Below are 101196 nucleotides of genomic sequence, written 5' to 3'. Positions count from 1 at the left end.
AGTTAACAATTAAATTTGGTTTTGACACAACGGTATATGTTATCATCGTATCGGTTCGGTTCCGATCGGATAAATATAGAATAGTCAGTTGGATTGCAAACAAATCGGGAACGTATGGTTATCGTTATAGATTAGTAGAATATGGTTTAAAAAAATTTGATTAGCTTTGAATATCATCGGCTTTAATCTAGTTGTCAGCAGAGGTCAAATGTTTCAGCTCATTAAAATTGTCTCAATAAATAGGTTATAAATATATATACTTTTTAGAGGTTTTAACTTTTTTTTGAGGTAAAGTATCCCAAAATTTAGAATTTGCTTATTAATGCTATTTCCTATTTTACACTTACGATTAAATATCTATTAACTACTTAAAACCACTGCTAACGAGGAATACTTTTATTATTCTCAATAGCATGTACGGAGCAATGTTACGGAAGCGTCAGTAAAATTAAAAAATAATAACATTGAACGTAAATATTAACAGCCCGTAAAACAGTTCCACTTTCGAGCAAAAGTGTCGTCACCTGTTATGTAATAGGCGTGGATATTATACTAGCCCATGCCCATATTGATTTAAACCATAAACTAACCTTATATTATTACCCATAATAATAAAAGCTTATTTACAAAACTAGTCAGCAGTAATAAGCTTGAAAATCATGTTACAATCTGCTCAGCGCCATCTATTGACATACATTGTAACTACTTAGTTACGATTTTGTTTGTCAGGCCTCATTTTAGTTTACGATAATTATCAAAATACATTTTAAAGAAATTGTAAAAATTATATTCTTACTAAAACAAGTAAACAAGTTACGTTTTATTGTTATTTACATTTGGTTAAGTCGATGATGAAAATAACTCTTGTTTTGAAATGTATGTTTCTTAGAAGTTCGAATAATAGACGATAGATGGCGTTTTCAATAAATAAACATATTTCCAAAAAAATACTTATTTAACACTTTTCCTAATAAATATGATAAGGATTTATATTTTATAGACCTATTTCAATTATCAAAGGTAAATTAGTTTTAATAAATAGTCAAACTCACTTATTTTTTTACACTATTATTATATTAATTAAATTTTAAATGTGATATTCTTGCTAAGATTATAATAAAAATACCATTATCGTTGTATTTTTTTTATTTCGATTGCAATACAATTATTATTAATTATTTTAATAATAACATTTATAAATAAAACGATTGAATTTATTTGGTAATACCTATATATTAATTTTGACACATTAGTTACCTGGTTCCGTGGTGTAGTGGTTATCACATCTGCTTTACACGCAGAAGGCCGCCAGTTCGATCCTGGCCGGAATCATAAGTTTTTTAAATTTTTAAACAAAACTTTTACCATACTTATATTTTTTTGATTTGTATGTTTTTTCCAAAAATACCAAATAAAAATCTATTAATTAATGATATGGATATAATACAGTAATTATTGTATAATTGCGTCGTGCAACACGTTCCACGTAATTTTTGACTCAACTCTTTATGATTTTAATAATTATTTTAAAAAATTAAAGTTAACTGGCAAAGTCGATACGAAGCAATAATTATTACTAACTGGACACGCTAAGTAAAGTAGGCCGTTAAACTCTAGATAATAAATTAAATGGCGTCTTAAAAAAGCAGCGCCATCTTGAATCGTGTATTTAGTTTTCCTTATATTTTTATAACAAGTTTAATATAAGCCAGGTAATGAATTTATACAGCTTTTATAATAGTAACGTTGTAAACATATTTTATCTGTCTGTTATTCCCCGGATTCTTGCAATATAACCTTTGGCGCTTAAAATTATTTTTTATATTAATAATTTATATTTATGAGTGTACAATGGAAAATTATACTACTTAAAAGTTTATTTATAATTCACTACACAGTACTCTATTCTATATATATTAGCTACTTATATCCATGAATCTTTAATAAATAACAAAGACCATACCATACCATCAAAAACATAAATGTGAATTGAGAGCCATGTTCAATATTATGATATACGCTTTGGTTATTGTCTTCAACGACAAAAGAAGTGAGCTCTAAATGGGTGCCAAGTTCAATGGTCAGTCCTGAAGTTTATTTATAACAACTTAAAATATCATTTTTTCTTATAACTTAGGTCTGACTGGGCTTTCACTGACGTCCTTTGGGTTCAAGCTTTCTGGTTACCATGTCCTGCACATCGGTTCAGTGATATAGCTGTGGAAGCGTGACAAACAGACTACTGGTGGTAGAGCTTTATGCAGGCTCGTCTGGGTCGGTCCCACCCACTCATCAGATATTAACTTTTTGACTACCGCATAACAGCAGTACTTGGTATTCTTGTGTTCCGGTTTGAAGTGTGAGTGAGCCAGTGCACTTACAGGCACAAGGGACATAAAATCTTAGTTCCCAAGGTTAGTGGCGCATTGGCGATGTAAGCGATGGTTAACATTTTTTACATTGCCAATGTCTATGGACGTTGGTGAACACTTACTATCAGGCCCATATGCTCGTCCGCCTACCTATTCTATATATTCAAAAAAATTAGTTACTTTCGTTTTCATAGTATTAATAAAAATATTTTTTAATTACGAGCTACGTGCGGTTAAAGTCCTTCCTATATGCATATATGAAAATTCGAAACGTTATTTATTAGGTTCAACCAAACGTAAGCGAAACGATTCGTTTCTCGATTACAGTAACCGGATATTAATGTGTCCGGTGAAAATGCAAAATGCTATGAATATATGATAAATGCTATGCTATGCTAAAATTTGTTCTTGTCATGTTATACTTCATACTAATACTATGAAGAGAAAAGATTTGATTTCTTATTTGTTTGTTTGTAATGAATAAATAAAAAATCTATTTGTCCGATTTTCAAAATTCTTTCACCTACAGACAGCTACATGATCACCGAGTAACATAGGTTATATTTTATATTATATTTATTTACGAAAATTGCAATAGTGTAAAACAGCAGTACATGATATTGTTGTGTTCCGGTTTGAAGGGTGAGTGAGTCAGTGTAATTACAGGCACAAGGGACATAAAATCTTAGTTCCGAAGTTTGGTGGCGCATTGGCTATGTAAGCGATGGTTGACATTTCTTACAATGCCAATGTCTAAGGGCGTTGGAGACCACTTACCATCAGGTGGGCCATATGCTTGTCCGCCTTCCTATTATATAAAAAAAAAAATTGCAATTTTGTCCTATAAAAATCTTTATTCGCGTAAAAAGAATAAATTGTAACCCGGATGAAGTCGGGATGGGCCGCTAGTTACATGTAAAACTAATTTCCTTCCCTATTTGTGGTTTTAGGTACTCTATCCATTGATGGCTGATAGATTTACCATCAATGCGTATTAGTTAGTACCACAAAAACAAATGTATAAGGACACACACACATTGAAAAGAATACACACACATGTGGGCCGAATTCCGCACTCTGAAGGTATAATACTTTGACATTTCTGTATTGAAAACATCTGACGTTTATCAAATTTTCATAGTGAACCGTTGAGTAAAGTAGACTTGAATGCGTAACAAACAAACAATATCATTATCGTCTTAATAATAAAATTATGAAAAAGCGATTGATTAAATTCCTAAAACAATAATTGTGTTTCGTTCATTGGTCACTTTAAAAAAAAAAGAAAAGACGTCGACATTTTTAATCTATATTCGACAACCACTGTTAAATGACAGACTGTACAAAAATAATCACAACTTGTAATTATTGATTATCTATAAAAGAAAACGTTTACAGCCCTATAATAAACCACAGCTAGCATTGGATACACATCCAACATATAGAGTTCTTCTCACGATTTTTTCATTCACCTCGGAGCACCAATGAATCCTTACTATTATTATAAATATGACAGTTTGTTTGTTTCGCTTTTTGCGTACACGTTGTCAGGAGTACAGAAATGGACATATTATACCTAACACTTGTCCCCATCCCCTGAATGGAAACTACTTTATTATAAACACAAATTAATCATATGAATATTAAGTATTTGCCCGAATGACCTGTGTACCTCGATTTTTTTTTAAATTAGATTTTAAGCAGTTTTAAATTAAAAAAAAGTTAATACTTTCTCAAAGTTTAATAAATGGTAACAAGTTGTCTCATCATTATCATGAATTATAGCTTAAAAATAATAATAATACCAAGTAATTATACCAATGCCAAGTACCATTATTATTTTAATAATAATAATATCCTGGGACATTATCCACACACGGTCATCTGATCTCAAACTAAGCAGAGCTTATGCTATGGAAACCAGACAACTGATATACTACATACACTACTTTTCTTTTGTAAATACATACTTATACAGATAATTGCACTCAGACTCAGGACAAACAGATATGTTCATACACACAAATGTCTGTCCTGGGTGGGAACCCACAACTGCCTGCTCAGCTATGCACCTGGATTGCCAGCTTCCTACACAAACGTAGCCTTCGTGTTTTAGTAGATGGTTGCGCTTCACAATTCTATGTAGTGAATGCTGGCGTCCCCCAGGGATCTGTGCTATCTCCCACACTCTTTCTTTTGCATATCAATGATATGCTCTCCCTTGGGAACATACATTGCTATGCAGATGATAGTACAGTGCATGGTGGATACCACGGACGCGCAGTGGCTGGGCGGGCGGAAACTGAGGAGAGGCAGGAGAATCTTGTCATTGAACTCGATAGGACGTTAGAGCTCATCGCCAAATGAGGCTCTGATAATCTTGTTGAGTTTAATGCCAAGAAAACACAGGTATGCGCTCTCACGGCGAAAAAGTCAACATTTTCCCCTCTTCCCTCCCTCTGTGGTACTCCGCTGGTGATGCAAAGCAAAATCGCCATGCTGGGGATTGACGTTCGCTGCGACCTTAGTCCAAGGGATTACATCGAGGCTGTTATAAAAACAGCTTCACGGAAACTCGGAGTTCTGAACAAGGTGCGGCGCTTTTTCACGCCACAACAACTGTGCCTGCTGTACAAAACACAGGTACGGTCTTGCGTGGAATATTGCTCGCACCTTTGGGATGGCTCCGCTAAGTACCTACTTGAGGCCTTGGACCGGTTGCAGCGACGTGCCGTACGCATTATTGGCGACGTAAAGGTCACAAACACCCTTGAACCTTTACAATTGCGTCGTGAGATAGCAGCACTGAGCGCTTTCTATCGACTGTATCACGGCGAGTGCTCTGAGGAAATATTCTCTCTAATTCCTGCTTCCCCCTTCCTTCTTAAGTCCACGCGAGCTGGTTCTCGATGTCACCGCCTAACTGTGACATCAATTCCATCGCGAACTAAGAAATTTGGCAACTCCTTTCTTTGTCGCACTTCCAAAAAATGGAATTCCTTACCAGCTCACGTGTTCCCCTCCTCTTACAACCCGGGTTCCTTCAAACGAGGCGTGAAGAGGCATCTTGCGGGCCGGCAAGGCGAAGGCGGCTAGTGCAGAACGTTTTTCCCGTCTGTACTGGCCGTCGTCGCGTTTGGACTCTACTACCACTTACCATCAGGTGGAGTAGTCATTTGCCCTCCCGGCGAATATAAAAAAAAAAAAAAAAACCTTCGGCGTGAAAGGCAAGTATCTACCAACCACGCCAATCAGCCTGTCGATTTAAAAAAATTTTTTTTTTTTTTATTTGATTTGATTTACAAATTTTACCTTTTGCAAGTTCGTCTGGGTTTATGGTGGTAGAGCTTTGTGCAGGCTCGCTCGTCTGGGTCGGTCCCACCCACTCATCAGATATCGACTTTTTGACTACCGCAAAACAGCAGTACTTGGTATTCTTGTGTTCAGGTTTGAAGGGTGAGTGAGCCAGTGAGTGGCGATGTAAGCGATGGTTAACATTACCATCAGGTGGCCCATATGCTCGTTCGCCTACCTGTTCAATAAAAATAAAACTTTTTGTACTATACTGTAATGTTTTATGTTACATTAATAATTTCCAACTTCAGTAAACTTCCGCAATGTCTGGGTCGGTTGATAAATAAATATTGATTTTTGTGTCAATGGGACCAATTTTTTCTAATTTATAACGATTATGGTATAAATACACTTGCTCATTTCAATTACACTGGCTCACTCAGCCTTCGAATCCGAACACAACAATACTGAGCATTGCTGTTTAGCGGTAGAATGTGATGAATGGGTGGTAACCAGACCTTGCACAAAGCTCAAGCACCATATAATATAATCTGTGACCTCAAAACACGATTTTGCTAAATATCGGTCTTTCCAACACCGACCCCATTAAATTTAACCATAAAATACCAAATGGTTATTTTAAAAATCAAAACAGAATTACGCTCAACGCATTATGTTAATAAGGCGTAACGTCGTGGGAAAATACTAGTTTGTAAAAACTCGTATTCATCCTGTTACAACGTAAGGCTGTTTACACGTGTAGCGTTTATTGATACCATATAAAACGCTATCAAACCGACATTATGACGATACCATAGTAGGTATGTATATAAGTATTTAATTTGCATTTCTAATTTGTTTATTAATTACATTCTTATAATATTGTTATTTTAATTAGCTTTGTTGTATTAATTGTTAATATTTATTTTTTATATAATAGTAGCCTTTGTCGTCCACGGCTTGGCCGGCGTGTTTGGATGGGCAGCCAGGTGCTAGGTAAAAAAAAATTGCCTATGGCTTCCCTTCGTATTTAATATTGCTTTATACCAAATTTTATCAAAATCTGTTCAGTGGTACTAACCTAACCTAACCTAACCTTGAACTCACATAACAGTATACATAATATTCTTACAGAATAGCCTTAGTGTACTCAAGAGCGACTGAGAGCCATTTTGGGATAAATCCATCTTTGTAAACGCACAATTTAAAATTACATTACGTATATTTTTGTATATTTATTGTGTTTACAATTAAGATAATATACAAACAAACAAATAAATTATAAAAAAGCGCAAACTAAAAAAAAAAAAAAGTATTGTAATAATTTTATTTAGCACTAGATTTTGTGCAAGCCTGTCTGGGTAGGTAGCACCCACTCATCAGATATTCTACCGCTTAACAGCAGTACTTAATATTGTTACGTTCCTGTTTAAAGGGTGAGTGAGCAAGTGTAACGGGCACAAGGGACATAACATCACTGTTCTCAAGATTGGTAGCGCATTAGCTATGTAAGGAATGGTAAATATCCCTAACATGGCCAATATCCTATACCTAACTGTAACATAAATAAAAATAAACTTACAGTACAGTACAGTACAGTAACAGCCTGTTAATGTCCCACTGCTGGGCTAAGGCCTCCTCTCCCTTTTGAGGAGAAATAAAAAATAACTTTATATTATCATAAATAATGCTTCTAAATTCATACATTTAGAAACACAAACGCGATTGAGCAACGTAACGCTAAACTAAGGACGATAGCGTTTTAACGCTCCATGTAACTCGCCTTAGTCTTAGGAAAACACGCGAATAAAATAAACCAGTCCCACACCACAATGACCCACGCCGAATGCAGACGTATGTAATATTTTTATATAAATCATTTAAATATTAATCATTGTGAAGTGTGTTGCGTGTTGTGCCTCAAAGGACTGCTAGTAAGTTATTTTATAATATTACAAATTATATATAATATAAATAAACATTGATACATGTTGTTATTTTAATGCAGGACAGTCGCGTTTGGACTCTATTACCACTTACCATCAGGTGGAGTAGAGTCATTTGCCCTCCCGGCGAATATAAAAAAAAAGGATAAATAATTAATTTAATTGTATTCAAATCAAATGTATTTATTTATTCGATTGACGCGAAGTTACTTTAACTTAACAATGAAGCGATTTTGTATTGTCATTATTTTAGCTCGAGCGAGAAGAAATAATAAGATACTCGCGTAGTATTTCTTCTGTAATAATAATAATATTAATATCTTTCCCAATATTATAAAGAGATAAGATTTTTTTGTATGTTTGTTTGTAACGTATAAAATCAAAATCTATTTATCCGATTTTAAAATTTCTTTCACCTATACAAAGCTATATTATCAGCGAGTGACGTAGTTATTTAATTTTCAAAATAATTAGAGATATCTAAGGAAATTGCAATAATGCAACCCCGATATTAATTTTCGCCCTACAAAAGTCATATGTCGAGTCGGTTGGCGTGGTTGGTAGATACTTGCCTTTTACGACGAAGGTTGTGGGTTCGATTCTCACACAGGACAGACATTTGTGTGCATGAACATGTCTGTTTTTCCCGAGTTTGGGTGTAATTATATAAGTATGTATTTACAAAGAAAAGTAATATATCAGTTGTTTGATACAAGTACAAGCTCTGCTTAGTTTGAGATCAGATGATCGTGTCTGAATAATGTCCCAGGATATTATTATTATTAAAATTATAATGGTATTTGTTATTGGTATAATTACTTGGTATTATTTTTTAAGCTGTAATTCACGATAATGAGAAGGTATTAGTTGAGACATAGGAAGTCTTGCATTAGAAGGTCACTAATAAATTAGACAACTTGTTACCATTTATTAAACTTTGGGAAAGTATTAACTTCTTTTTTTTAAATTTAAAACTGCTTAAAATGTCATTTAAAAAGAAATATATATATATATATATTTAACATATATATATATATATACTTTTTTTAATGTAAAACTGCTTTAAGTATAATTAAAAAAAATTATAAATCGAAGTTCACAAGTTATTCAGGCAAACACTTTATTTTCATGTGATTAATTTGTGTTTATAATAATTATCCATTTATAGACCCAGGCCCAGTCCCAGTATATTATTATTAATAATAATTATTATTATTATTATAGATATTATTATTGGTGTAAAAATGATAATTGTTGAACGCAGACGATGTATGACGAGCCGCTAGTTTGAAATAAGTCATATTAGTATAATTATTATTCTCGATCAATCTTGTATTGTAACCCAAGCTACAATTAATCATTATGTTAATTGGTTGAAAACAGTACCTGATTAACGCAAAACAACAGATCCGGTTAATATGGAATTCTTATATTGATTTAGTGTATAATTTCAGGTCAGACAGAGGTTATATAGTATGTTAATATGTTGCATATTTTTTGAGATATATGATGACGTAATCGGATATAAAATAGCCAGTGTGACGCGAACGCTGTCCAAAAATTATCAATATATCGATATATATTTACTGGTGGTAGATCTTTGTGCAAGCTCGTCTGGGTAGGTACCACCCACTCATCAGATATTCTACAGCAAAACAGCAGTACTCGGTATTGTTGTGTTCCGGTTTGAAGGGTGAGTGAACCAGTGTAATTACAGGTACAAGGGACACAACATCTAAGATCCCAATGATAGTGGCGCATTGGCGATGTGAGCAATGGTTAAAATTTCTTACAATGCTAATGTCTATGGGCGTTGGTGACCACTTTCCTACCTACCTATGATATAAAAAAGAAATCTCTTTGTTTCAAACTTTGGCAATTAATAATTTCTATATTTTCATAATCATATTGTATGAAAGTCTTACTGCTACCACATAAATCTACATCATTATCGTATTCATAAACCAAACCATTGGCGATGTAAGCGTTGGTTAACATTTCTTACATTGCCAATGTCTATGGGCGTTGGTGATTACTTACCATCAAGTGGCCCATATGCTCGTCCGCCTATATTCTAAAAAAAAAATACAAACTCGCGGCCTCGCCAGTGTGGGATTGAGTTTGTAACGAAATTACTTCAAAATCTGCCAATGTACATAATACTTGTTTAAATTATATATATCGGGACGACGGGAAGCCGGGCAATCGCATCTAATTGTTGATTCGTGAACTCGTGCACTCCATGAATCCATCGTGGAATCCATGATGGGCGTTATGTTCTGGAAACGTTAAAATAAGTAGACTACAACGTTGATTTCTGTTATTTTTTCAATTACAAACACTTCAATTTCTTATACAATAAGGGATTACACTAATAATTAGTGATTTAATGCTAATGGGTTTGCGAATGATCACCGCGTAGAACCGCTGTCAACCAGTCCGTGTCCATGGTTGACATAACGTTCGCCCGTCGCGACAAATGCACCTCCATTCGGTGTTACCGCTCTAATAAACTAAACAGAATAATTTACTAACGAAAAAAAAATAACAAAATAAATTATAACTCTCAAAATTAACGAATTTTCATTATTTAATAATGTCACGCGCTGACATATATAATATAAAATATTTAAACTATTAGATAGCATCGGTAAACAAAAATAAAAAAGGTTGTATTGGTTTTTGTAACTCACTAAATCTCAGTCATATTAAATTGAAAAGAGATAGTTATTTTGAAATAACAAACGCACACTTCAATTTTATTTATTTGTACAGATAAGCCTAAAATAGTGAACAGCAAAGACGTACGTGAACTTTTATTTGTTATAACTTTTCGACAACCGTTTTTTTTTTTTTTAAATAAAAACTAAAGTTAATAGATTAAGGTATTCGTACCTTGAAATAAATACTCCTTATAATAATTAACTTTATAAAAACTTCATAAAAGGTCTTAACTCGCAAATAACCATATTAAATTAAAATAGTGCCCCCTGTGTTTCACTCAACAGCCACTAAGCAAGTGTACCGTTTATTAGGACGAACGTGATTTCCTTTTCGCCCCCGATGATAAGATTTCATTGACCAATATCTACACGTTAGGTTACAGAGCAAACACACACCGAACCCGCCGGCGGGGTCGAGGGCCCTCTTTTATTATAACCCGTCCGCGCTTATGCGTATGGCGGGGTCATTGCACACATAGTGCCTGACGTCGACGGTGTCGTAAGCCGAGGTACGGCCTAACAGAAGGCGCTCTTAGGACACGCGTATTCTGATCCCTTAAATGGGCTCCCAACATCCGGCTATGTATCTTAAAGACTCGCCACCCACCCGGTGACGCTGTCGAGGCCATTTGGGCCAACAGCAACAAGTCATGTCGAACAAAAAAAAACATGTTCACATTCAGGTTTTAAATAATTATTTACAAATTAAAATTAAAAGTAGCTACTGTAAAAAAGAAATGAAAGAAGAATGGTAGCAGCATTTCCCCTTTGAATCGCATATCAAATCCTCTGGATTAAAATTGAATCAGCCTGTTTAAATCAAAGGCAAAAACAGAGGTGTTATAATGTAATAACAATAACATTATATATTATTTATTTATTTATTTGTTACGCTTATGAAATTCGTGCCCTATTTGCCATTATGATCTGAAGTCAGTCAGACATCACTGTGCAAAAGCGCAGGCAAAACTCTTTTGCCTCGGAAAGCACTGCTTATGTCCTAATAGTGTAATCACTGCAGCCTCGGCTGCTACTCATCATTCGCCAAAACACCGATGTTTTATTGTAATGTATTAGGTAACACGGTAGGTGTTACCTAATACATTACAATAAAATAAAATCAGATGACTCATTTGCCAGTCAGCAATACTATCATGTCATATTTGATGTGTAAACATCTTAGCACTCGATACACAGGAGGACTTCGAGCTGTACTTCGAGCGCCAGATGATGTCAGCGTAAGATTTGTTATTGTAAGTGCGTTAATGTGTGCGTGAGGTCGGTACACGAGCTCACATGTTTACACGTCAATTCTCGTGAATACCTTGGCACTCACAATAAAAAAAAATTCTATGCTATTCCGTAAGAACTCACTTCATTATTCACCCGTGAAATGTTGACAACCGACTTATGATGATATACTATTTTGATATTTGTATCCTTGAAATGTTATGATTATTACGGTCAATATCGCATATCACTTTATGACATTACGCGACCGTTTTCTGCAATGAATATCTAGACACTCCGAAATATATACAGACATCTTAATTACACCTTAAATTTACCACGGTCGCGTTTTTTGTTGACTTATTATTAAATTAATTACATTTGAACTGGCTAACCGAATCATTTTACCCACGAAATCTTAAACAATATCAAAATGTTTTAAATCCATAACTTAGCATCTTAGCTTATTTGCATTAATTTTATGAGCATAAATATGTCTTATAATGATTATTATAACCGTCAAAGGAGACAGCCAACTGGGCCAGATATTATAGTGCACAGCACCTTAGCACGGGAGTGTACACATTTCTAACTTCCAGACTCCACAGTGTTTTTTTTTCGGCCCAAGCTGAAACAAGTAACTCAGGACCTCATATCTACCTACGAGGATATCAATATGTCTTTTATTTTTATTACAATAATATTTATAAATATATGATTGATATGATACCTGCATAATCCCATCAAAAACATGTGAAATGAGAGCCAAGTTATATTTTATATTATTTATAGATATAATTATGTCATATGATATATGCCTTGGTTGTCGACTTCAATTATAAAAGAAGTGAGATCTAAATGGGTACCAAGTTCAATGGTCAGACCTGAAGTTTATTTATAACAACATAAAATATTTTTTAACAACTCAAATATCATTTCTTCTTATAACTTAGGATAATATATTGAAGCTTAAGTTATGACTAGGTTAGATAACAAAAAAAAAAGCCGAGATGGCCTAGTGGTAAAAACGCGTGAATCTTAACCGATTATCGTGGGTTCAAACCCGGGCAAGCACCACTGAATTTTTATGTGCTTAATTTGTGTTTATAATTCATCTCGTGCTTGACGGTGAAGGAAAACATCGTGAGGAAACCTGCATGTGTCTAATTTCATCGAAATTGTGCAACGTGTGTATTCTACCAACCCGCATTTGAGCAGCGTGGTGGAAAAAGCTCCAAACCTTCTCCTCAAAAGGGAGAGGAGGCCTTAGTCCAGCAGTGGGACATTAACAGGCTGTTACTGTATTAAGGTTTAAGAATTTATTCTCAAAAAAAAAAGATTCACTTACATGAGAACAGTATGATAAATGTAAAGATGACAAAAAATATATTCGCCTTATAGATACTTAGTTAACGGAATGTAATATAGTAAAATAGATGTGTGTATTTTAATCGGTACAAAAGTGGGTATTCTCTAAAATATATTTTGAGAGTTGAGACTTGAACCCGTTAACTGAGCTTACATTTTTTATATAAGATGGTAATTTGTTATATAGTTGTGCTCCATCGAAAGTTATATTTTTTTTTGCAAATTTGGTTCTAATTTTTGGGAGTACTAATAAGCTTGGTCTACGGGTGCTACGTTTATTGTTTTGTTTTATAAATGACAATTCTGAATGTATCGATTTATTAATAATTTTTCTAATGAGAATACAAGAATTATATACATAAAGTTGTCGTAAGTTCATAATATTTGTTTCTTTGTAAAGTTTAGTTGTTGATGTCAAAGGTGGATATCTAAAAAGTATTTTAATAATTTTATTTTGTTTTCTTTGTAGTTCTTGCAGTTTTGTTTTTCCAGTATTACCCCATATTTCTATTAAATACAATAAATGCGATTTTACTAGCGAATTGTAGATGTTATACTTTATTTTTTTAGGTAAGCATTTTGAAATATTTGTTAATGACCCAATTAAAGAGGAAAGTTTTTTATTAATGTAATCTACTTGATATTTGAAAGTTAAGTGATTGTCTATTCGTAACCCTAAATATTTTTCACAGTTTTTCTGCTCAATTGGAAAATTGTCAATAGTTAATGGAACATGCGGTGCAATCCTTTTATTTTTAGTTTTGAATACAATGTAACAAGTTTTGGAAACGTTAATAGTTAAAAGATTTTGATTGAACCATTTATGCAAAACATCTAAATCACGTTGAGTTTGAGAAATTATATCATTTATGTTATTACCGAAATAGAATAAACAGGTGTCATCTGCATATAAAGTCAGGTGACCATTTAGTTTCAAAGTTGCAATATCGTTTACATAAATTAAAAAGAGAAGTGGTCCCAAAATTGAGCCCTGTGGAACACCACAGGTGACAGGCAAAGCACTACTTTGTATATCACCAATTTTGACGATTTGCAATCTGTTTGTTAGGTACGATTTTAACATTTCTAGTACAGTACCTTTGATACCTATGTTTTGAAGTTTATGTAATAAGATTTTATGACTTACGGTATCAAAGGCTTTTTTTAAGTCGATAAATACGCCCAGAGCTATGTTCTTTCTATCTAGGTTCTGTCTTATTTTTGTTACTAGATCTACAGTTGCAGCAGTGGTGTTATTTCTAGCTCTAAAGCCGTATTGTCGTTCAGTAATGAAATCAAAAGAGTCCAAATACGTTATTAAGCGGTTGTGAATTAATTTTTCTAAGATTTTTGAGAGAACAGGTAGCACAGATATTGGACGATAATTTTCTGGGTTTGTTAAAGATCCAGATTTGTGTATAGGTGTTATTTTTGCGACCTTTAATGAGCCTGGGAATAGTCCCTCGGACATAAGCTTGTTAAAACAGCGTGCCAGACATTTTGATATTAAATTACATAAACATTTCAATACTTTTGTGCTAATCTTATCTATACCACTACTTGCATTCGAATCAAGATCCCCTATCAGTCTTTCAATCTCACAAAAGCTACACGGTTTGAATGTTACAAGTTCATGTTAATTGATTGTATTAATTGTGTGTAGGATGCTGTGGTGTCGTGTTGGTATTCTTTTTGCTAAGAGGAAACCTATTGTTGCGAAATATTTGTTAAATACGTTACAAATATCGTTTGTATCAGAAATTATTTTTGATTCTACTATTATTTTAGAGGGAGCACAACTTTGACTTATTTTATTACTACATAATTTATTAACTAATTATTTTTGGTCATGGGGATCAGACTCACTTTTAATTCCTGCATATTAGTTTCTAGTGATTCTATTTTTTTCTTATCAGTATTTAATTTTGTTTCTAATTGGGATAACTGAGATTTTACATTGTTGTGTTCTAATGAGATTCTGGAAGTTAACGATTTTATATCATGTATTTCAGCGCTGATTTTAGCTATGTTGTTATCAAATGATTTTTTTATTTCGGTATGAGAAAGCTTTAGATTACTAATTTCTGTTTTTATTGATCCAATAGAGTCATTCATTTGTACCATCATTTGCGAGTTAGTCGCAGCATATGATTCCAGCAGTGTAGTAATGCGGGTTAATTCACTGCGTATGAGTTTAATTTCTTCCGAGCACTCACATTCTCGATCAGCTGGTTGTTTCCGTTTAGAGCGAAATGTTATTTGCGATCCAGGAATATCCACGTGTAATTTTGATAGATCAGGTTGTGATCCACCACCTGTGGTTGTAGGAGGCGATCGTGCTACGCTTATTATTTGTTAAATAATTTCAACCAGCAATCGCAATAAGTTTTACAATACAATAAAGTCGATGTACGAACTTACGTGTATAAGCGTACGCGTCAAACGCAGGGTCACTGTGCAAGCGAGTCAAAAAATAGCAACCGCTCTGCTTTCGCGGGTGTGAGGTAGGTGGCTCCTCTTACTGTCACATGCACTTCGATATTATTTTGTTTAAAAGATTGTTGATGCAATTATGATGCTAGGTATATTTCACACAAAGTATAGAATTCCGGGACACTTTTTACTGGTTTAAGGAAGCAATGAACACACGTCTATTCTCTGCAGCGGTCAGGCGAATAACTTCCTAAAATTAAGTACCTAATAAAAAAGTCATGGAAGAGCCCTATGTTCGATGGTTAGTTTCAACCAGCGAGCCAAATTTTCGGAAGAATAAAATATGAACTTACAGCTTTAGAACTTGCGAAGGCCATAATATGTGGCACATATGTATTTGGCTCAATATATGAGCCTAATTTGACATGTTTATGTGAATAGTTATTGAGTTATGAGGGAGTCAACAGTGGCTCCAAATGGTTCGTGCACAACAATGGTGCTGCTCGCCAGTTGTGTTAGCTTGTCTATATAATAACTACAATATTAGCGTTGATTCGTGCAGCAATATCACACCGCACTGGCGTTCTTTATTTGAATGAAAAGGTTGACATATTTCAATTATCTGTGGGATCAGTGTTCACCTTATTCTCGTCCTCAGTTTTTTCTCCTTCGATCAGAAGGAGTAAAAACAAACCTTATATTTACATATTCCATGCGATTTGCTAATATCTCTGCTGTATTATGAACTACAAACAGTTCTTGATTAATATATATATATTTTTTTATAGAATAGGAAGGTGGACGAGCATATGGTCCACCTGATGGTAAGTGGTCACCAAACGCCCTTAGACATTGGCATTGTAAGAAATGTCAACCATCGCTTATAGCCAATGCGCCACCAACCTTGGGAATTAAGATTTTATGTCCCTTGTGCCTTTAATTACACTGGCTCAATCACCCTTCAAACCGGAACACAACAATATCAAGTATTGCTGTTTTGCGGTAGAATATCTGATGAGTGGGTGGTACCCACCCAGACGAGCTTGCACAAAGCCCTACCACCAGTAAAATATATTCATTTATAATACAAAACTATTTAACTTAACTAATTATATCCACTTTAATTTTACTTCGAATCTCCGATTACAGCGTCGCCATATTATTCAAGACCTTACGTTTCGTTACCAATGATCTCGCATAATATATTCAATTTCCATGTTGTTTATTTTTGTTTACGTATGTTGTTAAAAAATGTTTAGCTGACGAATCTGTCATAATATGTGAATACAACAAATATCTTGCTAATCAATTGTTACACGGATACGACAAGACAATTACTTTATAGTTGTTTTTTTTAATTTTAAAATTAAAACGCTTTTAAAATAAAACAAAATTATAAAGCAAAGGAATTATATATATGGTATAAAGAAATGAATGACTTACAAACCAGTTTTAAAAACGGATTTTTTTTTTAAATAGAAGTTTATGATAGCTGCTTAGAGGTGTGTTCATTCAGCCTAGATATAATTTGCATTAACATGATTTTTGATCAAAAGTTTTTATACGCGAGATGACACAGATTGCAATACTAAAACCTGGTCATGAGGACATTATTATTATTATTCGAAAGTAACACATTCACACACTTTCTCCAAAACTGACCTGGGAACCTCAAAACTTAGAGATTTGTCAAGATTTGGAATTAATTGATGTCCTCCTGACCGATTGACTTTTCTGGCCCGACTTGGGTTTTGAACACAGAACATTGAGATCCTCAGCTTTATATCCATTAGATCAACGAAGCAGTAAAAAATGGTACATGCTAAGGTACTCACGAAAATTGATGTGTAAACATGTGAGCTCATGTACAGACCTCACGCACACATTAACGCATTTACAATAACAAATCTTACGCTGACGCCATCTGACGCTCCATTTCTCAGTTAGCCCCTAACTGTGTTTACCGAGAATCCTAACAATACATAGTTTTTTAAAATAATTTAAGACAAGTCGGTATTACTTAGGTTAAAATTGTTCATATATCTCCCATATATTATCGAACGAGCTAATTTTAAACATATATATAAGGAAAATGTGATATTTAATTTCGTTACTCATATAGATAACAAAGAAAATGAACAATTTTTTATTACATAGTGTTATGTTTATTAAATGTTAACCCACAGCTTCGTCTGCAAGTGAGGGTGAGGTACCTTATATCTTTTTACAATGGTACAAACCTCTGACGTTTGTGCAAAGTTACATGATAATTGTTCGAGTAGTTAAGACGCGAACGCGTAAATAACAAACATATAATATAAAGCGTTTCAATGAAGATAATATTTTAAAATGGCGGTTAATACGATCAGCAAAATTTTTTTTTGTTTTGAAAATAAAATGCATTTTATTACAATTTAGTGCAACAGAAATAGTGTACGGTGAAGATGCAACGAGATTAGCTGACATTAATAGCCTTTTCTATTACAAGTCTTAAAAATCTCGCTATAACCAGTACAGCGAGATTGTTTTCGATTAAAATAACATTAAAACCTGTTTTCACTTGGCCTTTTTATTCAAGCTATATTTTTTTACAGATTTAATCTGGATTGAAAATGTTATTAGCGCTATGTTTCATAGTTCTTCTAAGCGCCCAACTTGGAACATCGCAAAAAGGTACGTTGTGACGCCTAATATTAATACTGTTCGCCCATGGACCGTTAATCTAGGATATTTTGGCGCGTAGTATAGACGTATTGTCACTACCCACTAATATCGAAATCGCATGTCACGTGTCGCATCTCGACAGCCGCAACAGATTAAAGTAACCATATCTAATTAGATATTATGACACTTATCTATGGATTACTGGTGGTAGGGCTTTGTGCAAGCTCGTCTGGGTAGGTACCACCCACTCATCAGATATTCTACCGCAAAACAGCAATACTTGATATTGTTGTGTTCCGGTTTGAAGGGTGAGTGAGTCAGTGTAATTACAGGCACAAGGGACATAAAATCTTAGTTCCCAAGGTTGGTGGCGCATTGGCTATAAGCGATGGTTGACATTTCTTACAATGCCAATGTCTAAGGGCGTTTGGTGACCACTTACCATCAGGTGGCCCATATGCTTGTCCACCTTCCTATTCTATAAAAAATAAAAAATAAAAATTAGTATATCCTATTTCCCATCCATAATAACTATTGAACCTATAGGCAGCGTTCCTACTATATAACTTGTCATCAGTGTTGCCAACTTGAGGGTTTTCCGCCTAAATTTGGGGTTAAGTCAAATGAAATGGGATATTTTTAGGGGCAACATTTTTTGAGGAATTTTCTCTTTCTCTCTTCAGTTCAATTTAATCGGGTTAATTTCAAGTTAACTGCTGCATGCATTACTTGCTTTTTTATCTAATATTTATTTCAATTAAACAGTCAGAGAGAAACAGGGGGATTTCGAGATGGCGCTAAGGTGGATGCTTCTCTGAGGTTGGCAGCACTGCTTGTCATCATTCTTAATATTACTGTTTATTTAATCCATGTATAACACAAATTTAAGGCGGATAAACCACAAGGCATAGCTAGTTTTTTTTTAATAAAACAACAGTAATTAAAATATCGTTAGGAGCCATATTAAATTAATTATAATAATAACACCACAGATAAAAAAATCGCTCGCTATTGTAAATACAGGAAAATATGACGAGAAAATTAATTAGTTTTATCATTACAGACATACCATTAACCACAATTAACCTTTGTATGTGATACTAGCTTCCGGTGCGGCTTCACCCATGTATGAGGGGGGGGGGCAAGTGTTAGGTACTCTACGTTCTTTTACCATTACTATATATATTACTAGAGCTCAATAGATACTCCTTTTTAAGATACTGAACTATTTTGTCTGATATGAAACAAATCTATATGACTGTCTGCTTATCTAAATTACTATAACTCAATAATGAAAAAACGGATTTTTATACGGCTTTTAGCAATGGACGAATTGAAAGAAAGGTTTCGGTGTATCTTTTACAATGGATATTAAGAGGCCGAATTCTACAAATACGATTTCATTCCAATCCAACTTTGACTATTCTATATTTATCCGAACGGAACCGAACCGACATGATGTTAACATATACTGTTGTGTCAAAACCAAACTTAATTGTAAGCTTTTATGTCAATAGTCGACAATTAAATTAAATAACAGGAAAACGGATGAACGGCAACGATCACGTTTCGATTCGATTGCGATAAGGTGACAATTTGTTAGTAGAATTGGCTCCATTTTTTAACGCTGGAAAAACGCGTTACGCATTTCCTTCACGGGAATAGTAGGGGGGAGTATGTGGGGCTCGCCGGTGTCCAAGGCGCCGAGTGCTTCCAGAACATACCCACTAAAAACCAGCGGTACCCTTTCCGTCTTAACGAGGAGCGCCACCGGATCGCTTTCGCATGCTACCGTATCGCTCTGACAAAGTAGAATTGGCTCCTAGGTTATGTTAATAAACTGAAGTATAACAATGATCGTTGAAGACGTTAAAAAATCATACCAACTGGGATCTATACTGGCGTGCGCCGCGTGAACCTATAGAGTTATACGTATGACGACACTAGCTACCCTTCGTATCTAATTACAAAATTCGAATAAAATTGTTTTAGAGATTAACTATATAAATACAAGAATGACATGATAAAACCGAAATGTATAAATTTACATCATAATCTTTTAATATTATATAAATATTATTTTCAGAGGATGAATCCTGCGTTGTAAAACACACGAACACACGTGGTGTGTGCAAACCCGCTTCCAAATGTCAATCGGCTAGAGAAGACTTCCAGTAAGTGATTGTTTGATTCATTTAATTCCGTTGTAAGGCTTTCACGTAAGAACAAACTCGAAATTGCAGAAAAAGGTCGTGTAATGTCCGAAGTTGATATGCGACATTGACCGTAATAATCATAACATTTCAAGAATAAAATAGTATATACCATAAGTTGGTTGTCAACATTTTACGCGTGAGTGAGTCAGTTCTTACGTAACAGAACTGCTGCAGATCATATTTTTAATCTGGATGAACTTACTTCGTGCCGCACGTTGAGTATTGAAGCTAACATAGGCCACCTTCGCCTACTAAATGCTAAAATAACTTTAACTTACAATATTTATTTTTACTTTTTAACTCAATATATTTGTTACATTACATTTTATTTTTCTAAACTTCGTGTGTTGCTATTTCTGTTAACTATTATTACCAGGATATTGTATTTTTGTGCACCTGTGTTTGCGCGCACACTTGTGAACTATAATATCTCCTGCGCAATCTATCTAGAGATCTTTGTGCAAGCTCGTCTGGGTAGGTACCACCCACTCATCAGATATTCTACCGCAAAACAGCAGTACTTGGTATTGTTGTGTTCCGGTTTGAAGCGTGAGTGAGCCAGTGTAATTATAGGCACAAGGGACATCTTAGTTCCCAAGGTTGGTGGCGCGTTGGTGATGTAAGCGATTGTTAACATTTCATGTAATGCCAATGTCTATGGGCGTTGGTGACCACTTACTATCAGGTCCATATGCTTGTCCGCCTTCCTATTCTATAAAAAAAAAACTGGCTCACACCCTGCGAATCAAGGATGCACTTTATAAGCCGTCATCAGCGTTTTAAAGCTGAGGTCTCTTTATTACATAGATTTCTATAGTAAGCATCGTGACGTAAGCGATTGATAGCATTTAAAAGAAACCGTAGGCTTTCATGATATATTTCAATGCATGTAACCTTTATTGAAAAGTTATAATCATTATAAGTCAATGCCGCAGTATACTTTACTACTTTAATACTTTCTAACATTTCACGATCGTTTTCTGCGGGGGCTTTCGAGGTTTTTTCGAATATACTAAATGTTGGTTTTATAAATTTTGACAAATACTTTTTGGTGTTACATGTATGATCGTGTGTTCAAACCCGGGCTGAATTTTTATGTGCTTAATTTGTGCTTATGAAGGATAACTTCGTGAAGGAACCTGCATGTGTCTAATTTCACTGAAATTAATGGGTATTCCACCAACCCGCATTGGAGCAGCGTGGTGAAATAATCTCCAAACCTTCTCCTAAAAAAAGGAGAGGAGGCCTTAGCCCAGCAGTTGGACATTCACAGGCTGTTACTTTACAACTTTCTTTATTTTACAGAAACAATGGTATCAAGCCCACCTTCTGCACTCATTCCTTCGATTCTATCCTCGTCTGTTGCAGAGACGGCAGTTCTATATTAAATACACAAATTTTCAAGTAAGTATTGAAAATATTAATATTACAATGGCATGCATATTTCATTATATTTGCTAAAAGCTCTGATTATATATATACAGTGAGATCTGCTATAACAATATTTACTTAATAGTAATAATAACAAGCCTTATATTTCCTTAATAGTAATATTTCACAGTACGTTTTGTTATATTTATTTATCCTATATAGAATACTACGCACATACATACTGAAAGAACTTGAACGCAGCTCAGGAATAAAACGTGATTTCTATATAACGAATGAATGTTTCTTTATATTATACGCAATCACAAAACGTTCTCAATACATTTTACCACACCATGCTCGTAAGAAAAGTTCAAAATCAATTTCCCGCCATGAATTCTCGTTCGCCAGATTAAAAATGTAGATTATTATTGTTTAACATCAAAACTGACAGATGTCCTTCAATAATAGTTAATAGTTATTTGTATTACATCCTATATTAATATTTAATATTATACATTGAAACTATTTATAGACATTTTTATAATATATAAAATTAAAATAAAAAAACAAAATACACATTACAAATTTATAGGAAAAACACGCCGTCTAAAAGATTGTCCTGTGGAATTGTATCCAAGACGCTGGCACTATTGCCTCTCTGCACCGCTAGGCTCAGCCCTTGGGCTAAATAAGCGCCAGCTATTGGGTCACCAGAAGAGTGGACCAGTTTCTAAGAAAGATCTTTTATGATTTTTTTAGTATCAGACGACCATGGACCTAATGTTTCAAAACCCCGCCCCGCCAATTTATATTCGTTGGATAAAAGTGAATATTTGCGGCGCTTGAGAATTTGAGCAGCTTCAGCTTCATCCTATATTATATATTTCAATTTGATTGAGTATTATAATTAAGTATTATAATACTCAATCAAATTATACATACATAAACTCTTCCACTTAACTTACTCAAATTTAATACTAGATATGTTTGTCGTAACTCAAAAACATTTCGGGTGATATAAGTTTATTATTCCGTGTATTTTTTTATTTAATGAAATATAAACATTCGATAATCGGTCTATTAGACCTTTATGTATGTATATTATGTTTGCACAAAGCCCTTGTGGTATTATGAGCTTGAATATTATATGTGTGCAATTAATAAATATAAATATAGAAACTTTTATATATATAACTCGTCAGATAGTCTACCGCTAAACAGCAGTACATACTTTTGTTGCTTTCCATTTTCGAAGGGTGAGTTAGCTAGTGTACAGGCAAAAGGGACATAACATCTCAGTTCTCAAGGTTGATAACGCATTAATAATAATAATAATAATGTCCTCCAGATTTCGGCCACGGCGGCCAATCTCAAGAGAGATTAGCCAACTATGCAGGAGATATTATAGTGCACAAGTGTGTGCGCAAACACAGGTGCACTCTCTCTTCCCCCAATCTCATAATCCGATTAACGCATTAGTGATTTAATAAATGGTTAAGACATCTTATATGACCAAAGTCTATGGGCCGTAGTGACCACTTGTCATCAGGTACCTTTTGCCAGTCCGCCTACACATACACACACACACGCATACGTACACAATTTACATTTATTAGCAGTAAAGATTGTGTGTTTGTTTTCAGTCGCAGGCCGGTGTGGAATCAATTATCGCATGTAAATAACAATCAAAATAAACGACTCAGCGAGAGAAGTATGTATTTCAAGCATGTATCCAGTATTTAGTCTATAAGGGGGTGTCTGAAGCGGCCGTTCATGGAGGGTCAGCAGCCTATGCTTTGAATAATCACTTCCTTGTAAATGAATTTGTAAATTAACTGGTGGTATCACCCACTCATCCGATATTCTACCGCAAAACTTGGTATTATAGTGTTCCGATTTGAAGGATGCGTGATTACAAGTACAAGGGACATAACATCTTAGTTCCCAAGGTTGCTGACGCATTGGCGATGTAAGCGTTGGTTAACATTTCTTACAATGCCAATGTCTATGGGCGTTGGTGACCATCAGGTGGCCCATACCTATTCTATAAAAAAAAAATCTAAAAGAAATTCACAAGTGCTCTAAAACTCATTATTAGTTACCTAACTACTCTAAATTAACCATTAATAATAATAATTAATCATATACGCACTTACTAATAAATTTTATTTAGCGGGTGATTAGTTAAACATATTGTCTTCTTCTTTCGAATGTCAAATCAATAATGACAGAAAGAGAGAAGTCCGTGTTTAACTAAAAAGACGCTAAGCTACGTTTATAAATAAGGCCATGCGTATTTTTTCTTAATTTTAATCAACGATTCATTTATAAAAGCTTAAATTTAACTTGCAAAATTTGTTTATTTGTTAGCTTGTTTAAGCGAAATCTTCCATCTGAATTCTCCTCTCGGGAGAAGCTGCCATATCCCATGGTATTGCTTAAATATAAACTAATTTATTATTTATCTATTACTGGTAATATTTTTTTTATTGCTCAAAACTTTAATTATGACGCTTATTCCGTAGAATGTGACGAATACAGTCGTGGGGTCACACAGACCGTCAACTTCATCGCGCTAATGCCGGATCCGGACGCAATGACTTTGGTTTCGCCGAAGTGTAATTATGAAAGCGTTCAGCTTATCGTGGGAGGAGAGAACGCTAACCAGGGTGAATTCCCACACATGGTGAGTTATTAAATATAATGTACTAGTTAGTTTATTTAATGAAAAGAAAAAAATGTCCTCTTAAATAAATGATTAAATTGTTCCGATTAGAAATCTTGCTCACGTTCCTTCAACATCTACAAAAGCGCTGAACCGATTTTCTTTAATCACATTGTGTAAGTACTTACAAGTACATTGTAATTCCACCTTTGAGTACTAATGGCGCTATGTAATAACTGTAACATTTCTACATCGCGATATCAAGATTCCCTATTTATTTAATATAGTTTACGGCAGTTTTTCAATTTAGTATGGAGTATTAATAAATTTATTTATATAAAGGTAGTAGACATTCTCGTCCCAGTGACCGTCACCGTCATACGAGTCGAGCCTAGTCTCAAGACGCGCTAGAAAACTTTTATATCAATTATATAAAATAACCATATGACATTTTTCAGGCAGCAATTGGCTGGGTTGATATTGAAGGTAATTATGCCTTCCAATGTGGGGGGAGTCTGATCAGCTCTCGCTTCGTGCTGACAGCCGGTCATTGCATCAAAAACCCAAAAATGAAGGACCCAAAGCCAGCAATCGTGCGACTTGGTGATCAAAATCTGGATCCAGCAGTTAGTGACGGCGCTAGTCCTGTTGATGTGAGTTGGTATTTTAACTAGAGTAAAATAAAAATAGAGTATTTTGCTCTATATGAGAATAGAAGATAGCTTAGCTTTCATAAAACATTAAAAAATTAAAATACAATTCAAAACATACTTTTTTTTAATCTGTTTTTGAACACAACGAAATAGTAGTCGCCATGTTACGTCATGCGGCTATGTAAACTAAAATGTCAAATGATCAGCGTAATAAGGCTTTGTACTTTTATTATTTTTGTAACAAACATAACATTCGTTTGCTCAGCCAACTGACGTCATGACCACAGAGCAATGGCAGCAACAATAACAAGTACTGTTTTGCGGTTGAATATCTAATGAATGGGTGATACCCAGAGGGCTTGCAGAAAGCCCTACAATCAGTATTTGTATATTTACACTTTGATATTTTCATGTGTACTTTGTAACTTTGTTTGTCTAATAACAATAATAAATCCCCAGATACCAATTAAAACCGTACACAAACATCCAATGTATCAGTCACCCGGTAAATACAATGATATCGCTCTATTTGAGCTCAACAGCGATGTAGACTTTGAATCAGCGATCAGACCGGCCTGCCTTTGGACGAAGTTCGACTTCCCTGGCCATACAAAGGCTGTGGCTACAGGTTGGGGGGTCACTAGTGCACGTAAGTACACTATTCTTTGTATTATTGGTATATACACCTATATACTATTCACGTATTAATCGTCACTGAGTTAACTGACATACCTTGCTCACACGCAGCCTTGTGGCGAACTGTCAATACTGAAAGATATTGAGATGCATCATAGACAATTTCTAGTATTTTTCATAGTTTTGCTTTCTTTCTTAACTTTCTTTGCCGACGACTAGAGAACGAGAGTCTTAAATGATGATGTAAAGTTCAAAACGCAAGCTCTTCTGAATTTTAATGTCTTAATTTGTGTTTTATAATTCATCGTGCTCGGTGGTGAAGGAAAGGTCTCTTGTCTCGATTATGTATAATTTAACTTCGAATTCATTTGCGAAAATCGTTCAAAATCTACCCAAATAAATAAAATTAATATAATAATAATAATATCCTGGGACATTTTTCACACACCTGCTCCTCAAAAAGAGGAGAGGAGGCCTTTAGCCCAGCAGTGGGACATTCACAGGCTGTTACGGTTACGGGACATTTTTCACACACGGCCATCTGATCCCAAATTAAGCTTATACAGAGCTTGTACTATGAAAACCAGACAACTGATATACTACATAAACTATTTTTCTTTTGTAAATACATACTTATATAGATAATTCCACCCAGACTCAGGACAAACAGACATGTTCATGCACACAAATATTTATCCTGGGTGTTAATCGAACCCATAACCTTTGGCGTGAAAGGCAAGCATCCACCAACCACGCCAACCGGCTCGTGAAGTGTCTGTCTGTGATTTCAAATTAACGTCTTTTTAAATTGATATGGATTATTTGCGAGTTAACAAAACAAAAAACAACCATTTTTTGTACGGGGTAAACTTTAAAACAGTTAAAAATTACAAATTCAATTATCTTTATTATTATAACGAGTACTCTAAGGTACCTTTTATTATTTATTTCATCAAAATCAGTTTAGTTTATCTAAAGTTATAACAACTTGGAGTTCACTTTTGTTGGAGGATGTTGATGTTTTGAATGATTTGATTCAAACTGAATTCCAAGATGGCGTGCGCTCAAATTTTAATATAATATAAAACGCTGCTATAATTATCCTTTAAATCTACTTTAAGATAGCAGAGAGTCGTCAAAGGAATTACAGAAGGTATCCTTGACGTTACTGGAAAATGATCACTGCGATGTACTCTTAAACGACACGCATAACAGGCATTGGGCGGGATTCATTGACTCCCAGATGTGCGCTGGAGAGTTGCGTGGAGGGAAGGATACGTGTCAAGTGAGTATTACTCGTCTCATTCTTCCGGTATCAGTTCGAACGGAATGTCACTACAGGCTAGGGATATATCACATTAGTTCATAGGGTTAATGGTGCAACGACGATGTAAGGGATGGTTTATATTTTTTACTATGGTATTCCATTGATATTGACATTCCATCAGCTTGGCAAATTTTTATGAGACTATCAATTAAATCAGCCTTAGATATTCGGTTGTTCCGAGCCGGGCCGAAAACTTTAGACATTAAAGCCCTCCAAAATGTATACATTACCTATTTTACCTAAATTTATACATAGGTATATAAAGAATAGGTGAAATAAGCTACTCAAACAGAGCCGTCAGAGTGAGTTTTTTTTCCTATTTCATAGCTTTGACGTTAACATTGTATGATTTGTTTCCATTCCGCACTAGACACACAGAAGCTACTCGTTGGTGGAAAATTATATTTTTTTCAATCAATCAATGGTCCTCCTGGCTGGCCTTGGCCAGTCTGGGTACGGGCCTCGGGGTTACCCCCCCTACCCGGGCTGGTCCTCCCCGACGGTTCAACCGTCGTGTCAGTTTATTTTGGCCCAGAGGGCCAGGGTCGTTATGACCCGGTGGCTATAAGTCCTTAACGATTTTCCTCTTATATGGGTGATGTCGTCCTACCGTGTCTCCAGATCGTCGTCGTCTTCTTCACCGATGCCCGCATCGGCGCTGATGGTCGGCGACAGTAGGAGCTCACGAGGTAACGGACGCCCCTCAGGTGGTCTGGCATGAAGCGGTGCTATACCGTGGAGGTGTACGCTCGCACTGCTATCTGCCTTAGCAAATAGCGAGCGAGCGAGCTTGCGGACGAACTCCTCCACGGTGGGCGTCCTGGTGTCTCGATGGATGACATCATTATCCATATGGATGGATGACATCATTATTATATTATATATATTTTTTTTTCAATGTACACTAAATTAGGTTAACATATGTCACCAATAGATGGCGTTAGTTGTATGATATAAGCTTTATTTATGTCCTTTATTATATGTATTAAAAACATTTTTATATTTGGCTCCTCTGGGAATATGTGTGGTCAATGCATGATCTATTTTGCTAAAATGAACCAATAAGAAAGAATATATTTATTCTCAGGGTGACTCCGGATCTCCACTCCAAATTGCGTCCACACAAAATAAATGCATCTTCCATATCGTCGGCATCACATCGTTTGGTCGCAGTTGCGCTGAGTCGGGCAGACCTGCTGTATACACGAGGGTATCCGTCTATTTAGATTGGATTGAATCGGTTGTCTGGCCAGGAGAATAATTTAATACATATTGTAACATTTTTTATACTTTAATAAAAAAAAATATTAATAACAATCCTTTATTTCTCTTTTAAATATCATATAATTATATGTATAAATCAATACTTGGAACTTGCTATAAAAATTTACACCAACCACTTGTACTATTTAGACTAATATATTTTTTAATTTGTTCTATTAAAATAAAAAATATGCCATATAAACTTTCATATATAATCCTTGGTCTCATAAGATTAAGAAATATTTAAAAAAAAAACTGGAAGTCGAAATGTCAAATTCGACTACATTAAAAATCCTATTCTTGACAAAACTGTTTCCAAAGACCACCCTCGAAAAAACTATTTTAATGGTTCCTATAAGTACTTTATTATTAATTTCTGTTTGATTTATATTATTATAGTAGTTATCACGCATCTACAATAATGTATTAATTAGTATTTTATAATATGAATATATATTATCTGTGTAGCTCCATCTGTCATATCGGATGACACACATCGCGGAGCGCGGGAAAATAGAATATGTATATCGGTATTGGCGCGAAGTGAAGACGGTTGCTGATATATGAGCTGATATATAAACTATAATATGTATTATTTCATTTGCAATACCGATATTACGACTTGAGTTAAAACATGGTTAAAGGATGAACATTACACAGTACATCATAAATAACGCACAGATAATATGCAACGATATTTTGATAGAATAGCCAGTGTAATTAAAGGCACAAGGGACATAAAATCTTAGTTCACAAGGTTGGTGGCGCATTGGCTATAAGCGATGGTTGACATTTCTTACAATGCCAATGTCTAAGGGCGTTTGGTGACCACTTAACATCAGGTGGCACATATGCTCGTCCACCTTCCTATTCTATAAAAAATAATAATAATAATAACCCCACCGACGTATCTTTACGTTGCCGACGTGGTGGGGCTTGTGCGCTTCAATGATTCTTAGGGCTATGCCAATAGAGCTACTCATGTTGGATTGGCCTAAGATGAGAAGACAGACCAAGAGAGATACAACCCAAGCCAAGGTGGAACAGCGTACGCCGAGGGCTCCATGACTAAGGGGGTGCTTAGTCGTTAGTATGCGAACTTTAGAGACAAGGGGACCTCTAATTTAATTTACTCTTATCACAGTGAATGCAGGGCTCTGCTGTGATTAACTTTTATGTCCCTAGCTACTCGTGAGAATAATATGATAACTAGATCTAAAACTAAAAAATATATACAGGCGAATGTGCCATCGTTAGAAGAAGAGTCCACGCAGAGAAATTCATCCTCCAAATCTTTATTACCATCATCTTCATCACCAATTTTGTATGCATCTTCACCAAATTCATCATCAACCGGTGCTCAACTGGCGGATGTTGCACAGGAGACAAATTTTGTCAGTAAGCCTGTACTCACCACCAGTGGCGTAAAAAAACGTAAAAAATGGAGTATGGAAATGAATAAGTTCATCCTACGTACCTACCTATATCTTACAAATTTAGAATCAGACACAAATTCATATCTTTCTTCATTACATATAAAATTTATAGATAAATATCCACATATGGAAGTAAGCAGACAGAGAATTGGTGACCAACGTAGAGCTATTATACAAAAGAAATTATTATCACAAGAAACCATTGATCAGATTTACGATGAAGTTAGAACAGAATTGCAAGTAATCCAAACTCAGATACAACAAAACGCCACAAATCTTAAAACATCCCTTAACACACTAACAGGAAAACGTATAAAATGGACAAATGAATGCAATGAAGCAATTATTAGGATTTATTTCAAAATAACACAATTAGACACTAATAAGACCGTTTATAGAAAACGTTTGTATGAAGAGTTTATAAACTTATACCCAGAGTTTACACACATTACAGAGCAAAGATTAGCAGATCAACGAAGGGCAATAATAAATAATAAATATATTAAACAAGATAGATTAACACTGATTAAACAACAAGTAGCAGATGAATAACATTATACACACACACTAACGGAAGACATAGATAATGAACATTTACAAACAACAGAACAAAGTAATATTACACACTACGATGAATTCAAATCTAATTCAGAAACAAACTCACAAGCTAGGAAAATGCAAAACACTACAGTTACATGCACTGATTCCGTTACATCAACCCCTATCGATGAACAAAACATAGAAAAGTATCACCCACGATCATGATATGACCTTAGAAGTAAACATTGAAATAGAGAACACATTCGTACATGCTCTAGAACATTTTTGTAATACTGAACCAACTAGCAGACCATACATTACTAAACAAAGGACTTCTAAAAAGTTTTCATTAATAATGAAATACATAGATACGATGATACTGACAAAATTTTTAAACACTGATACTGATTTTATCACTCTACAGACAATAATTTACTGTGCAGCATGGACAGCAGCTAAATGTAATGGGGCAAGGATGACATTCTTAACACAAAACAACCATCAAAACAAATCATACAGAAAACCTAGCTGGCAAAGAAGATTAGAAAATAAAATAAGGAAGTTGCGAGTCAATATGGGCAGGTTAACACAATTTATTAGAGGAAATAGAAACCGAAAAGTAGTAGCTGCAGTAGAACTCATAAAGACACAATATCAATCACACGCACAATATGAAAATACAAACACGCATATAGAACACTTCTTAGATACCTTAAAACAGAAACTCAATGCAGCAGCTAGTAGACTTAAGAGATATTTGATGTGTACTGCCCTTAAAATAGAAAACAAAACATTTGCTAACAATGAAAAAATCTTCTATAGAAATTTATTATCTAACTGCAAAGATAATGAGCAAAATCTAGAAATACCTCCCCCTGAAATATTTCGACAATTCTGGGCTAAGACATGGGAAAACCCCATAGAACATAATGAACATGCAGACTGGGTTAACGAAATAACTACACATATTCCAGAGATTGAGTTCAACTTCATACCAATAGAAACATTTATAGATGTCATCAAACGAATGCACAATTGAAAATCCTCAGGCTCAGACAATATTCACAACTATTGGTACAAGAAATTTAGTAGCACACACTCATACATACATAAGTACTTAACTGAATTTATTCAATCACCACATTTACTATCGAAATATATAACATATGGAATCACATACTTAGTACCTAAAGATAAACATGATAACACAAATTCAGATAAATACCGACCAATAACTTGCTTACAAACCATATACAAAATTTTATCAGCTTGCATAAGTGAAGAAATATACAAACATTTAACTAAACATAATATATTAGCCGAACAGCAAAAGGGGTGTAGAAAAAATAGCCAAGGATGTAAGGAGCAGCTTACTTTTGATGCAATCATTTTAAGTAGTGCGGTAAAATCAAAAACAAATATCCATACCATGTTTATTGATTATTAAAAAGCCTTTGATTCAGTCCCGCATAGCTGGTTATTGTATGTCTTAAAATTGTATAAAATAAACCCAACCCTCATATCATTTCTTAAAAATTCGATGCAAAACTGGCAAACTGTATTAAAAATAAAACAATCGTCCATGAAATCTCTAACTACTGAACCAATCCGTATCCAACGAGGAATTTTTCAAGGAGACGCTCTGAGCCCCCTCTGGTTTTGCTTGGCCTTAAATCCTCTTTCACTCTTGTAAAATAAAACTAATACCGGATTCACACTTTACGGTAATAACACCCAATATAAGTTATCACATCTCATGTACATGGACGATATAAAACTCTACTCCACTGACAAAAACACGTTGCTTGAGTTAGCAAGCATTAAGGAACAGTTCTCAAAAGATATTCATATGAAATTCGCAGTTGACAAGTGCAAAATTCTGTCAATCTCAAAAGGAAAAATCCTTAATAATAGCTACACACTCGAAACTGGTGAACAAATTTAACCAATGGATGAACTAAGCACATAAAAAATACCTTGGTTTTAAACAATCTAGGCAAATACTACAAACTACGACAACACAAGAACTCCTTACAAAATTCTCGCACCGATTAAATCTCGTATTAAAGGACACACCTTAACACTAAAAACACAATAAAAGCTATTAACACATTTGCCATACCCTTACTTACGTACTCTTTCGGAATAATACAATGGTCAAAAAGTGACATAAAAAAATTGCAGCGAACTATAAGCACTCACTTCACTAAATATAGGAAACATCATTCAAAATCTTGTATTCAAAGGCTCACACTACCACGCAAAGAAGGAGGAAAGGGAATAATAGACATACACAATTTACACAATAAGCAGATACTCTCACTCAGAGCATACTTCCATGATAAATCCCAACTCTTACCTCTACATAGACACGCAACAGAAATAGACAAAAAGCTTACACCATTAAACCTACATGACAAAAACACTCAAGTAAACGAACATATCATAAGTACACAACAACAAATGTTGGCATGGGCTGAAAAAACACTGCATGGGAGGCACCGAACCAACCCCACGTCGACAAAGAGAAGTCGAACGAATGGCTCAAACGAGGTGAACTGTTCCCTGAGACCGAAAGTTTTATGCTCGCCATTCAAGACCAAATAAACCAAGCAACTCGTAACTATAGGAAGTACATAATGAAGGATAATAATCAACGTACTGACTTATGTAGACAATGTAACGCAGCCTCTGAAACTATTAAGCACATAACGGGGGCTTGCAAATCTTTCGCTCAGACCGATTATAAGCATCGACATGATCAAGTGGCTGCAATCATACACCAACATTTAGCATACAAATATAAACTTATAACAGAAATGAATCCATATTACAAATATAAACCGGAAAGTGTATAAGACAATAGAAACCACAAAATCTACTGGGATAGAACAATAATAACTGACAAAACTATCTGTTATAATAGACCAGATATTACCGTTCATGATAAAATCAATAGAATCGTTTATCTTATCGATACAGCCGTTCCTAATTCATATAACATACATACCACAATATCTGAAAAGTTAAGTAAATATCAAGATCTCGCCATAGAAATTAAAACGCAATGGAAAGCACAAACAGTACACATAGTCCCAATAGTCCTATCATCCACAGGTATCGTGCCAAAATCCTTGACACAAAGTCTTAACACCTTACAAATGCCAGCGTATATCCTCCAGATACTTCAAAAAACCATAATCCTTAACACCTGCCGTATCACCCGAAAGTTTATATCATCATCCACTTTATCATCAACGTTTTTAATATAAGCAACACTCGTTAACGCTTGGCTGCAGCCGGCGTTTTAGGTTTAAACCCTTCGAAAGAAGAGAAACTTTAAAAGTTAAATAGAAATAATAATAATAATAAAGTCCCTCAAAATCTAACTCCACGTCCGACATGACCATCTTTGCCACGTGAGGGACAGACATTGGTAACTTTTAAGTTCACTAACCAATGGCCAACAGAGCTCTAGTAACCCAAAAAGGAGATATGGAAGGTCATTTAAGAAATACACCTATAGAGTCGCTTCCTGGGGGCGATCGCCAGGGCACGTCTGTAGCTGGTGTCAGACGTGACAGAATGCTAGCCAGTGACTCCCGGCTTGCCGGTTGGACGAGAGTCGGGGATAGGGGGGTTAGGGAAAGATCCTCAAGGACTACAACCGATGAACAAGGCGATGATACTTTGCAGAGCAGGGACTTGGCTCCCGCAAGCTCAGCCGGTACATCTGAAACGACCACTGACTCACAATATGAAGATGCAAGAAAGAAGTGGTCAGTAGAGTTAGAAGAACTTAGGTTATCTTAAACGATTAGAGACATTTTTCAAGGAGAGAAATCCGGACAACCCTAAATCAATTAAATTTACTGGTAACGGGTTATCAAATCAGGTACGTAGAATCATTAAACAACATGTATTACCTAAAGACACACTAGATAGAATACAAAAAACCACAGAAAATATAATGCGACATACACCAAATAGTGTACCATTAAACACACGAAATTCTGACGATCTAACAACAATCACTCCATCTCCATCATCCACTCTGTTAACCCAGTCAAATAATGAACCAGAACAAAGTAGAAGCTTAGTATCTCAACATTCTTTAAATATAAATAAAATAAACTCCAATGATGATAGAAGAAGAAAATGGACACAACAAGAACAAGAAGAGCTAATGTTTTGCTACTTTGTAGCGAAACGTGAAGGTATGGCATATATCAGTAAATTGGAAGAAATTTTTAAAAGCAGAAACCCAGATAATCCTAAAATTCACAGGAAATACACTGTCTAATCAAGCACGCAGAATTCTGAAACAAAATCTTTTTTCTCAAGAATTACTGAACCGAATCAAGCAGCGAGCTGATGCCGAGATGCAATATTCTCACCATACTGACCCAAATAATCAATCGAATGCAGTATCGGCGTCTGTTTCGGGTGGTATGGTGGGGGCCCTTGAAGAAGACATGGTGGGTGTTGAGAGTGGAGGTGAAAAGGAATCTCCAACTGGCCAACTTCCTGAAACATCTCAAAGTTCAGGATGAGGATCCCTCAAGTTGAGGATGAGGATCCCATCGAACTTAATTCCTCAAAATTTTTGCAGAAGTAAAAGAAATACCTATCGAAGAGCGCACTTACTTGCCAAAAGCTAAAATCAATAAACAATTCTTACACAATCTTTCAATAATTAACAACTATTTACCCAATTTATTGGCAAGTAATTGTACTCTCCGAGACATAAATGATTTGATTTATGCAGCAGCTAAAGCACTAATAGTTAATAATAAGCAATCTCCTTACTTACTAAGAGAAGTAATACAACCCTATACAGACCCTCCATGGAAAAAGAGGATAAAAATTAAAATTTAACGCCTGAGGAAAGAATTAGGTCAAGTGGTAGAGATCTCGAGAGGAGTTAACTCACGAAAAATGATAAAAATCAAAGACAAACTTTACAAAAAATATAATATACAGAACGAAACAGAACACAAATATACAGAAGAAACATTAAAACAAAAAATAAAAGCACTAGCACGCAGGATAAAAAGATATGAAGATATAAACAATAAGAAACAACTGAATAAAATGTTCATTGTAAACGAGCATAAACTATACAAAAGTTTAGATAGTAAAAAAGAACGTGCAGATATTAAAACACCAAACAAAAGCTGTACCGAGGAATTTTGGAATAACATTATATCGCAACCGGTCGCATACAACCTTGACGCAAAATTGATATCTGAAATAGAACAAGTTAATAGTAACTTAAACACGAGCACTTTTGAAGAAATAACTGTAGAACATATTAAAAAATCTGTTAGTAAATTGCTTAATTGGAAAGTACCAGGGCACGATAAAATTCAAAATTATTACCTAAAATATCTCACTAATATACATAACCACCTAGCACTGTTATTTATCAAGCTTTTGAAAAACGAAGAACCTCTAGAAGACTGGCTTACAACTGGAAAGGTCATTTTAATACCGAAAAATAACGACACCGAAGACCCAAAAAATTGGCGTCCTATCGCGTGTCTACCTAGCATGTATAAGCTTTTCACATCGATACTATCCGATCCACCAACCCGCATTGGAGCATTCCACCAACCCGCATTGGAGCAGCGTGGTGGAATAAGCTCCAAAACCTTCTCCTCAAAAAGAGGAGAGGAGGCCTTTAGCCCAGCAGTGGGACATTCACAGGCTGTTACGGTACTATCCGATCAACTGTACACTCATTGTCAAGTAAACAATATTATGGCCCCAGAACAAAGGGGATGTCGACGCGGAGCCCGCGGATGCAAAGACCATTTGATGGTAAATAAAGCTATCCTAGAAAATGCACATAAGGGACATAAAAAATTAAGCATGAGCTGGATCGACTATAGTAAAGCGTTCGATAGTATATCCCACGAGTGGCTGTTGCGTGTACTTGACATTTATAAATGCCCACATCTAATAAAATCTTTTCTTGAAAGAGCAATAGTTAAATGGAAAGTTATAATGACGGTTAAGGGCTCTAGAGAGTCTTATACTGCTGAACCGATTTACATACGACGGGTCATCTTTCAGGGAGATTCCTTGTCTCCATTGTTGTTCTGCTTAGCTCTTAACCCAATTTCTACATTACTAAGTAAATATGAAACGAAAGGATATAAACTACAGGATAAAGTGTGGATTAATCACCTAATATACATGGAAGATATTAAAGTTTATGCAAACAATAGAAATAACTTGAAAATTTTACTAAATAGTGTTGAAATATTTACGGAAGATATAGGCATGACTTTTGGTTTAGATAAATGTAACACACTTCACTTAACAGCTGGACACAGAAACTACACTGATGGTAACGAGCGTGTGCTACTGAACGGAGATACTTTTAAGCAGTTAAAATTAGATCAAAATTATAACTATTTAGGTATTAATGAATCAGGAAAAATTTATTCATAGTGACGTTAGAGATCAATTAACTAAAGAGTTTTTCAGGAGAATCAAAAAACTAACAAACTCTTTCTTAAATGGGCGCAACCTAATAAAGGGGTTAAATACATACGCCATTCCAGTTTTGTTGTATTCTTTTGGTGTAATCAACTACAACATAAGCCGTCTTAAGCGGATTGATATTAGAACACGAAAACTGTTAGCAATTAAAAAGGCCCACCAACAAAAAGCAGACGTTGATAGATTGTACTTACCGCTGATTAAAGGGGTAGAGGACTAATTAATGTAGAATACTTGTATAAAGCCCATATTCTAAAACTTAAACAATATTTAGAACAAAAAAATGACTACCTAATTGAAGCAATGACTACCTAATTACAGCAAGACCAAAGAAGAGAAAAATATTCCATATTTACAGAAGCAAAAGAGATAGAGAAAGATTTGAAGTTACCAGACGGCAAATACACAATCACAGAAATAAAAAAGAACATAATTAAAAAGCAAAACGAATCCTGGAGAAACAAGAACCTACATGGCCAATTTCCCAAAAAGGTCCTTGACCTAGCCAATGTGGACACAGAACTGACGTTTAAGTGGCTGACGAAACGACCTATTTCAGCCTTGTTGGAATCATCTTTATTTGCAATACAAGACCAAGCGGTACTTACACGTCAGCACGAACGCGACATATTGAAACGAAGCGTCGACGGAAAATGCCGCTTGTGCGTATCTAAAGATCAAACTGTTCAACACCTTCTCGCAGGATGCAAAAAACTAGCTGGAACATATTATGTTAAAAGACATAACAATTTGGTACAGTATATATTCTGGTGTTTAGCAAGAAAAAGCAAAATAGAAGTTAATAAAGTATGGTGGAAAGAAGAACTTAAACAACCCACTGTAAAGGAAAATAATATAGCCAAATTAATGTGGGAAATTCCCATACAAACCGATGTCACAATCACTCACAATAGACCGGACCTAATATACATAGATAAATTCAACAATAAAACTTACCTTATTGATGTTTCGGTACCATCCGACTATAATATTGAAATAGAAAAAATCAGCAAATACCATCCGCTGAAAGTCGAACTCTCTACACTGTGGAAAAGCACAGTCACAACGATTCCGATAGTAGTGGACGCCACAGGAGCAGTGACAAAGAATCTAAAGCGGTACTGCGACAAACTAGAGACACACCTTAATATCAATATCCTCCAAACACAAGCATCACTCCACTCAACCACAATAATAAGCAAAGTTCTTGGAGACACAATATTTGTAACAAGCACGCAGACTAGTAACATTGAGAACAAAAGTCTTACATCTAACAGCATTCAAGAACCGCACTGAAGCTGCTAATAGATTTTGTATAATTTACTCTAATACACTCACCTACAGACAATAATCATATCATACGTCCAAACTCTAGTTATTATACATCATTTTTACTCAGGAAGACCTGTTTAATTATACATTATTGAAAATATATTTAAAAAAAATGCATGTTTAAAAATAATAATAATATAAATAGTTAGGTAAGTTTCATGTATATTACTTTTTTTGTCATTATTAGTAAGTAGATAATAGGAAAAAAAAAGAATACTTTATTTTTTAAACATTAAAAACAGATGGGGATATAAATGCTCTTTTTCCCGGTGACCGGGACGGAGTACTTATTAAAGCCGACTCAAAAAAGTCGAGATAGTACAAACGTGATGTACTAATATACATAATATAATATACATAAAGTAAATTATATGCTCTACAATAAAACAAACGAAAAAATATTCCATACGTAACAGCACCACACACATACACATTGTTTTACATTACATTGCTGTGTCGTGTGAAAGAGATAGCGCGTTTTATTTAAACGTAAGCCGTGCGATTGTAATCTATTGAAAACGTTATTTAAATTTTCGATATGGGACTTGCTATCTTTTCCTGTTATTATTATATCGTCAAGAAATACTTCTACGTGCGGCAAATCAACAAATAATTGTTCCAGTCGTCTTTGGAATATACCCGGGCTAGACGCTAATCCATACACTAATGGATTATATCAAAACAACCCTTTATTTGTATTTATTATTGTATATTTTTTTGTTTCGTCGAGTTCAAATTGTGCATAGGCTTGACAAAGATCAAATAGGTTAACTAACAAATCTTCGACCCTAGGCAACGGATAACGATCAATATTAATTATTTTGTTTAAGATCACTTTATAGTCTGCACAAATTCTTATGCTTCCGTCCTTTTTGACCACTGGTACAATTGGCGTTGCCCAGTCCGAACGTTCGACGGGGGTGAGTACACCGTCACGTACCAATTGTTCGAGAGCTCGCTCCACAGGTTCGCGAAGTACATACGCAAGCGGTCGTGCACGCATAAATATCGATTGTGCTCACTCCTACAGATGGATACTATTAAATCCGCCCTTAAACCGTCCCAAACTCCCTTAAATACTTCACAATATCTGGAACTAAATTCCGCAAAATTAAACTCCTTAACATTATTGATGTTATTATAACATGACATGAGAGGTAACTGAACACCTAATTCAAAAATCCATTGTCTACCTAATAACATCGTTTTACCATTCTTAATTACATATAAATCTAAAAATTTACTTTTATTTTGGTATGATACAAGAGGGCGTATTACTCCTATCGGTCCTACTATTTCACCAGTATAATATCTTAAGGTTAAGTTACACGAAAGCCGAGATGGCCCTGTGGTAAGAACGCGTGAATCTTAACCGATGATCGTGGGTTCAAACCCGGGCAAGCACCACTGAATTTTCATGTGCTTAATTTGTGATTATAATTCATCTCGTGCTTTACGGTGAAGGAAAACATCGTGAGGAAACCTGCATGTGTCTAATTTCACTGAAGTTCTGCCACATGTGAATTCTACCAACCCGCATTGGAGCAGCGTGGTGGAATAAGCTCCAAACCTTCTCCTCAAAAAGAGGAGAGGAGGCCTTTAGCCCAGCAGTGGGACATTCACAGGCTGTTACGGATTACGGAAGTTACACGTTTTGACTTATACAAGAAATTGTGCTACCTGTATCACACTCCATACTAAAAGATCGTCCATTCATATTAATTGATATCAATAACTGTAATCAATGTTGGGACATATAATTAATTGGGTATTCTGTTGACAATTAGATATTGTTTCAAACGTTCAACGTATAAATACCAATCATCTTTTTTTTTTTTTTCTCGCTGGAAAAACACATTTATGTGTTTCCCCCACATGACACCTCATGTGGGGGAAACTCATGGGGGGGGGGGTATGTGGGACTCGCCGGCGCTAAAGGCGCCGGAATACCCACTAAAAAACCAGCGGTACCCACTCCATCTTGTCGGGGGACGTCACGGGATCGCTTGCGCATATTACCGTGCCGTCCCGACGGTTGGCCCGCTTCTGCGGGCCTCCAAATCCTAGGGGGTTCTCGGGGTACAGAGACCCCCTGGCCCCGGCGACACTCACGGCGGGAGGAGAAGATGCGCATAGCGCCGGCGTCTTCTCCCCGGTCTTCTTCGGCGAAGCGGGTCAGCGGAGGCACTCTCCTCGCGCTCCCGCTCCGCGGCCTCCTTCTGCAACATGACATTTTCGCAGAAGGAGACCATCTCCATCCAGCACTTTTCGCTACTAAGCATGGCATTTATCACGCTTGGCAGCGAAAGGTCTCCGCCGATTAAAGTCGCCAGGGAAAGGCGCTGAGGCCCCCAAGCGGCACACTCCATCAAAGTGTGGCATGCCGTGTCCGTAGGCGCACCACACTCGTGGCAGGAGAGCGTTACCTCCCGCCTGACTATTCCGTGCAGGTACTTACCGAAGCACCCATGTCCAGTAAGCACCTGAGTCAGTCTGAAGGTCAGTGTGCCGCCTTTTCTCGTTACCCAGCGACTCAAGTGGGGACGGATCGCCTCCACTGTCGCCAGGCCTGCTGATGGGGACCTCAGATCCTCCTCCGAATCAGGGCTTGCTGAGCGAGAGTCCTGATTCGCAGCACCTCCTCCAACCCTGGACGGTCGCCACGCGACCTCACTTCCGCCCGGAACCGGTACACTTCCGCGAGCACCTCCGCCTGGAGCTCCCAAGGCGGATCGCCCGCGAGAAGTGTTGCCGCCGTCCACGACACCGTACGATATCCGCGTATCACCCTCACCGCTATGATTCTCTGCGGCCTTCGCAAGAGAACCTTGTTCCGAGCGGTGAGAGCGTCCACCCAGATGGGAGCACCGTACAGAGCCATGGACCGCACAACACCGGCGTATAATCGCCGGCATGGCGTTTCCGGCCCTCCTACATTTGGTAGGAGCCGGCTTAAGGCAGCAGCAGCGTTGATGAGCTTCGGGCCAAGTTGGACAAAATGCTGCCCGAAGCTCCATCTTCCGTCCAGGGTCAGGCCCAGATACTTCATGTGGGCCTGCACCTTAATCACCGTCCCCTGGACGGTGATAAATGCCCCTCGAGGGGGGCCTCGACGTGGACCGTGGAATAAGAGGGCCTCCGTTTTTGAGATGGAGACCCTCAAGCCCAACATTCCTATGCGGTCCACTGTGAGCGACGTACCGACTTCGGCCAGGCGAGCCGCCTCCTGATAATTCCGCCCTGTCGCCGTGATGAGAGTGTCGTCCGCATAGCACAACACCCCTATTCTGGGAAGGACGGATGTCCGCAGGAGCCAGTCGAAGAAAACGTTCCACAGAATTGGGACGAGAACTGACCCCTGTGGAACGCCACAGCCTACCCGACGCCGGACAAGACGCCCATCGCCCCCCTCCCAGAGGACTACCCGGTCCTGGAGGTATGCCCCCAACAGCCTCCTGAGATAGGAAGGCACCCCGTGGTATCGGAGTGCCTCCCCAATAGTCTCGAAAGGAAGACTATTGAAGGCGTTCGCAACATCTATCGATACTACCAGAACTACGTCCCCTCGGGCCACCGCATCCCAATCATCTGAATTAACTTGAAATTCACTAATTTTACCTATAGACATATTTATTTACTTTTACCATCGATTAATTTTTACTGGTGGTAGGGCTTTGTGCAAGCTCGTCTGGGTAGGTACCACCCACTCATCAGATATTCTACCGCAAAACAGCAATACTTGATATTGTTGTGTTCCGGTTTGAAGGGTGAGTGAGCCAGTGTAATTACAGGCACAAGGGACATAAAATCTTAGTTCCCAAGGTTGGTGGCGCATTGGATATGTAAGCGATGGTTGACATTTCTTACAATGCCAATGTCTAAGAGCGTTGGTGACCACTTACCATCAGGTGGCCCATATGCTCGTCCGCCTTCCAATTCTATAAAAAAAAAAAAAAAAAAAAAAAAAAAAAAAAAAAAAAAAAAAAAAAAAAAAATTAATAAAAACACACACGCATTTGTGAGTTTTAAACCACTTCGTCGCCACTGTTGTATTTAGAAAAAATAATACCAATTCGCCATAACCATTTTAATCCCAAACTGACACATTCTAAACTTATGTTAAATATACTACTCATTATTACCTATCAAATACAATTTTAATTTCAATATAACTTTTATTTACTTGGTGTTTTGTGAAAGCCAGGTAGCCAACAAGGTTAGGTAATACCCACCCATCGTATATCCTACCGCCAAACAGATTACTTAGTATTGTTGTGTTCCGGTTTGAAGGGTGAGTGAACTCCCAAAGTTACCAAGGTCGGTGGCGCATTGGTGATTTTATTATCAATACTATGTAACTAATATGAATTTCCATAAGTCGTTAGTTATTTTCTGTAGTTTTTATTATCATTCAAGTTCGTTGATTTTCATTAATACTAACATACACAATGTTATATAAAAATTAACAACAATTAGAATAATATTGTATTAATTACGTTTTATTTAATAATTTTCTCATGTTTTTAAGATTTATACTGTATGTATGTTGTGCCTACGTATTATCTTTTATTAATGTAAGCAAAAATCACTGTCCATAATGGCACATAGAAACAAGTCGATATTCGATATGCTACATTGTCAAATAATACATTATCATATGTTCTGTCGCAGAGTCGCCATTCTAACATCGCACTGTAATATCGTCGTAACAATTAAATATTGTAAATTATATTACAAAACATATATCTATACTCAATTGCCTTTCATTACATCATCCACAAGACATTTAAGGCAAATTGGTGACCCCGACGTGATTCAGTTTATACGAAATTATAAGTGATTTTTGCTTACATTAATAAAAGATAATACGTAGGCACATTTTTTTTTTTTTTATAGAATAGGAAGGTGGACGAGCATATGGGCAACCTGATGGTAAGTGGTCACCAAACGCCCTTAGACATTGGCATTCTAAGAAATGTCAACCATCGCTTATAGCCAATGCGCCACCAACCTTGGGAACTAAGATTTTATGTCCCTTGTGCCTGTAATTACACTGGCTCACTCACCCTTCAAACCGGAACACAACAATATCAAGTATTGCTGTTTTGCGGTAGAATATCTGATGAGTGGGTGGTACCTACCCAGACGAGCTTGCACAAAGCTCTACCACCAGTACCATCTATAATTGTAGAATTTCATTTTTTAACCAAAGTAAAAAAAAAAAAACAGATATTATTGAAAACTGGTTAATATTCCCTAGATGTCCCCAATTGTATCTGTGTGCGTCGAATGACAGTCACCTACAGGACACAGTCGCCCCGCCCAAGTACAGATGTGTTCTATTCGAAAATGTATTTATGTTGTTATATTCAATGTTGTGTGCAAAGTTTATAAATGTGTGTCGTTCTTATACATTTGTATTTGTAGTAGCTATTTAGGCGGGAAAAGATGACATATTACTTAACTAAGATTATAACTTTACTCCTTATTTCTTTTAATATTAGTTTCATTCTGGCAACTTTTATTTTTAGTCTTTTATTTTTTTGATTCAGAATTTTATTTCTTTTCTGTAGGTCTTTTTTGTCAATTACTAAATCGCGCACACGTTTTCTAAGCGCCCAATTTAGTGGTGTTTTAGATTCATCTCCCTTATCAGATATGCTGACATTGTCAAGACTTGTAGGAGAGTTAGGAATTATAATGCTTTCGTTTCTATTTACCTGAAACAAAATCATCGAGAACATTTAAAACTGAAATAACTATTTAAGTTTTATCACTTAATTCCTAGATGTTGACCAATGATGACTTAGGCCTGGATTAAGAGGTCCAAGGACCCTAGGCACTTTGACGTTTTGGGCCCCCACTTCCGAAGCGGTGAAAGTTAAATTATATTATTTTTGACTGGGTAGAGCTCCTCGACTGGCGGGGTCCTCAGTCCCTAGGATGCCTTATAGGCCTGGGCATAAATAGATAGAACGCTTGGCACTTTTGGCATTATTTTCGCATTTAATCTTTAGTTTTGTTTATCTAACTAGCACAAACCCGACTCAGCATAGACTTCTGGTGTACTGTTAAATAATATAGATAATAATCAGACATTAAGACGATCGCATAGATAATCACTATTTTTAACTTGTTAAACATGCCCCTAACACATAAAGTGCAGCCACCAAAGCAACCCTTTGGCGTTACTAACGGTATTCCACCAGCTTTCAAAGAGCCATTGACTGGGTAATAAAAGAAGAAAAACTCAAAGATACATTTACTTATTTAGATGACATTACTATTTGCGGTAAAACACAAAATGAACACGAAAGAATTTAGTGTTTTTTTAGCTGCTGCTAGAAAGTATGGACTCACTATTAACAAAGATAAAAGTAAGTTCTCTCAAACCTACTGGTGGTAGGGCTTTGTGCAAGCTCGTCTGGGTAGGTACCACCCACTCATCAGATATTCTACCGCAAAACAGCAATACTTGATATTGTTGTGTTCCGGTTTGAAGGGTGAGTGAGCCAGTGTAATTACAGGCACAAGGGACATTACATCTTAGTTCCCAAGGGTGGTGGCGCATTGGTGATGTAAGCGATGGTTAACATTTCATACAATGCCAATGTCTATGGGCGTTGGTGACCACTTACCATCAGGTGGCGCATATGCTCGTCCACCTTCCTATTCTATATAAAAAAATACAAATTCAAAACCAAATACAAACTCGCGTTACTACGAAACGACGCGTCGTTTTGGTAACACGTCATAAGTGCTAACTTTAGTTATCATTTAAGCCAATTCGTGTGTATTAAATATTGCAACAATTTCTAAATTTAAAAAATACCCGCCACTTATCATATATTCTATGCCAAACACCGTAACAGCCAGGTTTGCTTATTCCATCACGCTGCTCCAATGCGGGTTGGTGGAATACACATGTGGCAGAATTTCAGTAAAAGGTTGGCACATGCAGGTTTCCACACGATGTTTTCCTTCACCGTAAAGCACGAGATGAATTATAATCACAAATTAAGCACATGTAAATTCAGTGGTGCTTGCCCGGGTTTGAACCCACGATCATCAGTTATGATTCACGCATTCTTACCACTGGGCTATCTCAGCCCATGCCAAACAGCAATATTTAGATTTTTGTGTTCTGGTTTGAAGTATTGCCAGTGTAAATACAGACACAAGGGACCTTAGTTCCCAAGGTTCGTTCTGCATTGGCGATATAAAGAATAATTAATATTTCTTCAGCGTCAGTGGCTATGAGTGGTGGTGACCACTTACCATCAGACGGCTAATAATATAATACAATACTTTTAATTACCTCTATAAAAGGTACGGCGTCTTTTTTAATCCGCGTTCGACCTTTATTCGTAACATATTTATCGCAAGCTTCAAAATGATCGCTACATATTCTGCTGCTTTTCGATGGCGTCCAGTCTGATTGGTTTCTTTGCTGTCTTACAATTGCGATCCAATCTTGAAGCCTCACCTCATCAGTGGGAAACCTTATATATAAATGAAACAATACGTTATTAATTAAAACTTATACCGGTTGTGTTTTAGTGTAACCATAGTGTATAAATATTGTAATACTTAGCACGTAAAAATATAAAAAAGGCACGGGCAGCTATGACCCTATGGATGTTGTACCATTTAAAAAAAATCCTAACACATCCAACCCACCGCATGTGCGTCAGCTGACGCTTAATTCACTTATTAGTCATTCGCGATCTATTGAATATGATGACAATGGATCGGCATAAAATCGCTACCTAACGTGCAACGCCTACTAGGTGATGGAGCCGATTTTAGGTCTGGAGGTCCTTGGGCAACAAAGGAGTAGAGGCCCTGTAATAAGACAAAACCTTGAGTTGAAGGTTTTATTCCACATAATAAGTAAACAAGTGACATATGACATTATAAAAGAATAAAGACTAAAAGAGGTTTAATATCACTGCATTCACCCACACTTTAATTTAAAACATAGTCTTATAAGCGAATAGGAAGTCTTTGTTCTCTATTTGATGTACGCAAATTTGATTCCTCTTCTGTTGAACGAGAGTGACCTTCTGTAGTTGGTTGCTCTTCTGTAGATTCATAAGCTTCATTTTCAGATGAAGAAGATTCAATAGAATCGTATGTATTATCTTCCCTTGCTAAATGATTTTCTACATCTCTTGATATTACATTGGAAGATAAATTATCATCAGTGAATATATCAATTTCTCCATTATTTTGGCCTAAATGTGCTAAATTGCGATTTGACACGGTAGTTTCTCTACCATCTGACAAACGAACGTGAGAATAATCAGGATTTACGTGAAGCAATTCCGCCTCTTCGACTAGCGGTTGATATTTACTGGCGCGATTGAATCTTCGCGTAAGAGCATGATCTGAATGAATTAATCAGCTCGGCACAGATACATCATTTGCTTATTCGCTAGTGTGCACAAACATTCTTTCATGCGGCGTGCAATTTGTAGCAGTATAAAGAAGAGAGCGGATTGAATGTAATGCTTTAGGCAGGGCTAATTCAATTCTGAATAGACATGTTCTTCGAGCGTAATGCTAGTTGTACAGCTTTCCATAAAGTAGCGTTAAGGCGTTCTACTTGACTATTCCTTGAGGATTGTATGATATAGTTCGACTCGTGACAATACCACGATTATATAGGAATTATTTTAAATCGGAAGACATGATTGCTTTACCACGATAATGAATGTATAAAACTACGAGAACGAGAATGTATAAAACATGGCATACCAAAAATGAGAAAAAATTAATTTAGATGTTTAATAACAGTTTTTGAAATATCGGCTCAAGGAAAAGCAAACGGAAAATGCGAATATTCTTCAATTACAGTCAGTATAAAGTTGTTTTTCGTATTACTGGGAATTGGTCCTTTAAAGTCTACACTTAATCTTTCAAATGGAGCTGTTGCTTTAATTAAGTTAAGACGGAATAGGATTCCGTACATAATTAGGTTTTATTTCTAAACAAACACGACAAGACCTTGTCATGTTCTTAATGTCCTCAAAAGAGTATGGTAAATTCTTTGTTTTAATCCAGTGAGTCATTCTTGGAATGATATAAAGATTAATATAATGAAATTAATTTCATATGTACTTGAGTTGATAAACATATGCGTGATAATGCATCTGAAACATCATTTTCTTTATCAGGCCTGTAAATTATGTCGTACTTAAATGGTGCTAATTCTAAACACCATCTCTGTATTTTCTCGTTTTTAATGTTGTTTGTCAATTTATTATTAAATATAAATGATACAGATCTTTGGTCAGTTATTAATTGAAAAGGTTTCCCAATTAGATAACGTTTCCATTTCTTTAAAGCTTCTACGATCGTATAAGCTTCTTTTTCAATGGCTGAATGATTTTATTCTGTTACATTAGTGTTTTAGAAAAGAAAGCGACAGGTCCGACCATCTTGCGATAAGACAGCAGTAATAGAATGATCAGAGGCGTTTGTCTCGACAGTTAAAGGAAGACTATAATCAATTGCATGCAAAGCAAATATCAAGATGTCTGATTTAAGTGATTGAAATCTTTGTATTTAATCTTCAGAGCATGGATATGTTTTATTGTGAGATATAGCGTGAATTCTTTCCAAGAAATTAGGTATCCATCGACTGTAGTGTGCAAACATACCAACGATACGTAGAGACGATAAGTCTTTTGATGGCGTTAAGGACGTCAGAGGTCGAAGACGATCTGCATTGGGTCTTATAACTTGGTCTTTAATATTATAACCTAAAATATTTATTATAGTTTTTTTTATAGAATAGGAAGGTGGACGAGTATATGGGCCACCTGATGGTAAGTGGTCACCAAACGCTTTAGACATTGGCATTGTAAGAAATGTCAACCATCGCTTATAGCCAATGCGCCACCAACCTTGGGAACTAAGGTTTTATGTCCCTTGTGCCTGTAATTACACTGGCTCACTCACCCTTCAAACCGGAACACAACAATATCAAGTATTGCTAATTTGCGGTAGAATATCTGATGAGTGGGTGGTACCTACCCAGACGAGCTTGCACAAAGCCCTACCACCAGTAGGTTTGAGAGAACTTACTTTTATCTTTGTTAATAGTGAGTCCATACTTTCTAGCAGCAGCTAAAAAAACACTAAATTCTTATCGTGTTCATTTTGTGTTTTACCGCAAATAGTAATGTCATCTAAATAAGTAAATGTATCTTTGAGTTTTTCTTCTTTTATTACCCAGTCAATGGCTCTTTGAAAGCTGGTGGAATACCATTAGTAACGCCAAAGGGAATACGTCGGAATTGATACAGATTTCCATCTGCTTCGAATGCTGTTAATTGTTTTTCTTTAGCTTGTATCGGTACTTGGTGGTAGGCACTTTGCAAGTCTATTGTGCTAAAGACAAAATACTTCGATATTTCAGAAATAATTTCTTCTATATTTGGAAGCGGGCATGCATCCAATTGTGTATATATATTTATTGTTTGTGAATAGTCTATCACAAGACGTTTTTTATTATTTTTATTTTTTGTTAATAAGACTTGAGCTCGCCAAGGCGAAGTACTCTCTTCAATTATACCATCAGCTAAAAGCTTTCGAATTTCTTGAACAATAAAATATTTATCATCTTGACTAAATCGGCGAGATTTAATTGCTATTGCCTGCATTCGGGAGATATATTTGCAAATAAAGGAACTGCAGGATGCTTGTGCTACATTACAAACTTTTATCGATTCTTTAGATCCTCCAAATGAAAACTCCAGAAAAGAAAGTTTTTCCAGTATATCGTGACCTATTATTAAATAAGCACATAGGTTTTTTACAATAAGCAAATTTAAACCTTCATAATCGTGATCTCCTATTCTAGGAACAGTAATTTCACCCTCAACTACTGATGTGAAATCAGTTGATGCCATTGAAATACTTTTATTACTAGGCAGACTTTTCAAACCGCAACGTTTAAAGAAATTCTCATCAATAAAGCTAACTGAGCTTCCAGTATCGATTAGAGCGTGTACTCTTATTTACAAGCTTTAAATTTGCTGTTTTCTCGTTGCTAAAGCATGTCTGGCGAAAATTATATTTTTTGGTTTTATAAATAGTTTATCCAATATGGCCACGGCCGTTTCATATGTAGAACATTCGCTTTTATAGGTAAATATATTTGATGAAACATGGTTAATTAGTAAATCCAATTTTTTATGAGAAGTTAGTACCTTTTCAGTCGTATGAAGTAAATCAGAAAACGATAGACAGCTTTTAAATGGTCTTTTCCAATGTTCTCAATGATTCGCTGCGGAACTATCCGAGGGATTGACATCTAAACTATCAGGTCTTAAGTATTTATCCATTTTGTAAATACATTAAATGATTACGTGGAATAAATTTTAATAAGACAAAACCTTGACTTGAAGGTCTTATTCCACATAATAAGTATATAAATGACAAATGACATTATAAAACGTATTATTATAAACGTGTTCCCCTCCTCTTACAACCCGGGTTTCTTCAAACGAGGCGTGAAGAGGCAACTTGCGGGCCGGCAAGGCAAAGGCGGCTAGTGCAGAACGTTTTTCCCGTCTGTACTGGCCGTCGTCGCGTTTGGACTTTACTACCACTTACCATCAGGTGGAGTAGAGTCATTTGCCCTCCCGGCGAATAAAAAAATAATAATAATAATAATAAAGACTAAATGAGATTTAATATCACTACAGCCCCTCACTATTTTTAAAATAAATTGTACAATTTCTATACACACATTGCTTACAGGGATTATACTTATATTTCACTATATCTTCATAATATACTACATTAAACGTGTATAACTCTCGAAATTGGGTTGTTTTTTGTTGTAGAAATAGCTATTGTCCTTCATAAAAGAGATCCCCTCTTTTATGGAAGTGGGTGGTTTAGCCCCGATCCCCTAAATCCAGCCCTGCTACGTCATATTATAAAACAAAGTCCCCGCATTAGGGATAATCGCAGAGGTCAATCTGTCCGCAGTGCAATGTATAAGCCTCATGATCACGGTCCATGCAGCACTGAACTATCTGCTAACGCTCGGAACAAATGAGAGCCAGAATATTTCGATTTAAAAACTATATAATAAAACAAAGTCCCCGCTGCATCTCTCTCTCGGAGTCTGACGGAGTGATTCACGGGGAAGACTTATATGTATGATTTATTACGGTTTTGTGTTAAATGGCTGAAATATGATGATGATAGTTGATAATGTCGGAAAAAAAAATTCCGACTGGAAACTTTACTGGTGTGTGCCGCGTAAATCAATATCGTTATATCATATATGTATTACGATAATTATATTCGTTTTATCGTTATTAAATAGAAATAAAATACTTCATGCGTACATAACAAAACAAAATACTAGACCCTAATTTAATGACGTAATTGATGTTGGCAATGTCTCGATAACTATTTGAATATTTATAAATTAATTCATCAGATTTATTTTTTTAAGCAACAATGTCAAAGATAAATCGAGTCGACGATTATTAATATCCTCTAACCTCTTTATTGTCACTCGGAACAAAAATGTTATCTTTATGTAAAAATACACAAGTTATTTTGCGTACTTACACGTGGTACCCGATACCTTGACTCTTATTCACTTTAGAGTCATAATTGGTACATTTGCTGTACACACACGACGGCATTTTTGTTTTTTATAGACGCCGGTCACACTCGTCGCCTTCCTTGACGCATACTAACATTAAACGTCACAATTAGGACGTTTACAGTCTTCAGCTTGCACGCGACAAATAATCATCCATTTAATAATACATGAATACTGTCAGGAACGCCACAGAGTATACAACAATATCAATTATGAAATGAGGAACGCCTCTTATCTCATGAAAAGTAATATAATTAATCGTGATCGTTACTTATTAAGATTGCTTATCTGTTTTGTTGAACACTGATTTTAGTTTTTCTGTCATTATTGATTTGAAATTTGAAAAGACCGCGTTGTCTAATCAATATTACGTATTCGCATTTATATTATGAATGCGAAAGTAACTATGTCTGGCTATCTTGTAATTCAACTCATGAATAACTCACTGCATCAACCTTAAATTAATTTGAGACTTGATTGAGGTAGGATAAAGACAGGCCCTGACTTAGACATAGAAAGTCGATAGGCACTTTGACATTCGAATAATGTATTTTATTGGCTGGGTGGAACGCCTCGGCTGGCCCTTAGACCTGTGTGGCCTAGGCATAAATCCAGGGCTGGATATAGACAAAATAAAGGACTACGACATATATATATATCTCTCTTATTTATTTATTATCATTAAATCTCTACAGATGAACAAACTTAATAACAAATATCTCTTATAACATTAATATTATATAAAAAAAATGGCACACCATCATAAATAATGAAATAACAATATTAAAGTTCAATATAATTGAAGACAGTATGTTTAAACATTGGTTTGGTATAATTAAATAAATATGCAAACAGGGTTGGTAGGATACAAATCAATATCACATATAGAAATTTATTTACTGGCATTGTGTGACCTAAGGGACACAACCATATGCCGCGCCTGTTCCCATCTCGTAAGTGATGGCTGGTGAACGCTAAGACTAACATATATGTCACTATGTATACATTGATTTTGTGAGTAAGGTGGCTGTATAAAGCGAGTATCGACGTAACCATCATCCAGAATGTTGTACAATGAAGAATACCTCTTTGGCTTATGTTGGTTAAATCCTGAAACAAAAGCAGTTTAATTTTAGTATTGATATAATGTGAAATAACTTTTTAAAATAATTTGTATATTCTTTCTTCTGTTCTTGACGAACGAATTTTAATAGTTTTAACATCCAGTTTGTTACCGATACTTAATATTGAAAAAAGTTGATATTGATCTGCTTCTAGCTTCAAGCTAGCTAGTGGCTAAATAAAAGGCTGCAGATTTCGAGCTCCAAGATTCAAACCTCAGAATGTGTAATGGTAGCTCTCTTAAATTTTTGGTGGATTATTAAATATTTTGATGCACATTATGTAGGATTTTTTTTTTAAAAAAGAGCACAGTGGCAAGGTTGATGTAATAACCTAGTAGAATCTCTAATTCCTAGCCTGCTTCTATTCTCTCTTATTCGAAAAGGTAGGTGACCTTTTCGAATAAGAGAGGATTTTATTACAAAACATACATCTATAATATGCAATCTGCCTAGTGTCAAGATTTTGTTATCTTTAAAAATTGGTCTACATGAATCTAAAGGTTGAATCCCAAAAACAGCCCGTATATACTTTTTCTGACAGATAAAAGCATTATTAAAACTAGTAAAATTCCCCAAGCAATTAAGACACTCTAATAAAGAAACAACATAACCATAATATGCAGTGAAAGCAGCATCTTTGCCAACAGATACGATTACTTATATGTGATTTCTAATCACAATGATCATAAAATTGTACACCAAAAAAATTCACATCATTGTTTTCTTCAAGTTCCCTTCCGCGGCAACCAATTTTTAGTTTTATTTTATTAGTTTTAGAATTTGAAAATTGTACAATTTACATTTTTGATATGTTGGCACATAAATCATTTGATTCTAGCCAAGACAACACTGATTCTATAGCTTTATTTATATCATCCTCAAAGGCGATATTTGTTTTAGTATGAGGTACAGCTAAAACGATATCATCGGCAAATAAAATCCATTGATATTTTATAACATTAGGTAAATTGGTAATATATGATAAAAATGTTATATATTTCTAACAAATAACTAAGAACTTGTTATGATCAACATTACATCTGTACATTGTTATATAGATTTTGTGAAATTGTACCCATCAACCTTTTATATCTAAATTATTTTTTCGTCTCGGACATGCCAGAATGGCTCTTTAAAGTATAAGCCTTTTATACTATCTCTATTGACTTTAATTTGTATTTATTTTATTACTGGTACGTTAAATAAAGAATAAAAAAAATAAAAATGATAAGAATTTAATTAAACCTTTACCTTAAGATAGATTGATCTTGCCACAAAAAAATGATCTACGTCGATAACTGATGACATGAACGTACAGAAAATAGTATTATAGATACATGCTTGACTTGTTATTTTAATATTACTGAAAAATGAAAGCGCCGACAAGAAACCGATAGCTCCATGCACTGAACTATCTGCTAACGCTCGGAACAATAGAGAGCCAGAATATTTCGATTTAAAAACTATATAATCCCCCAGATATGCTGTCACGCCTATAGAAATTACTAATAATAGCCGTAGACTTTTCATTATTAATTTTGTACTTGGAAAAAAGTTATAGTCGTATCTATGAAACTATCCATTCTATTGTAAGATTAATAATGTTTGTAATTACATGTTAGTTGTTTGTTATTATTTTACGGTAAAATAATTTCATTATTTTAATATTCATTTAGGATTTTCATTATAATAATTATTTGATGATTATAGTCATCTTCACATCTGTGTCACAACAAGCTGTTATATGATTTGACGGAACATTTTTCGTTGAAAAATTTCAAGTCAGATTAACCTTAAAAATTTTAAATGTGCGTAATTTTTTTTTTCAATTTGCCTAAATATCATGTTATATTAAATGTAAATTTAAATTATATTTTGTTAAGTAATTTAATTATATAAATTTGTGTAACTTAAAAAGAGTATAAAAAATGTGTCTATGCTTAGATTTCAAAACGTTCATTAGTAAAGCAGTGTACACTTATCACTTTTTTTTGTTTTAGTTTTCTTATTAATGGAAAGCACCAGTAAGTTAGGTTTTAATTATAATTAAAACTGAAAAATAATAATAAAAACATTACAATCTAAAATAAAATTATTTAAAAAAATAAATCTTTACCGCATAGACAAACATGAAATGTAATCAAAAACAAACTCTTAGTAGCTGTAATAAGACATATAATGGCAGTATTGTGTCATAAAATCTAATGCAACCACACCTAGAACTGATTAGCTAGAATATTGACTGTATTCATACAATTTATATAGACCTCTATTAAAGATAGTTTGCTAAAGAGGCAAGGATCTTAAAATACTGGTCAAGTCTATCACACGTCCAAAATAAAAATAACTCACCATTAAAACAATTCTTAAGAAATGAAAGTCCTTCATAAAATGGTAATTAGTATCAAGTATCAACGTTAGTCTCTATAGATAAGATAAGTGTATTGATAAATTCGAAAAATTTACACCATTTTGTGAATGACGTGATGTTATGTGCATTTAAATAAGAGTAAATTTCATTATTTAAGACTTAATTTTTTTTTATACTTAAACATGCGTGAAATCGTGCACATACAAGCTGGCCAGTGTGGAAATCAAATCGGTTCCAAGGTAAGTTAAATATCTAATAGTGTAAAATTTTAAACAGCAAATTAATTTTGATTTGTCATACATATGTATTTACAAAGTTCTTCTCATTAACTTAACATTAAAATACTAATTACTCGTAGTGTGTCAAATTTGACGTTTCTAATACTCCGCTTTTTATGGCCGAAGCGTGGTATTTTCGGCACGATAGATTCTTCATTTATCAGTTTAACAGTTTTAGAAATATGAGATATATAAGTAAAATAAGACGCGTCAAAATGCAGGGTGCGTGTTTTACGATATATAAGCACTGTGCTAGCTAATATAGATCGGTTGGCAAATGTTTATTTCTCATGGGTTATTGTCATATTAACCGTACGGAGTTAAACCTACCGGGGTTTACAGTTTTACACACAAACATTCGCCTTGACGCAAGATTCCACTTACATTAATACCTATCATCTTACTCAGAAGGCAATGCAATATAAGATAATTAATTAGGTAACTACCATTGTTAATTATATATCTGTTTTTTTTTTTATCTTTGGATATAATAAAGATTAAAAAATTGTGCAATTTTTTTTTTTGAGGAACTAAAATTTCGATGCTATCTGAGAATTGTGTTTCGATAAGATAAATACATACGTGAATAGCCACTATTTATTTATATACTTAAATTTAACTTTGATTATAGTTTATAAAACGAATAAATGAAAATAAATCTAAAAATCTGGGATGGCCGAATATGTACAACCTTAACCTATACGATATATTAAAAAAATGTTTGCTTCGAATTTTATATAAATTTGTTTGTAATGCTAAATTGCTAATGCAGTTTAGCTAAACTAAATTTTTAAATTAATAGTCACATTTTCAAATGTTTTTCAAAAATATCAGACAAAATGAAACATGTCTTTACAACTTTTCTGGCTCAAAGCAACTTAAACACATAGTTTAAGTTGTGCTTTGAGTAAAATTAAAAGTATTTCATGCATAGTTTTTGTCTAAACGTTTGGGCAGCGTTCGCTTCAAAAGCACCCGGATTGAGAATTCTCTCTCCGACTATGTTGACATAATGAGCTATATCTCAAAATGTCTATGACATATAAACATATTATATAGCCTATGTCCTATCTAAAACTATAAACTAAATTAATATAAAAGTTTCATATTAATCAGATTATTAGTTTTTCTAGAAACCAAAAAAACAACAAGTAAAACTTCTCCGTTTAAAATATTAGTATGATTGCCCAGTTTACTTGTAACTTTAACCTTGTTAGTTTAGTGGCTAGCACGCAGATTTAAAAGCCCTTGGTTGAAACACAAGCTTGGGCAGCTAAAAGGTATTAGAACAAAAATAATAAATAAAATAATTTGAAAAATTCTCAATAGCAGCCCATAGTCTTGAATCACACAAATGTACATTTGTTCAGTATACTATCGACCGCATTTCCTGTCCTTGGTCCTAGGATCTCCAAGTCTGGGCCTGGCCATGTCCGAACCTGTCAAGAGGACACCGTCATTTCCCATCACTATATAAACAAACAATTTATACATTTAAATAAAATCATTATGTCTTTATAAATATTTTGATCTCCAACAGTTGTACATAACATACAATTATATCCTTTACATGCTTTAAACTATGTATGTACTATCAATTATAGGAGAACACACCATTCCTAAACACAATAACGATGCTTAGAATTAGCTTATAATTAATTTAACAATATATATAACTTAAGATGACAACATTCTTTTAAAGATATGTCGTGTATTATTGTCACTGTAATGTACTGTCTTTTTTCTAGTTTAACTATTATTTATAACAGATATCCGGCATAGAACCCACTCCAAGTATCAATATTCAATCAAGTCTAATCAATGATAAGGAGACCACGGACAATTTAGTACTTTTTAATAATTTGACATATTCCTAACATGGACATCTATAAATTTGTTTAAATAAAACTAGTAATTTCGTTACCTTTCTTCTAGTTCTGGGAGATCATATCTGATGAACATGGAATAGATGAAACTGGCATTTACAAAGGTGTGAGTCCATTACAAAAGGAGAGGCTCAATGTTTACTACAATGAGGCTTCTGGGGGTAAGTTTGAAGTGTCAAAATATATATAAAAATAAATAGACAAAGGAAAAACAGTTCAGTACTCCTTTTTAGTCCATTTGTCAACTGATTTTTTATTGTTTGACCATCGATAAGCTGCAACATTGTCAATAAAAACATTTTGAAAATAAGAGAAGAAAACGTTCGAAATATGAAAAATTGTGTGTTTTCTTCAAATTTTCAATAATGATTTATATTAAATATTAATTAATTTAAATAAGCATTTCAATATTAGTTTAAAATAACAGTGTTCTTAGCTCTCTCATCAGACCACAAAGAAAAAGGAGTTTTTTTTACATATGTTATGTCTGTTGGCACTCCTCGGTGATACCGACTCGTACGCCGTGACGGCAAGCGGCGTGAGGCTGTCTTATGTCATAACACATCCGCTTCCATGAACAGATTAACAAAAAACAAGCCAATAGCATTTTCTGTTTCCTATTAACATAAATAAATACATAAGATATTCCTTAGTTACGTTATATATTTCAAATTCGTAATGTTTATTTCATCAAGTATTCATAATTACTTTAGACCACGTGTTAAGGAGAAGGGGGCTGCTGTTACGTATAAAAAATAGCCTCTGTCATTCTTTGGCATTCAAGCTTTCGTACCAAATTTAATCAAAATCAGTTCAGTTAGCCGGGAAAGCGCAATAGACAGTTTCGTTCGCATTTATAATATTAATATGGATATGTAACCATTTTATTATTTTTTTTAAAGGAAAATACGTCCCTCGAGCTGTCCTCGTGGACCTTGAACCAGGGACCATGGACTCAGTGCGGTCCGGCCCATATGGACAACTGTTCAGACCAGACAATTTCGTGTTCGGACAAAGTGGGGCAGGTAATAACCACTGTTTATTTTATTTACTAATTTTTTTTTGTCACGACCAGTATAGCTTTTCTGTTAAAACAAACTCATTAAGTACTCAGAGAAACACTGAAATGAAAATCTGGTAATGTCAGAACGAGACATCAACAGATGGCGCTAAGAGTATTTTAAATTACATTTTCACTGCACACCAACAGATGGCGTTAAAACTACATTAAAATACATTCTCACTACGCATCGCCAGATGACGCTTAATATATGTTTTTGAACAGGAAACAACTGGGCTAAGGGTCACTACACAGAGGGCGCGGAGCTAGTTGATGCTGTTCTTGATGTTATCAGAAAAGAAGCAGAGGGATGCGATTGTTTACAAGGTACGATATATAGATAAAACTTATAGTATAGTAGTATAGTAACAGCCTGTAAATGTCCCACTGCTGGGCTAAGGCCTCCTCTCCCTATTTGAGGAGAAGGTTTGGAGCTTATTCCACCACGCTGCTCCAATGCGGGTTGGTGGAATACACATGTGGCAGAATTTCGATGAAATTAGACACATGCAGGTTTCCTCACGATGTTTTCCTTCACCGAAAAGCACGAGATGAATTATAAACAGAAATTAAGCACATGAAAATTCAGAGGTGCTTGCCCGGGTTCGAACCCACGTTCATCAGTTAAGATTCACGCGTTCGAACCACTGGGCCATCTCGTTCCAAAAATTTTATTCTCTGTTTTTTGTGAATCGGCCGCTTATACTTAGAAACGCTTAAAAAAATGTTAGCGTGCCATACCATTATTATGGCAGTACGGGCGAAGGGATTACTTGACTCGATACTGATTTCATCAATAAAGTTAATGAAATACATTTTTAATACGGCACAGCGGTTTATGCTGCAGTCAATGTTAAACTCGTTCTAACTTATTCATTCATTGAATCATTTTGATTAATAGTCGTTTTAACTTTATGGCTAAAATTAAAAATCTATCTCATAACTATGTTATTAATTTTCTATCCAGGTTTCCAACTCACGCATTCCCTGGGCGGTGGAACTGGTTCAGGGATGGGTACGCTCCTCCTTAGCAAGATAAGGGAGGAATATCCTGATCGCATCATGAACACCTTTAGCGTGGTCCCGTCACCCAAGGTATGGATGGATTTATAGTATCTTGCACTATCACCAAACCATCACCAAACTATAAAACATATGAAAAAATTTAAAGAAACAAAAGTAAATTTTTATATAAAAATTAAAATCAAAATATTTATTAAAATAGACTGTTTATAAGAAATTTTGAATCATCATTCATCATAAGATTAAATTGAATGTGAAACTACCTCCGGTTCAGAAAGTAAAGTCAGATGGGAGAATCAGCAAGAATCTACTCAAATACTCTTTCTAAACTGAAATACATACTCAACTATACACAGTTAAATTACATTTATAGAAAACAACGAATATGAACTCCACCCTTAATCATCTATATATTAAATCCTTATGTATTATTATTTTTATGTGTTATTTACTTCCGATTATTTACTAATACTCTATATTACTATAAAAAAGTAGCAATTGTCTATGGGATTATCTTGATGTCTGATTATTATCTATATTGTTTAAGAGTATGCCAGAAGGGCATGTATGAGTAGGGTCTATGCCCCGCATAGCTAGGCGGATGAAGGCCCCGTTGCAGCGATTGGTATAGTTGTCCAAAGTATAAAAATGTTAGATAACTATTTTTTTAAAAATAATATAAATAATAATAAAAAATTTATTTTATCAGTTTAGTATGGATACAATGGAAATATAATTTAAGTCATAAGTTGCCCCTAGGGGCCCTCTTATCTTGAGGGCCTTGTGTACCGGCGAGTATCATAGGACACGGCGGCACCGCCGTCTATAGCTATGCCACTGTCTATGCTGTATCACAGGAATAAATACGTAAATAGAGAATAAAGAAATTTAAGAAACTAAACACTAACAGTGTATTTAATATCTGTATTATTTACACAGATAATACCATATCTATGACATAGACAATAATTAAATTTTATAATTGTTTGTTCATATTTCTAACAATGAATATACTCAACATAATATTTATATTGACAGGTCAGCGAAGTAGTCCTGGAGCCGTACAACGCGACGCTCTCCGTCCACCAGCTCGTGGAAAACACAGATATGTCATTCTGCATCGACAACGAAGCTCTATATAATATTTGCTTTAGGACACTACGTCTGAGCAGTCCAGGGTATGGAGACTTGAACCATCTGATATCCGTGAGTTTTTAATATCTTACTAGAGAATTTCGATACTAGTTGACTTGTGTGGTCGGATTTAACATCCAATTGTCATGGGAATTGATTTGTTATAACTCACCGCTAGATGGCGTTGATACACATCAACTTCTATACAATTGGTATCCATTTGAGCATGGAGAATATTTAAGCACAAAATTAAGTTTATGAAACAAATTTGACGGGTCGGTTGGCGTGGTTGGTAGATACTTGCCTTTCACGCCGAAGGTTATGGGTTCGATTATGACCAATGATATTGGTGTCAAAGTCGTTTATTTGAGTTTACTCTTCTTGTGGTTGGAATAGGCTATAGTGGCGCCATTATGGTGATTTATGGCACCATTCATTCTTACATTTCGGTTAAAAACCCACTCTATGGTTACATAGCGAAACTTCACTTTAATGACATATTACTAAACATGATATACACAAGGTTTAATTACTTTTTCAGCTCACAATGTCGGGAGTGACCACGTGTCTCCGTTTCCCGGGACAGTTGAACGCAGATTTAAGGAAGTTGGCCGTTAATATGGTCCCGTTTCCGAGATTGCACTTCTTCATGCCCGGTTCGTTGAAATATCATTTTAATAAGATTGTCAGACTCAAATTTATTTTCATTCATTCATTCATCAGCCCACACTAATCCACTGCTCATCTGCACAGACATAGGCCTCCTCACAGGCAGAGGCGGAGCGCCAATTCTTCTGGTCCTGTGCTTATCTCATGCACTGAGCACCTGCCATTTAAAAAAAAAAAAATATTTTAATTAATTAATTTATTTAGTGGGATTTGGTTTACCGACTTCCAATAAGAAGGTTGAAAACCTTCATCATACATACGTACATATATATTATGTATGTTTTCATTTATAAACTGATTTAATGATTTTTTTTTATATAATAGATAAGCGGACTAGCGTATGGGCCACCTGATGTTAAGTGATCACCAATGCTCATAGACATTGGCATTGTAAGAAATGTTAACCATCGCTTACGAAACTAAGATGTTATGTCCCTTGAACCTGTAATTACACTGGCTCACTCACCCTTTAAACCGGAACACAACAATACCAAGTACTGCTGCATTGCTGTAGAATATCTGATGAGTGGGTGGTACCTACCCAGACGAGCTTGCACAAAGCTCTACCACCAGTATTTTTGTGTTGAGTTCAGTATAGCTTCAAGTCAGACCGATTTCATTGGTTTTGTTTTAAAAATTTTTTGTTTGTTTTGGTCTAAGAAATTGAATAAAACCTTTTCTTAATTATAATTCCCAAGTATTTTATTATTGTATCGTTTGTATAAGACATTCATCAAACAAAAAAAGGTAGTTCTATAAATTATTGTAATTTGTTGATGTATTTTTATAGGCTTTGCACCTCTGACCGCGAAGAACTCCTTCAGCTTCCGCGCGCAGTCAGTCCCTGAACTAATGACACAGGTGAATTTTTATTTTGGTTGTTTCTCTAAATTACTTTATATTAAAATGCCGAGATGGCCCAGTGGTGAGAACGCGTGAATCTTAACCGATAATTGTGGGTTCAAAGCTGTGCTTAATTTGTAATTATAATTCATCTCGTGCTTGACGGTGAAGGAAATCTTTATGAACTATATGTTCTTTTATATAATTATTAAAAATTATGTGAAATATAGATTTCTAAATGAGTATTGTAACGTCCTCCAGACCGATTTCGGCCACGGCGGCCAATCTCAAGAGAGATTAGCCAACTGCGCAGGAGATATTATAGTGCACGAGTGTGAGCGCGAACACAGGTGCACTCTCTATTCCCTAACTCTCATAATCCGATGGGACGGCAATCCGACACGACCGGAAAGAGTTCAAGCGCAGCACCGACTTTACGTGCTTTCCGAGGCACGGGAGTGTGCACACTTTCAACTTCCAGACTCCGAGCGGCTTCTGAGAATTTTCTGACAGAAAAACCCAATATTTTTTTATTGGCTCTACCTAGTAATTGAACCCAGGGCCTCCGGGTCTGCAGCCTTACATCAACCCACTAAACCAACGAAGAAACGAGCAATGAGTATTAATATTACAGATGTTCAACCCTGGCAACATGATGACTGCTTGTGATCCTCGCCACGGTAGATATCTGACGGTCGCCACCATGTTCAGAGGTCACATGTCCATGAAGGAAGTAGACGATCAGGTATTGGCGATACAGAATAAGAATTCGAGGTAATCATTGTTATTTTTTATAATCAATAAACTTAATATTAGGTCCTTATATATGATTGGCGTTTTGTACGGGACGAATATAAAGTAAATTTTTTTTTGTCAAATATATTTAATTAATCAAAATATGCACCGTTGTTATCTATGCACTTTTGCTATCTCATAGGTAGTTCATTGATCCCCTTATTAAAAAAACCTTGGGGGCGAGAATCAATAAACTCTTTGTAGGTGGTTTGGACTGCCACATCGGAGTTGAATATTTTTCCTTGTAAGAAGTTGTCCAAATTCCGGAAAAAATGGTAATCTGTTGGAGCAAAGTCCGGGGAGTATGGTGGATGTCGCAGACATTCCAATTGTAGCTCATCTAACTTAGTGGTTGTTTGTTGTGCAGTGTGTGGTCTTGCGTTAAAGTGAAGTGCTTCACTTCTAGGCAGGTATATTCACTAACAACTTCGAGAGGTTTCCCCTCGATGTATATCGGTCCCGGCACGACATGCCTATTAAACATGACCTTGGTCTTGTCCAAGTTTATACCGAGACCGACACACCGGGAAGACTCGCCTAGGCTACGCAGCATTTCGGTGAGTTGTTCCAGCGACTCTGCTATGATGACGATATCGTCGGCAAATTGAAGGTGTGAGATGTACTCGCCGTTTACATTGACTCCCTTACCTAGTCCAATCCAGCGTCTTGAGAACGTCTTCCAACGCGTTGGTGAACAGTTTCGGGGATTACATCCCCCTGTCTCACCCCTCTGCGCAGTTGGATCGCCTTCGTCTTACAGTCCTGGATGTGGACAGTCATTGTAGCGGCGTTGTACAGACATCTCAGTACCTCGATATATCTCCAGTCGATATGACATCTCTGCAATGAGTCGAGCACTGCCCAGGTTTCGATGGAGTCGAAGGCTTTCTCGTAGTCTACAAATGCCATACTGATTGTACTCTTCGGTCTTCTGCACAATCTGCCGAACAGTATGGATGTGGTCCACGGTGCTGTAGCCTGATCGAAAGCCGGCTTGCTCTGGGGGCTGGAACTCGTCAAGTCGTCTGGCGAGACGGTTCGTGACGACTCTTGAGAACAGCTTATACACGTGACTCAGGAGGGAGATTGGTCTGTAGTTTTTCAAGAGGGTTTTATCACCTTTCTTGAAAAACAGTACCACCTCACTCCCGCTCCACGTTTCCGGGGTCTTGCCATGTTGGATGATGGAATTAAAGAGGCTTGCTAGCTCTTTCAGGACCGGAGTCTCGCCAGCCTTAAGCAACTCTGTTGTGATTCCATCATCTGTCTGATTTTGAAGAGAACAACTTCCCATAAAACCTCTCTACTTCTAAGACAATCTCAGGCCTAGAGGTAACGACCCCACCATTTTCAGTTTTAAGTTTTGTCAGACGCGGCCTCAAAATCAAACTTGCGAGCGAACACTTTCGATCCCCGATTTTGCTCAATCGCAGCATTGATGGCACGGGTATTGGAGCGTCGGAGATCGCGTCGCGTCAGCGTTTTTATTGTTCGGTTTAAGGCCTTATCTGACAAAAACGATGTCGGAGAGTAGACCTCATCATTCTCGATCTTTCGGCTTTGAAGTCGATATTTAGAGTGCCTCGAACCAAGCGGTTACTGTTTCCACAATGCTGCTAATGAAATCCTTTTTGACTAGAAAACCGACACCACCCAGGGAGAGGTTATCACCTTCGCGGAAGTAGAGTAAGTTACCGGACTCTAGAGTTATCGTGTCCTCCCTCTGTCTTCGGACTTCAGATAACCCCAGTATATGCCAGTTTATATGACTTAACTCTACTTCTAATTCGGCGAGGTGATGGTCCAGCCTCATCGAGCGTCCATTGTACGTTGCCATGTGAAGTCATTTTATATGGTAGCCTGCCGTGAACCGGTGATTCTTAGCACCCCCTGCCCTGCCGATACCGCGACCGCTACCTTGGTCGGGCCTAGCGAGCTTGCCGGTAACTGGGGGCCTTTTTTTGAGCGCATCTGCCATTAAGGAGGGTTTGCCCATACTCGCCGCACTGGGCAGGCGTGTTGGTGAGCGCAGTAGGAGGGTAAGTTATTTATGGGGGGGGGACGCTGCTGCCCATCCCCCCTTTTCCCCGTCCCTCAGTCGCCTCTTACGACACCCACGGGATGAGATTGGGGGAGTACTATTCTAAGCCGGTACTCCACGGCGGACTCGTAAATATACCGATATTTAATGTTTTCCATTGTGCGGTAATAAGTGACGCCAAAGAAAAAAATAATGAGGAAAAAACAAATGAATGACTCTTTTCAAAACTCAAATGTACCAGCTAAATGAATTTATAAATTTGAATTTGGAATTCTTAACCAAAGAGGAGATATTTCAGATCAAAGTGATCAGTACGACGAAACGCTAATTTCATATGTAAGGACATAATATATTACTTAATTAAGGTTATTAACTAATAAATTTATATATAATTAATGTTGTATATAATTACAGCTATTTCGTGGAATGGATCCCGAATAATCTGAAGGTTTCCGTGTGTGACGTCCCGCCGAGAGGTCTCAAAATGTCCGCTACCTTTATCGGTAACTCGACAGCCATACAGGAGATATTCAAACGGATATCTGAACAATTCACAGCCATGTTCAAGAGGCGGGTGAGTTGAGCGTATTTATTTATTTACTAGCTATGAGTATTTATAAATAGCTAAGATAAGACCAGTTAATTTTAAAATAAGATCTTAATAATCTGTGATATTCTCTAGGGATTCCTGAAATAATTAAAGTTTTTATTGGAACTAAAATTAAAGTATTTAAGGGGAATAGTTTTGTATTATAAATAAAAAATAATCTAGATTACACACATATGTACATACACACAAATACAAGCACGTGCATTGAAAAAGTATAGACACAAACGCGACTTGAAAGTTTCGAACTTCAAATTTTGTATTTGATGAATGAAGTTAATCAATATTTATAAAATAAGTGTTAATTAATGTCGGCAGGCTTTCCTTCACTGGTACACGGGCGAGGGTATGGATGAAATGGAGTTCACGGAAGCCGCCAGCAACATGAGTGACTTAATATCAGAATATCAGCAGTATCAGGTGATTTTCTCGTTGTTTTATTATTGGTCAGCTTATGATGTCCTGCTTATTCTTTTCTACAATATATCTCACAGACAAGGGATCAGTAACAGCCTGTGAATGTCCCACAGCTGGGCTGCCTCCTCTCCTTTTTGAAGAGGAGGTTTGGAGCTTATCCACCACGCTGCTCCAATGTGGGTTGGTGGAATACACATGTGACATAATTTCAATGAAATTAGGCACATGCAACGGATGCAATGGAAATGGAATGCACGAGATGAATTATAATCACAAATTAAGCATGAACATGAAAATTTTTGGTGCTTACCCGGACTTGAACCCACGATCATCGGTTAAGAATCACGCTGGGCTATCTCGGCTATATAGGCAAAGGATATTAAATATTATTACTACTTGTAACAAACTTATAAGTTAAATTATAATATTTGTCAATCATTTTAGAAATATTACCTTATGCATTTATAACTCTATATTTGTCTGGGAAAATTAAAAACCATCAAAATATTACTCACGTTTTCTGTTAATAATTAAACGTAGACAATGTTAGTTTTTTTTTCTAGTCCTTCCCTTGGAGAACACAAAGGTGTTCAGTTATTAAGGCTGCTTCAGCCATGTCTAGATTTTTTTTTCAACTTCGAATATATCGTATTTAATGTTGTTTTCTTATCAAAAATTTTATTTGAATTAATAAAGGAATTTATTACACAATTTTCGTATTAGTTCTTTAATTATTTTTTTATTTTTTTCGTGCAATAATGCTAAAGATTTTGCACTGATCTATTTTTTTAATATTTATATTTTTACCTTTTTTTTAATAGGACGCTAATGTAGATGACGAAGAAGTCGGCTTCGATGAAGAAGAAGAAGAAGAGGAAGATCCGAATTTCACGGACACGAAAGAAATCATTAATGTTGGTCAAATGTAAATATTAAATAAATTACAGTTCATTAAAAAAATATTATTGTTTTTTATTAAATATTAGTACCGTAATATCGTGTCATAATTATTAAAAAATAAAATTAATACAAAATCAAAGTTTTTTATATTTTTACTGTCCTATATAACATTGTTGGTTTTTTTTTAATAATAATATATGCCTATGAAGCGACGGTCGTGAGCTAGTAACACTGGCTTATTAACCCCTTTGTTTTTAAGGAGTGTTTCTATTTATTATTGAAATACCTCTGGAGACTGCACTGGACACTCTGTGTTCCCTAACTTTTAAAGATGACACAAGCGCAAACGGCTTTACGTGTTCTCCGAGGCACGAAGTAAACAACGCCAATTTACAAAATCCAGAAAGCTATGTAAATGTATTTCTAACACGAAATTTGTTAAGTTAGTCAGTAGAACCTTTTATTACTATTGCACTCATAAACGCGTTTGAATATAAATTAAAAATATGTTGAAATAAAAACAAGATTATATTAAAATGATTTTATTACAATATCATGAATATCTCACTCATATACAAAATGTACTTTTAAATACAGATTTTTTTTTAATTAAAAAAATAAACAAATTGTCTGTTTTAGGTATAGACAAGTATGAGCCCAAAAATATACAGATCATAATTATTATGTATAAAATAAAAAAATATATTAAAATGACTTTCAAAATTAAAAATAATAAATTACTCATCAAAAAATGAGATTCTGTATGTCATGTAAAAAAAATTTGTTCCATTACAATAAAATGTTTTTTTTTTTGTAAAAAAAAAAAAATATAAAATTGTGATTATTTAAAAAAAAAATCACGCTGGGGAATCATTTAAAAAAAACGATCACCCATCCATTTTCAGCCGCACCGGGTGACTATTAACCAAGCTATAAATTATATTTTCAAATTATAATATATGGGTTTATCGTCTATGATATTGTTCATGTCACCCATTTTGGGGTCACAATTGGGCCACATAGGCTGAGCTATATCCATTTCGCTCACTCCCGCCGGCAGCGAACTTTGACCCATCTGTCCCTGTAACCAAAGTTTTTTTTTTTTATAGAATAAGTAGGTGGACGAGCAAATGGAACACCTGGTGGGAAGTGGTCACCACTGCCCATGACAAATAACCTTGTAAGAAATATTAACCATCCTTTACATCACAAATGCGCTACCAATCATGGGAACTGAGATGTCATATCCTTGTGCCTGTAGCTGGCTGGCTCACTCACGCTTCAAACCGCAACAATGCTATACAACAATACCAAGATTATGGGAGATTATTTAATTCTTCTTTAATTAAACACAGTACAATGTTATGAGTACAATAAAAAAACTTAAGCATGCCAAGTAAGTTCCACCAACCTGCACTGGAGCAGCGTGGTGGAATAAGCTCCAAACCTTCTCTTCAAAAAAGGGAGAGGAGGCCTTTAGCCCAGGAGTGGGACATTCAGAGGCTGTTGCTTTACTTTATGCCAAGTAGCCAGTAAAATATTCGTCTGGCTTGCAATTTTTCAAGACCTGCTCCATACTCACTGGTCTGTCCGCTCGCCGCTTCCCCCGCGCTCGCTTCGGCCAGGGCTTCTTCAGGTGCACGTACGTGATGTGCGCGCGCTTCTCGCTCGCGTGCTTGAAGCACTTCCCGCACATTTCACACTTGAACGGCTTCAGGCCGGTGTGGATCTGTGAAGTTATGAATGGTTAAATAGTGACTTTAAACTGAATATATTTGAAATATGCTCACGCGCCAGCTGTTTTACGTTGTCGGTACGATATGAGATCTTCGCACAAACGCGAACAGCAACTTACAACTTTATCAAAAAATGTGCGGATGCGTTTTATAAATACTATATTGGTCCACAGATGTGAAAATCCTTTGGTTATACCAAACCGCTGCGCTGGCGGTTGCTGTGCGTGCTGAAGCTCTTCCCGCACGGCGCACGCGAAGGGGCGGTACTCACGAACATGTGCCGCTGGCGGTTGCTGTGCGTGCTGAAGCTCTTCCCGCACAGCGCACGCGAGAGGGCGGTACTCACGAACATGTGCCGCTGGCGGTTGCTGTGCGTGCTGAAGCTCTTCCCGCACAGCGCACGCGAGAGGGCGGTACTCACGAACATGTGCCGCTGGCGGTTGCTGTGCGTGCTGAAGCTCTTCCCGCACAGCGCGCACACGAAGGCGGCCCGTCGCGGCGCGTGCACCCTCCTGTGCGCCACGAGTCGCTGCCGCATGCGGAACGCCTTCCCGCACGACTCGCACGCGAACGGCCGCTCGCCCGTGTGCACCCAGCGGTGGTCCTTCAGCAGCGCGTAGCTCTGGGGGGAGGACACGTGTCATTTATATTCAATGCCTCGTTGCTCTATCATATCTAATAAAAGTGGTATAGTTTTTCTGCCAAAATACATAGATATAGTACAAACGAATACCGTTGCACGTCTTTTGCCATTTATTGACTTTGCAAAGTCTAAATAGTGACGTCGCTTTTTAGACTCATCCCGCACGATAACTGGTTCCTACAATTAGGACTCGCATTTGGCGGACAACATGGCTACATTCTAAAAACAAAAAATCCCAATTTCGAGGATTTAATGTAGTAAACTACAAGTATAATCCTTGTATTATATCTCCATATGTTTGTTCTCCAAAAAAATATTACTTGTATATTTAGTTTATTTAGAATGTAGTTGGGGTCTCTACTTCTGTTGCCCAAGGGTCTTCAGTCCTCCAAATCCGGCTCTGAGTATAAATAAGGAAGGATCATACTAACTTGGAACATCCTCCCGCACACCTCGCACATACAGGGCGACTTCATTGACGGGTACTTCGTTCGGTTCTTGTCCGGATGCATACGTCTGAAATGTCCGTGGTACGCTCTGGAATCTTCTAATTGGAGACCGCACTGGAAATAAATAATTTGCTTGAGAAATTCGTTAGAGAATAAATAATAATAATAAAATAAAGTGTTAACTTTGACTTGTGTCTGTCTAATGGCAACACTGACAGTGACATAAGAAGTTTTGACAGTTATCGTGAGTGAGTAACAGTGCTGCCAACCTCACTGTTTTAACAGTAGATTGTTTTCAATAATCATCCATGTTTTCTGCTTTAGTACTTGTCTTTACTAATATTATAAATGGGAAAGTGAGTTTCTCTGTTTGTTTGTTACGTTTTCACGTCTTAACAGACAGACAAGGACAGAAGTACTAATACCTGCCCCCTAGTCAATTATAAGCACAAATTAATCATATGAACATTTAGCGGGGCACGCCCAAGGTTTTTTTTAAATGGTCACCTGTTCACAGGGTATCGGACCCTCTGCCTTCCTCATCTGACTCGGATAAACTCTTTTCTTTTCGTCTTCATCATCTCTCTCGTCTATACACCTCTTCTTCTCTCTGACGATACGAGATCTGCCCTTTCGCGGCTTGTTCGATTCTTTCGAATCGCTGAAATAAGAATAACAACGAATAAGATTATTTAGCCGATTTATTTTGAACAGAAAACTCCTTAAGGCGCTTTATCGTTGGTTTATCGTTGGGGATAGACTCGTGGCTTCGCGTCACCGACATGCTAATGTTAATATACTTATTATATATATGAAATAATAATGAAATCGTTGAAAGTACAAATAATTTAAGCATCGTGGAAATTAATGATTGAAATTTATGTAAATACTAACAGTATATACAAACAATATAAGTGTGTTTTAACTATTATTTATTTAAATAAAAAAGCCGAGATAGCCCAGTGGTAAGAACGCGTGAATCTTAACCGACGATCGTAGGTTCACACCCGGGCAAGAACCACTGAATTTTCATGTGCTTAATTTGTGATTATAATTCATCTCGTGCTTTACGGTGAAGGAAAACATCGTGAGGAAACCTGCATGTGTCTAATTTCACTGAAGTTCTGCCACATGTGAATTCTACCAACCCGCATTGGAAAAGCGTGGTGGAATAAGCTCCAAACCTTCTCCTCAAAAAGAGGAGAGGAGGCCTTTAGCCCAGCAGTGGGACATTCACAGGCTGTTACGGTACGGTACGGTATTTAAATTAAGCTGTATTCATATTTTGTACCGAGTTAGCGACATACTGTGTGTTTTATATAAAGGGATAGAATTATTACTTGGAGTGCCAATAGATGAGGAAATCGGACGACAGCAAATATATTCAACAGTTTCAAGTTTTTACTTCTATCACCAATCCCTGACTGTCTTTTTTTTTTTAAATTTAAAACAGCAATTGATTTCGAGTAGCAATTGATCCATAAATGGTAGGTGGGCACGATATACATTGGCGCAGTAAGAAATATTAATCACCTCTTACATCGTCACCAGCTTGTACCTGCAGTTTCTTCTAACTAGGCGATTATATAGTGCTTTCTAACCAGAACAGAAAAATACTAAGTTTTCTTTTTTTTTTTATAGAATAGAAAGGCGGACGAGCATATGGGCCACCTGATGGTAGGTAGTCACCAACGCCCTTAGACATTGGCATTGTAAGAAATGTCAACCATCGCTCACATCACCAATGCGCCACCAACCGTGGGAACTAAGATGTCATGTCCCTTGTGCCTGTAATTATACTGGCTCACTCACCCTTCAAACCGGAACACAACAATAATAAGTACTGCTGTTTTGCGGTAGAATATCTGATGAGCGGGTGGTACCCACCCAGACGAGCTTGCACAAAGCTTTACCACTAGTAAATTACGTAAAGTACAAAGTATTGACGCTTGGCAGTAGAATTTGTGACGAATAAGAGATACCAACCCAAACGGGCTTGCAAAGCCCTACCACAGACCACAGTGAAAAATTTTAAAACCGAACAGCGCCATCTATCGGCAGCAACTGTACACTTACGAATCGCTCGTGTTGTGCCGGGCGGAGACGTGCAGGTGCCTTCTGTACGCTTCCTGCGACACAAATCTTACGTTGCACATGTCACACAGCGGACCGTCTTCGGGTATCTGGAATATTAAAAAAAAAAAAACGGATGAGAAACGTTTCACTTAATAACCGTGTAAAGTTTTTACTAAATATTATTTATCGGATTATATGTAACTCTTTTGGAGTACAATAAAGTATATTCTATCCTATTCTATGTAAAAATGGTGTGAGTGCCAAGGTACGCACGAGAATTGATTTTCATGTATATATGTATGTATTTATATGTACCGATCTCACGCACACATTAACGCACTTACAATAACGAATCTCACGCACACATTAACGCACTTACAATAACGAATCTCACGCACACATTAACGCACTTACAATAACGAATCTCACGCACACATTAACGCACTTACAATAACGAATCTCACGCACACATTAACGCACTTACAATAACGAATCTCACGCACACATTAACGCACTTACAATAACGAATCTCACGCACACATTAACGCACTTACAATAGCTATTCTCACGCTGACGTCATCACGCTCCGACTCTCAGTTAGTACCGTGTACTGAGCGCTAAGATGTTCACACACAAGAAAACAAAATATCGATAATGTGATTGAATGTTCTTAATTGTATCTGTGTGCGAATGACTGTAGTCTACATGAGGTCGCCCCGCCCACTTCATGTATGTGTTGTATTCGTAGACAGAGAAACTAATAGACGCAATGACGATTTCCTTCTCACTCACACAAGAAAGAGAACGAAAATTACGTTACAAATGTTTTAGACAGAGATAGAAGTATCAAATCTTTTGTCCCTTATCGCGTAACCAGTTTTGGTGTTTGTGTCATTGTGTTTTTTGATCAATTTTCACTTATTTTATGTTAGAAAAAGATTCTAATCCAGTGAAAAGGCCGAGAAACAATCCTTATATCATATCGAAGGTTATACAATGGTGCATTTTCGTATTATTTCATGTTAAAGCGATAGCAAGATAAAAATTGCCGGCGTGTGTTCACGCGTTAGTACGACTATTTTGTCCCTAAATATAGTTTCTCAGAGATGTTTATTTATGCCACAGCATGACGGAACCTTATATTGCATTAATATCCTGAAGATAATAGGATTTTCCAGTTTTAATAACATAACCTATAATTATTTATCATGTAAATGCTACCAGCGTCAGCTAAAAAAATGTCCCGATTTTCCATAAAAAATATCGACTCAATGTCAACAGTGAAAACAAATAAATACGGAGTCCAATAATAACCTAGTATATTATATGTAAATATGTTATTTTCATTTATTCGTTCGCCTATTTATAATTTCCTAACGACAATATTATTTAATATTCCTCATGAATTTATAATATAATTAGATTCCGAGTCAAGAGGTTAACATAGAAATATATGTGGCAACCAGTCTTTATTAATAATTTAATTGTGTGTTTTAGATTTCAATATTTGAGGAGAATGCTAATCCAGTACCATATAAAGATGCTGAAGTACTATTGATAACGGAAACAAAAACAAACAATGCAACGGTTTTTGGGTCAGACAGAAAAATATTTTAATTAAAAAAAAAATGTATAATAAATATTAAAAGTAAAATGTAATAATCTTAATTTGTTTTAATTAAATTCTGAATTTTTTTATCTCCCAAAACAGGGAATGCAGTTACTATGGCAACATTATACGCACACATTGACAAACTATCTCTGTCTCAATCGCGGTTTCACGGCCCCTTGGTCTATTTGTTTCTCTGTCTACGGTTGTATTCGGAGTGTATTTGCATTGCTACTCTTAATTCCAAGGTCGGATACTTTTTTTTTATCGCTGGAAAAATGCGTTACGCGTTTCCCCCACGGGAACAGTGGGGGGGGGGGTATGTAGGGCTCGCCGGTGTCCAAGGCGTCAAATGCACCCCGAACATCGAAATACCCACTAAAAAACCAGCGGTAGTCTTTCCGTCTTAACGAGGAGCGCCACGGGATCGCTTTCGCATGCTACCGTGACAAGATCGGATACTTTACTTACTTAACACTTCAAACACTTCTTTACTGGTGGTAGAGCTTTGTGCAAGCTCGTCTGGGTAGGTACCACCCACTCATCAGATATTCTACCGCAAAACAGCAGTACTTGGTATTGTTGTGTTCCGGTTTGAAGGGTGAGTGAGCCAGTGTAATTACAGGCACAAGGGACATAACATCTTGGTTCCCAAGGTTGGTGACGCATTGGTGATGTAAGCGATGGTTAACATTTCTTACAATGCCAATGTCTAAGGGCGTTCGGTGACCACTTAGCATCAGGTGGCCCATATGCTCGTCCACCTTCCTATTCTATATAAAAAAAAAATTACCTGGCCATCATCGAGGCGATGCTTGAGTTTCTTGTGCAGTTCGATACCTTTCTCGCTGACGAAGGAATACCCGCACAGCGCGCACACAAAGTCCGACGGGTGTTTTATCCGTATGTGACCCATGTACGTCGTGAATTTACTGAAATAAAACAAACCATTGTTAGGAATGTGATGACTTTTCATCATCACATTTGCATTATAGCCTTCTAAGTCAAAGTTCTTATTATATTCATCCGAAAATTTTGCTCGCTGGTCGAAACTAGCCATCGGATATAGGACTCTTCCAAGATTGTTTTCAATCAATCAATCAACAGCCAATCGTTGTCCACTGCTGAACATAGGCCTCTCCCAAGGTGCGCCAAAGCTCCCTGTCCTCCGCCTTCCGCATCCAGTTGGTGCCCGCCACCTTAAGGTCGTCGGTCCACCTGGCTGGAGGGCGCCCTACGCTGCGCTTGCCGATTCGCGATTATATTATATAAGATTGTTTTATTAGCTACTTAATAATAATTCGTATATGAGAAACCAAGTCAGACCTTAGGCTTCGATATATTATCCTAAGTTATAAGAAGAAATGATATTTTATGTTGTTATAAATAAATTTCAGGACTGACCATTGAACTTGGCACCCATTTAGATCTCACTTCTTTTGTCGTTGAAGTCAACAAGCAACGCATATATCATAATATTGAACTTGGCTCTCATTTCACATTATGTTTTTGATGGGATAAAACTTACGAGCCAACTTATTGATACTTGCCGAGTTGACTGCCTCGTTGGTCTGGTGGCTTGATGTAAGGCCGCAGACCTTGGTCCTGGGTTCAATTCCCAGGTCGGACCAATAAAAAGTTATTGGTTTTTTTTGTCAGAAAATTCTCAGTAGCAGCCAGGAGTCTGGAAGTTGGAAGTGTGCACACTTCCGTGCCTCGGAAAGCACGTAAAGCCGTTGGTCCCGCGCCTGAACTCTGGTCGTGTCGGATTGCCGTCCCATCGGATTATGAGAGTTAGGGAATAGAGAGTGCACCTGTGTTTGCGCACACACTCGTGCACTATAATATCTCCTGCGCAGTTGGCTAATCTCTCATGAGATTGGCGGCCGTGGCCGAAATCGGTCTGGAGGACATTATTACTTGCCGAGTCAAACACCCGCGATCGCTGTACTTACACGAATTCATCCTGACAGTGTGGACATTGATACTTCGTGCCCTTGTGCCATCTCTCGTGCAGTCTAGCTGTCTGCCTGTGAAACAAACGACGCATTACACCTTACATCACCGAGAATCGATTTCGGTTCTGCGTTTCACGCGGCCCATAAACGCTACTCCTTCTAAACAGTAACAGCCTGTTAATGTCCCACTGCTGGGCTTAGGCCTCCTCTCCCTTTTGAGGAGGTTTGGAGCTTATTCCATCACGCTGCTCCGATGCGGGTTGGTAGAATACACACGTGGCATAATTTCAATGAAATCAGACACATGCAGGTTTCCTCGCGATGTTTTCCATCACCGTCAAGCACGAGATGAATTATAATCACAAATTAAGCGCATGAAAATTCAGTGGTGCTTGCCCGGGTTTGAACTCACGATCGTCGTTAGTTCGATCGATGTTAGGCTAAACAACGTATAAAAAATAAGATTAAATTTGTAATAATCAAGGCGACGATGGAATGTAAAAGCGAGTGTTCTTCTCGCCGCTACTACCAACCCTCTCGTCTAGCGCCCTCCCCCCACACAGCTGACGTAGTCAGCGCGGCCCTATCGGCGCATATATGATACTAGCTTATCTTGGCTTTAATACCCGGCTCGGGTAGATAAGAAAAATTATATAAGTATTTTGAATAGGATTTGCGTAAAATCCGTTCTCAGTGAGCGTCTGCGTCGGGGAAGGAGTAACTGTGACGAATTGCAAGTCAATCGGGCGGATGGTTTAGGAGATCTCGTGATGAGGGATATTTCGCTTAAATATGTATATGTATATATATAGATTGATACCGTCTTCGACGAGACATGTAACTAATTAATATATATATATATCTCACCGGTGCGTCGTTACATACGGACACTGGTTACAACTGAAACGCTGCGTGTGGTGCGCTGTGATGTGCTTCCTCAGCGCGTGTGGGTGTTTGAAGTGAGTTTTACAAATGTCACACTCGAACTCGCCGCATTGCTGGAAATAAAATAATAATTTGTTTATTTATCACTAATCCTCTTGTGGTCTAAATGGGCTATGTCTGAAAGTCCTCTTATTTTTGAAGAGCATATGGGCCACCTGATAGTAAATGGTCACCAATGCCCCTAGACATTGGCATTGTAAGAAATGTTAACCATCGCTTACATCGCCACCAACCTTGGGAACTAAGATTTTATATCCCTTGTGCCTGTTATTACACTGGCTCACTCACCCTTCAAACCGGAACACAACAATACCAAATACTGCTGTTTTGCGGTGGAATATCTGATGAGTGGGTGGTACCTACCCAGACGAGCTTGCACAAAGCCCTACCACCAGTAAATACTACTTTATGGTCCTTCGAGCCGGATTCGGATCCTATCACACATGCGACTTAACTATATACCTCATTAGAGACTTATCTTATGTACATAGTGTACATAGAATATTAGTTACATCTATTAAATAAACTCGTACTAATTAAATGAAACAACTTACATTCGTATGCCTCGTCATGTGTCCGTTGTACGCGGTTTCGTCCAAAAAACCTTTAAAACACTCCGTACACTTATACATTGAATTCTTATAATTAGACGACTCTTGCCTCTTATGTATTTCAGCGACTTGCTCCTCGAAAGTGAGATCGGTTATCGTGAACAGCGTTTCGTTCAGGTCATCGTTCAGAAAGGGTTTCCTTCGTCTATCTATCTTCGGTTCGGCTTTATCTTTAATCTTTTTCCTTAATTTCTTCTCTTTCGTTTTTATCTTTTTAACTTTTTTCCTTTGCGTCTCGAGCGGTAGACTGTCGTCCGTCGAGTAGTTCGTCGCTACGAAATTCGTTTCACCGTCGTCTGCAGCGTTTATATTAATCTCATCTCTGGCCTCAGTAAATATTTCGTTCATGTATATATCGTCATCTTTCTCGCTCTTCACGTCCAAATTTTCCGTTTCCGTTTCCTGTATTGGATTTTTGTACTGTTCGTCTTGATTTTCTGAATATTCTATATAAAGATCGCAGTGGTCGGGGTCGAATGTTTTCTTTATAAGGTCGGATTTAAACTGGCTTTCCTCGCGGTTTATTGTATTTATATTATGTATGGTTAGCTGAAAATATATAAGATTGTGTATTTTTTTGGTCGATATGTTTGTATGTGCGCCTGCCTCGTTGGTTAATATAATAATAATACCCTGGGTAATTTTTCACACCGATCTGATCCCAAATTAAGCTTGTACAAAGCTTGTGCTATGGAAACCAGACAACTGATATACTACATATACTATTTTTCTTTTTGTAAATACATACTTATATAGATTACACTCAGACTCAGGACAAATATATATACTCAGGATAAAACATGTTCATGCATACAAATATCTGTCCTGGGTGGAAATCAAACCCACAACCTTCGGCGTGAAAGGCAAGCATCCACCAACCACGCCAACCGGCTCGTCAGATATGTTTTAAAATGCATTCCATCTCTTATAATCCGATAGGATGGCAATCAGACACGACCGGTAAGAGTTCTATCGCAGGACGAACGGCTTTACTTGCTTTCCGAAGCATGGAGTGTACACACTTCCAGACTCCGGGGTGCTTACGCCCAATAACTTTATTGCCCCCACCCCTGTTTTGGAAGCCAGGACTTCGGGATCAGCAGTCTTATATCTAGCCACTTGAGAGCCGCAGATGATAGTGTACATCGCTGTGATATGAGTTACTATTGTAATTTATGGAGAAATAAATAAATAAATTCTATAATTCATCTCGTGCTTGACGGTGAAGGAAAACATCGTGAGGAAACCTGCATGTGTCTAATTACATTGAAATAATAATAATAATAATATCCTGGGACATTTTTCACACACGGTCATCTGATCTCAAACTAAGCAGAGCTCGTACTATGGAAACCAGACAACTGATATACTACATATACCACAAAAATAAATCCTGCCACATGGTAGAATACTACCAACCCGCATTGGAGCAGCGTGGTGGAATAAGCTCCAAAACCTTCTCCTCAAAAGGGAGAGGAGGCCTTAGCCCAGCAGTGGGACATTAACAGGCCGTTACTATTACTAAATAAATTAATTCATTCATTCAATCTTGCCTATCGAGGCAGTCAATATGGGTATGGGTATATAAAAGTAACTATGATTAATATAAAAATAAAATAAAAAAATACTTACAATCTCCTGTTTCTTAACTAACTCCAAGAGCAACAAGTTCGCTCTTAAACTTTTTGATCTCAATTTATCACAATTCAATAATCTCTTCGCGCATTCCGCGCACAATTTCTGCGGTAGCTCGTCTCCGGATATCTATAATAAAAGATAAAAATGGTATGAGTGCCGAGGTACTCACGAGAATTGACGTGTAAACACGTGAGCTCGTGTACCGATCTCACGTACACATTAACGCACTTACAATAACGAATATCACGCACAAATTAACGCACTTACAATAACGAATCTCACGCACACATTAACGCACTTACAATAACGAATCTCACGCACACATTAACGCACTTACCATAACGAATCTCACGCACACATTAACGCACTTACAATAACGAATCTCACGCACCCATTAATGCACTTACAATAACGAATCTCACGCATACATTAACGCACTTACAATAACGAATCTCACGCACACATTAACGCACTTACAATAACGAATCTCACGCACCCATTAATGCACTTACAATAACGAATCTCACGCATACATTAACGCACTTACAATAACGAATCTCACGCACACATTAACGCACTTACCATAACGAATCTCACGCACACATTAACGCACTTACAATAACGAATCTCACGCACCCATTAATGCACTTACAATAACGAATCTCACGCATACATTAACGCACTTACAATAACGAATCTCACGCACACATTAACGCACTTACAATAACGAATCTCACGCACACATTAACGCACTTACCATAACGAATCTCACGCACACATTAACGCACTTACAATAACGAATCTCACGCACCCATTAATGCACTTACAATAACGAATCTCACGCATACATTAACGCACTTACAATAACGAATCTCACGCACACATTAACGCACTTACAATAACGAATCTCACGCACACATTAACGCACTTACAATAACGAATCTCACGCACACATTAACGCACTTACAATAACGAATCTCACGCACACATTAACGCACTTACAATAACGAATCTCACGCACACATTAACGCACTTACAATAACGAATCTCACGCACCCATTAATGCACTTACAATAACGAATCTCACGCACACATTAACGCACTTACAATAACGAATCTCACGCACACATTAACGCACTTACAATAACGAATCTCACGCACACATTAACGCACTTACAATAACGAATCTCACGCACACATTAACGCACTTACAATAACGAATCTCACGCACACATTAACGCACTTACAATAACGAATCTCACTCACACATTAACGCACTTACAATAACGAATCTCACGCTGACGTCATCGCGCACCGAACGCTAAGATAGTTACACATCAAAAATCTTTTAACTAGGATCTACCTTGTGTACCCAGACTAAAATAATAGGGAAGTTCCATATCAATCAGATTAGTAGTTCTTGCGTGAATACGCAACTTTTAACGTTTCAACGTTGTAACGTTTTAACTTTCAACGTTTTGTGAAAACAAACCAAACGAAAAAACTTACATCATTATGATGTCCTCCCAACCAATTTCGGCAACGGCAGAAAACCTCAAGGGAGACCAGCTAACTGCGCAGGCCATATAGTGCACCAAACAGAGGTGCACTCTCTATTCCCTAACTCTCATAATCCGATGGGACAAACAACCGACACTACCGGAGAGAGTTCAGGCGCAGGAAAACTCAACTTTTTATCGGCCCGGACTGGGGTTTGAATCCGGAGCCTCGGGATATGCAGCCTTATATCTAGCTACTAGAGTCTAGACCAAGCCGACTACCTCTATATAATATTAGTGTGATATATATTTAAACAATGCAAAAGTCGAGATGGCCTTGTGGTAAGAACGCGTGAATCTTAACCGATGATCGTGGGTTCAAACCCGGGTAAGCACCACTGAATTTTCATGTGCTTAATTTCTGTTTATAATTCATCTCGTGCTTTTCGGTGAAGGAAAACATCGTGAGGAAACCTGCATGTGTCTAATTTCATCGAAACTCTGCCACATGTGTATTCCACCAACCCGCATTGGAGCAGCGTGGTGGAATAAGCTCCAAACCTTCTCCTCAAAAAGGGAGAGGAGACCTTAGCCCAGCAGTGGGACATTTACAGGCTGTTATTGTTGTTTTATTGTATATTTAAATAATGAAACCCCTCACCATAACTCCAGTCAGATTTTCATATGCTTTGTCCAATTTGTATATCGTCATAGGATACAGCTTCATTTCCATACCGAGGCATATTCTGCATATCTAGAAAATAAATTAATAAAAAAATTATAGCAAATCAATCAAATGAATAATTTACAATTTATTAAACATCACTAATATAAATAAATAAAAAGACATTCTATGTTGAAAACTCAATTAGTACTTACACAATTATTATTATTACAAAAGATATAAGATCAATCAAATTCAATATATCAATATATATAATAAAATAATTCTACCATGTGTCTATCTGTCTGGCTGTACATGATAAACTCAAAAACTACTGAATGGATTTTCATATGGATTCCACTATTGGAAAGAGAGATTCATGCGAAAAGTGTAAAATTTATGAAGGTTTTGTGTAAATTTTTTGTAAAAGACAATAATAAATTGATGAAGATGTAAGAAAAAATCATAGCAACCTTTTTTTTTATAGTAAAGGTAGGCGGACAAGCATATAGGCCACCTGATGGTAAATGGTCACCAACGCCCAAAGACATTTGCATTGTAAGAAATGTTAACCATCGCTTACTTCGCCAACGCCCCACCAACCTTAGGAACTAAGATATTATGTCTCTTGTGCCTGTAATTACACTGGCTCACTCACCCTTCCAACCGGAACACAACAATACCGAATACTGCTGTTTTGTGGTAGAATATCTGATGAATGGGTGGTACCTACCCAGACGAGCTTGCACAAAGCTCTACCACCAGTAGCTGGACTACACTTTACACTTTACTAAACCAATAGAATTATAAATGTTACGATATGAACGTTTTATTTAGTTCCTTATTATATACTTAGCATTATATATTATACAAATACTAACCTGCTATGTATCTACTTATTATCGTGGCAATTCATTAAGCAATATAGAAATTGATGTATTGAATACCAAAAAAGTACTAATAATAAATAATAACTCTTTGCTTACTTTCGAACTAGCCGATTCACCGAATTCACAGTTAGATGTAACCTGAAAATACAATTAAATATTTCTTCAATAATTTGACATTTATGCATCCTGGTAACACATCAGTAGGGCTTTTAATAACTCGAATCTCACCACAGAAATGGTTGTAAAATGTCAAAATGTTATATGCAACTTTGACCATAATAATTATAACATTTCAAGATAGTATATATCGTAAGTCGTTATCAAAATTTCACAGGTGAGCCAAGAAGCGAGTTCTTACAGAATAGCACACATCATTTTGAAAAACTTTGAAACCAGCAAGGTCAAGATCAGAAGGATCAAATATATTTATGATTTATTATGCACATATTGGTGCACAAACATTATGAACACTTTGCTAACTCAATCTCATTATCAGATGAAATAGACAGACAACGTCAGGCTGCTATTGAAGATTTCTTGACATAAAAACTGTTTGAAGACAGGAACTAGTGGTCTATGTGGTGTGTTAGGTAGCTTATGAAACCATTTTTGAAGGGTGTTTTAATATAATATATTAAGTGACAAATGTATTATTTATTATTATATATTATTATTCTTTTCTAAGTTTAAATGACTAAGCAAATAAAGCTTTTTGCTATCTTGTTTTATATTATATATGTACATACTTGCATCACAATCGGTACAGCTCCAGTCCTCACTTTCCTCAATCCACTCTTAGTTTCATAGAGATCATCACACAAGAAGTGTTCCGAGCACACAGCGCTCCTCTCTCTCGGAGACCATGTGTCCTTTCCCACGGCTCTCAGCCACGAGGCACGAAGAACAGGTTCCGTTGGAAAGCTAATACGTTTTATAATCTGTTATTAACTGTTTGATACAGTACGTAAAAGTAAAGAACATTAGTTCACCACATCGCTCCAATGTAACACACATAGCTAAATTTTCTCCGAGTGTGAGATAAAATATAAGCACATGAAAGTTTAAATGTGCTAGTTTCATTTAGGATTGTCATTGTTTATCTTTAAAGAACAAACTGTACATTATACAATTTAATTACCTTGTAAATTAAATTTAACTATCGAAGTTGTCTGTAATATATAAATAAGTGATGAGACACCTTTGCATGCAATTTTAATATTGATTTTTCTATAAAAAAATTGTATTTAAGTAAAATAACATTAATCTATACATCCAACGTTAATAGCTCAAGAAAAAACAAAACAACAAAAAAGCTAGTTTTAGCTAGCTAGCCAGCGACACTATAATATCATTTAAACAGACAGTTAATAAAAAAAATTTGAAATAAATCTTAGTTAGCACAATATTATTATATAATTAAATGGGTAAGAAATTATATAGCTAGACAATAAAATTTTGATCTACAAAAAAGGATTGCATATAAAAATTCTCTTCAGGCGAAACTAATTTATAAAAAAAAACTGTCATTTAATTCTAATATAATTTAAAAAATTAGAATATGATTTTACAATAAGATAGACACAATCAATCAAATCAACCTAAATTCAAATTAAAGTATTTCTTTTAATAATCTAACACTCATTCTCAAAAGAATTATTTACGTTTAGGACTTAAATGTATACAAAACAAAATTAATAATAATAAAAAAATAAAAGCTAGTTACTTACACATGAAATGTTATTCCTTGAGACTTAGAAATATGTCTAGAATCGTTTTTACAGGATGGTACGCAGCACCGCATTTTGAAAACACTTTTTCTCAGGTTTTCAAGCATACGATTCTTTTAATAATCCGTCGAAATTTCGCCAACAAATTACATTTTGTCATCACTAAACAATTTTATAAATTAAACGTGCTATGTTATTGAAGATAAACATAGAGTTCGGTTTGATAGCCATTTGTAGTTATTGAAAAATATCAAAATGAATTTGTATTTTTCACAATATACTCATTTACAAATATTACAATAGAGCAGTCATGTCTGTAACTACTTCACCGACAAATTATAACAAATATATTATACCATTAATCCAAAGCTAATAGTAATATTATGATTTTAGTCTCTATCTCTTTTACTAGCATTAAAACGTGCTTAGAGAAAATGAGATCGAAATTCATAGGGTTAAATTTTGATTTGGTCGGCTTACAAAATAATATAACATAACTATAAAAACAAAGTTATCGTCTTTCCTTTTCTAGTAAAGGTTGTATTATACTTTTAGAAAGAAATAGCAATATGATGTTGACAACAATATCTTTTTGCGAATAATAATATTAGGAGGGACTAGACTAGGCGCCAGACGGAGTGTTATTACAAAAACGATAATACACATCAGAATTTAGATTGAAGGCTGCAATTCTTAATTTAAGCTTAGGAGAAAATCTGCGTTCATATATTTAGTATAAATCAATTATAGATATTTGTTATCTTGCCTACTTCCAATCAGATTATTAATCTGATTACAAAAATAATTGATATGCCAAGCTTATGTAAGTAAAGAGCGATAACTTGAACATTAATTTACATTTCAATTATTTGTATTTATAATTTTGCAATGCTAAAATCCATACATCGTATGGATTTTTACAACTATTTGTTTAATTATTATGTAGCGCAGCCCTAATATATCGATAGAAATATATACGTTTGGAAACAGATTTTAAATTCGATTATTTAACGAAATGGAGCTTAAATAACAATAACAATAAATCACAAAGAAAATATAATCATAAATAAGAGCATAAATCATTATAAAATGAATGCATTAACTATAGAGAAGCATAAAATTGATTTTAGAAAATAGTACTGATTAGTTCAACATGGCCGCCATTGGCCTTTCTAGCTTGCGTTACATCTTTGGACGCATTTAATAAACTTGTCAGATTTGAAATCTGTCAATACTTTTAGGCTTGAAAATAAGATTTATTACAAATAAACAAAAAACTTTAGTAAAGTACATAATTTTTTTTTAAATAAATACTTTTTTTTACAGTTAAGCTTAAATCATACTATGTTTGTTTAATAAAATGTTAACGGCTTAGCTATAACAATAATAATATTTTTTAATTCTTTTAATGTGTTTTAATTGATAAATATGCGGTGTTGTGTTCAAAATTGTACAAACGACACTCGAAGGACAACAAAAAGCCATGGGATTACGTTTCATATGTATGTTAATTCAAATATTTCATTTTTAAACATAATTTGTTTACGATTGATTTAATATTTTTTTCTAATTCGAAACAAATAAACAATAATTCATTATATATACAGTAAACTTTGTAAATGGGCACTTTCTTTTTTAAAACTAAATAATATTTATTGGACCCTTTTAAATTTAGATAATTACATTGTATTTGTATATACTTATTAAATTTAAATTTATTGTATGTGTAAAAAAGTATATAAAACTATTCACCGCAACATTTATAAGTAACAATAAAAATATCCCTAAGACTTAGTAAACAATTATTAAAAAAACAAAAAGTTTTTCAAATTCCCTAATATATAATACAGTCATAAATGAGATTATTACTTGTAACTAAAAATCTTTTAATTTGAAAGCAACATTTTAAATATTTTCAGTAAATTTTTTGTTATTGTATTAAATATATTAATAAATATCTATAAAATACATTTAATTAGGGTTTTCAATAGCGATGACTATTTGTTGAACACATTTAATTGCATATCAGGTTACCTATATTAAAATAATCTTGACAAGCACTTTCAAGCAATTTTATTGATATTTATATACAAAAATAATAGTAATGATCAAAATAACTGGCCACTAAGCTAAGAAAAAATTTGCTTGTGCAATCTCTTTTTAGGAGAAAAATAACAATGCTTTTGATGTGACAAAATGATGCCCATTAATTTCAATATATTTTGTAGGTTTCCTAAAGAAACAAACTTAAGGACTGCGTGGATAGAAGCTCTTGGATTATCCGAATGGGAACCAAAGGAGAGAAGGTGACTTTGATATAATTACAGATAAGAGAATATTACACAAATATATATATAAAAAAAAAAAAAAAACAAAAAAAGTTTATTTTACGGCAAAAATATTACAAACTTGATTCAATAGCGGAGTTGTTTGCTGAAACGATACCATATTCGTATTTCCGGTGGCATACACACTAAGCGAGCTCGTGTCGTGTATATCTTGCTACGATTTACAGACAGCATTTCACCTATGGTTAAAACATTGTTGTAAACTTTGTAGAAAGAAAAATATATATATAAATATAATTTTAAGTAGACTGCAAGAATAATAATAATAATAAATATATAAGTAATATTAAAAAACTATATAAAATGTCGATTATATTAAATTTATGTATATATAAATTACAATATAATGTAAAACTCTTAATGTATGTAATGTCTTAAGACTTAATAGCTGTCTAATTTCAAATTTGAATTATCACATTTTGATTCTGTCAATATATTTAAGTGTGATTTTTTTTTTTTTTAACATTTATTATAAACTTGTTTAATGAAAATTACATAATTTTATTGTATAATATTTATATAATTTATAAATTTACATTATTAATTTTTATCATTTTAGTCAAATTTAAAATAGTCCATCCCGATTCCCACTCAACGCAAAGCTGCCCCTAATGTAGGCCGCATTTCCGCGCTGTATGGCAATGGGCAACCTTTGTGCCTAGTGGGACCCGGAGCGACTGTCAAATCCCCTATCTCTAAGGCTAAAATCCCCTATCTCTAAGTTTGAAAATTAAATAAGATTTATTGAAAATAAAAAATAAAAACTTAATTTTTTAGTTAATAAATGTAATGTAACTTAAATTTTATTACTGGATAGGATCTAGCGAGAAAATGTCTTTCAATATTTTCATTCTTTTACAGTGCGGTGTGTTCTGAACATTTTCAACAAGATGCCTTTTATCAAACAAGATGCGGTTTAAGGAAAGTCAAGAATGGTGCCGTACCGCTCCCGCTTATTGTAAGTAATTTGCTAAAATATATCTCTATTAGATGGCTTACTGCCTCGTTGGTCTAGTGGCTTGTAAGGCCGCAGACCCGGAGGTCCTGGGTTCAATTCTCATGTCGGGCCGATAAAAAGTTATTGGGTTCTTCTGTCAGAAAATTCTCAGTAGCATCCCGGAGTCTGGAAGTTGGAAGTGTGTACACTCCCGTGCCTCGGAAAGAACGTAAAGCCGTTGGTCCTGCGCCTGAACTCTTTCCGGTCGCGTCGGATTGCCGTCCCATCGGATTATGAGAGTTAGGGAATAGAGAGTGCACCTGTGTTTGCGCACACACCAGTGCACTATAATATCTCCTGCGTAGTTGACTAATCTCTCTTGAGATTGGCCGCCGTGGCCGAAATCGGTCTGGAGGACGTTGTCACATTATTAGATGGCTAGAATATTTGCATGTTAAATGTTTTATAATTTATCTCGTGCTTGTGAACGAAACTTACGAATACCATCCGGAATTCTGCCACATACATGTTCACACGCAGATATTGGTTTAGGAGGAATAAGCTTCCTTCTCCTTAAAAAAATACGTCCTCGCACGTATGAATCCAGCTGTAGTGTCTTCACAGGCTTCTTTTAATATATACAATAAAAATAAGTAATATTAAGTTTTTAATAAGAATTATAAACAATGTGATAAAAGGTAAAATGTAATAAGTTAATCAATGAGGTAAATGAGATATTTAATGATATTTCGATTACAGGAATCATCTGAAAATTTGGACGCCCCCGCCACTTTGAGGGTGAGTGTTTTATATATTTTATCAACTTTTAATATTTTTATCATTATTGAACTGATTTTTTTTTTCTTTATTAATATTTTAATTTACTGTCATATGTTTTGCTGATTGAATCTTGATTATGATGTGTGTAAAAAAAAAATATATCATTTATTTCAACGGAAATGCGTCATAATGAATATTTATCCATCCAGCGAATATTTATCTGTTTTGTAAGAACATAAGGTATATCTATGGTACAAATTGGGCGTATTACATAGCTTCCGCCCGCGTCTACACCCGCGTGTGTGAAGAGGTGGGGCAAGTGTTACCCCATGTGTTATCTAACAGTAACAGCCTGTTAATGTCCCACTGCTGGGCTAAGGCCTCCTCTCCCTTTTTGAGGAGAAGGTTTGGAGCTTATTCCGCCACGCTGCTCCAATGCGGGTTGGTGGAATACACATGTGGCAGAATTTCAATGAAATTAGACACATGCAGGTTTCCTCACGATGTTTTCCTTCACCGTCAAGCACGAGATGAATTATAAACACAAATTAAGCACATGAAAATTCAGTGATGCTTGCCCGGGTTTGAACCCACGATCATCGGTTAAGATTCACGCGTTCTAACTACTGGGCCATCTCGGCTTTTTCTGTGTCATCTGTGTTATCTTAGTGTATTATATTCCAATTTAACTAGTTCAGTAGTTTTTGCGTGACAGAGTAACAAAGTATTTATCCTCATAAATTTTCGGGTTTATATTATTAGTGAAATGAAAAGAATTTTGCCCTATCATACCTACCTACATACCGTGGATTAAGAAAAAAAAATACATTACAATTTATATAACGCAAGTGCATAAGGCTAATTTATAAAGGATAAGGGTCACGTATTGATTTTTGGAACGTCATACCACCCTGCCCCACCTCACTTTTATCAACCCGCCATTTACGCTCCCCCTGAAGTGCCAACATTACATAGTAAAATGTTTCCGTTTAGCACTGCCAACCTGTAAAGACGAGGGACATATCATCTTAGTCCCCAAGGTTGGTGGCGCATTGGATATGTAAGCGATGGTTGACATTTCTTACAATGTCAATGTCTAAGGGCGTTGGTGACCACTTACCATCAGGTGGTCCATATGCTAGTCCGCCTTCCTATTCTATAAAAAAAAAAACTTTCCCTAAAGCTAATGTACCTTTAATTTCTTAAAATGTCATTTTTAAGGTGCTTATTATATTTGTCTGGTTCCGAAGCAGACAGGAAGGGAGGTAGGGGTGTGTTTCTTCGGCTTCCCAACGAAAGAGGAGCGGAGGAGGCAAGGTTCGGGAGGCTTTTGATAAAAACAATAACGTGCATCCTCCATTTTGAAACAGGGTTTCGCATCTCGACCGTGGTCAGAGCACCTCATATATGTCCTTTTTACGTTTACCATTTATTTAAAACTAGCTGTGCCCGCGGTTTCACCCGCGTATAACTTAAAAAAATCACTAAGAGCAGACTTATAATATTTCAGTACATACAGCATTTTTAATTTTTATTTTTAGGATATTAGTATTTATTCAAGAAAATAAATATGTATGTATATATGAGTATTTTCAAAGAACCTACTCAACGTTATAATAATATGTCAAAACTATAAAAATTTCTGAAAACTGTCTATGGTCTTATCTCAATATCTTTCATAAGAATTAATATTTTATAAAAACGACATTGCAAATAATGCATTATTTTAGAACAAATTTGATTATCATACAAAAGCTTATAGTCAATCTTAAAAGATAAACATATCTACGCATGGGCGAGTTAACCGACATATACCAACCAACCAGCATAAGCTGAACCCTATTTAAAATGATTGATCATATAAATCTAAGTTCAATTTACATTGGAAGAACAGTTATTTTAATGCAATTGTCGAATCGAATGAAATGTTCTACGCGATTCTTAAAATTGACATAACTTTATTATTTATAAACCGATTGAAATAAAACAAACACTAATTTTTAAGTCAAGTTAGCCACAATACAATAGTGAAAACTGCACTCAAATCCGTTAAGCCGTTTCTAAGATTAGCGTATATAAACAGAAAAACATACAAATATTCTAACAATGATTATTTTGGGTTCTATTGCGTTGGTAAAGGCTCCCAGTATAGTTTTACTCATATATCTTCCAAGTACAGACAGCGATCAAATACAGATTTATTATATGTATGGATAATTTACTTGTTTCATAAATTAAAAAGTAATTAATTATATAAATAATTTCGCTTTTAAAGGTATGCAGAATTTGTCTGTCAATGGACGTGAAGATGTATCACATCATGGAACACAGGCTGGACTCGATGTACGAGCAAGTGACTGGCGTTTCGGTAAGTTGATTTATATTATATTATTTATTATATATTTAAGTATATAGTCATAGAAATATATAATAAGCTTTTTTGTATAGTTTTCGGTGATGTTAAATATAATTGTTGTAATCTAAAATCATTTGTGATGTATGTGATTATCGAGGATTAATTTTGTGAGTTTTTATTCAACCTCCGCTATGGCGGCGATAAGCCACTCCATTTTGCGGAGTTCACTGCGCTGTAATTACAGGCACAAGGGACATAACATCTTAGTTGTAATAGTCTTGTATTTCCGGTGGCATCCACACTAAGCGAGCTTGTGTCGTGGATACCTTGCTACGATTTACAGACAGCGTTCCGTAATCGTTATATCCGGTTTTTTTTTATAGAATAGGAAGGCGGACGAGCATATGGGCCACTTAATGGTAAGTGATCACCAAACGCCCTTAGACATTGGCATTGTAAGAAATGTCAACCATCGCTTACGTAGCCAATGCGCCACCAACATTGGGAACTAAGATTTTATGTCCCTTGTGCCTGTAACTGAAACACTGGCTCACTCACCCTTCAAACCGGAACACAACAATATCAAGTATTGCTGTTTTGCGGTAGAATATCTGATGAGTGGGTGGTACCTACACAGACGAACTTGCACAAAGTCCTACCACCAGTAAACTTTACTCACCAGATGCTTTACTCACCAGATGTCTTTCATCAACCACTCCCCCATATGTGGATTCGTAGAACCAATAATGGTATCGATAAAAAATCTCGATTTCAGATAAATATAGACGACAAGCTACCTCAGAAGTTATGCTTCGAATGCGTTGCGAGGTTATCATCCGCGATATCGTTTCGTACGAAGGCATTGAAGACTCAGAGTATACTCTTGAAGAAACTCGATACCGACAGATACGTAAGTACCCTCGATAAATATAATAATAATAATTATGCCCTCCAGACCGATTTCGGCCACGGCGGCCAATCTCAAGAGAGATTAGCCAACTGCGCAGGAGATATTATAGTGCACGAGTGTGTGCGCGAACACAGGTGCACTCTCTATTCCCTAACTCTCATAATCCGATGGGACGGCAATCCGACACGACCGGAAAGAGTTCAGGCGCAGGACCAACGGTTTTACAATCTTTCCGAGGCACGGGAGTGTACACACTTCCAACTTCCAGACTCCGGGATGCTACTGAGAAATAAATTTTTATTGGCCCGACATGGGATTTGCACCCAGGACCTCTGGGTCTGCGGCCTTACATCAAGCCCCTAGACCAACGAGGCAGTCTCGATAAATATAATAGCTCAACGGATGTAAGACGATTGCGGATTTTTTTGTAACGAAAAATCCTTCTAATATTTTTCAAGATTCAATATAAAGAGCTATTGAGCTGTCAAAGAGTAAATACAATAATCATATAATATGTGATTACGGGTGATTAGCTAAACAAATGCTGTCTTCTTCTTTCGAATATCAAATCAATAATGTCAGAAAGAGTTAAATCGATGTGTACCTGAACACTCGCTAAACAGCGTCACAGTAAGGCCGTTAGTATTTAAATATATTTTTTTTTCTGTGAATAACAGATAACAGTAAGAGATATAAAATCAATCAGCCGAGCTCATAATCAACTGATATCAACGCTCGGAGAAAAAGTTTACGAAGTGAATGACTGCGATTTACAAATAAATAACGATGAAATCGTCAAAATAGAAAGAGAGACGAAGGATGCGGAAGTAGACGAAGCGGAACTGCAATTTAACGATAACGAAATTGAGAGCAATGATTATAAAAACGTTGACGTTGAAATCAAAGACGAGAGCAGCAATGAGATATTCTTCGAAGAATATCCGGTTTTCGAAGACAGCGACGACGATAGGACGCTCAGCGAAGTTTACAAGAAGAAGACGAAGGTTAAGAAAAAGAAATTGAAGATCGAGAAACAGATAAAGGAAGTTAAAGAGAAAAAACGCAACGAGGATGACAGCCCTTCAACTACAATGGATAAGTATGATTTGATTTTATCTCATTTTTAATATTTATATATTTTAATTATTATTATTTTTGTGATTGTGATTGTAAGTGTGATTGTGAATCTAATTATTAATGTATATTAAATGGGTGTAATTATCTATATAAGTATGTATTTACAAAAAGAAAGTAGTATATGTAGTATATCAGTTGTCTGGTTTCCATAGCACAAGCTCTGTACGAGCTTAATTTGGGATCAGATGGCCGTGTGTGAAAAATGTCCCCGGATATTATTAACGGATATTATTATTGGCGTGTACCAATAAGTATGGGCATTGTTGCCTGAGGAATAAAGATATTTTAATAATACTTTATTGTACATCACACCACAAAGAGAAAAATACAAAACATGTATACTGCCTAAATAAATGTACAGTTATGGCGACCTTATCGCTACATAGCGATCTCTTCTCTTGTAAGTAATTACAGATAGGATATGGGGTAGGTGGTGGTATGAATAAATATTTAATTAAAACAAAACCAATTATTAAATGTAAATATAAAATACACATATTATACATGCATATATAATATAAAAGAATTTATATATATAATATAATTATTATTATTATTATTAAAAAATGTGCCGAATAACAAATAACAAATCTCACGCTGACGTCATCCGACGCTAGTACACCTTTTTTTATATTTCCTGTGTTTATTTATTGAGTATCACTATGTAACATTAGCCGAGATGGCCCAGTGGTAGGAACGCGTGAATCTTAACCGATGATCGTGGGTTCAAGCCCGGGCAAGTACCACTGAATTTTCATATATTTCATTTATTTATTATAAATATTTTATAAAAAAAAAAGTATGAAAATGTAACGAACAAATCGACTGCATGAAATGATTTTATAAATGCAAATGTATGCCTATAATATTCGAGGAGTTCCATCATTATCAGAACAGGATTTTTATTATATAGTCAGCAGTAGTATATTACATAATTTAAAGGATATAGGTAGTTAAAAAAAAAAAACATTTTTTCCGAAAACGATCGATTTGGGAACATTCTTTGGAGTCGGTTAATAATTGCATTTGATCCGTGGCCTGGTGCTAAAAGGGCCTAACTACATTCGAGAGTAAAGTGTAAACGACATACTAATACTAACATTTTGTTTATATATTCTCTTTGCAAACAGAATGTTTATCGATATTGTCCCTTATAACACGACGCCAACGAAATGTGTCTCGTTCTCGCGTTGATGAAATGCTATTTCTTTCTCTCTATCTGTCTCTCTCTTATAAGGAAGCTTTGCGGAGCTTGTGTCTCGTTCTCGCGTTGATAAAATGTTATTTCTTTCTCTCTATCTGTCTCTCTCTTATAAGGAAGCTTTGACCTTGGCGTGACCTCGTAGTTTCGCTCTGAGTGAGACTAAAAGTTTCACTTCAGAGATTGGTTCGTTTGAAACGATTTCGAAGATTGTTCTAGAAACTTCTTTAGCCTTATTGTGAGTGGTTTAACACGTCGCGGTGTGTTTTTTTTAAATGTCCCTTTCTATTTATATATGTCCATGATATTATCTGCCACTTTCTCGCATATGCGTGCATTGGCATGTGTATACAACTAACGATTACATACAAGCGTATACACATACACACCCATGTAAACGAAAGAGGTTTTACTATAAAAATTACAAATTTTGTTTTTTTAAATAGGTACAAGAAGTCGGACGTGAAACGTAGGAAAACGACAGACGGTCTCGACGAATCGTTATTCACGATAACGACTCTGACGTACGAGGAACAAATCGCGGAAGTCGAGCGCAGACAGGAAGCCACGTCGTACAAGAGCGCGCCGTTCAAGTGTACGACTTGCTACAGGGGTTTCCAGATACGTGACAGATACGACGCTCACATCGTCAGGCATAGCGAGGTGATTATAATGTCCTCCAGGCCGATTTCGGCCACGGCGGCCAATCTCAAGTGAGATTAGCCAACTGCGCAGGAGATATTATAGTGCACGAGTGTGTGCGCGAACACAGGTGCACTCTCTATTCCCTAACTCTCATAATCCGATGGAACGGCAATCCGACGCGACCGGGAAGAGTTCAGGCGCAGGACCGACGGCTTTACGTTCTTTCCGAGGCACGGGAGTGTACACACTTCCAACTCACACCGGGCTGCTGTTGAGAATTTTCGACAGAAAAACCCAATACAACACTTTTTTATGGGCGCGACCTGGGATTAGAACTCATGGCCGCCGGGTCTGCGGCCTTTACATCTAGCCACTAGACCAACGGGGTTATTATATATTAATTGTAAACTACTTCTACACTTTATTACAAAAAACAGGTACACATAAATGATTTAATGATTAAAAATCATTTTATAATATTGTCTAGTTGCTTGATTTTGTATATAATTGTTCCAATTCTAATTTTAAACATTTTTGTCTCCCTATGTATTTCTTATTTATATAAGTTAATAATAATAATAATAATATCCTGGGACATTTTTCACACACGGCCATCTGATCCCAAATTAAGCTTGTACAGAGCTCGTGCTATGGAAACCAGACAACTGATATACTACATATACTACTTTTCTTTTGTAAATACATACTTATATAGATAATTACACCCAGACTCAGGACAAACAGACATGTTCATGCACACAAACGTCTGTCCCGGGGGGGAATCGAACCCACAACCTTCGGCGTGAAAGGCTATCTACCAACCACGCCAACCGGCTCGTCGTTAATATTATATAATAAGTTATTAGTGGAGTATTGGACTATTTCATTGTTATTTATTATTTATGTGTTGACAACTCGGTTGGCGTGGTTGGTAGATAGCCTTTCACGCCGAAGGTTGTGGGTTCGATTCCCACCCAGGACAGACATTTGTGTGCATGAACATGTCTGTTTGTCCTGAGTCTGGGTGTAATTATCTATATAAGTATGTATTTACAAAAGGAAAGTAGTATATGTAGTATATCAGTTGTCTGGTTTCCATAGCACAAGCTTTGTACAAGCTTAATTTGGGATCAGATGGCCGTGTGTGAATAATGTCCCAGGATATTATTATTTGGCTTGTTTCCCGAAAATTAAATAAATAAACATTAAAATCAACTATCAAAATACATCAATACAGTGAATATTATAGTAATTATAACTTATTATGGTAGTTAGTAGTAGAAGTATTAGTAGTAGCCGAGATGGCCCAGTGGTTAGAACGCGTGAATCTTAACCGATGATCGTGGGTTCAAACCCGGGAAAGCACCACTGAATTTTCATGTGCTTAATTTGTGTTTATAATTCGTCTCGTGCTTGACGGTGAAGGAAAACATCGTGAGGAAACCTGCATGTGTCCAATTTCATTGAAATTCTGCCACGTGTGTATTCTACCAAACCGCATTGGAGCAGCGTGGTGGAATAAGCTCCAAACTTCTCCAAAAGGAGGAGGAGGCCTTAGCCCAGCAGTGGGACATTCATAGGCTGTTACTGTTTTATAGTAGTTAGTCTTATATTTAATTGATTTAAATATGAAAAAAGTATGTATTGAGTTTCTTGTCGGTTCTTCTCGGTAGAATCTAAATTCGATGGTAGCTTTTCATTTTATTCAAACTTTAACATGATTCAAAAGTGCCCTTATGAGCCAATTTTATTGATTTTTAGTTAAAATTATTGGTGTAATTACAGCAAAGTGGGGCGTATGAGTGCTTTATATGTAAGACGAGGTTAAAAACGGCCCGGGCGCTACGGAAGCACTTGACGGCGCAACATACCGAGAAGTTTAGCTGCAAAGGGTGCCCGTTTGTGACGAGGAACAGGTTGGTAATTGGTATTAGATATCATTGATGAATAGTAAACTGAGTGGCGGATTTGCGGTCAGCGTTTGACCGTTGACTTGCCTGATGTTAAGCATCGACACGGTCTAGGATTACTGGTGGTAGGGCTTTGTGCAAGCTCGTCTGGGTAGGTACCAGCCACTCATCAGATATTCTACCGCAAAACAGCATTACTTGATATTGTTGTATTTCGGTTTGATGAGTGAAAGAGACAGTGCAACCACAGGCGCGAGGGACATAACATCTTAGCTCCCAAAGTTGGTGGCGCATTGGCGATGTAAGCGAAGGTTAGTATTTTATTGACAGTATTTTTTTTTTAATGAGTAAATATTTTTAGAGGTGTCGCGCGGGAGCACGAGAAATGGCACGCCGGCACCAAATACCAATGTCCGCATTGTCCGAGTGAGTTCGAGTGAGTATGATTCGATCTCGTTTATCGCAGGTTCAATCTACTCAATAATATGCGCTTAATTTGTTGTGCTAATCTCATCGCCGAAATGGCCCAGTGGTAAGAACGCGTGAAACTAAACCGATGATCGTGGGTTCAAATATTATTAATTCATCTCGTGCTTTGCGGTGAAGGAAAACATCGTGAGGAAACCTGCATGTGTCTAATTTCACTGAATTTCTGCCACGTGTGTATTCCACCAACCCACATCGGAGCAGCGTGGTGGAATAAGCTCCAAACCGCCTCCTCAAAAAGAGGAGAAGAGGCCTTTAGCCCAGCAGTGGGACATTCACAGGCCGTTACAGAATCTCATGCTAGGCGGTGAACGAAAACATCGTGAGTAAATCTACACGTGACCAAGTTAAATTCTACAAACACACGCATAAAGACAATTTTATATTATTGAAATGGTGGTAGGGCTTTGTGCAAGCTCGTCTGGGTAGGTACCACCCACTCATCAGATATTCTACCGCAAAACAGCAATACTTGATATTGTTGTGTTCCGGTTTGAAGGGTGAGTGAGCCAGTGTAATTACAGGCACAAGGGACATAAAATCTTAGTTCCCAAGGTTGGTGGCGCATTGGATATGTAAGCGATGGTTGACATTTCTTACAATGCCAATGTCTAAGAGCGTTGGTGACCACTTACCATCAGGTGGCCCATATGCTCGTCCGCCTTCCTTTTCTATAAAAAAAAAAAAAAAAATGAAATATTAAAGTTATATACAGACGAATTGAGACCAGTCCTTGATGTCGCTTAAAGACATAACAAGTTGATTCAACTCGTATGTGTACCCTCTAGCATAGGAACAGCCTATTGGAATGAACTCCAAACCTACCCGTGGTGGGCAAACCTTAGGGCATACTGCCACTTTACATTATATATTTTGCAGTAAGCTAACGACATACATGGGCCACATACGAATCAAACACGTGTCCGATTTTGTCTGTGAACTCTGCGGTTACACGTTCGTCAGCAAGAAGGGAATTGACGTCCACAAAAAGAAGAAACACAGATTGGCCGATAAAACGGTATAAGAATGGTTTAAGAGTTAAAAACGTATAGAATGTATTTGTAATTAAGACCTTTTGTCATCGAAAGAAAGTCAAAATGAATTTTTTTTTTTTCAATCAGTACAGTAGTTATTCTAAAATATGGCGTATTCTTTGAGCCGTAAGGTTGAAAATAAATAAGCTTAGTCGATGCTATATCGACTAAGGTATGTGATGGTTGACTTTTAGTGGCCCTGTTACATTAGGAGTAAAAATAAAAAAACCTTATATTTTCATATTCCATGCGATTTGATTCACAGCCGAGATGGCCCAGTGGTAAGAACGCGTGAATTCAAAGGCGGACAAGTGTTTCATGCGCTTAATTTGTGATTATAATTCATCTCGTGCTCGACGGTGAAGGAAAACATCGTGAGGAAACCTGCATGTGTCAAATTTCATTGAAATTCTGCCACATGTGTATCCTACCAACCCGCATTGGAGCAGCGTGGTGGAATAAGCTCCAAACCTTCTCCTCAAAATGGCGAGGAGGCCTTAGCCCAGCAGTGGGACATTAACAGGCTGTTATTGTACTGTACTGTACTTATATTAACTTTAATTTGACTTCCAAACGCTATTTTAAATAACGACTGCCACAGATTATCCAAGATCTCATATTAATTCAATGTCATTTGAATTCGTACATAAATTTTTGATATATATATATATATATATAATATATTTCCAGGTTAGTTTAGAAGGTCCGTACTGTGAAGTGTGCGAAGTTCGTTTCATATCCGAGGAAGCGCATTCGAGGCACCTGAAGCTATCATCGAGGCACAGCAGCGACAATGATCCGTGAGTAAATTACATTGAAAAAGCAACACACGGTACACGTGATAGAGTTGAAATTGCTTTAAACAAATCCAATAGAATATATACTTAATTCAAGTAAAAAAGCCTACTTGAATAAAGTATATCTACGTAGTATGTCAGATGTCTGGTTTCCATAGTACGAGTTCTGCTTAGTTTGGGATCAGATGGCCGTGTGTGAATAATGTCCCAGGATATTATATTATATCACGGTAGTATGCGCAAGCGATCCCGTGGCGCCTTCAGCGCCGGCGAGTCCCACATACCCCCCCACCTCGTGGGGGAAACACGTAAATGTGTTCTTCCAGCGAGAAAAAAAAAGGGTATTTTATTATATAATATAAATACGTTCCATTTATAACTATTTCATCGTAATGTATTGCAGAAACCGAATAAGGAACGATTCGCAAAGTATGAACACGGAGCGAAACGGCCGTATCATGAGGAAAATCGAACGAAGACCCGTGATACACCCGCGCTCGCCCACCACGGGCCACGGGGACGGCAGCGGATCACCGGTCACGTGCGAGCAGGTTAGTTATAACGGCTCACTGGATCATAGCCAGCTGTTCGTGTTTTATTGTGCATAATATTTCACCAATAGGAGTAAAGACAAATAAAGAACTTTGACATTGAAATGACGCGTTATCATTGGTCGAGATATTGAATATCTTGTCTATGATTAACGTCGTCGTTTTCGGAATATTGGAGGTAAAATTAAAGTGTATATTTTATATAGAATAGGAAGGCGGACGAGCATATGGGCCACCTGAAGGTAAGTCGTCACCAACGCCCTTAGACATGGGCATTGTAAGAAATGTTAACCTTATATCACCAATGCGCCACCAACCTTGGGAACTAAGATGTCATGTCCCTTGTGCCTGTAATTACACTGGCTCACTCACCCTTCAAACCGGAACACAATAATAATAAGTACTGCTGTTTTGCGGTAGAATATCTGATGAGTGGGTGGTACCTACACAGACGAGCTTTCACAAAGCCCTACCACCAGTAGTTAAGTGGAATAATAATAATAATAATATCCTGGGACATTTTTCACACACGGCCATCTGATCCCAAATTAAGCTTGTACAGAGCTTGTGCTATGGAAACCAGACAACTGATATACTACATATACTACTTTTCTTTTGTAAATACATACTTATATAGATAATTACACCCAGACTCAGGACAAACAGACATGTTCATGCACACAAATGTCTGTCCTGGGTGGGAATCGAACCCACAACCTTCGGCGTGAAAGGCAAGTGTTCTACCAACCACGCCAACCGGCTCGTCAAATTGTCTCTGGAATAATGTTGTGCTATAAATAAAAATATATTATTTTAGAACAGGGAAATACGTCGCTATAATGTACATTTTTCATGTTCAGTGCGGTATCCAGCTGAGAGACTTACGACTGTACGCGCAACACTTCCGACGAGCTCACCCGGACAAGAACCGGACCAAGTACCCGGCCATGAAGACGCCGTGCATGTGCGAACAGTGCGGGAGAATATTTCAGGTATTATCACCGGTACCAGTAGTATCAGGATTACATAGCCATAAGAATAGTGGTTTTCAGCAAAGTAAATCTTCAAAATGACTTTGGTGGTGGGGGGGGGGGGTATACTGGAGTTTTTTTGATAAAACTCTAATTATTTCTAGGCATAGAATGACGCTCGAAATCTTAGGTTTAACGTCTGTCTGACTCTCGAAGTTTCAGTAAGTTCCATATTAAAATATTTTCAGAGTATGGCCCTTTTAAAGGATCATATGTGGGTCCACACGGGGGAGAAGCGTTTCAAATGCGACCGCTGCGAGAAGAGTTTCACCCAGAAGACGAACCTCGTGTTCCACATGCGCGTGCACAGCGCGACCAGGCCGACGTACGAGTGTCCGCTGTGCGGGAAGCACTTCGCGTTCTTCAACAACCGGAGACGTCATATGTTCGTGAGTACATTATAAACAAATGGTCTGACATATAATTGCTTAGCGGCTGTTTAGTTGACTTATTTCTCTCTTTCTGTCATTATTGATTTGACATACGAAAGAAGAAGACACAGCATTGTTCAACGTTTAAACGTAATATCTGATATCCGCAGACGTGGTCCATTTATATACCTATTGTCATGGCAATCGATAGAACGGTTGATATGGTGCAGCGCCATCTATCGGCGAGTCACATCACAGTGGATAGTAAATAACCTCATATTTAATGCAGTAATTATTGAAAATTGTTTTTTTGTATGAAAGAGATTTTGTTTATATGAAATGGATATATTAATTATACTAGACGAGCCGGTTGGCGTGGTTGGTAATTAGTTGCCTTTCACGCCGAAGGGTGTGGGTTCGATTCCCACCCAGAACAGACATTTGTGTGCATGAAAATGGGTGTAATTATTTAAATAAGAATGTATTTACAAAAGAAAAGTAGTATATGCAGTATATCACTGGTACAGTACAGTACAGTATATATAGTATATATATAGTACAGTACGGTATATACTGGTGGTAGGGCTTTGTGCAAGCTCGTCTGGGTAGGTACCACCCACTCATCAGATATTCCACCGCAAAACAGCAGTATTTGGTATTGTTGTGTTCCGGTTTGAAGGGTGAGTGAGCCAGTGTAATTACAGGCACAAGGGACATAAAATCTTAGTTCCCAAGGTTGGTGGCGCATTGGATATGTAAGCGATGGTTGACATTTCTTACAATGCTAATGTCTAAGAGCGTTGGTGACCACTTACCATCAGGTGGCCCATATGCTCGTCCGCCTTCCTATTCTATAAAAAAAAAAAAATCAGTTGTCCGGTTTCCATAGTACGAGATCTGTACGAGCTTAGTTTGGGATCAGATGGCCGTGTGTGAAAAATGTCCCCGGATATTATTATTATTATTACCATTCGTCGGCCGCAGATCCACACGGGGCTGAAGCCGTTCAAGTGCGACACGTGCGGCAAGTGCTTCACGACGGCGGGCGAGCAGCGCGCGCACGTGGAGCACGTGCACCTCAAGAAGCCGTGGCCGCGCCGCGCGCGCGCGCGGCCCGAGCACGCGTGGCGCGCGCCGCCCGACGAGTACGGGCTTGTAGCGCGGCTGCCCCACGCAGACCAGCCACATATTTCATTCTAACATATTACCGACACTTTTGAATCGTCAAGCGTTGGCAAGAAACTCAACCGTAGCAGCCTGCGAATGTCCCCCTGCTGGGCTAAAGGCCTCCTCCCTTTTTTGAGAAGGTTTGGAGCTTATTCCCCCACGCTGCTCCAGGGCGGGTTGGTGGAATACATATGTGGCAGAATTTCAGTGAAATTAGACACATGCAGGTTTCCTCACGATGTTTTCCTTCACCGTAAAACACGAGATGAAATATAATCACAAATTAAGCACATGAAAATTCAGTGGTTGCCAGCTTGCCCGGGCCATCTCGGCTGATACTCAAGTGATTTTTATATAAAAATAGTATATATATTGACAGGCCGGTTGACGTGGTTGGTAGATACTTGCCTTTCACGCCGAAGGTTGTGGGTTCGATTCCCACCCGGGACAGACGTTTGTGTGCATTGACATGTATGTTTGTCCTGAGTCTGGGTGTAATTATCTATATAAGTATGTTTTTACAAAATAAAAATAGTATATGTAGTATATCAGTTGTCTGGTAATTTTACCATCTGACAATGAACATGTATATATTTAATCTGGACTCTTTCCCAATTACTTCTAAATTAAAATTACTCTTGACTGGCAACACAGGCATAAATACAATTGTATATTTTTTTTTTCAGGTAATTTGTGACAATCGACAATGAAAACGTCGTAATAATTAATGAATAGCGAGACCATATTTGTATTATTTTAGAAATGAACTCGATATTAGAAGTGATTCTCATAGTATTATTTAATTATTATTTTTATATTTGATATTTTAAGAAGCGATTGTAATTATTGGTGTTGCCAATTAATCTAATGATATCTTCAGTAATTATTTATTTTCATACTGAATTTCATCAAAATCGGTTCAGTGCTTTAAACGTGACAGCGTAAGAGACATGCAGACAGTTATCGCATTTGTAATATTATATAATCCAATTCGTTAGATAAATTGGCACCGACTTATCTAAATTAATATTTATAGACTTTTTTATTTAATACTGTACATAATAATGAAGACAAGATCTCGTAGTTGTTTGCGAATGTTTATTAGAAATTGTATATTGTTAGATTAAGAAATAAATTTCGGCTAACTTATATTTTAGAATTTTATTTTATTTAATCTTTACAAATACAGATAATAAATGAAATATAAGTGTGTAATTTCGAACATGCCTTTTCTTTTATTCAATTTCGAATTGACCTGTTACTGACCCAAATGGTCTCGACAGCGTCACCGGGCGGGGAGCGAGTAAGTTAAGATACTCAACCGGA

At 36.4% G+C, this 101196-nt stretch overlaps 6 protein-coding genes and 1 non-coding gene across 7 annotated transcripts; 4 read left to right on the top strand and 3 right to left on the bottom strand.

Annotated features, from left to right (window-relative positions):
- Nucleotides 1-1259: 1259 nt before the first annotated feature.
- On the top strand, nucleotides 1260-1332 carry Trnav-uac (transfer RNA valine (anticodon UAC)). The gene has a single exon. It is a non-coding gene; the product is annotated as a tRNA-Val (tRNA).
- Nucleotides 1333-7496: 6164 nt separating this feature from the next.
- On the top strand, nucleotides 7497-28220 carry LOC126780010 (serine protease snake-like). Its single transcript, XM_050504250.1, has 10 exons — nucleotides 7497-7600; nucleotides 17961-18039; nucleotides 20117-20204; nucleotides 21552-21650; nucleotides 23261-23328; nucleotides 24143-24303; nucleotides 24741-24935; nucleotides 25395-25584; nucleotides 26693-26856; nucleotides 27986-28220. The coding sequence occupies exons 2-10, from the start codon at nucleotides 17979-17981 to the stop codon at nucleotides 28157-28159; spliced, it is 1200 nt and encodes a 399-aa protein (XP_050360207.1). The 5' UTR covers nucleotides 7497-7600; nucleotides 17961-17978; the 3' UTR covers nucleotides 28160-28220.
- Nucleotides 28221-42457: 14237 nt separating this feature from the next.
- Nucleotides 42458-50697, bottom strand: LOC126780135 (THAP domain-containing protein 2-like). The gene is made up of 3 exons (XM_050504405.1): nucleotides 50580-50697; nucleotides 45298-45481; nucleotides 42458-43699 (listed from the first exon to the last, which is right to left on the bottom strand). Exons 1-3 carry the CDS (start codon nucleotides 50654-50656, stop codon nucleotides 43436-43438), a joined length of 525 nt encoding a protein of 174 aa, XP_050360362.1. The 5' UTR covers nucleotides 50657-50697; the 3' UTR covers nucleotides 42458-43435.
- A 573-nt stretch (nucleotides 50698-51270) lies between these two features.
- Nucleotides 51271-53471, bottom strand: LOC126780118 (transmembrane protein 267). The gene is made up of 2 exons (XM_050504384.1): nucleotides 52992-53471; nucleotides 51271-51726 (listed from the first exon to the last, which is right to left on the bottom strand). Exons 1-2 carry the CDS (start codon nucleotides 53268-53270, stop codon nucleotides 51400-51402), a joined length of 606 nt encoding a protein of 201 aa, XP_050360341.1. The 5' UTR covers nucleotides 53271-53471; the 3' UTR covers nucleotides 51271-51399.
- Nucleotides 53472-54052: 581 nt separating this feature from the next.
- On the top strand, nucleotides 54053-65826 carry LOC126779987 (tubulin beta chain-like). The gene is made up of 12 exons (XM_050504221.1): nucleotides 54053-54350; nucleotides 56325-56436; nucleotides 57178-57300; nucleotides 57561-57662; nucleotides 58303-58430; nucleotides 59397-59564; nucleotides 60034-60148; nucleotides 60952-61022; nucleotides 61639-61778; nucleotides 64255-64414; nucleotides 64766-64867; nucleotides 65686-65826. The coding sequence occupies exons 1-12, from the start codon at nucleotides 54294-54296 to the stop codon at nucleotides 65791-65793; spliced, it is 1386 nt and encodes a 461-aa protein (XP_050360178.1). The 5' UTR covers nucleotides 54053-54293; the 3' UTR covers nucleotides 65794-65826.
- A 643-nt stretch (nucleotides 65827-66469) lies between these two features.
- Nucleotides 66470-82524, bottom strand: LOC126779910 (zinc finger protein 479-like). The gene is made up of 15 exons (XM_050504094.1): nucleotides 82210-82524; nucleotides 81229-81403; nucleotides 80579-80620; nucleotides 79590-79682; nucleotides 77424-77555; nucleotides 75735-76340; nucleotides 75103-75233; nucleotides 74233-74307; nucleotides 73071-73209; nucleotides 70669-70775; nucleotides 69100-69253; nucleotides 68575-68706; nucleotides 67922-68122; nucleotides 67347-67493; nucleotides 66470-66845 (listed from the first exon to the last, which is right to left on the bottom strand). The coding sequence occupies exons 1-15, from the start codon at nucleotides 82314-82316 to the stop codon at nucleotides 66702-66704; spliced, it is 2385 nt and encodes a 794-aa protein (XP_050360051.1). The 5' UTR covers nucleotides 82317-82524; the 3' UTR covers nucleotides 66470-66701.
- A 975-nt stretch (nucleotides 82525-83499) lies between these two features.
- Nucleotides 83500-100905, top strand: LOC126779915 (zinc finger protein 724-like). Its single transcript, XM_050504101.1, has 17 exons — nucleotides 83500-83711; nucleotides 84438-84515; nucleotides 85419-85515; nucleotides 86254-86292; nucleotides 88550-88642; nucleotides 89406-89540; nucleotides 90218-90639; nucleotides 92325-92541; nucleotides 94309-94439; nucleotides 94795-94869; nucleotides 95799-95937; nucleotides 96644-96753; nucleotides 97154-97301; nucleotides 98162-98293; nucleotides 98521-98721; nucleotides 99688-99848; nucleotides 100557-100905. Exons 1-17 carry the CDS (start codon nucleotides 83638-83640, stop codon nucleotides 100558-100560), a joined length of 2256 nt encoding a protein of 751 aa, XP_050360058.1. The 5' UTR covers nucleotides 83500-83637; the 3' UTR covers nucleotides 100561-100905.
- Nucleotides 100906-101196: the final 291 nt, after the last annotated feature.

Source organism: Nymphalis io, chromosome 30 (genome assembly GCF_905147045.1).
Source record: "Nymphalis io chromosome 30, ilAglIoxx1.1, whole genome shotgun sequence".
In the NCBI taxonomy this organism is placed as follows: Eukaryota; Metazoa; Arthropoda; class Insecta; order Lepidoptera; family Nymphalidae; genus Nymphalis; species Nymphalis io.
The sequence above is the reverse complement of the archived record's forward strand: the minus strand, read 5'-3'. Positions and strand labels throughout refer to the sequence as shown.

Excerpts from the sequence above, each read along its gene's own strand:
- LOC126780010 (XM_050504250.1), top strand. The coding sequence starts at position 17,979 with ATGTTATTAGCGCTATGTTTCATAGTTCTTCTAAGCGCCCAACTTGGA. Across the intron at positions 20,205-21,551 it reads TCGGCTAGAGAAGACTTCCA|AAACAATGGTATCAAGCCCA; the intron begins GTAAGTGATTGT and ends TTTATTTTACAG. Across the intron at positions 25,585-26,692 it reads TTGGGGGGTCACTAGTGCAC|ATAGCAGAGAGTCGTCAAAG; the intron begins GTAAGTACACTA and ends ATCTACTTTAAG.
- LOC126780135 (XM_050504405.1), bottom strand. The coding sequence starts at position 50,656 with ATGCCGTCGTGTGTGTACAGCAAATGTACCAATTATGACTCTAAAGTG. Across the intron at positions 45,482-50,579 it reads CAAGGTATCGGGTACCACGT|GTTTCCCACTGATGAGGTGA; the intron begins GTAAGTACGCAA and ends TTTATATATAAG. Across the intron at positions 43,700-45,297 it reads ACGCCGTACCTTTTATAGAG|GTAAATAGAAACGAAAGCAT; the intron begins GTAATTAAAAGT and ends ATTTTGTTTCAG.
- LOC126780118 (XM_050504384.1), bottom strand. The coding sequence starts at position 53,270 with ATGAAAAGTCTACGGCTATTATTAGTAATTTCTATAGGCGTGACAGCA. Across the intron at positions 51,727-52,991 it reads CAAGATCAATCTATCTTAAG|GATTTAACCAACATAAGCCA; the intron begins GTAAAGGTTTAA and ends CTTTTGTTTCAG.
- LOC126779987 (XM_050504221.1), top strand. The coding sequence starts at position 54,294 with ATGCGTGAAATCGTGCACATACAAGCTGGCCAGTGTGGAAATCAAATC. Across the intron at positions 57,301-57,560 it reads GTTCGGACAAAGTGGGGCAG|GAAACAACTGGGCTAAGGGT; the intron begins GTAATAACCACT and ends GTTTTTGAACAG. Across the intron at positions 57,663-58,302 it reads GGGATGCGATTGTTTACAAG|GTTTCCAACTCACGCATTCC; the intron begins GTACGATATATA and ends TTTTCTATCCAG.
- LOC126779910 (XM_050504094.1), bottom strand. The coding sequence starts at position 82,316 with ATGCTTGAAAACCTGAGAAAAAGTGTTTTCAAAATGCGGTGCTGCGTA. Across the intron at positions 74,308-75,102 it reads CCGTATGTAACGACGCACCG|GCAGACAGCTAGACTGCACG; the intron begins GTGAGATATATA and ends TTTGTTTCACAG. Across the intron at positions 68,707-69,099 it reads GTCCGATACCCTGTGAACAG|TGCGGTCTCCAATTAGAAGA; the intron begins GTGACCATTTAA and ends ATTTATTTCCAG.
- LOC126779915 (XM_050504101.1), top strand. The coding sequence starts at position 83,638 with ATGCGGTGTTGTGTTCAAAATTGTACAAACGACACTCGAAGGACAACA. Across the intron at positions 85,516-86,253 it reads CCGTACCGCTCCCGCTTATT|GAATCATCTGAAAATTTGGA; the intron begins GTAAGTAATTTG and ends TTTCGATTACAG. Across the intron at positions 89,541-90,217 it reads AACTCGATACCGACAGATAC|ATAACAGTAAGAGATATAAA; the intron begins GTAAGTACCCTC and ends TGTGAATAACAG.